General features: G+C 46.3%; 2 protein-coding genes, 2 long non-coding RNA genes and 1 pseudogene across 8 annotated transcripts; 2 read left to right on the top strand and 3 right to left on the bottom strand.

The window, feature by feature from the left end:
* Window positions 1-48,133: 48,133 nt before the first annotated feature.
* Window positions 48,134-51,969, bottom strand: Gm38759. Its single transcript, XR_880125.2, has 3 exons — window positions 51,909-51,969; window positions 49,189-49,308; window positions 48,134-48,981 (listed from the first exon to the last, which is right to left on the bottom strand). It is a non-coding gene; the product is annotated as a predicted gene, 38759 (long non-coding RNA).
* Window positions 51,970-80,294: 28,325 nt separating this feature from the next.
* Window positions 80,295-99,518, bottom strand: Gm525 (predicted gene 525). Its single transcript, NM_001033266.2, has 4 exons — window positions 99,354-99,518; window positions 98,270-98,370; window positions 84,668-84,803; window positions 80,295-80,473 (listed from the first exon to the last, which is right to left on the bottom strand). Exons 1-3 carry the CDS (start codon window positions 99,406-99,408, stop codon window positions 84,687-84,689), a joined length of 273 nt encoding a protein of 90 aa, NP_001028438.1. The 5' UTR covers window positions 99,409-99,518; the 3' UTR covers window positions 80,295-80,473; window positions 84,668-84,686.
* Window positions 86,208-86,311, top strand: Gm22534 (annotated as a pseudogene).
* Window positions 99,519-105,474: 5,956 nt separating the features above from the next.
* Dgkeos (diacylglycerol kinase, epsilon, opposite strand) lies at window positions 105,475-112,608 on the bottom strand. Its single transcript, NR_110336.1, has 4 exons — window positions 112,536-112,608; window positions 107,140-107,239; window positions 106,862-106,913; window positions 105,475-106,019 (listed from the first exon to the last, which is right to left on the bottom strand). It is a non-coding gene; the product is annotated as a diacylglycerol kinase, epsilon, opposite strand (long non-coding RNA).
* On the top strand, window positions 112,564-138,180 carry Dgke (diacylglycerol kinase, epsilon). Of its 5 annotated transcripts, none has more exons than XR_001780032.2 (11): window positions 112,564-113,428; window positions 117,842-118,001; window positions 120,813-120,932; window positions 122,547-122,690; window positions 122,883-123,040; window positions 123,459-123,510; window positions 124,357-124,470; window positions 129,048-129,119; window positions 131,074-131,197; window positions 131,800-131,911; window positions 132,448-138,174. XR_001780032.2 is itself a non-coding variant. In XM_011249151.3 (11 exons), the coding sequence occupies exons 1-11, from the start codon at window positions 112,974-112,976 to the stop codon at window positions 132,344-132,346; spliced, it is 1,521 nt and encodes a 506-aa protein (XP_011247453.1). In that variant the 5' UTR covers window positions 112,564-112,973; the 3' UTR covers window positions 132,347-138,174. The 5 variants fall into 5 exon arrangements, 3 of the variants coding, with proteins under 3 accessions (XP_011247453.1, NP_001349774.1, NP_062378.1); XM_011249151.3 differs by having other exon boundaries at window positions 131,070-131,197; window positions 132,341-138,174; NR_156181.1 differs by having other exon boundaries at window positions 112,611-113,428; window positions 124,357-124,510; window positions 131,800-131,863; window positions 132,448-138,180.
* The last annotated feature ends 5,999 nt before the right edge of the window (window positions 138,181-144,179 follow it).

The following is a 144,179-nucleotide window of genomic DNA, read 5'->3' as shown; positions in this document are numbered from 1 at the left end:
TGAGAAAAATGCCTCCATAAGATAGAGCCCTAGGAAAGACTGAGGGGCATCTTATTAATTAGTGATTAACAAGGGAGGGCCCAACCCCTGGTGGGTGGTGCCATCCCTGGACTGGTATCCCCGATTTCTATAAGAAGTCAGGCTGAGCAAGCCAGTAAGGCACACCCCTCTGCAGCCTCTGTTACCATGCACAAAAATCAATTCCAAGTCGGTCAAAGGCATTAGTGTAAGACTTAAAACTCTGGAAGTGCTAGAGGAAAATGCTTCAAGACATAGACATAGGCAAGAACCTTCTCCGTGGGACTATACTTGCTTATGAAATATGGCCGGCAACTGGCAAAAGGGATTCATGAGATTTATTACAAGGCTTCTGTATGTCGAAGGAAAGAGATAATCAGGTGAAGAGAGAGTCTTCAGGGTGGGAGATACTCTTTGCAAGCTATGTATCTGACAGAGGGTTCATAGCTAGAATATACAAAGAGCACAAAACCTTAAACAACAAGAAATCAATCCAATCAATAAGTAGGCTAATAAAATGTGGGGGGGGGGGAATTCTGTAGGTGGGGTGTGGCAGTGCACACCTTCAATCCAGCACTTGGAGGCAGAGGCAGGAGGATCTCTGTGAGTTCGAGACCAGCCTGGTCTACAGAGGAAGTTCCAGGACAGCCAGGGATGCACAGAGAAACCCTGTCTCAAACAAACAAAGTCCTCTAGTGATGAGGACAAATCTCTAATAAGCCCCAGCTATGAGAATATGCAAATCAAAATTACATTTAGATTCCATCTCATTGGAGTCAGAAAGACAATTTTCAAGAAAACAAAACACAACAAATGCTAAAGACAAAAATTCTCCTCTCTCTAGTGGGATTATAGACAGTCGCCACTGTGCCTGGCCGTTTACATGGCTGCTGGGATCCAGCAGAGGTCCTCATGCGTGCTCAGCAAGCACTTTGCCTACTGAGGCATCTAAGGAGCTGGACAAAAAGGAGCCGTTGGGCACTGCTAGCAGGATTGTAAACTGGTTTAGCCATTATGGAAGTCGGTACGGAAGGTTCTCAAAAAGCTAACAGTAGGTAGATCTTCTCTGTGACCTGACTACCCAACTCCTGGCCATTTACCCAAGGCCTCTGAGCCAATGTAGCTGAAAGATATTTGCACATAAGTGTTTACTGAAGCCATCACTGCTCACAGCAGCCAAGTCTGGGAGCTAACCTAGGTGTCCTACCACAATGGGATTTTTCAGCCATCAAAACAAAGTTATGTCATTTATAGGAGAATGGATGCAACTGGAAGTAACTGTCAGTCTCAGAAAAACAAATGTCATGTTCTCTCGTTTGTGGTTCCTAGATTTATATATCTATACATGGAAGCCATTTATATAAGAGACATGAAGGTTGGCATTACACTGCCTAGGGGACAAAGGAAACCATTGGAAGTGGGAGGAGGAAGTAAGGAGAGAAGGAAGGTATGATAAAAAGAGCCCAACACTCAATATGTACACACATGAAGATCAAGTAAAAGAACATGTTTTTACAAACCGGGGGTGGGGAGATGCCTTAAGTAGGTAAAGTGCTCACTTTACCCACACATTCACACACACACACACACACACACACACACACACACCATGCACATATACCACTCACATAGATTGGTGGTGGTGGTGGTGGTGGTGGTGGTGGTGGTGGTGGTGGTGGTGGTGGTGGTGGTGGTGGTTCGTTGGTTGGTTGGTTGGTTGGTTGGTTGGTTGGTTGGTTTCTTTTTAAGCACAATGGCTTTTGTCTGTAAACCCAGAACTTTGGAGGTTGAGGCAGGAGAGTGCCATGATTTGGAGGCCAATGTGAGCTACATGGAAGTTTCCAGTACAGATGGGGCTACAGAACCATGTCTTAAAAATAAATAGATGAATGGATAGATAGATAGATAGATAGATAGATAGATAGATAGATAGATAGATAGATAGATAGATAGATATCCTACATCTTCCAAAAGCATGTAATTTCCAGATGGTAGAGATTTTGCCTGTGACTTTTTTTTCCCCATTTCTAATAGCCAAAACGGGACCTCCCAGTTGATAGCCAGGCAATTGACATTTGTCACAAGAATAGACGAATGAAAGAGCGCATCACTTCAAGACTTAGGTTTGCTTAGGAACGGAATGACATCATGTAATGTAAGTGAACCTGTAAGAATCTGCTTAGTGACTAGTCACCCAAGTGACACCAGGGAGACACAGATCGTGAACACATATGGAAATACCAAATCATGACAAGTGACACTGAGAAACACTAAGTATGGGGATGTGAAATAAAAGAGGTCCTCCGGCCCCTGAGCCAGATGGAGAGTCTAGCTGCAGAAGGGACGTGGCCCAGATGAATCCTGTCCTGGACTGTCACGACCATAACCGCCTCTTCTCATTTGACCAGAGAAGACAGACAGCACAGGTTACAGAAGTGACTCCACCCGGAGCAGACAGCCATGGACAGCTAGAAGCTCCCTGAGCTAAGGCCTCTCTTCCTGCAGCCTCAGCATTGTCTGGGCACACTCAGAGCTCAGGAGGATTAGCCCAACAACTCCTGAACCCCAGAGTCCAAACAAAACAACAGCCCAGGACAGAATGGGTCATTCAGATCTAGCCAAACACTACCGCACATGCGAATGCTTTTCCCCTCTAATGTTCTTCTCTCCTCTGTGACATTTTCTCCAGGAACTTAGGGGCACAGCCCTGGGGCCTGGGGAGATGACTGGAGCAGTAATATGCTTGCCTCAAAAGCATGAAGACCTGAGTTCAAATCCCAGCACTCAGATAACAAGCTGGTCTCGGTTGCAGGTGCTTGCAATCCTCACACTGGAGAGGGGGGAATTGGCAGATCCTAGAGCTCCAGGTCCCACTAGGTGACGTTGTCTCAGTAAATTCCATGGGACAGGTTAGACAGCCCAACAGGTAAAGGTAGTAAGGCCTTCCACCAAGACTGAGGCTTGGAGTTCAATCCCTGAGATCCACATGGCTGAAGAAGAGAACCGTCTCCCTCAAGCTGTCCTCTGACCTCTGCACATATGTACGCACATGTGTGCAAGAGCACATGTGCACACATACACGCAATAAATATAACATCTTAATTTTTAAGTAAATAAATACAAGGTGGAAGGCTCCTGAGGAACAACGCCAGGGGTTGAAGTCTGGATGCTGCATTACTCAGGAACACGTATGCATGTGCACTCTCATACACACTAATGTACGCACTCTACACACATATACCTTGTACACATCCTCCCTCTCTTTCTCACACAATTCACACTCACATTCCCATTCCCATACATACACCCACACACAAACCACGGATCCTTTATTATCCCTAAGCTGCGCATAGTGGTACATACCAATTATCTTAGCTCTTAGGAAGCTGAGGCTGGAGGATCACTAATTTGAGGACAGCCTGGCCTCAACTTTGAATCAGACATTTATGGCTCCCAACAGACCTGTTTCTATTGCCTTTTAGTCCAGAAATATGAAACACTGTCTTAGCCTCACTAAACCTCTCCTTCATCATCTTTAAAATGGGCTTCTGAGCTAGAAGCGGAGCTCAATGATAGAGTGTGCATTAGGCCCTGGAATTAATCCCCAAAACTGCAAGATAAATAATAGGAACAATAGCCGTGGAATAAAAAGAACAGACCTTGCATCAGTTATGTCTCTTGTCACTGTGACAAAAAAAAAATCCTGACAATGGGGCTAGAGAGACGGCTCAGCAGTGAAGAACACTGGCTGTTCTTCCAGGAGTTTTAGATTAGGTTCCCAGCACCCACATGAAAGCTCACAGGCGTCTGTAACTCCAGTTTCAAGGGATCCACCCCCTCTCTGACCTCCTCAGACTCTGCATGCAAATGGTGCACATACATACATATCTGCAGGCAAAACATCCATACATATAAAAATTAAAAGTTAAAAATTCCTTTCAGAAGACTTGCTATTAATCATGCAATGGAAGTCAGGCACAGAAGCTGGCCTTCAGGCACCATTATCACCATAGAATTTCTCAGTCTTTGTGTAATTTTTAAAAAAATAAATCCTAAAGAGTTCTGTATTTAAGTCTCTTTATTACGTAAAAAAGTGACAAGTTGGTGATTTAAAAAAAAAAATCTGAACACCAAAACTTTTAAAGGTTGCGGGGGGGGGGGGGTTGGTTTCACTCATAGTTTATCCATAGTTTATGGGTTCATCATAGTGGGAAAGGCGTGGCCGCCCGAGGCAGCAGAAGTATGAAGCACACACGAGGTCACATGCATTCCTGCTGGGGAAACTCGGAGAGCCACGACAAGACCTGGAGCTCAGTTCAGAGAAGTAGGTGACTAGGATGGGTCTTTGAAAGTTAGAGCCTATTAAAAACATGAATTTATGAAATTCTTGGGCAAATGGATGTATCTGGAGGATATCATCCTGAGTGAGGTAACCCAATCACAAAAGAAGTCACTTGATATGCACTCACTGATAAGTGGATATTAGCCCAGAAACTTAGAATGCCCAAGATACAATTTGCAAAACACAAGAAAATCAAGAAGAAGGAAGACCAACGTGTGGATAGTTCATTTCTCCTTAGAATAGGGAACCCATGGAAGGAATACAAAAGAGACAAAGTTTGAAGCTAAGACGAAAGGGTAAACAATCCAGAGACTACCCCACCCAGGGATCCATTCCATAATTAGCCACCAAATGCAGACACTATTGCACATGCCAGCGAGATTTTGCTGAAAGGACCCTGATATAGCTGTCTCGTGTGAGGCTATGCCAGTGCCTGGCAAATACAGAAGTGGATGCTCACAGTCATCTATTGGATGGAACACGGGGCCCCTAATGGAGGAGCTAGAGAAAGTATCTAAGGAGCTGAAGGGGTGGAACAACAATATGAACTAACCAGTACCCCCAGAGCTTGTGTCTCTAGCTGCATATGTAGCAGAAGATGGCCTAGTCAGCCATCATTGGGAAGAGAGGCCCCTTGGTCTTGCAAACTTTATATGCCCCAATACAGGGGAACACCAGGGCCAAGAAGTGGGAGTGGGTGGGTAGAGGAGCAGGGGGCGAAGGGTATAGGGGACTTTCGGGATAGCATTTGAAATGTAAATGAAGAAAATATCTAATAAAAATTGAAAAAAAAAAAAGAAAAGAAAAAAGAAAGTTAGATCCTACTTCCTGCCTCTGCCTCCTGGCCTACCGCCACATGACCAATCCTGGCCACCAACTCCCTCCCGCTGCGGTAACCAAGGTTCTCGACCATGCCACCCCTGCTGCGATAGACTGAACCCCTGCACCAAAATAACTCATTCCCTCTTTAAATTATTTCTGCCAAGTGTTTTGGCTACAGAGACACAGAAGTAACCAACACACGTGCCCTTGGCACCATGACTAGAGTGCCCAAAGCACATCACTCTTCCCAGGGGTACAGCCCACCTGTGTGCTAGGTCTTACTGGCTAGAACAGCTCCACAACGGGTACTAATTATGTCCCTGAGCTTCCATTATAGGAATGGAAGGCCCCACAGAATAGGGCCATATCCTGAAACTTCTGCATTTTAGCACATTTAGGGAATGGAGCCTTGGGAATAGTGAGAGTTCTTCACTAGAGACCATGAAATTCTATGCATAGGTCCTAGATCTGGTGCCAAGTGTCAGAGAGACACAGAAGGAAGACAAGACTTTGTGCAGATGGAAGCCAAGAGATGCGACCTGATACTAGAGGACACCTGAGCTGCCAGAAGAGAGGGGTGGGGGCGCACGGGAGGAAGAATTCTTCTCTGGAGCCATCAAAGGGAGGCAGCCCTGTTGGCACCTTGGTTTTGGTCACATGGCCTCCTGAGCTAGAGAAAACACACCTCGTGTCTGTAAGACAATCAGTCTATAAACATTCGTCATCTCAGCCCTAGGAAGCAACACACTATGGTACTTCCATGTTCCAACCCTGTATCCCCAGCACTGTCTCCAACGATGGAGGAACCTTAAGATCTAGGCTCTGACTTCAGTTACGATAGTTTTTAAGTAAGCTGGGAAAGTTCTTCTATCTCTCTACTCATATCTCACTCTAAAGCAGGCTTGCTGAGAGGCTCAGAAGCAATAATTGGGACACACCTAGTGTGAGTCTATTACATGGGGGGAAAATGTCAGCTCTTCACTCAGCTTCCCAAAAGCCTTATCCTCAAGCCAGAGGAGGCCACAGAAGGCCTGGCATTTTGAACATAAGAGCCCAGACCTATACTTAACAGGGGATGAATCCCAGGAATGCCCCAACTAGGAGTTGGTGCTTGTTTTTGTCTAAAGGCCTAGAGAACCCAACCATCCACTTGACAGAGACTTGGGGTCTGCCGCTGGACTCCATGGAGATGCTTTCTGTCTGATCACTGGTTGTTGAGGGAGAGTATTTTCATGATGGTTCTAGCAAGAGCATCAGACCTGTAAGGAGTCCCCAGATGGCAGCCCAATGATCTGAACTGAGATATCAGGGCCGAGCATAAAGGGCAAGGGCCATGGGGCAGAAACGAATTCGGCCTTATCAGTTTGGATCAAGCCTCATGGGAAGGTAAGAAGTGAGGAGCCCCCAGAGGTGGGAAGTGTGCAGGATGCTGAGCAAGCAGACACATCCCAGAAGCCTAAGGTCTCTTCAAGGAAGACCCTAGGGAATGCTCAAAGCCATTTGGCTCAAGTATGACTTTTATCAAGCTTTCTCCACTTGGGGCTCCTGTGGGCTCCAGGCAGGCACCCTCAGTGGGCACAGCAGAACGGGATGTCTTGAGCCAATGTACCAATGTGCCAATGTGCCAGTGTTCTAATGTACCAATGTGCCAGGCCTACTCCAGAGGCTACACACTGAACCATGCTGCCCTGTGTCACCTCCTTGCCTACAAAATCAACTACTCCTTCCACCCTGGCTTTTGGAGGATCCAAGACAGCTTGTTCACTATTGCTTGCTCATCTTGTAATAGCCAGTGGGACTTCTCAGGACCACTATCCTGATCTCCCAAGAGATCCGCTGAACAGCCACTTTGATAGTGAGTAATCAGTTCATACTCTGGTATCTACAGGCTATCGAGAGGTCGCAACAAGTACGGGTGCTTGCAGCCAAGACTGATGACCGAATGGACCCTCAGAAATCATGTGTGAGAGAACCGGCTCCCTCTGGCCTCCACATACTGTAAGGCAGCACATAAATTTCTACATGTATGTGCACATACATACCCAGAAACACAGGTTAAAAAGGGCGAGATAACTACCTCTCTCCTGTGTGCCCCTTTGCCCCTAGACAGCCTTCAGCTGATTTTCACTGTCAGAATTACCACTGCCGCCATAGGCCAGCATGTGTCATCATGAAGAGACTGAGGAAATCAAAAGGGAAATGAAAGGCTGGAGATTCATCTCAGTTGGCAGAGGGCTTTCGGGGAAAGGCATAAAGCCCTGGGTTTGGTTCCCAGCACCACGTGAGTTGGGGGTGGTGGCGGCAGAATGGGATGTAGTCTGAGCAGCTGGGAGGTAGGAGCTGGGGGATTAGGAGATCAAGGTCATCCTTGGCTACATAGCAACTTTAGGGCTAGCCCGGGATACATCAGAATGTGAAGGAAAGAAAGGACAAAAGGGAGGCTTACAGATCGGGCCTTGCTCCCTTTGAGTGCCAAGCCATTCTGAGAACTTAGTTCCAGTTACTTAAACTCCTGGCCTCTGTGGAATAGAGATGACAGCTTCTTTGGGAGGTTCAGGACTCAAATGGGGGTGAGTTACAGGACACACAGTTTAAGCAGACGACAACTGTCAGGCGCTGGTAAATTGCAAACCGCAGTAAGGTTTTGCATGAGCCATCCCAAAGCTACCCTTTAAAACAGCCAAGCTTTGGCAAGACTAAATGTCGGGCCAACAGCGCCACCTGGTGGTCAGCATGAGCTCTGGCATATTTCGCTCAAGACCACACTTTTCTCAGCCTGGACATAATGCTCATGTCACAAGAAGACTGTTTCCCCAGAGTCAGTTAAAAGATGCTCCAAAGCTAAGCAGGGAACATTAGCTGACCTATGTATTCATCTCTGAAGAAATAACAGCTGGTATTGTCTCGGAAGATGGAGAGTAGTTCCATCTATCTTAGAAAAGACAATACTCTTCCCCTAGCTTGCTTTTTAATCTGTATAACAAAAATGATACTTTATTTGTAGATATAAAGAATAAGAAAAATATAGGCCCGATGAAAGACATTTGGTAGATGCTCAAGACCATTTTTTAAAATTATATTTGATCCCAACAGGCACCTGGTCTCAATACACCTGAAGCACGCCCCATGTGCCCTGGGAAGACATCCAATCACCCATCCTGTGAACCACATGATATTCCTGCTTCTCACCTTCAGGAGACATGATTCCAAAGCCAGTTCAGTCTAGAAAGTACCTATCAGAGCTACGGTTCCTTAAGAACGGCAAAGGAGAGAGATCATTCACCCTTGCACACAGTCTACAGCGACACTCAGTATTTGAGATACAAAGATTTAATGTGGTCCCCAGCGCCAAGGAGGTTTCGTCTCAACCAGAGAATGATAAAAATAAATACATACTTCATGGATCAAGTGTCCTGTTGAGTTTAATACTCTTTAGGACAGTAACACAGAGGGGGACATAGACAATGAGATCTGGGGGAGTTGGAATGATTTGACCATTTCAATAAGTGTGTGAAACCCTACTGCATCCCAGGCACAGCACAAGGACCTGCAAAACCAAGAATGAAGGGTTCTCACTCTCAACTGGCCTCAGAGAGGCTGTGGTCAGCCTGGGCAAAGAATAGTACGGAAGGGGCACAGCCTGTGCTCAGGACTGCAGAAGACATTAGGGACAGACTGAACGGAAAGAGGCTGAGAAGAAACAAGGCAGGGTTCATCCAAGTTCCTCCACACCGGCCCATGGCCTCTTCTAAACTGCCTCCCTGGCTTGCAGATTCCAGACATGCACTTCCTTTCATTCAACGCCATATTGGAAACTTGCTTGTCCTCCTCTGCCCCCTTCCCCCAAGGGTCCCAGAGATAAAGCTCTCCTATAGAGTCTACTACAGAACCTGTAGGTCTCGACCCCTTTGGGGGTCTGATATCAGATATCCTGCTTATCAGATCTTTACATTACAATTCATCACAGTAGCAAAACGATAGTGGTGCAGTAGCAATGAAATAATGTTGTTTGGGGTAGGGTGGGGGTCACCACACTAAAGGGTTGCAGCATTAGGAAGGTTGTGAGCCACTGGTCTGCAGCCCTTCACTCAGAACGTGCCCAGCAAGCCCCTCCCCCATTCACTCACTACAGCCCTGATGACACCCTCTGCTCCAGCCCTCTAGGTAGGGACTCTTCCCTCCCTCCACAGAGCCTTCTCATTGACGGCCTCTATCTTAAGCTCTTGCCTCGCCACCCCCCCACCCCCACCCCGCCACGTGGAGGAGCTCAGGAAGAGGGGAGCAAGCCAGAGACTCCCCGGATCTCCTCTCATACACTTCAAGAAATGAGAGAGGCAACTACCTGTGCCTCCACCCCCATCCCCGGAAGCTCCATTTCCTGCACACCTACTGTGCACATCCACTCCAGCAGAACAAGGCAATAAAAAAAATAAATTAATTTTTAAAACTTGGGACTGGAATTCATATCCAAGTTTACAACTTCCTAGTCGGATGTGTTTGTACCGCTTACTTAAAACACTTAGGTCCTCTTCCTCATAGATGGGGACTATAGTAAGGATTAAAGAAAATGTGATAGCACAGTCAAAGACTTGGCACACTGCCAGGCACACATGAGAACTCGTTAACCGTTGATATCATGCAACAAGCACTGTTTCTTAAGCATCTACTAGGTGCCGAGTCTGGAACTACAACTGTGAGCTCCCAAAGTCTTGATCCTTGTCTTACAGGGCTTACAGCCAGCAGAGGAAGGGTCACGTAGTCCCTGATGGTGAGCAGTTTGGGGGAGATATGGGTAGTGTTAATAGGGAGCCTAGAATGGCTAAGAGGAAGCAATGGAATTAGATTGGAGTAATGACATTTAAGCTGAGACCAAAAGGATGTGCAGGATGGAGGTGATGATCTGTGGGGACAAAGCCAAAGCCTGCAGGTGGCCAAGAACACTGAGCCACCAGGAACTGGGAGGAGAGAGTCCGGGGTAGCGCCAAGTGGCCAGCAAAAAAGAAAGGACCTGAGCTAAGGTTGGAAAAGCAGGCAGGAGACAGCTCCCATGGGGCCATAGGAGAGATCAAATATTTAACTCTACATCAGTAGGAGGCTAGGGGGACAGGGAATGCAGACACGACTGAGTTTGTGTTTTCTAAAAAATTAAAATTAAAAAAAAAAAAACACCCCATGCTGATAACCATCGGTGACTAACATAGAACACCATAAAAGAAGTGGTTGGAATTAGGGAGGCAGCTGGGATGGCAGAGATTGACCTACAAATATAAGCAACCAACTTGATCATGGGCTGGATGTGGGAGGTGAAGGAGAGGGAGGGTGGGGAACACCTTTAACTGGAGCGAATGAAAACTCAGGAAGGGCCAGATGAACAGGAAGACCAATAGTCGGCTGTGGCAATGCCAGACACACAGTTCCATGAGAGAATCTGGTATATCAAAGAAATAAGTACCCGGGGATATGCATTGGCAGTAAGAACATATAGACATATTTATCAGTAATGTGGAGGAATAGATGCACACTGTCCCTTTGGCGTGTCATCCTGGAAGTTCACAGAACAGAGCACAAAATACAGGAGTGTGTCGTAGGCTTTAGCTGAATGAAATAAAGTTCGTTGGCAACCAGTGGCCATCGATCCAGACTTGGTACCAATTTGGCCCCAGCAGCAGCAGAGCATGGAGCACTGGGAAGTAAGAGAGAGAGTAAAGCCAGCCATGTTGCTTAATGAGGAGGAAAAAGAGCTGAGACTGGAGACTGGACTGGTGGGTTACAGGGACAAAGACTGGCACCAATCCACCAGGAAGTAGATTCCTGCTAAAGGCTTCTAGAAGTTCCCAGGTCTCCGAGCTCACCCATTTCATCCCTACTTCCTCCTGAAGCATATCCAAACAACACCCATCAGACTGCAGATGAGTTCCAGTTCTCCTGGATTCTTGGCTCGAGAAAAGAACTAAGACCTCTTTTATTACGCGGCCCTGGGTTCTAGACCAGGCCCTGGCTCCATTATGTAGTGGCTATGCAGGTGTCAGTATGGGACAGGGAAAGAGTCACTAGTTTGTTTCCTTGCAATACTGTCTGTTTATTGGGCTCCTTATTCGTTAGGTAACCGGACTTTGTAGAAGCCTCTTGAGAAAAAGAAATCTATTACAAAACCAGAGAGAAAGAAGGTCTCAGGTCGTTCCAACTGCATGATGAGTCAGTTTGCTTGTTGCATCCACGATTAGGATTCTCCATTACAAAGAAGCAACGATGTGGGCAAAGGCAGATAGGTCAGCTGGTAAAGTCCTCGCCGTTCATGAATGAGGACCAGAGTTAGATCCTCAGCACCCAGCCTGTGTGGCCAATGGGCAAGCTCCAGGTTCAGTGAGAGATGATGCCTCAAAAAAAAAAAAAAAACCGAAGGTGGAGAAGGATGAAGGAGGATACCCCAAAATTAACTTCTGACATGCACAGACACACACACACACCTGAAGCAACAGTGTGGTATAGACAGCCTAGCTGTTTACTTGGTTCTGGGCATATGGGTAGACCACATTCCCCTTAATGCTCCTGCAGGTGAACACGAATGCATGACCCAATTCTAACAAAACCCTCAAGAGAAGGTACCATGGGCAGCTCAGGGCCCATGGGGAAGAGAACTGGCCAATGGTCAAACTTCATTCCCACAACAGAACAGAAGCCAGAAGTCCAGTTCAGGCTGCTTGCACATCTGAGTTCATGGGCCAAGGTGTAGCTTCCCCCACGAGGAGTCTGAAAAGATCCTTCTGCTTCTCTGTAGATGCTGTGAGAAGCAAAATTGAAACAAGTGCTTCGAGGAAACAGCCAGTGACTATGGACTCTCCTTGTTTATTGTTGTTGTTGTTTCATGTGCATTAGTATTTTACCTGCATGTATGTCTGTGTGATGGTGTCAGATCTTCCCCTGGAACTGGAGTTATAGACAGTTGTGAACTTCCATTCAGGTGCTGGGAATTGAACCCGGGTCCTTCAGAAGAGCTCTGAAAGTGCTCCCAACCACTGAGCCATCTCTCCAGACCCTAAACTCTGCCTTATTATTGTCAGAAGCAACAAAGGTGGCTTCCGAAAGAAGAGATGGAGAAGGAACTTCAGGTGGACAGCTGAAAAGCATTTAAAGGACTCAGAAGAGAGCGCTCACTTAGTAAGAGCTTGCCCAGCACGCATAAGAATCTGAGTGTGATCACCAAAACTCAGTGGAAGAGAGCCAGACATGGCGGCAGGCACTTGTCATCTCAGTCCTGGGAAAGTCCAGACAGACAGACAGGTCCCTGAGTTCACTGACCAACCAGCCTAACCTACTTGGCAAGACGAGGTAGGTAGACAGCATGGAACAACACCCAAGTGGTTCCCTAGCCTACACACGCGTATGTGTCCACACACACATACACACACCCCTCACACATGAACACATACATGAAGACAAATATTCAGATCACAGATGCCATGTCCGTCTGCCAGCACAAAGAAAATTTGAAGCATGCGCTCCAGGGCCAAAGCCTGCAAATCCCAGCTCACAGATCCCAGTCCTAAACCAAATGCTCGCCTCCACTCCATGTACCACATTCTCTTCCTCAAGCTGGAACAGCCATGCTGCCTGGAGGGCCACAGCTGCCTATGGAGACAGAGAAGACAAAGGCCTCATGATGGAGAAGAAGGTGTGAGGATATCTGGGGTATCATCAATTGGACCTCCTACCTGGAGGTCCTCGCCTAGGCGAACGATGGCTCTCCCCTGGGAGAAGGTAAACAGAACCAATATGTCCCTGAGGTCACAGCTTTCACTAGGTTTGACCCTAAGTGATGACATTGCTTAACTGGAATTAGCATGACTCCACATCAAGAGTAATAGCTTAGGGGGGGCTGGAAAGATGGCTTAGCAGTTAAGAACAATGAACGCTCCAGAACATCAGGGTTCAAGTCCCAGCATCTACAAGGTGTCTCACAACCATCTGTAACTCCCCTTCTAGGGGATCCACTGCCTTCATCTGGCCTCCAAAGCCTGCGGGCATGTTGGTGATGCACAGATGTCCATGCAGACAAACACTCAAACGCCTAGAAGTACTTTTTAAACTGGGGGAGGGAAGAAGAATCTTAGCTAAAAATTAACTGGTTTTTATTAAGTACATACCAGGTGGAAGGTGTGATATCAGAAATGTCCACACCACATTTCCTCACAAAAATAGTCACAGTTCTCATTTCAAAGATGAAGCACCTCTGGGCAGGGCACGCCTTTTTTTTTTTTTTTTTTTTTTTTTTGGGTTTTCGAGACAGGGTTTCTCTGTATAGCCCTGGCTGTCCTAGAACTCACTTTGTAGACCAGGCTGGCCTTGAACTCAGAAATCCGCCTACCTCTGCCTCCCGAGTGCTGGGATTAAAGGCGTGCACCACCACAGCCGGCAGAGCACGCCTTTAATCCCAGCACTTGGGAGGCAAAGGCAGGCAGATCTCTGAGTTGAAGGCCAGCCTGGTCTACAGAGTGAGTTCCAGGATTCATAAAGCCAGGATTCAGCCAAGTCAGAATTCAAGCTAGAGATAACCTGACATCAGAGAAACTAAGTTCTTCTACTCATGGAACTTGACAGTGTCTGACACACACTCTTCTCCATACCCAGGAGACACGATGTTTTCTATAGGGGCAGCTTCTAATTAGCACAGGCCTCTTCACTTTTCCCAGTACCACATTAATGGAAACATATGCAAGTCAAAGCCACATCTTCATTTGCACGTCTCAGTTGCCATGGAACCACACACGGGCTAGCCTCGTGGCTGTTATCAGAGTATCCAACTGCAGGGCCGCACATCAGGGCCCTTCTCAGGGCTCGGTGACCTACCGTAACAAACACTCATTTGTGTCACTCTCAGATGAGTTGGCTGTGGGTCAGCCAGCTTGGCTCTGAGCTTTGGGTTGGGTTCAGACCTAGCCATGGCTCCACACATTCTTCTTGGACCAGCAGTGACCAGGCAAATGTTCTTCTTACAGCAGATCTCAGGAGCGGCAGAGGCCACGTTGCACAAGAGTATTTTAGGCATCTGAACATGCCTCTAGCATCTCACTGGGGCAAACAAATCAGGTAGCCAAGCCGACGTGGATGGGATGGGAAGGTGCCATCTACTCACGGTGCAAGGGTACCGTAAAGTCACATGGGAATGTGGAACTACACGACCTTACTGCCCAGGAGGTAGAGAATGAAGACTCCCAGACAGACAGACACAGATTCAAACTTGGCTACCAGAATAGGCTTACAGAACAATGACGGTATCCTCCTGGCACCTCTTAGCTCCAGTGGCTCTGGCACCCTCCTCTCAGCTTCTTCTGATTCCCTAGTCCTGACTATTGCAGAGAGAGAGAGGTGTATTCTCATCCAAACCCAACTAATCCAAGATGAAACTTTAGCAAAGTCGGAACGAAACTCATGATAGCAAAGACAACCCCAGAACCTCCCAGCTCCCTCCCAGGCTGAGCTGTGTGAAGTACGCGGGAGCTGGAATCGCTTTTTCCCCATCCTCTCTGTGTGGATCTCTCCGGGACCTGAGGCTCCAAGAAATGAGATGAGTTGTGGAAGCCTTACAGTAAGTGATGTCACAGTGGCCCAGCCAGACTTGAGTGTATGTCCCCTGTCTCTAGGCCATGGTTACAGCAGGAAGGAAAGGTCATCAAACCGAGATCCTGAAAACAGCTCGGGGTTTGGGCAAGTCAGACTTGGTTGGGAAAAATGTCTGGGGAAAAGGCGTGACCCAGGAAGATGCCCTGCAAATACTTCCCTCCGGAAACTCGGGCTGCTCAACCATAGGCCATCCAGCTTTCCACGGCCGCAGGAATTCGGTGTCCTTCTGAGTGTCTACAAAAGAGCAGGTCTCATCTTTAATTCTAGGAATGATGAATTCACTCAGATTCATCCTAGGACAGAGAACGACATTATCTCCCTCTCTCTAGCCATCCTTCCCTCCCATTTTCTCCAATGGCTCCAACTTAGTTCTCACTTTCTCTGTGCACACACGCCATCTTCCCAGCTGATTTGGTTTGAAATGGGGTAAAAAAAAAAAATTTTTTTTTAAGTAAAATCCATCTTTAGCTACCAAGTGGCCTTGCTATGTTTGGGGGATGATACTAAAATAAGTACCTTTTTTTTTTTTAATTTAATGAATTGGCTGACATTATGATGTCAGAAGGACTGGAGCCAAAGGTGTTTTGCTAAAGGGAGTCTCCCCACAGCCCCCCTCCAGACGACAGGGCACCCCTGGAGCCCATAGTACTTGCCACTGTTTATACGCCCAGCTCCCCTGACTGCCTCTTTGTGGGAAGTTGTTTACATGAATTTATTTTGGGAAAATTCCATTAGACAGGACCAGGATTTCTTCACAAATCATTGCCTCTCACTTGTGTCTTGATCAGATCTGGGCGGGCGACTCTCTTCGGTGCGCTCTGTCCCTTCAGGTTTCTCTCAAGGGGTGAGGGGAAGGAAGGGGTGGGGGTGGGGAAGGTGAGATGGAGATGGTGTGGCCAGGGAAGGGTTGGAAGGAAGAGGCTTCTGGAGGGATGAGAAGCTAGTTTAGGGAGAACAAGGACGTCCCCACAGGCATGGGGTGGCAGATCCCTGCATGTTTTCCAGGCCACAGCTATGCATGGACTAGCCCATCTTGTCCCTAGCTTTGTGCTAAGACACTAGGACACAGAAACAAACAGATAGACTTTCTTAACTCAAAAAGCTCAAGAATTTAAAAAAAGAAAAAAAAAATGATAGTAACAAGCAGTCCCAATCCGTCTTGCAGTCCTGGTTGGGTCTCCACACCCTTGGGCCACCCACCCACTCCTGAAGCAGCTACATCCTTCTTTGTCAACTCTGCACTGAAGGAAGATCCCAAACACTGAGTGGATTCAACTAGTTACCTCTGGTGGCATCACGTGCACACAGGCCACACAGTTGTTATTTCAAAGCCAGAGCAGGTCCCTCTTATTCCTGAAGATAGTCTTACTGGATACCTGGTGGGGACCAGCTTCAGGGCTTCAGAGATGCTGAGACATCGTCACCTTTGCTTTGCAGGAGAGTTCTTGGGCCCAGCAGAGGAAGAGAAAGGATAGGGACCACAAATAAGCATAGAGTGAATACTTACTCCTAGGTGGGGGGTGTTGGCTGTGGTTGCAGGTAAGAGTTGGTGGGAGGGTACAGAATAGGACCACATCAACCCTGCATCAGCTATGCCTCAAGGCCCCTGTGCTCAGCAAGCCTGGCTTCTCTGTTTCTCCCATCATTGCAGTGCATGGTAGCATCCTTGAATGACCCTAGCAAGGTCAAGCTCTGTGTGTGTATATTCTCTTGTCTGATAAGGGAAATAGCACCTTGGGTAAGGAAATGGCCCCACATTTGCTAAACACTCACTACACACCACGCATGGGTCCAAGTGTTTACGGCAGACAATTCTCAACCATCATCACAACAACTTCATAACTTAGAAACTCAGTAGAATTACACAAACTTACAAAGTAAATGCTGGTGTGCTCAAAGCCCCACAAGTGAACCAGACAAATGCACAGGTCCGTTTGCAAATGAAAGGATAATTTGATTCTCTCTATGGGTCTAACTAGAGTCTCTCAGTGGGAATTTTTTCCAAAGACTTATTTACGGTGTGCACAGTGTTCTGCCTGCATGTACACCTACACACCAAAAGAGGGAGTCAGATCTCATAGATAGTTCTGAGCCACCATGTGGTTGCTGGGAATTGAACTCAGGACCTCTGCAAGAGCAGTCAGTGCTCTCAATCTCTGAGCCATCTCTCCGGCCTCTTGAATTTTTTTCAAAAAAATGTTTGCTCATTATTTTCTCTGTGTGTGTATGGGGACCTTATGACATGCTAAGCAAGCATTCTACCACTGATCTGCTGCTCCAGACCTAGATAACCCCACTGTGAAGACACCACTGCAGGTCTGCGGGAGCTTAAAAGCCATCTTCAGGGATCTCCGGGGTCCCAGGAGGACAGGAGCATCCATTTCAGATTTGGATACCACCGTTGTCTTTCTACCTCTCACTAGGCACATCGACAAAACCCGTACATGTTCTAGATCTTGGTTCTCTTGTCGTGTTACCATGAACCGGAAATGAGATTATGTATGCACAACACCTACTTGGTATATCTATTTGAAAACACAGAGGACTGGAGAGATGACTCAGCAGTTAAGGACATACGATACTCCTCCACAAGACCTGAATTTGATTTTTTTTTTTACACCTACATCAGGTGGTTCACAGCCACCTAGAACTGCACCTCCAGGTGATCCAGCCCCTGTGGGCCCCCTTAAGCAGCTGCCCTGACACGCATATACCCACACACAGAAGCACAGAAACACTTGAAAAATAATAAAAAATAATAAAATCTAAATCAAAGATTTTTTTAATACAGTGACTGAGGCTGCTATTTGGACAGGGGCAGGAGATCACATATTGAAAGACATCATTAATATAAAATGTCATTGGTTCCAGCTGTGGACGTTCCTTCAGCCTCCCCGTGATTATAGTTGGAACATGGAGACCATCAGAGACTGGCCCTGCTTTAAGTTGCCTCGATGCTCAAATTCATCTCTACATGCTCTGTAAGTGCTACTGAGTTTTAAACAACGTATTGGGTAGAAGGATGAGTTAAAGGATTAACAGATGAGCGGATGGACAGATGGATAAATCCAAATTAGCCTCCACCATGTCTTTGCTAGTATGCTTTCTAATGCAACAACAAAATATTGGAGATAAGCAACTTAAAAGGAAGAAAGCTTTATTTTGATGCATGGAACATGCATGGTTGTCAGCCCGTAGCCACTTAGCCCTATTCCCTTTGGCAGCCTAACGAGACAGAACATCAGGGCAGGGAGCATGTAGCGTGTTCCACTTTAGGAGGCAGGGAGTAAAGGGGAGAAAGGAAAGAGGGAGAGGTCCCTATATCCCCTACAAGGGCATGACCCAGTGACCTAACTTCCACCAACTAGGCCTCACCTCCAACTTGCCACCCACTCCCAACAATGCCACAAGCTTGGGAATGAGTCTTTTAGCACAGGAGCCTCAGGGAGACATCCCAAAATCAAAGCCATGACATTCCACCATGACTCCCAACGCAAAAGTGCCTTCTGTCTACATAAGATGCATTTTATAAACCCACTATGAGTTTCTTTCCACGTGAAGGATCATTCTTATCCTACGCATCTAACCAAGGGGGGGGGGGGGGGGGCGGGGTCCCTGAAAGTTTGACTCCATGCTTAACAGCAAACTTTACCTCACGCTTAAACAATAACAAAGAATACATTGACTCCATCTCCTCCAGAGATGGGTTTTCTTTTCATCCTTACTCCAAAGAACAGGATTAGGAAACTGCTAGGAGGTACTGGACCAGAGCAAGTCTGAAACCCATGAGGGCCAATATGCCGTCCTATAGCTCCAAGTCTGGCATACACAATCCCAGAGCACTTAGTGGCAAGATGATAGAAACCCGTTCAAGAGGTTAGAAATGTCCTGCTTTTACGAACTTGTCAAGTTCGGTCCACATAGCTAATTGAGGGGAATGGGAGAGGAAGCTATTTCTGCCTATGGCCTTCAGCAGATATTCCGTGTTCCTGGCATGTCTTACTATCTGGAACCTCCTCTTTGTCTCCACTGTCACCTTTCCATGAGCCTCTCAGAGGCTGTCTGCCTGTGTGGATTCGAACCCTGCCACACAATGCCTGGTTTCCCAAACTTCCTTTGGAAATCTTGACGGAAGCCTCCATGACCCCATAACACGTCCCTTCCGTATGGACGCAAACCCATCATCCTGTGGCTGTCACAAAAAGGTCTCCTTCCACCAGCAGGCTCAGCAGCTGAGTCTTGTTGAGTGGTGGCTATGTGGCCTTGGAGTCCCTAGGCAGCTGAACACAAGAATCCTGAAGAAACAATTGGCTAGGTGGAGCCCCAGGGCTCGCCTCTTCAAACAAAGGCTTTACAAATGGTTCACACTTTTACACTGATGGCTTTGGACATTGCCTTGGTCCCATCTTTCCTTTGGGGATAGGAATGTTTACGCTGGGTTATTGTGTCTCAGAAGTATGTGACTCTTTTTATTTTTACAGGAATCCCAGCTGTGGGCTGGCCTTGAGCCTCAGAAGACACTTTGGACTTAAACTTCTGAGCAGTACTTTGAGCTGTTGACTTTGGGGACTTGGAGATGGACCACACCCCTTCCCGGCTCTCTGGTCACTTTCTGGCCTCTAGAAGTTGAGCAGCCTCCTCCACCACCCATTCCCACCCCCACTGCCCTGCCTCACCAAAGGCAACAGGAGCCAGGTGACCCTAAACTGGAACCTCTGACCCCATGAGCTTAAACAAGTCCTCCTCCTTTTACCTTGTTTATTTTAAATATTGTGTTTCAATGAAGGAAAACTAATACCTGATTCCGGAGCACGTTTGTTTTAGCACCCCAGAGGTTCATCCCAGTCTTTGTCTGTCCTTCACACTCTGAAACTTGTGGCTCATCTCACAGCATACCTCATTGTGGCCTCGGTGCTGAGCCCCTCCACAATGGTGCATTGTTCCACTATCTGATAGCTGCTGACTCCGGGCAGTGTCCTCACAAGTAAGACTCCATAGGCCACGGACCAGCTCCATCCCAATTCCCAATTCCACCTTCCGTAACCCCAGCCTGTGCACAGTGCTTTCGGCTTGTTGGGGAGGAGGTAGTGTCCAGGTACTTGTTCCCTGGGGCCCCAGTCTCTAGAGACCTATGCTAGAACAGTGGGTTCTGTGTGCCTTGGCATTCCATGGCCAGACTCCAGCCATGCTCTGAGGTTGTTTCAGACACAGCTCTAAATGCCCTGGGCCCTGCCTCCCCAAAAGCCAGGAGCAAGTCCAGCCTGAGGCTCTATCGCCCTCATTTGGTAGTGGCTAGATGTGAAAAGAGAAACTGGCCACCAGCAGAAGCTGGAGTTAAGGCAGGTTATAATTTCCTGGGGGGGGGGGGGGAGCAGGGCATAGCAGCCATCCAGCTAAACGAGTCTGGATGCAGCTGGCCTTGTGATGTCATGGTTACCAGCCTGGACCACACACACAGCCTCAATGCCCCTTCATAGCTCTTCTCTCATCACTGCCAATCCCAGAAGACTATCCAACAACTTGGAGAATCAACCTTCTCCTTACTGGGTCAATAGTATCAAAAAAACCTACAGGCTCAGGCTAGCTCCCGTCTCCTTCTTGGTGTTTCACCTGATAGGAGCCGTGCTGGGGCCAGTCTGATTTCTTCTTGAGGCCGGGAGAAGTGTGAGGTTTTATGTTTAAACCATGGGGCATCAACTTGTTTCACACGCCAGGCCTAAATTTCAGGAAAGAAATGACCCCTGATTCATCAAAGTCCTGGGTGAAAGGTGCTGATTAGTAAATTCAGATTCAGAGAGAAGATACCAGCTCCCATACACCTGAAGGTCAAGGTCACAGACAAAGACATTCATGGTAGGAACTCCTAGCTTGGGGGAAGGGCAGCTGGGACCCATGAGTTTTCCCCCACAGAGCTTGTGAGGTGTATACACAGTGGTCTGTGTTATCTGTCACTACTGCTCATTTAGCTTAGCAATTGTGACCCAAATGTCTACCTCAGTGTTGTCATCTCCTAGATACCATTTCTGAGCTATTAGATGGAAGGAAGGGAGGGAGGAAGGGAGGAAGGGAGGGAGGGAGGGAGGGAGGGAGGAAGGAAGGAAGGAAGGAAGGAAGGAAGGAAGGAAGGAAGGAAGGAAGGAAGGAAGGAAGGAAAAACTGTGCTGTACTGAGCAGAATTAGAGATAGAACATTGCTCCAAAATTACAGCAAATGCATACTGAAACCCATGACTTTGAGAGGCACAGCCATTCCCTCACAAGGGCACAAACACCAAGTGGTGCTGAGATTCACTGGGCTGCCACCATCACTGCATGGTCTTCACCTGTCACCATCTTAGAAAAGAGTGAAAAATGGGGAGCACCCAACAAGACAGAGCAGAGACCTCAATCATTCAAGTTCAAATTACTTCCCAAAGATACTGCTCTCCACTGGCTCAGGCTATGGCTGCCAGGATTAATTAGAACTAAGGGGTTTGTTTTCCTCCTTCGCCCCTAACTCTTTGGAGAGGAGTGGGCTCAGAAAAGGAAAATAAAATCCATTCTAAAGAATTGTCTTTGGGGCCTGTGACATAGGTCAGCAGGTACAAGTGCTTGGTACCCAAAATTGATGACTTCAGTTCCATCCCTGGATTCCAAAACCTGTCCTCTGACCTACACATACACACACACACACACACACACACACACACACACACACACACACACACCATAACATACATGTGCCCACACACATATACATACACTAATAATGATTTATAAATAAGATTTAATTTAAAAATAAGAATTGAGGCTAAAGAGAGGCCTCTGGGGTTTAGAGCACTTGTTGCTCTTACAGAGGACCCAAGTTTCAATTCCCAGCACCTACATGGTGACCCATAACCATGAATAACTCAAGTTCCAGGAAATCTGACGGCCTCTTCTGGCCTCTGCAGACACTAAACACACATACAGTGCAAATCCACACATGCAGATAAAACACCTATATGTATAAAATAAAATAAGTCTAAAAGATATTGAAAGCAATAATTATCTTTGGATTATACTTTCACTGAAAGCATGATTATCTAAAGAATAAACTGATCGGAGCTGGAGAGATGGCTCTGCAGTTAAGAGCACTGACTGTTCTTCCAAAGGTCTTGAGTCCAATTCCCAGCAACCACATGGTGGCTCACAACCATCTGTAATGGGATCTGATGCCCTCTTCTGGTGTGTCTGAAGACAGCTACAGTGTACTCCGAAAGAAAGAAAGAAAGAAAGAAAGAAAGAAAGAAAGAAAGAAAGAAAGAAAGAAAGAAAGAAAGAGAGAGAGAGGGGGGGAGGGAGGGAGGGAGGGAGGGAGGGAGGGAGGGAGATAGGAGAAGGGGAAGGGGAAGGGGAAGGGGAAGGGGAAGGGGAAGGGGAAGGGGAAGGGGAAGGGGAAGGGAAAGGGAAAGGGAAAGGGAAAGGGAAAGGGAAAGGGAAAGGGAAAGGGAAAGGGAAAGGGAAAGGGAAAGGGAAAGGGAAAGGGAAAGGGAAAGGGAAAGGAAAGATAAAATGATCCCTGTGAAAACACCCAGGCAGCAACTCAGATGAGCTAAGAAGATAGAAGAGAACAAATGGTATCTATGCTGACTCCTGACTTGGCGCAAAGGCTTAAGAGGGAACTACAACATCTGTAGTCTCCATCAGAGCAGACCGTATCATGAGTGACTCAGCTTCAAAGAGCATAGAGATTAAAAACTTTGCCTGACTCCACTCAGCACAGGCTGTGGTTGTGTGAAGACCTGGCTTGCCATCCACAGCCGGTCAGTTCTGTGAGTAGGGTCTGAGTGCCTCACCACTGGGCAGAGAAGAGGACTCATTGGTGGGCTGCAGGTCTAGCTCTGGGGAGTTGTAAGAAAAGATGGAAAGAGAGAGGCATGGACCTGGTCTAAGGAAAGCTCCCTGTTCCATTTATGACTTCAAACCATGCCTAGATACCTAGGGCAGCAGAGTGGAGCTTAGCCTCAGTCCTGCCTTGTCAAGGGCAGGCCATTAGCAGAGAACCTGGCCACCCGTTCCCAAAGAGTGACTATGTATGCCAAAGAGCCAGGTGCCGGGGTGCTGGTGAGGTCCTGTTCTTGCTCTTGGACTGGCTACAGAAGTGTGACTTTTGTGAACAGTCCCCAGGCTGAACTCTGAGACTGATGCTGTTTTTCACACTTGTTATAATCCAGGTGAAGTTCCATTTAGGATGCCAGATGCCCACCTCCACAGCCTCTGGTTCTTCATAGCACCTGCACTGCCAGGCACAGGAACATCCCTGCAGCTGCTGTTTTAAACTGTCTGGTTTCGTCTGAGTTATTGCTAGTCTGGGGCAGGCCAGGAAGAGTCTTCAAAAGATACTTTCCCCTTCTTCCACAGCACTCCCAGCATGGCTTTGGCCTGATCTTTCCTTCCTTTAACCCATTTCAATGGACAAGCTCCATCAGGGCCTAGCTGAACCAACCCTCACCCTGATATCTATCTGGCCTCCGTTTCACAGAGGAGGAATCCAGAAATAGGAATGTTACCTCCAAAGCCCCCTTGTCCCTCCTTCAGAGCAGCCAGCCCTTTACATTGCAGAGTCTGCTTTGGGGATTTTCTGTCTCCTGGTCTCGTTACCCACTCACACAGCCAGGTCCTAGAATAGATCTCCTGACATCTGGACCACTCTGGATGCTTACCTTGCATTTGCCTGGAGTCTGCATGCTGTTAACAGCAAGTCCCCCTGCTGTCATCAGGCAGAGTGTCACTAATTGATTCTACAGCTCCCTACCACCTGAGACAACTGTGGTCTAACCTCCTCTACTTGGTGAATGAGTCTACTCACCTCCACTGACTGCCGTGGACACTTTCCTGTTGCCCACACACACCTCGTTCATCCTGGCTTCCACACCTCAATGCACATCACTCTCTCCATTTCAAACGCTCTTCCTCTTTTTATCTTTCAACATTTACTCAACTTTTGTGTTAAGTTTAATTGCCCCTTCACTGGTATCTACCATATGCCGCCATGCCTGTCAGCTCTGCACATCCAAGGATTCACTATCCACAGATTCAACCATGCACACAACAGTTGAGGCGAAACACATTTATGTTGAAGGGATATAGACCTTTTATTTCTTGTCATTATTCCTCAAGCAGCAGTATAGAACAATAATTTACATAGCACTTGTGTTATGCTGAGTAGTATAATATTAATTATATGGATGTTATAATATGTACTTCTATGTTTTAGAGAGAGAGAAAGAATTTGCAAATACTTGATCTTATACAAATGAATTGTTCCCAGGCATGTTGTAACAGTGGAAGCCTTTCTGCTGAGACCTACAAGTAAAACAGGTAACCACAGAAGCACCTTGTAGACCGAGAAGTTGGGAATAAGGAAAGAGGCAGCCGTCCACCCTGTTAATCGCTCCTGACTTCCCCACTTACCATCCTCCAGAGAGACTTCAGACTCTACATAGAATGCGTAGCCAAGGTTTGAAACCCACTGTCTTGGACCCTGAGCTCCATAAGAGCATACTCATAACTTTTACAGTCTTCTGTCTCCCAGACCCTGCCTAATACTGGTTCTTTTATTCGTGAAAGAAGGTGGGGGTGGGGTGATCCGAGTTATAGCTATTTGGCACAAAGAAAACAGTCAAAACTCGGTGGGGATGGGGATGGCAAGATGGCTCAGTGGGTAAGAGCACTGACTGCTCTTCCATAGGCCCTGAGTTCAAATCCCAGCAACCACATGGTAGCTCGCAACCATCTGTAATGAGATCTAATACCTTCTTCTAGGGTGTCTGAAGACAGCTACAGTGTACCTAGATATAATAAATAAATCTTTAAAAAAAAAAAAACCTCAAGCCGGGCATGGTGGCACACTCCTTTAATCCCAGCACTCGGGAGGCAGAGGCAGGCAGATTTCTGAGTTCAAGGCCAGCTTGGTCTACAAAGTGAGTTCCAGGACAGCCAGGGCTACACAGAGAAACCCTGTCTCAAAAAAAAAAAAACAAAAAAAACAAAAAAAAAACAAAAAAACAAAAAAAAAAAACCTCGGTTGGAAAAAGCAGAAAGACTCCTCTGTGGGAAGTAGCAGTTTTGGACATGGTTTTGAAGAGAATGGGATAACAGAGGTAAAACAGAGGAGAATTCAGTGAGAACAGCCAACAGGAATGAAGACAGGGAGTCAGGATGGAGCTTTCTTTGTCTGTGTAGGGCAAACCCAGGACTCAAATAGACGGATCACAAAAAGTAATAGTAGGCTCAGTGGATGGAGGAACTTGCCACCAAACCTGATGACCTGAGTTCAGTCCTGAAACCCATGTGCTAGGAGGAAAGAATCACTCCCACAAGTTACCCTCTGACCTCTCCATGCATGCCACGGCATGCCTATGGTCCTGCGCATGCCCGCGTGCAGAGTAGCATGAGCATCACACTTGGATGCTTTTTTTTTCTTCTACATTTCGCAGGCAGACAGGGATTACCAAAGAATGCCAAAGCGAGCACCCCATGCTGCCCAATACCAAAAATATTGTAGAGAAGAATACAAAAGGAAGTATTTCATCCTCTCATCGGGGAATGGGTTGGGGTTGAGAAAAAACACTATTCACTCTTTGCATTTGTTCCATCAGTCAACCAACCAGTGATGTGAGATGCAAGATCTAAGAGGGCAGGAGACATTGAGTTAGCTAGCCCTCCTCAACCACGCCTTGGGAGGCTTGGGCTAGTAAAAGCCCAGCCAATACTTACTGCTGTCAATCCTATCATGGAGGGAAACGGCAAGGTGTGGAGCAGGACATAGGTAACTCTGCCAGAGAGCTCAGAGAAGCCTCAGGTACCAGCGGCCTAAAGGACTTTTCTATAAAGGACCTGATGGTGTCGTCTGAAGATTTGCAAGCTATCCAGTCTCTTTGGCAAGTCCTCAGCCCTGCCACTGAAGCCAAGTCAGTCACAGACGTCAGACAAACAGACATGGCTGTGCTCCCATGTAACGATATAAACTTGACATGTCACAAAAATACAACGGTTCTTCCAGCACTGTCAACGTTTAAATTGTTCTAGGGAGACAGACCAGGGGATGAAGACCCTTGCTATAAAAAGCAAGAACATAAGAGTTCAAACCCTCAGCAGCTACATAAAAGCCAGAGGTGTAGCAGCCCCACGTGGAAGCCCAAGGATGAGGAAGCAGAAACGAGGTAACTCTGGGACAGAATGGCTAGCTAGACGAGCCCAATTAGAAAGGTCTGTGCTCAACAAGGTGCCGTGCCTCCAGCAATAAAACAGAGCGTGATGAAGCATGTCAACCTCCAACCTCTATCATATGTACATGTGTACATAGGCACATATATATGTACATGTGTGCATAACAAATACGCATATATGCTCATATGTGTATGTGTGTGCACATGTGCATGTAAAAATTAAAGCCATATGTGGCGATACACGCCTGAAATCCCAACACTTGGAAGACAGAAGCAGTGAGATCACAAGATCAAGTTTAACCTGGGCTACATAATGAGATTATACATATATATCATTTTAATTATTTTATTAATTTAATAATTTAAATTTTATTATATTAAATGTTAACTATATCTATTTTATATTATATAATCATATGAAATATTATCTTGAATACATTAAGTAAAATATTAAAATAATATTAAATTTTATATTGTATTTTAATAATATTAATTTTAGTTAATATAAATATAATATTTTTTAATGTTTTAGGCCCAGGCATGGTAGTACCCCTCTGCAATTCTGGCACTCAAGAACCTGAGACAGGAGAATCTTACATTTAGGCCAACCTGTGCTACATGAAAAGACCCTATTTCAAAAAATAAGCGGGGCCTTCAAGGTGGCTCAGTAAGGAAACACACTTGCTGCTAAGGGCTGAAGACCTGAGTTCAAATCCCAGAATCCATGGAAAGGTAGAAGGAGGGAACTGACTCTACAAAACTGTCCTCTTACTCCACGTATGTGCCACACAGCACACACATGCATGAACACGCACACCCATCAAACACACATACACACACATCATTCATCATCATCATCAAATAAATAAATAAATGTTTATTTTTAAAGCAGTAATGGCTTGTGGACGAAAGCATATTGGGTAGAGGGCCAGATGAGACCTATGGGCAGTTTTCAGATCCCTGGATTAAAGGATGAACAACACAGGCAGGTGAAGTTGGAGGACTAAGCGAAGGATGGAAGTCTCAGCAAAGATCCTCAGCAGAGTCTAAGAAGCAGAGAGAAGGTCGGGGTATTTGGGAAATAGAGAGTATAGAGAGTGTGGGGGTCAGGAGGAGTAGAACCAGATCCAAGCAGGAGGGGGATGAAGTGGAGGGAGATGAAGCAGTTTATAAAGAAGCACTCCTGGGCTAGGAAAACAACTCAGGCAGCCAAGAGTTTGTGTCACAAACGTGAGGATCTGAGTCCTTCCTAGAGCTCATGTCTTTTGGGTTGGGGGGGGGGGGCTAAAAAAGAAGGGAGGAAAAAAAAGACTAGGCATGGTGACATAGCTTGGACTTCCAGTGCTGGGGAGGTGGAAGCAGACAGATCACTGACCCACTGACCCTACCAGATTAATTTAGTTGGTGAGTTCCAGCCCGAGGAAGACCCTCTCCCACCCCTCAATACGTGCGTGCATGTTCGAAACCTGGGATCAGCTGGGCTAGCTCGGCTTGACTCTTCTCTCAAAAACCTTCTCACTGACTTCCAGATTTAATAGGCTCTAGGACTTGAGCCCCAGCCCCTGGCTACCCTGTGTAGCAAGCGTTTGCCTAAAAGTGTGGAAAGAGATGCTGGTGAGGTCCAGCCAAGCCTGCCACTGACTCTGTCAGTGTGTGTTTACATCATATACAGCTGCCCGCAAAGCTATTTGGGCACCCACCGTGCTCCACGAGCAGGCCGTGTGTATTTATAACCGCACCGCCATGTGTGGACAGCCCCACACATAGATCTCACCTCCGTCACTTCACACATCCCCAAGGTGCCCTGGGCCTGCTTCCTGACCTCACGTCAGGAGCTCTGTGCCCTGTAATTGACTCTGATGGGAACCGTGCTCTGCCAGCCAAAGGCATGCCGCCCACCACCTCCCACAGCCCACGGCTGCTGCCCTCCCACAGATTCAGGGGCTGAGCCTTCCTGGTAAAGCTATGCCTGCCCAGAGACTGGGCTATAAACATGCCACAGGCTGACCTGCATATGGAAATGAGGCTCGCGGTTGGGACTGGAGCCCAGCCACAAGCCTGTGGCCTGGCTGCCGCCAAGTATCTTTAGCATGAACTAGGTTCCCATCCGTCCTTTCTCTGCCCCGCCCCCCCCCCCCCCCCCCCCCGTCTCCCGGGTCTCCTGCCTTGTCTTCCACTCAGAGTTTGCGTCTGAGATCTTAACCTCAAGCCTGCACAAAGGATTCCGTTCCAGCCTTCCTGTCTGATAATGATAACAACAGAATCATAACGTGGTATTTCTGTATCCAGTATCTCATCGGAGGCTTGAGTCTCCCACGTAGACCTGAGGCTAGAAGAAAGTCAGTGGTTCAAGGATAAAGAGAACAAGGCTAGCACCACTGGTGGAAGCTCCCTACAACTGGCATGGTGGCACATGCCTTTAGCCCTAGCACCTTAGAGGCAGAGACACTAGGATCTCTGTAAGTCCAAGGCTTGTCTGGTCTACGTGGTGAGTTCCTAAATGAGGACAGCTGGCAGAGGCAGCTCAGGACATCACCCAGGTTGGCAGTGGAGAGGGCAACAGAGAAGAAATCACAAATGTCTCCAAGCCTGCATAAGAGCTCTTTACAAAGGTCTTTTCCAAGAGAGTAGGATAAAGGCCATCTAGGAGACCTGATTAGAAGACACACCTGGGGCATACTCAGACACCTTGAGATGGAGCCAGGCTCAGTGCCCTAAGGGGTCTGATCCAGAAGTTCTTTCTTAAACACAACCCAAGCCTTCCTCCTGAGTGAGACCCTTCAAGATGTCAGCCCAGCCTTTCCTCACCAACATTGCCCAGCCAGTCCTGGAGTAGGATGCCCCAAGCACCTTGGGAAGAGAAGACGGAGAAACACTTTCAACTGCTTCTCTTATGATTGGACTGTGGTCCCCGGGCTCAGCTCCCACGGGGGTTAGCCCAATGCCTGTCTCCAGTTTAGCTGTGAGTGTGTGTGTGTGTGTGTGTGTGTGTGTGTGTGTGTGTGTGTGTGTCCCTTTCCCTCCCTTCCCTAAGTACCCTTTCTTCTCTCTATCCCTTCTTCCCATGCCCTGCTTTCTACTATTCTAAAGGATTCTTTCATGAGTTGACCTTGGCCTCCTTATGATTTCTGGTCCTTTGTTCTGCTTCTGACCGAACCAAATATCTGCCAGCTTCATCAATGAGGAGGAGGATAGTGAGTGTGGGGTTTCATTGGTACTAAATGCCTCTTGTGCAGTATGTTATTTATCCTTCTTGCAAACCACCACCCCCAGGAGAATCACAACCTTGGGGGTGATGCAGTCACCACCCCATCTTTTGAAGCCAACAGGTGGCAGAACAAAAGTCTCTGATGCCGACTATCTAAGGCAAGAGCTAGTTCCTAGAACCGCTGAGAAGAGTCAATTCCCCTCTTCCTTCCATTTGTAAATCTGTAAATACTAAAGCCAGAGCCCACAAGATGCTTCAACAGGTAAAGGTACCTGCCTCTGAGCCTTGAGGACATGAGTTGGATTCCTAGGACTCACATGGTAGGGAGAGAGAACCGGCTTCCACAAGTTATCTGCAGATCTCCATGGCACATGTGCACCCAAACACAAACACACACAGATAGTTAGATAGATAGATAGATAGATAGATAGATAGATAGATAGATAGATAGATAGATAGATAGATGATACACACATAGATACATGCATAGATACAAAGACATATAGATGATAGGTAGATGATAGATACATAGATGATAGATAGATTATAGATACATTGATAAATGATAGATAAATGGTGAATAGACAGATAGATTAATAGCTATCATTTAATACTTTAGTTACTGATGCTCTCTCTCCATCTAAATGGGCCAAAATACGTTGGCGTCCTAATCATGTGCCTGACACATCACTGGTCACCCCACCAAGCTCCCCAGAGTACCTTCAAACCACATCTCCCCCTGTCTTATCCCCCTGACAGGACTTTGCAAAGCTAAGTACAAACCTTTCCCCCACTTCCGATCTACCAATCTTCACAAAAATGTCATTCCATCCAACCCACAGCCTGTATGAGCAGTCAGACACAAGAGCCCCTTGAAGATCCACTTTGACTCTTTAGTCACAAGACGATGGAATCCACTGCACAGAGCGTGCCCCGCCCCTCTGCCTAGTCCCGTCAACTAGGAAGGTCAATCTTTTGGAGATCTCCTCAAAATCAACTTCCAAGCCTCTTACTGCTTCCCATTCCCTGCCTGTGGGTCCTCACTGAGTCCTGGTGTCTGTGACTTCCATGCCTCCGGCCATCATAAACCCTGCTGAAACGTAAATCCATTGTCATCCCAGTAAACAGCCTGGACCCGAAGACTGTCTCCCTCCCTCCCTCCCTCCCCAGCAGATTAATAAATCAGTCGCAGACGCCCATTGTTCTGGACACAGTCAGAGTCAATTGCAGGATTTTAAATCTCTCAGCACAGAGCAGCTGGCTGGCTATGAACGGCCCCGCTCTGTCTCTGGGAAAGCCAGCTAGGGTTGGAAATCAGAAAGGGAAAAAAGGGGGAAGATCAAATAACCAATAGTCACCCCGAGCTCTGGGTGGTATCCCCTAGATCCCACAGGAAGCAGATTGTAACTCCATTAGGGAAGGGATGGAAAGTCAGGCCAGGAGGAAGAAGGTGTGGTAGGCCTGGGGTTGACCCTCAGGTGGGTGGGGCCCCTCCACACCTTATCCTCTCACCTCACCAAGGGCTAATTTCATCTGCAAATGTTTGACTGGTTCCTAGGAGAGCCTTCACTGTCCCGAGCCACTAGGTGAATTCCTACTTGTTATCCCAGAATTCCCAAGAAGAATTCATCGAAATCCCTGGACCTTAGACTAATTATCACTCTCTGGACACCCCCACCCCCATCCCTTGGGCTTCAGTTTTGCCCTGTTGTTTTGCTGTTTTAATCCCCCCCCCCCCCCGCGCGCGCTCTCTTGGGAGACGTGGTGTGTCTACCACTGCCGCCTGAGTGGCTGCTCAAGTTTTTTGGGTTTTTTTTTTCCCTCCCTGTATATGTGGAAAATCATAAAAATATTTGGTGACCAAAAAAAGAATGAGGAAATGCTTTGGTGGTCTGACGCAATAGAAATGCTTTTATGGAGGGGTGGGGAAGAAAAAATGGATGTCTTATTCTAATCCCCAAACATGCACAAACATGGTGTCGACTAGAAATCACTAGGTGGAGGGCATTCCCTCCACACACACACACACACACACACACACACACACCCTGAGACCTGGCCTGCCCCACCACCCCCCCTCCAAGCAGACAAAAGCACTGTTGACATCTGGCAGAGGGTAACTCACTTAGAACCAGACCACAGAGTTTGGGAAGAGCTGAAAGTTGAAATTTTTGTGGGCTATGTTTGAGGCCCCTGCCCTGGTGGCCTAATTCCCTTGACTGAAAGAGAAGGCAGGGATGTTGCTGTGGGTACTTGTGATGGCGGAGGAAGCCGCTGAAGGTGCTAATAGATTGAGGGCAAGGCTAGGGATGAAGAGAGGAGGAAGTCAGAAATGTCCCCCTTAGGCGCATGTATTTGAATACGCGGTCCCCAGTTGGTGGCGCTGTTTGGGGAGGATATGGAACTTCAAGAAGCCAAGCCTTGCTGGGAGAAGTTCACCACTCAGGGTGGGGCTTTGAGAGTTTATAGCCTCATCCCTTCCAGCTTGCTCTCTGCTTCTTGTGTGATCTGTCTACTTCCTGTTCTCCGCATGCCCTAACCTTGCATCCTGGGCATCAAGCCCTTCTGAACTGGAAACTAAAATGAACTTCCATCCTTCAGCTGTTTCTGGTCATGGGATTGTATCACAGAGACAAAGTAACTAACACAGAAGGGGAGGCGAAGAAAGAAGGGAAAAGAAAGCGTGCTGCTTAGATTTATGTCACCTGGACACAACTAGAGCTGTTTTGAAAGAGATCTCGGTTGAGAAAATGCCCGCACAAGGCCTGTGGGAAAACCTGTGGTACATTTTCTCAGTTGATGATTGATGAGAAAAAGCCCAGCTAGCTCACTGTGGGTAGTGCCAGTCCTGGGCTGGTGGTCTTGGGGGCTATAAGAAAGCAAGCTGAGCAAGGCAGAAGGAGCAAGCCAGGAAGCTGTGTTCCTCCACCGTCTCCCCTCTCCCCTCTCCCCATCACCTCCAGCCACAGGGTTCCTGCCCTGTTTGAGTTCTGCCATGACTTCCCTTGGCAATGGAGTTTGACCTGAGAATCGTAAGATAAAATAAACTCTTTGTTCTTCAAGTTGTCTATCATCATGATGTTTTATCTCAGCGACAGGAACCCAAAGACCTGAGGGAAAGGGAAAGAAGAGATGAGGAGAGGGGATGGAAAGAGAGGGAGAGTAATGGAGGGGAGGGGAGAGGAGGGGAGAAGGAGGGTTTCTGTGGTGTTTTGGAGCTGAGGAGCCTGTCTCCATGATTGTCTCCTTTGATGACCCTGATGACTCCCAGGGGCAGGGCAGACGCCTGGATCACATCACACCCATCGCACAAAATCAGAAAAATCAACCCAGAGACCAAAGGCACACTGCTCATCAGGGACAAAACTGCCATCAGCTTCGTACCATGTGCCCTGAACACTTTCCGACAGGAAGATACTGTGAGTCCCTGGCATCCTTTAAATTATTCTAGTAACCACGTACATTTTTACATTGAGAAAATTTTTTTCCAGACATAATATTTTTATTAAAGTTAAAATTTGGAAATTAAATTTAATACTATAAGACATGGTGCAAAATATCCAGACTCTTACTTCTATTGTATTGAGTTTGGAGATGCAGCGCGGTATCAGATGCATGATGGGGAGGGGCCATTTCGCAAGACTAATGACATACAGAAGGTTAGCGTTGTCAGCTTGGAAGGACTAGGAATCACCCAGGAGACAAGGCTCTAGGTATACCTGTGAGGGATGCTTTAATGTGTTTTGACCTGTGTGGGCTTGTTTATTGTGTTAGCTGAGGTTGGAATGGAACCATAAACTGGGCGGCACCATTCACTAGGCTGGGATCCTGAGCTACATAAAAAAGAGAAAATTCCTCACTCTCTGCTTCTTGACTGTGGCACAACTGACCAGCTGCTTCAAACTCCTGACACTTTGACTTCTAGCCATGATGACTCTGAACCCTCCAACTCTGAACCCCAAAAAGCCCCTTTCCCTTAAAAATTAAAAGTTGCTTTTAATTTTTTCTTTACTTATTTTATGTATATGGGTATTTTGACTGCATGTATATCTGTGTACACATGAATGCTGTGCCCTTAGAGGCCAGAAGAAGCTGTCAGATCCCCCTGAAACTGCATTCATGCACCAAACTATGGTTGGTACGAATTGAACCCTGGTCTCCTGGAAGAGCAGCACTGCTCTTAACTGCTGAGCCATCTCTCCAGCCCCTAAGTTGCTTTGGTTGTGGCATTTTATCACAGCAACAGGAGAGTAAACTGGGATGCCATCATAATGAAGCAAAGGACCATCAGCGGTCATCTCAGCCAGCCAGGTCAGTCCTGGAAACTTCTAGGTGGCCTTGCTCGAGTCCATAAGCTCTGAGCTCTGTGACTGCATCAGCTTCTAGCCACCACGTTGCTTGACTCGCTTTCCTGTGCCTGTCTAGTCTACTTCAATGTCAACATGTAATTGATTAATGCAAAAGTTACTAACAAAATATTTTGCATTGTTTTCACACTAACTTGAGACTTGATGTGTCTGTGTGTGTGTGTGTGTGTGTGTGTGTGTGTGTATGTGTGTGTGTGTGTCTGTGTGTGTGTGTGTGTGTGTATGTGTGTGTGTGTGTGTCTGTGTGTGTGTGTGTGTATGTGTGTGTGTCTGTCTGTGTGTGTGTATGTGTGTGTGTGTATGTGTGTGTGTCTGTGTGTGTGTGTATGTGTGTGTGTGTGTCTGTGTGTGTGTCTGTGTGTCTGTGTGTGTGTGTGTGTGTGTGTGTGTAGCTAGTCTCTACACTACTGGTCAGCACCTGTCTACCAGAACATAACAGCTTTCGTGGTGAGGATGGGGCTGAGAGAAACTCAGATAGGAGGAGCAAGATCCCTGCTTGATGTAAAAGAAAATCAACTCAGCTCCCTAAAGCCATGCATGCGGTCCGTGCACAAACATCGTCTCCATTCCCAAACTGCATCCCCGCTCCTCCTCTTCCTGTCTTCACCTCTGCTCTCTTCTCCTTCTTAAGATGATGGGACATCTCATCTGGGTGTTAGTACTGAGGCACCTGCAGATCTACAGGAAGCAACTTGCTCCTACCTGCTGGGGATTCTCAAACGTGTTCTTACATGGTGTTCTGTCAGGCACAGTGCAAAAACTATGATCCCTCCAGTAACCGTGACCTTGGAAAGAAGGGAGATTTAAAAAACATAAAGACCAGGAGCTGGAGAGATGACTCTGTGGTTAAGAGCATTGCCTGTTCTTCCAAAGGACTGGGGTTCATTTCCCAGCACCTACATGGTAACTCACAACAGTCTGTAACTCTAGTTCCAAGGGATCGGACACCCTTCCACCAATGAACATAAAGTAAAGTTAAATAAGTTGTTTAAAAAATTCAAATTAGAACTAAAGACCAGCAGAACAGAAGTGAGGAGTGAGGAAGAGAAGGAGGGAAAGATAACAAAGAGGAATGTGCTGGTTTGCAGAGCACCCCTCCCCCAAGACTAGTTCTCCCAGAACATCTGAATGTGACATTAGTTAGAAGTAGAGTTTTGAACATCTGAGGCATTAATACAAGATCACACTGGGGTTCAGATAAGCCTTGAGTCAATGACTGGTGTTCTTAGAAGACAAAGATTGAAACACAGACCCAGAGACACAGGAGTCATAGATAAGAGTACCTTGTGAAGCTGGAGGCAGAGCTGGACATTTGGCTCAACTGGTAGAGTGTTTGCCTACCATACATGAAGTCCCAGGTTCAGGCCCCAGTGACCCATATACTTGGCATGGTGGCTCATGCCTGTAATTCTAGCACTTTGAAGGGGAATGCAGAAAAATCAGAAGTTCAACATCAACCTCAGCTGCATACAGAGTTTGAGAGCAGTATGGACTACCTAAGACCCTGTGTCAAAAAGGTAGAAGGGTGGTGGTGCTGGAGAGATGATTCAGTAGTTCAGGGCATGTACTACTCTTATAGAGGATGCAAGTTTGGTTCCTAGCATACCATATTGGGGGGCAGAGGGTGGGGGGCTCATCATTACCTGCAGCTCTAAATTCAGGGGATCTGTCTCCCTCTTCTGGCCTCCGAGGGCAACTACACTCATGTGCACATGCTCTGCCCAACCACCATACACACCTAATTAAAAAGATGGAGGCAGATAGTGAGTTGTGAATCTACAAGCCAGAGAATGTCAGTACTGCCTGGTAACCTCCAGAAGTAAAGAACGAGGCTGTTGTGGCCATTTTTCAGGTTCATTTATTTATTACTGTATGTATAATGGGTGTGTGGCCTACCTGTGTATAGGGTATACCATGTACATGCTTGGTGCCCGTGGAGACCAGAAGAGGGTGTCAAATCCCTGGAATTGGAGTTACAGATGATTGTGAGCCACCATGTGAGTACTAAGTCAGTCCTCTTAACTGCTGGGCCATCTCCCCAGCTCCAGTGATTAATCTCGATTGTACTAAGAGATGCACAGGAGATTAGTAAAAATGTACTTCTGGATGTGATCTGAGGGCTTCTCCAGAGACAATGAACTAAGTGGGGAAAGGCCAGCCTTAAAGGGGACAGCACTATCCCAGAGCCTGGAACCATGGCAGAATCGAAGGGGAAGAAGGAGAAAGCCCACCAGCATAAGCATGCTTTGTGTTTCCTGGCCACTGTGATGCAAATTGCTTGCTCTAACAGTGGTTCTCAACCTGTGGGTTGTGATCTCTTTGGGGATTGGAAGGGTGGTCACATATAAGATATTATGTTATAATTCATAACACTAGCAAAAATTACAGTTATGACATTGCAACAAAATAATTTTATGGTTGTGGGTCACCACAACATGAGCTACTATAATAAAGAGTCACAGCATTAGGAAAGTTGAGAAGCACTGCTCTAACACATGCTCCACACTCCGTGATGCTCTCCCTTGCCTCAGGACCACAGTGCAGCAAGCTGACCCCAGGTACCAGCTGCCAAATGAAATCTCTCCTCCTTGGAGCTGCTTTTCTCCCAGCATGTTGTCAAAGCACTGTGAAGTACTGACTCACAGAGGCACGGAACACAGGCTAGAGCAGAGCTTCAGGAAGTCACAGCACCTAGACTTTGGACCTCTGTTTCTGCAAGGATCTTAACACATAACCCCCTACTCCATCGGTTTCTTAGATCAGCCCCCAAGAAACGACTAGACAAGGGAGGGCAGCAAATCACCCTCTCCCATGAAAACCGGACAGATGACTCATCAGACAGAGCTTGCAGCTGAGAAGGTGAGGACCTTGGTGCTGGTTTTGCTGGCTGCAGTCCCCACCCCCAAGTACTTGTGAACTCGGACCCACATCCTTCACCTGCCCCTAATTTGGTAATAACCTGTGAGCCTTGTGAAAAGCTAAGCCTTGGAGTGAAGGGTTGAACATTTCAAACAGTGCCCTATGGACATGAGGTCAATCTGGCTGCAACCTCCGTTCCCTCATTCGTCACCAGGATTGATTCTGTCCCCTTCCTCCCTCACAGCTCCATGTGCATCCATCCCAAAAGTCAGAAAGGACAACCTTCCCCCAAAGAGAGGAGAATTAACAGAATTAACATTCAGTCAAGGTATAGAGTAGCTGTACTTCCTTCTAAAAACCCCAAAGAAGCCCTTCGGGTTGCAATGCGTGTCCTACAGGGGAGAAAAGTACTTAGTCTGAGAAGAGCCTGTGAGGGCAAGATGAAGACCAGAATCAAAGGGGGAGGAGTAAACTTCAGTTCAACAAGTCATTTGTTTGTTTGTTTGTTTGTTTGTTTGTTGAGACCGATCTTGTTGTATAACCCAAGCTAGCCTCAAACCATTGTTTCTTCTACCTCAGCTTCTCTAGTGATGAGACTGCAGGTGTGTGCCACCGTGCCCTGCTCTATGAATAGAATTTGTTTTATTTTTAAGAGATCTGTAGTAGCCCAGACTGGCCTTGAACTTGCTATGTTGACCGAGCTATGTTGACCGACTTTGAACTTCTGATACTCCTGCCTCTGCCTCTCAAGGGCGGGGATTGCAATCATATGCTACCCTATCTGGCTTTGATGGAAGTTTTGAAGAAATAGGTGGCAGATGAGTTCCCTCATAGGCTAGTCGCCATGGAAACCGGAGAGAAGATGCAATGGAGGAAGACACTGGCCTTGCAAGCCCGGCGATCTGAGTTTGATCCGCAGAACCCACTTACAGCTGTCAAGAGAGAACGGACTTCACAAAGTTGGTCCCTGACCTCCACACTCACAATCGAACAAAAACCCCACAAACACACATTATGCATGCACTCACACACAATAATAAGTATTTAAGCTAGAGAGGGGGTTTTATGTTGGGGGTGGGGTACAGTTCACGGGGAGCCTTGATAGAACAGGCTGGAGGCCTGAGCAAGAAGAATGTTTTTCCTCTGGGCAGAAGCAGTACAGCTAGGAAGGGGTTATTACATGAGGTAGGGACTTCCCTGTGAGATGGCTTAACACAGACTCTGACAACGCAGATACAGGTCTATGAGCTGCTGGGCTCACGTCCTCAGGGTGGCCCATGCCACACACTATGTCACCCTCCCTGCCCTGGCCCTGGATGCTCCGCTTCTCACCCATTTCCAGTAGTGTGGACAGTAATCAGAGAGCCAGGGAGGGGCTGGGAGCAGAGAAGGCCATGTGTGTTACATTTATGAGAAAGCAGGAAATACGAGGAGACGGGAAAGCCAAATGGGCAGTGCGGGGTCAGAGCAAAGCCGAAAGTGGTGTGCGTCCTGTGCTCCAGTTACATCTGCATCCCAAACTCATTTAAAGGTTAGTGGCTGAGAACAGCCACTAATTCATCACATGGCATATGTTTGCGAGTTAGGAATATGCCAGGGCCCAGCTGACTAGTCCCTCTGTTCAGTGTGGCGCTTACAGAAGTTGCCCCACGATAGTCTGCTGGCGGACTGGCTGGTACAGGATCCAGAATGGCTTCCCTTACCACTGGCACCTGCACAGTGGCAACTGTGGCTTAGCTGGACAGTAACCATAATCTGCCTGGAGTCTATCCCTCATGCCCTCTTGGGGAAGCTAGACTCTGTACTATAGTGAGTCGAATCTCTGAAAACTGAGTGCTTCAGTAATCAAGGCAAAAGTTACATGGCCTTTGATGACCTAGTCTGGAAGTGACACAGCACTTTTCTGCCATATTGTATGTATTGCTCAACACACTCATGAGCCAACTCAGATTCAAGGGGCAGGGATATAGACCTCACGTCTCCATGAGAAGAGGGCTGGTCAATCTATGACCATAGTTTAAAATGACCACTCCACAGATGCATGAGAGAGGGGAAGAATCACTCTCTAGTCCATGATTCTCATAAAATAAACGCCAGGACTGGGGAGGTAACCCAGTGATATATATTTGACATTTAGCTTCCCAAAATAAAGGAAGAGAAACACTTTCTTTTTTAATATTTTTAAGTCGTGTGTGTATACGTGTGTGTTTGTTCGTCTGTGAGTATGAACTTATGAGTCCGAGTACAGCGAGAGACGGAAGGGGTCATCTCATCCTGCCATTCAGACTTTGCTTTCCCTGGCCTGCAATATCACCATCAGATGCTGGGAGGGGAAGCTAGGAGGGATTGCTGGGAGCAAAAGGGACCTCAGGTGGTAGTGAGCACAGAACAGAACAGACTCTCCCTCCGGAGGCAGCTTGTGGTGGGGGGAGGGTGGTAGAAACAATGGCTATTTAAACCTTTGAGGCATTGGTAAGGATTTTCAGGGTGAATGTACATCATTGGCTGGTTCCAGAGCACTGGGGCTGCCTCATTTGCATAAGGAGGAATTCCAGGTGCTGTAGGACATGACCTTATAAGGGAAGAGGACGTTTAGCCTGGCTATCAGGCTATATGACTACTGGGGGTGGCAAAGATACAGGGGCAGAGTCTACATGTGCCAGGAAGCACAGGCTCCACTCTTGCTCTGGGCCTGCCCCAACCCCACATCCCACAGTTCCCTGACTCCACAAGATCCCCTGGAGCTAAAGTTACAGGTAGTTGTGAGCTACCAATGTGGGTGGTAGGAACCAACCTTGGTTATACAAGAGCAGTACACACTCTTAACCACAGAGCCTTCTCTCCAGGCCCCCAAAGCACTTTCTTTTGAAAATGTGATGTTTGTGGGTGTTTTGTCTGCATGTGTGTCTGCGCATCATGTGCGTGACTGGGACCCATGGAAACCAAGAGCGGCACTGGATCCCCAGAAACTGGAGGTACAGACAGCTGTGAGCAGCTGTGTGGGTGCTGGGAATAAAACCTGGGTCCTCTAAGAGAGCAGCCAGTGCTCTTAACCACTGAGCCATCTCACCAGCCCAATTTTTTAAACTAGATCCTATATATGGGTTTCTGCTCCTTGTTGTGAGCTGAATTGTATCTGGCAATATATATATATATTGGGTTAAAGTTCTAATCCTTATGCATTTTAAAACGTGACTATGTTTGGAGACAGAGTGCTTAAAGGGATAATTAAGCAAAAATGATGTCATTAGGTTGGGCCCTAATCCAATACGAACGGTGTTCTTACATGAGGTAGAAATCAGGACACAGGCACAGAAGGGAAAGCACATGAAGACACAGAGAGGACAAGGAGACGAGCCTCAGGTGAAGCCAGCCAGGTTTGGGCTTCAGGCTCCAAAACTGTGTGTGAGAGAGAGAAAAAATCAGTTGTTTAAATCTCCCAGTCTGAGGTAATTTGTTATGACAACCCTAAAAATTTACTGCAAGTCCTAGCTAAGCCTCTGTGGCCAGCAAAGGAGTCCTGGTGTTAATATAAGCCATGGGCAGTCTGGACCTACAACATTACTGGTCAGAGCAGGTATAGAGTCCCAGTAATTCCAGTGTGCTGCAAACTATTTGGACATCCTTGGCCCAGGTCAGCTGCCTGCCTTGTGTACTAAAAGCAGAAGATGGGAAGTGGGTGGCTCATTGTTCCCGTCTCCACCTCTGGCAATGGGAAGCACTTACCTTCACCTTCTGCAAAGGCAACCACTGAACTGGAAACTTAAGGGTTCTTTGGGAAGTCAGCTGTGTTGGAAGGTGTTTTGCTTGGGCAAACATGTGAAGGAGTGTTTTCCTGAAATGGACACAGGTGAGAGGCTAAGGCAGACTCGTGAAGGAATGTCTAACCTTCCTACAAGAAGCAGCTACAAGAGAAAGGATGTCCTGCTAAAGCAAGCACATGAAAGGACACATGATGAGGGGTTCTTCAATGACATGTATATGTTGGTCTACTTTACATCTTGTAGTTGAACTACTTTGGTCAAGACTCCATAGAGAGAAATGCACCAAAAAAACTTCTGGTGGTGTGCTGTAGTTTCTTGCTGCTACCACAGATTCCAGCTGATTGGTAGAGTGATGTCAACCGAAAAAGATGAACATGCTGAGGCCAGGCCCAGTGAGGACACGTGATGTTTGGAGAGAGTATAAATCAGACTCTATGGGCAGTGGTGATGGGAGCTAGGCTTGCTTATACAGCTAGCTGTGCAACCCTTGTGGGTCTCCCATCTTCACTGATCTTCGCTTCCCTGAGAGAGACACAGCCAAGGACTCCTGGCATCCCTCCAGGTCCCTCCTGGTGACTTGAGCTGAGGCCTGGCTGTCTCTGCTAGGTCGTGCCACTGCTACTGACTCCTGTTTGCTATCCAGACTCTACCGAACTGGACTGCTGACATATCCGTGAGGTGTCTGCGAGTGGCCTGAGCTGCCGCTGCCTGCTAATCTGTGACTGAACTGCTGATTTCCAGACAACACAGATGGGTGTTGCTCCAAAGAACCATTTCTAAACAGGTCCACTTTACTCGTATCCTTTCTTTCCCACTTTGTTCCGGTGGGTGGTGGGCTACAAGGGAAGTTAAAGCGTTTAAGAACCATCATTTAAAAGAGACATTTGAAAAAAATTAGTTATAAACCATACTTTTTTTCTTTGCAAAGATAAATACTGGTCCAGTCCAAGTTTCTTATAAACATAGCCCATAAGTGCAAATAAATGTGTATATACACATACGCATACTTGCATATAAATATGATGGCATAAATGTCTGTACATGCACACATGTGCACACATTATTTCTAGATCCCTCCCCAACATACTCTCTTCCTTATTCCATCACCAATATCCACAGCACACCAGGAGTCAGGAAACCTGGACTTGGTCGCAGTTCTACCGCCTCTCACTCTTCCTAGCTTTCTGTTCGTTTAGTTTAAAGCCAAAGGGCTATCCTGGAGATGAGTTCCAATGGGACTCCTTAGCCCCAGCCCCATGAAGATGCCGCAGGCTGGCGGCAAGAGGGTGGCATAGCGGTCTGCTGATCATCAGCCACGAGCAGCTAGCTGGTCTCTCCTGGCCTCCATTTCCTCTCCACTGTGCCATGTACTTTAACAATTTCCAGGCTTCCTCTCACAGTCTAAATTCAAGAACTGCTCTTCATCCTGGCAAACCCCCAGCCCAACCTTCCTTGATTTTGCCTCCTCCCACCCCACACTCCCACCCCCACCCCCACCCCCGTCATAAAAAAAAATGTCTCCTCCTTGCCCTCCTGGGTCTTCCCTATGTCTTCTCAATGCTTTGCTCTCTCTATTCCCAGCCTCCCTGGCATGGCTTCCCTGAATCCCCGTTTACACTTTTCCTACTCTGTTCCAGATTATCTGCTATTCTGGCCTCAGCCAATGACCTTGACTCGCCTGTATTTCCATTCCTTCTACCATGATCCTAATGGAACCCTGGGCCCTCCCCACCAGCATCTCCTCTCTCCTCTCTAGCCAGAGCAATGTTCTCACATTGCTGACCCTTGCCATCCCCACCCCTCACTCCCACAAGACCTCTCTTCTCTGCTTGCTGACTTCCCATCTCTCCTGATGTCCCTGCAAACCCTTTGTCTCCCAGTCCTTATTTTCACTTAACCTTTCCAACCTTAGGGTCTTGCAATCAACCCAACAAAGTATCTTATCTCCTGGCAGCTCTGGACCCCAGAATTAAACAGAGAGAAGTCCTCCAGCTACACAGACAGGTTGCCAAGCCCCATGAAAGAAAGCTGACTCTGGACAGAGGTCACCTATCTGTAACAGTGTGTAACAGTGTAACAGCCATTCTATCCCCCAGGGTCCTTCCCAAGCCAGCCCAGCCCCTTAGATCCCCCAGCCTGGGAAGCTGCCCATTCCACCCTCACAGGATGGCCTCGCCTCCTCCTTCACAGAGAAAATAGAGGCGATCAGGAAAGGACGCCCTCACCTTCCTGCCTCCCCACCTACAACTCTATACACGTGCACCATCCTTCCTGCCTTCCTCCTGCCCCAGGGAAAGGTGCTCCTCTCCTCAGCCTGCTAGAGCCAACCCCACCTCCTGCGCCCGATTCCTCCCCACCCCCATCTTCCTAAATCCTTGGCTACTGGAAGTGACAACACCCTCTGCCTTTGTCCTTTACCCTAGGGATGGGTACCTTTCTCTTGGCACATGTATATTGGAAAAAGAGGCCAAGACTTTCAGCCCCTGCACTTTGAAGCAATTTATACCACATGTCCTTCCTGGCTTAGACATCTGAAGTCCGGCACTGGTCAGTGACTTCCTTCTCATCCCTCATGTGTAGATTTTAAAAGTGAAAATCTTTTAGCATTTCTGTTTGTTTGTTTGTTTGTTTGTTTAGTGTATGCATATATTAGTGTGGGGGTATAGGGGTGTGAGGATGTGTGTGGGTGTGAGTGGGTGTGTATCTATACACCCACTCACACAAGCATAAGCGCATGTACAGCTTTGGGGGGATTGGCCCTTACCTTCCACCTTGCTGAGTCTTCAACTCTCATCGATGTTCCTGTGCCAAGAACCCCAGGCTAGCTGTGTCCCCCGAGCTTCCGAACAATCCTCCTGCCTCGACTTCCCATAGAATAATAGGATTACAAGGTGCTTAAACCAGGATCCAGCTTAAGGTGGGTTCCAGGATCAAATTCAGACTGTTGAGACCTGTATGGCCAAAGCCTTTTCCCATAAGTTGTGTCCTTGACCCTAAAGTTTCTTTCTTACTGCGAATAAAAGGGCATGTGCTCCTTGTCAATTCACAATAGGCAAACACTGCAAGAACATTTGGGGAAAACAAAACAAACAAACAAATTTAGCCAGCAGAATGAGTCTGTGGGAAAAGCCACCAGCACAAGCCTGACAACTTGAGTTTGACCCAGAGAACCAACTCCAGAAACTTGTCCTCTGACCTCCACATGCATGTTGTAGCATACACATAAATCAATTAAGTATATGCAAGGAAAATGTAAAGGCACATGGTGAGGTGGTGCATGCCTTTAATCCCAGCACTCGGGGGGCGGGGGAGGGGGGGGCAGAGGTAGGTGTATCGCTGTGAGTTCAAGGCCAGCTTTGTCTTCAAAGTGAGTTCCAGGACAGCTGGGGCTGTTACACAGATAAATACTGGAGGGAGGGAGGGAGGGAGGGAGGGAGGGAGGGAGGGAGGGAGGGAGGGAGGGAGGGGGTTTGGTATGCTGCCTTGCAGAGACTCACATACTCAGATCCTGCTCTGCACAGATAGGCTTACATAGTTGATGAAAGGCCTGGAACCTGCTTTTCTCAGCACGCACTGGGTGTGGGTGTCTTTTCATGGCAGCCAGTGTGGATAGGCATCATCAGAGGTGGCTCCCACAGATTAGCGTGTGGTCTCCAGAGCAGGGATGTTTGGCCCCGCTCCCATCTTGCCCAGCTGTTAAGTGAGAGGGCTTGGAACTGAGGTATAGAAAGAGCAATCAAGTCCAAGAGACCAGGACCTGTGAGAGGCGTCCCTTGCCCTCGTGGTCTCTTTCCATGTGAATGGCTCCCTGTCTCTGCTTTTTCCTGAATTACCACTTCACTCTTCCTTCTCATGGAATGAGCCTCCCCGTCCCTCATCAACACATTCAAGTCCACCAGGCCTTCCATCTTTGCTCCCCGAAAGAACAAGGTATTCATCTGAGACAGGCTGGCCTCCTGTGCAAAGGAGTTAAATCGTGTTCTCATGGCTTCCCCTGGTACCCATAAGGACACTGTCTAATGCTCTCCCCCAATCCTCTTTCCATCTGCTTCCAGGCCACAGACTCCTACAGACCCTCAAACCAGCTTTCCTGTACCTGAAAGTATCCCCGCCACCACCCAGCCTGCCCCACCCACAATCCTTCCCAGCATTCCTCTGCCCACCTCAGGGACTGCTGTTCTCCTGATAAAAGATTCTAAGTAAAATCCAGCATTACCTTTATTGTAGGGGGGGTGTGTCATAGTCACCTTCAGCTCCTGCTCGACCTAGGGGAAGAAGACATAAATACAAAACACACACACACACACACACACACACACACAGCCACCAGTTGCACAGCATTCTGAGAAAACCCTGACACAGTGTCTATGCTGATCTATGGAGAATGTAACAGCCACTGTGGCCAACAACCATATGCAGCTGTGCTGAAGACATCAACCTTGGCATCTTATCAATTATAGGGACTTCCTTGCTCCAAACCTCTGTTCTCTCATCTGGAAAATGGGTATAAAGATACAAAGTCTGTAGAGAAGTGGTGGCCTAGAAGTAGATAAAATGGGGTTGCAGGGAGAAGGTTGGCAGTGTCTATGGGTATCAGTGAAAAAGGAAACCATGGAAACAGGGTCTAACAATGGGGACTGAGAGATGGTGCTTATTAATACATAAATATGCATATTACATATACATACACATATGTATATGTATACTGAGAATTCTACTCTTTCTTCTGTCTTACCTTTCACCCCTGCCAAAGCTAACCAGGGTCAAGGCTCCTTTCTAACACAGTCTTTAGAATGGGTGAGACCAGTGCCTACTGCAGCAGTACCCCAGCTGAGTCACCTGCTGTATTCCAAGCCAGCTCCACATTTGTCAAAGTTTCAGTGACACATCTGCATAGTGGATTGAGGGAACTGTGCCCAATTGTCCCCAAACTGGCTAAAAGCAAGAGGAAGAAACTGAGAGGGGGCATGCAAGGAGCAAGAGGGAAACTGTAAGTGGGAGACTACTTAGATACCTTCAATAGTATAAGCCGTGCACTGGTCTGTCCCCCCTCCCTACCCCCAGAAATTCTAGAGCTCTACTGGGGAAGCCAGCCGATGCTGTGCCCATCCATGCCCAAGTCAGATAGAGTGACATTGTTATGTTTGAATGTAAAGTGTCACCCCAAATTCTGCTGCAGTTTTTAGGGTCAGAATCCAGGCCCAGGCAGCCTTAACAAGCTGCACTCAGCCACGCATCCTCAATAGATCAATTAAACAAACAACTTCAACAAGGAGGTCTGTTCACTGTGGTCACACTAGGAAGAGGAACAAAGAGTCCCAACGATGCTTCTATCATAGCAAGTTCATCTACAGGGCCCGACATGACGTTGAGGTTTAAATAGGAGCCAGAGGTATGTATAAGTAAGCAGTCCTGGTCTAAGGTGTGGTCCTGCCAATCACTGACACATTGCTGTCCTGGCTCCAGTCCCTTCTACCAAGTGATCTCACAAGTTGTCAGAACTGTGTGAAATCTCTTTCAGGGACCTGATTTCCCCTCCAGCTAGGACCAGATTTCATTGAGTCATCCTTCTCCCAGCCTAAGATCCCTGGAGAAACCCCAATCTCCTAGAATCCATTGTCTCAGTCTGATAGGGAAGGATACTATCTGTGTATTTAGATTTTTAGAATGAAGATATTAAGAATATCTTCATTCCTATCAAGATCATTACACAAAGGCTTGTATAGAGCAGACTAGGTCCCCAGGTAGATCCAATCATTGAGAGGTGACTGGATAATGAGGCCTTGACCTCATCAATTGATGACTCCACCAATGAATGTACCATGTGATGATGTCACAGTGACGGGCAATGTGGGAGGTGGGACCCAGCTGGAGGAAGTAGGTCACTGAGGGCTTGGGAGCTGTATCTTCTCCCAGGACCCTTGACTTCCTGGCCATCATGAAGTGAACATCCCTGCTGTACCACATACTCACCACCATGATGAGTCTGCCACTCCTGGACCTAAAGCAATGATGGTCTGAAACTGTGAGCCAAAATCAGTCTTCCCCTTTGAGCATGCTCCTCTCAAGTATTTGTGAGAGTGATGGAACAGATAAAATAGACACACTCTGCTCCTAACACAGGTCACATGAGAGAGATAATCAATAATCTAAATGCTCCTCAATATCCCGTGCACCCTGAATCTCATTCCCAGATATCCTTTACCTGCAGCCCTAAAGCCAAGCACACAGGAGTTTGCGTGGGAAGCAGAAGGCAGGTTCACCCTTGCAGGTCCAGGTGAAGTCTGTGCCCCTTACCAACTTCTGTGGGTAGTGGCAGAGAAAGTGCTCTCTGCCCTCCATGAGTCTGACAGCCCTGCACAGATCTGTTGCTCTGAACTGAGCCTCCTCCTTTGTGACAAAAAAAGAAGAAGAAAAAAAAATACCTTGACAAGACCCACCCTGGTGTGAAGAAAACACCAAACACAAACAAGCTGAAGGTAGATAAATTTCACAAGAACTCAATGAAGAAGTTTCTCCAAGTAGGGGTAGAGTGAGGCTCTCAGCGATTAGCAGGCAGTGTCCTGACCAGACCTGAGGGGCTGGATAAGAGCCAGAGGTTGAAAGAAAGCCCTAATACTAGGAGCAGATCGGGCACAGTTGGAGCAAGAAGGAGTGCTCCCCACCCAAGCCAAGCATGGTAGCACATACCTGTAGTCATAGAACTTAGAAGATAGACACAAGAAGATACAGAATTTGAGGTCTTCATGAACTACCTAGTAAGTTCTAGACTAGTCTGGCCAAAAAAAGTGTCCCAGCCTCTCAACTTGCCCTGTGATGCCCTGACACTGTCTCCACTTGGACAAACTCAACATGAAGGCAAGGGTATGTATTCCACAGGGACCAGCATCCACATGGAGAACAGGGTCAAGCATGGCCCTGGAGCATCATGCTCTCCCAGGTCACTCTAGCATCACAGTGCAAAGAAGCAATCGCCTGCCGTGGTGAGCACTCATCCTTGGCATTACCCAGCCTCTGCTCTGCTCTTTAGGACCTAGTCTCCCCTTCCATGAGGTGAACGTCGTTCTTTTATCTTCTTAGGGAGGAGACCACTGAGGAAGACAACAGGATTCAGCCTCAGTCTAGTGGCCACATTTTACCTTGGATCTCACATTCCAGTATGTCAGAGTGCTAGAGGGACCTGAAGCAACCACACTTCTCTTATCAACTTTTTCCTGCCTACCAAAAGTGGCCCATGAAGCTTCCACTATTAGCCCCTTGGAATCAGGACATTGAATGAATTGATATTGGTTGAGCACCTATGATACCCAGTACCAATCTACAGCACACCCAATGTAGCTTGACAGTTAAATACACCTGCTTGGAGATTAAAAGTGAGGCTCAATGGTAGATCACTTGCATGGCAGGTACAAAGCCCGGACTCCATCCTAAACCTAGAAAATGAAAAAAAATTTTTTTTCAACTCAGTTTGGAAGCAGGCCAATGGGGAGGGCTCAGCACAGGACATTTCCATCATCTCCCAGGGAAGGTGTGGCAGATGGAAAAAAGGGATCACCAGAGGTTAAGGGGTTTCCCAGGGACTCTCCTAGTGATGACTTTTGAACCCAACCTAAAGTCAGTAACAGCCCACTGCACACCGTAGGGCACCTTTCCCATCAGAAGCCGCCATTGTTTTGAAGAGGCATAGACAAACGCATCCTATAGTCTTATATTTCTGGTGATTATTGCTTCTTTTTTTTTTAAAGATTTTATTATATGTAGCTGTCTTCAGACACACCAGAAGAGGGCGTCAGATCTCGTTACAGATGGTTGTGAGCCAACATGTGGTTGCTGGGATTTGAACTCCAGACCTTTGGAAGAACAGTCGGGTGCTCTTACCCACTGAGCCATCTCACCAGCCCTGATTATTGCTTCTTTATTGTGGACAGATGTGCCTGGGTATAGGCCTGGTGGCCTCCTTGGCTGGCAGTTACAGGAATCATCCAGAGAGAAGGAAGATGACAGAAACCGGAAGTGCAATATCGACACAAGAGGACCAGGCTGAATTCATCTTGTCCTTTTATTGAAACTAACAGTGGCAGGGACTTGAGTGGTGGCCTCAGGAACCCCAACACTTTCCATAAGATAGTTACCCCTCATATCCTGGCCTCCAGAGCTGAAAGATGACCCTGTCTCACCTACAAGACCTTGGGACACTGTCTCTGCGCTCAGAAATCTGGGCTCTGGGAAGTCAATGCTGAGGTGTTAGAAATGAGCTTTGATGCAAACTAGACTGGTCTTTGATTCCTGAAGAGAACCTTTTCTATGTGACAGTGAGAGCTCAATCTTCCAGGTCTCAGTTTCCACATCTGTGAACTCCTGACATCGGGTGCACCGAGGTCATGTGTTTGAGCGGGGAAGGGAAGGGAACACAGCACCGAGGGATCCAAAGCTGTGGTCTCCTGCCAGCCTGGGCGAGGGATAGCTGAGCACACCGAGTTCTTTAGACAGACTCAAGGCTGGCTCCTGTCTGTGGCCTCGCAGCTCCCCGGCGCCCTCTGGCCAGGGTTTCCTGTCGTCCTCCTTTCCTCCTTTCAGAAGAGGAAGCGGCTTCCTCTGGAGACCTTTGTCCTGAGCCCAGCCCTGGAATGCTGAAGGCCATTCACTTCGTGCTGAGTGTGTTGAACCACTTTCTGGGTTTAAGAAAATATATTATTGTTTACCTAACAGTTCATCGGTGAGAAATGGGTGTCTGTTCCTTTAAACAGAGACAGGGTGTGCAGACAGAAAGGCTCCGGACTTGTTTGCAGCTGGGAAGAGGGAGAAAGAGGGCATCCTGTTGTTAACCAAGGAGAGACAGACAGACAGACAGACAGACGGACAGACGGACAGGGAAAATGTCAACAGAGACCTGAACAGAGAAACTTAACTCATTTTCCTTCTCCACAGAGAATTATCTTTTTCCAAAAGTAACTTTTTTTCATGCGTTCTTCCAGTCTCACCTCAAATACTATTACCTTGCTTAAGAAAAAACGTGCTTTCTCCACTTAGGCTCTGCAGGACTAGCATTTCCACCTCACCGTGTCAATCCTGGAAATCCGGGTAGTAGTTGTTATGAGCTGCTCCTGAGCGCAGAACTTGAGAACAGATGTGAAACAAGCATCTAATTATCTGAATGACCTAAGGGTCATTTCCCACAGTGTCTGCAGACACCTGCCTGATTCACTGGTACAAAAGCAGAAATGGAGGCTTAGGAGAGCTAAGGGTGGGGCAGACAGGCACAAACTGACTAGCAGTGGGCTGAGGCTTCACCGTGAATCTTTAGGTCCCTCCTCCCAGCATCCCACCCTCGAAGACCCAGCAGCAACAGTGAGGCAGGTGGCAAGGAGGGAACGGGGAGCAATTGGACGGGCTTCTGGCTTTTTGGCTTGCCAACTTCTGAGTGCCTCTGGTTGTCTTTGGCATCCCTTTTGATTCTTTAAGGTACTTCAGCATCAAGACACATCCAGAATTGTAATATCCCAAGGGTGCATCTACTTCAACAACTGCCATTCTCAGTGATGTTTCTTAGCGTTGAAGAAGCATCCATCAATTGCCCATTCAATTCGGCTCTTCCAGACCTCCCTGCATGAGCTAGTCTCTACATACTCCTCCCATCCACCCTTCCATCCATCCATCCATCTCCTTACCTTAATTCTAGCAAGGCATGCTTCCCCATGCTTTCAGGAGTCTCTCCACTCCTCTAACTCATCACTAACCCATGTGTAAATCTGAGACTCCCAACAGCTCATCAGCATCACCAGGAAGCTGATGGACCAACTCCAGACTTTTGCCCCACTCCAGAAGTGCTAAGAAAGAATAGTGACTTTTAATGAGGTCTGTGGGTGAGCCAGGGAGTGGTGGCACAAGCCTTTAATCCCAGTACTTGGGACACAGAGGCAGGTGGAGCTCTGTGAGCCTGAGGCCAGCCTGGTGGTCTACAGAGCTCGTTCCAGGATAGCCAGGGCTACAAACAAAAACCATGTCTGGTGGTGGGGGTAAGTGCGAGAAGCATCCTGACTACACATTCCCTCAGGACATGTGTTTGGGTAGCATCCTCTATCTAGAATACGCCTTTCATGTGAATCAGGCTCAGCTCATCCTTAATTTATATGTCATTTACACTGAAAGGGGTCACTTGATCCTCTGACAGAAACATCCAGTTGCTTTCTTTTATAATATAAGTTGCAGTATGTAATTACATACCAGCTCACATCTGTCTCCATGAAAACTCCGGGCCATGTTTTACTAGCTAACTCATAACACAGTAGGAGCTTCAGAAAATCATGTTGACTAAATAAACATATTGGCACCTGGAGAGAGAAGTACACAGACAGACTACACGGGACACTGAGTCTCTCTGGACATCATCTCGCTGTCTAAAAATATTTACTGAGTATTCCTATACGTCCCAAGCTGGGGTTCTATGTCTAAAAAGGATTGCTTGTTACAAAGTGGAGTTCAAAACTTGAAAGAGTAAGTCTACTGTCTTGTTCAATGGACATGGTCAGGGGCTGAATTGAAACTAGCCAAGTTACTCCTAGTGGCAACAGCAATAAACCCTCAGAAGTAGGAAAAGGAAATTAATATGTCCAGCTCCCACTTCTGGACTGGATGCCTACATAGTCAGCAAGTGTCAAGGGGGACATGAGAGCACGTGAGAGTAACGTCTGGATTCTTTCTCTAAAATTCATGACTTCTGCCTTGTTTTGAAGTAAAAGCAGCAATGCACACAATTTGGGGCTGGAGAGATGGCTCAGCCAACTGTTAAGAGCCTGCCACTGCTCTGCAGAGAATCTGAATTCAGTTCTCAGCACCCACATCAAGCAGTTCACAGTCAGCTATCGCTCCAGGCCTCCATGAGCACTGCATGTGCATGCCCATGCCCATGCAAAGACACGTATGCACACACACACACAACTAAAAATAAACCTTAGTGCAAGGCAAGGTGGCTCATGCCTTTAGTCCCAGCACTTGGAATGCAGAGAGATCTCCCAGTTCAAGGCCAGCCTGGTCTAGAGAGTGAGTTCAGTTCCAGGACAGCCAGGGTTACAAAGAAAAAAACCTTGTCATGAAAAGCTAAAAGTACACAAATAAAAATTTAAAAATAAGCCTTAAAACGATGTACGGTTTAAAAATAAAATGGCACAGAGGTCGCTCATCCCTCCCTCTCCGTCCTTAATTCTATTCTTCAAAATTAACTATGCTTCTGCTCATACCCATATTTTTTTTTCTAGAAAACTATTTCAGATCTCTAAAACCCTTTTCTACATTTTCTTTTGACTTATCTGCATTATATATATATATTGCTTATTTAATTATTTTCAAAATGTTTATTACATTTACTTGTGTGCTTGTGTGCGAACACATGTGTGAACATGTGTGACGTGACCTTGTGTGTAGAGGTCAGAGGGCAACTACTTTTTTTTTTCTCTTTAGTGGAGGAGGGACACATTACACAAATATCCATATGGCGGTCAGAAGACTTTATGGAGTCCTTTCTCTTCTTCCACTTTGACGTGGGTTCCAGGAATCCAACACAGCTCATCAAGCTTACATTATGGCAGCAAGCTCCTTCACCCACTGAGCCACCTTGCCAACACTAATTCTTTGTTATGACATGAAGAAGCAAATTTACCCAGACTTCCCCCATCCTCCTCCAAGGTCTAGCCTGATAAGTGTACTCTTCACCCCTTACCACGGAAATTCCTCTTTGCAACGGATGGAGACCACCACAGAAAACCCCAGCCAGTTGATATGAAGAGTTGTAGAAGCCAGTCCAAATGAAGACATCTGCAAAACCCTTCCACACCTAAGGTTCAGGAACGTTAAGGAAGGGAGGAAGAAAAGCTTGTAAGAGCCAGAGGCGCAGGGTCTTTGCTGTGAGACCATGTCTTCCTAATAATGCCAGAAACTATATCCATAAAGGCTCACCAACTGCTGAAACGTGAGCTGGACAAGGCTGGCAAACCACACCAGACCACACTGGGAAAAGCCCTGGAGGTCTCAACCCTAAAGGTAATGGTGTAAAGCCGAGAGTAAAAGCATCAGCCTTTCCCAGAAAGAAACACACCAACTGGCTGTCCAGTGCCAAACGGTCAGCCCTGAAACCACAGCCACAGTAACGTTATATGGACTCAGCAGGTTAGGTCTGGGTGTATACATGTATATACAAATACAAATGCGTGTAATAAGAACTGATGAAAAAAGATGTAGCCGGGTGTGGTGGCACACGCCTTTAATCCCAGCACTCGGAAGGCAGAGGCAGGCAGATTTCTGAGTTTGAGGCCAGCCTGGTCTACAAAGTGAGTGCCAGGACAGCCAGGGCTATACAGAGAAACCCTGTCTCAAAAAACAAACAAACAAAAAAAGATGTCCTGTCCTGGGTTTGAAGGGGAACAGGGAGGGGGACATATGAGCAGTTTGGATTTTGTGAGGAGAAAGAAGAAATATTATAATTAATGAACAACCTCAGAGCCGGGTGTGGTGGCACATGCCTTTAATCCTAGCACTTGGGAGGCAGAGGCAGGCGGATTTCTGAGTTCAAGGCCAGCCTGGTCTACAGAGTGAGTTCCAGGACAGCCAGGGCTATACAGAGAAACCCTGTCTCGAAAAACCAAATAAACAAACAAACAAACAAACAAAGAACAACCTCAGAATTAGACAACAAGAAAGAGAAGTGAATTGAGCTGTTCTGGATCGTCCCTAGCTCCTGTAATCTACGTGATCTAAATAATGATGTTAATTATCGTTACAAATTCAAGCAATGCAGTAAAAATGCATTACTGGCCCTTCTTAAATTCCTACCTTATAAAAGTTTTGGGTCTCTATTTTTTTTTTCTAAACTCACCTCCCCACACCCACCTAGCAGTTTCAGACATCTCTTTATTTACACTGCCAAGGGTAAAGATGTTCACATTCTGTCATTTAACCAATATAATCGTCTTCAATTCCTTACGTATCTAAAATCTGAAAACACATAGCATTTATAGGATTGGACTAATAGAATTTGTAAATAATGTTTACCTCCTTTGTCATAAGCTGTATTATTTTCTTTGAGTTTCCAATTAGTTATGTTTTCCTTGTAACATGTACCTCTGCTGTAACTTCTGTCTCCACTGTAGTCTTTCCATCACACAGGGTGTTCTACTGAAACTTGGGTTTCCCTGGGAGGCATCTTATCACACTGCCCTGCCTCTCACTGTAGTTCCACAGCATCTTTCACCACGGTGACTTTCTAGTCACCTCCCAAAATTCAACTAATGTGTCCTCTTTGGTTAGATCATAGTATTTTAAAGCTGTGTCTTAGTTAGGGTTTCTATTGCTGTAATAAATATCATACCCAAAAACAACTTGGGAAGCAGAGAGGTGTTGGTTTTGGTTTGGTTTATTTTTTATTGTTTGTTTGTTTGTTTGTTTGTTATTTTTACTTCATCTTACAGCTTAGAGTCCAGCGTTCAGTGAAATCAGGGAAGGAACTCAAGGCAGGAACCATAAGCAGGAGCTGGAAGCAGGAAGCCATGGAGGAGTACTGCTTCCTGGCTTACTTGCTAATGATTCGCAAGGCTGGGGTCACCTGCCCAGGGGTGACACTACCCACAGTGAACTGGGCTCTCTCACGTCAATTTTCAGTTAAGAAAGTACACCACAGGTCTGCCAACAGGCCAGTCTGTTGGGGGTGCCTTCTCAATTGAGGTGCTCCCAAAATGGCTCTAGCTTTTGTCAAGTGACTTAAAGCTGGCCAGTACAGGCTGTTACTCTACCTTTCTTTGTGTGTCTGTGTACAGGGATACAGGTGTGGTGGGTTCATATGTCTGCACATGTGTGTGGAGGCCAGAAGTGACCCTTGGACATCAGTTCTTAAAAGCCATCCACCTTGTTCTTTGTTTTGGGGAATTACCGGTTTGAGACAAGGTTTCTCACTGGGACCTGGAGCTTGCTGATAAGGACACACTGGCTGGTCAGTGAGCCCCAGGGATCTGTCTCCGCTTGCCAGTGCTGATATTACAAACACAGACCACCACACTCAGTTCTTCCTATGGCCCCAGGGATGGAACTCAGGTCCGTATGTTTGCATGGCAAGCACGTTAAGGACTCCACTCTCTACCCAGTTCTTTCTCCAGATTTTTTTTACTGGAACATATTCTTACCTTCCTAATAAATAGGTAAAAAGTTTGTGGCGTGCACCTTCTGTAGATCCATCTCTCAGTTATAGCTGGTCATTTTTCTAAATGGGGAAAAGCCAACTAAGAATCATTTTTTTTCTCAGAAACTCTGAAGTCACACACTCTGAGTCCTATTTTAGCATCCGATGCTGCTCACGGGGAATACGGCTACTGTTCCCTCATAGGTGGTGTCCCCTTGCTTTCTCTTCCTTTCCTCTTCATCCTTTCATCCTAGGCTTCTTTGCTTTGGGATCTTTTCATTCAGAAAATGCCCACAGCGACTCATCGTTCAGTCTACAAGCTCCCAAACTCTCTAAACATTACTATGTTTATGCATCCTCGCCTCCCGTGTGCTTGATTGCCTTTCCGAAGCCCTGCCTCCTGGATGACCCCTTTCTGTCTCTTGTCTCTTCTTTTTTTTTTTTTTTTTTTTCAGAGCTGAGGACCGAACCCACGGCCTTGCGCTTGCTAGGCAAATGCTGTACCACTGAGCTAAATCCCCAACCCGCTGTCTCTTGTCTCATTTCTCATCTCTTCTATCTCTTTGCCTAGGATCATGAATACTTCATTGTCTTTATTGTCCAGATAGACATTTTTTTTTGGTATTACTTTTTTTTATCATTTCTTTTTTAAAGAAAAAAATGTCTCATTTCCTGTGTATAAATGTTTGCAGAGTAAGTTCAAGGCCAGCCTGGGCAACTTAGTGAGATCTTGTCTCAAAGTGTAAGAAGGCTGGGAATTTAGTTTAGGTGGCAGAACACTTGCTTAACGTGCAAAAAAAAAAAATCTTATGTTTAATCCCCAGAGTCACAGAAAAGAATGAATGAATGAATGAATGAATGAATGAGAAAGAACAAGAGTGGTTCACTATAACCGATCTCTATAACAGTATCTGTATGCAGTCTCTATAACAGGAGATGGGATCCCCCTGAGTCTGCACTGTATGATCTTGATCTACACCGAGGCAAACTGGAGATGAGCAGAGGCTGAAATCAGCCCCCTCTACCTTCCTGTGCACATGTCCTGGCCTGGCCAGGGGGTTTATTAAGACCCACTTGGGCTATGTTTCAGCCTCTCATTGCCCTCTGCCTGAGCTCTCATGCGGTGTACAACTTGTTCACACATCCACAGCAACCTTGTGTCTCTGGAATAGGCTTAGCCACACTAGACCCCATTGTCATCCGGCAAGATGCGAAGGAAACCAGGTCCTACGTCCTCCTTCATCTCAGCACATACTCAACACCACGCTCTCCACTCGGCCTGATTTCTTTATTAACAGTACCCATGTGACCCCAAAGGAATTTGAGCTTATGACCGTTATCTTAAACAATATTTTTTATGCTGGCTTATCCCAGCAATTAGCTTCATGGTCTATTTCTGAATGGCATTTTTCTCTCCCACCCAACCCCCCCTTCCTGAGCAATCTTGGTTAATCTATTTGTGTTCACTCGACCCTCCTCTAAAAATACTTACAATGTAACAACAACAAAAAAAATTTTTAAGGTAATCTCTGGAATTCACGAAAAGCATTCTGACCACAAAGTTATATTAAGATGTTTAATTATCAGAAAATTGCTGTATAATAAACCTATCAAACAGTAAGTGTGTACCCTGCATATATGCACTGGGAATTCCTGAGCAACCTCAGTCTGTAAACGTATTCACCTCACCCAGGCTCTCAACCGACTCTTTATGCCTTTGCTTTAACCAGCCTGGGAGACTTGAAGGTTCCCTTGCTTCTGCTTAGCGTCAGCATCCACCAGTTCCCGGGAGTTCTCCAAGCAGTTAGAACTTCCCCTAGCTCACCCAGAGACTTATGTCCATTCTCTCCTCCTATTGCTGCCAGCAGCCTACTCTTAAGGAATTTATGTGTCCACTTTCTATGTTTTAGGATGTCACTGGGACTCCAGATCACTATTACAGGTCGTCTTAGCTAATGCTGTATAACACGCAAACACAAACATCACAGTAGCCTGTCACAATAATCATTCCTGAAGGTCTCATGGGTGGCTTGACTTCGGGATACAGGTCTCTGGGCCACCTGGAGCGGCTTAGCTCCACACAGCTCTCATTGCACTGAGCCTAGGCTCCAGTTTTCCCATAGCAATGGCACAAGCCATTTCCACTTCTGTTCATGACATTGTATCCATAAGCATCAGTTAAAATAAAGAAGCCTGGAGTCAGAGGCAGGGACATGTGCTTGTCTCCAGAGATGGGTGAGAAGAGAGGGGAGGAGTATTTACAGACCTTCCTCACTTGACTAACCTTTTGTCACAAATATCTGATTCTCTCCTGCGTGTAAAAGGCGCCCAGCACATCCCTGAGACATACCAAATGTCTAATCCAAACCCAGCCTGGATCTGCAGTTCCAGAGTCTCGTCATCTACAAACACCAGAGCTGGCTGGGCTCTTCTTCATTTGATAAGGCCCTAAGAACCAATATGTTGTGGTTTGCCTTCATATCCCTAACATACAATGTAGCATCGTGTACTGAGCCATTGCAGAAGCGCTCCCATTCAGGGTGGGGAAGAAGGGGAGGATTGCAGCCCTCATACATCCCCACATTTCGACACCAAGCTGGGAATATTCTCAGAGTCAGCCTAAAATAGATTAGAGAATGTTCTTTGAACTGGTCCCTGCTCTTCGGTCTCAGTCTCCCCTGGTCCTTTCTTTGGAGCTCTTGGCTCTTCCTTCTGGGGTATCTCCCCTGCCTATCCGGCTCTGTCATTTGGGAACTGCTCCTCTGAGGATAAGCAGATTACAGCCCGACTGTCTGCTTCAAGCCAGACATGAGTTTACATCTCCGACTGCCTCATTTTCCTTTTGAACCATCTGGTGGAAGAGTTCTTTCTGATACTTTGTTAACATTCTGTGGGGTTCATTCCAGTTGACTCCAGGTACCAAAGCCACAGCCACGATTCTTTTGACAACAAGCCGCTTTCTTTCCCTGAAAAAGCATATCCTTCGTTTTGTCTGGGAGGCTTTGTGTCTGTCTGAAAGGGTACACCAGAGTCTAGTTGGCCACCGGGAGCAGACACTTAGTGAAAATCTCAGCCAAAAGACTTCAGCTAAGGAAAATCAGTACAACTGAGCCAAAAAGTTGCTTGAGTTTCCTGGTGGCCAGTGCAGCAAGCAATGAACATATTCCTGCTAATTTGTCAGACAAAATATTTTCTTCTTTCTAGAGATCATCAAATAACAGTAAGCAGGGGAAAATTCAGATGGGGGGGGGGGGCTTCTTGTAGCAAAAACAACTTCTCACAAGCCAGAGGACTACATAATGAATGACCTGGGGGGTTGTGGGGGAAGGCATGTCAGCTCATGTGAGCCAGGATGATTGGCTATCCTAAAGGCAGCTTCCTGTCACCTGGGAGAGAGGGGAAATCAGAGTGAAGAAAAAGAAAAGATGTTTAAAGCCACATCCGAGCATAAGAAACTCAAGATTTAGCCAGCTGTATTTTATTTTTCAAGTTGCAAAAAAAGCTGAAGAAAGCACAAACCAGTGAGCTCACTTCAGAGGCCAGGAAGGAGGATGTGTGCTGCCCAGCTGGCCGCTTCCTGGATTTGCTTTCAGAGCTCTGGGGACTCTGGGCTGGCATCTGGTATGACCACTGAGGGATAGTGCGGCCCCTCTTGTCTAAATGTGTTGGGGAGCTCCCACAGAGGCTATGGGAAAGTGGTTCACTTCACCCCCTGGGCTGGCTGAGCGAGAAGCTGACTTGCTTCCATTCTTGGGAAGAGGTACCCAGGTACCCAAGATATGTGAGGTCAATAAAAGACGGTGGGGGCCACTGGGAGGTAAAGGCACTGCTGCCAAGCCTGCTGACCTGAGTTTGCTTCCCAGAACCTACACAGTGAAAAGAGAAAACTGATTCTTGTATGATAGCCTCTGGCATCCACACACAACACACAATCAATAAGTAAAAGACAGTGTTTGTGAGTGTGTGTGTTTCAACTCTTCAGGAATTATGAGAAAGTGGGTTGTCCTCTCCAGTCAGAGCTAATTGACCACAGCCCTACCAACTTCTGTCCACCTCCACCAGGTTGACATGGAAGTGGGGGCTCAGAGGAAGGAAGATGGGGAGACTGGAGTTGCAAAAGCACTTTAGGGCTGGTGTCACCAATACAAGAGGCACTTGTGTCTGCTCCCAAATGTCCTGTCTGGTTCATGGCTGTAGCCCAGAGCTGAAGCCAAAATTCAACCAAACTCTTTCCGGATTCCCAGCTGGGTTCTCTCTGTCCCACGTGACGCTCCTCACTTACTAAAAGTGTGTTGTGATCTCAGTTAATGGGAGACAGAAAACCCACTGCTAAACCCAAAACGCCGGCATGTCTGGGCCCATCCTGGGTAATACTCCACTCTCCAGTCCATCTTCCCATCCACAATGCTCTTACCTGACTTCTGCAGCAAGAGGGCTCTCAGGAAGCAGTGATTCATTCATAGTGGTGGACACAGAGATCAGAATAAATAAAAAAAATTGTCTGCTGTCTGTCGTAACACCATTCCACAGACGGAATCTGGCTCTCTAATTTGAGCCTCCTCCTGGCAGAGGCATGCAGAAGGGTGGCGTGAAGAATGGACACAGCCATCTCATCAGTAAAGCAATTATAGAACAAATTCAGCTCGATGCTCAGCACTGCCTCAAGGAGGGATAACGGGTTAGGATACAGTACAAGGCTCCCCTCAAACCTGCCCTAACCTAAGGGCCCATCCCTAGTTCTCTGTGGCCCCTTGGGCAGCCTCCCTGCTGGGGATGGAACATCCTTGGCAAGCAAGAAAATCATCAAAGGCTCAGCAGCAGGGAGGCTCAGCCATTAGACAGGGAAGACAAATTCCCTCTAAAACCAGCCTTTAAAGGCAGCTCATTTACCTTCAAGGGCCCCCGGGAAAGCCCCCAGATAGGTGCCATCCAGGAAACAGGACTACTTTGAGATCAGCAGGGTATAATGCAGCATGAGAGAGGCAGGTCAGACCTAGAAACGACTTCCTGACTCTGAGGGCTTATTGGACCATGAAAGAGGACTCCTAGTGAGACTGCGAAATCGCCATCTCTCTGGGCCTTTAGATGCCTGTTTATATGAGGTAGTGGCTTCCCAGCCGCCCAGAGGTAAGCTGGGGGACAAGAGGACTTCTCAAACCTCCCCCGACCCTTGTCACTCTAGGAATCTATTTTAGCCTAAGAGCCCAAGGTTCCCCTTTCTGAGTGGAAAATCAAGTCCAGAAAATGGCATATTATCTTAGTGCTTTAAAAGAGCACAAAACTATCCACTTATCCTTTCTTTCTTTCTTTCTTTCTTTCTTTCTTTCTTTCTTTCTTTCCTTCCTTCCTTCCTTCCTTCCTTCCTTCACTCTTTCTCTCTTTCTTTCTTTCAACATATACAGTAAACACTCACTGAGTGAATTATTTAGATCTGCCTACCTGAGAATAATGGGAACACTTTGATGTTTTTGTAATTTTATTTTATTATCTAGAGAGGTACAGTGTAAGTAGAAGGTGGCAGATCTGCATCAGAAATAGTCTCAGCCTGGAAGCCATTTCGGTGTCTTAACTCTGCGGGGCTTCTCCAACTTTGAAACAGCTGAGGGATATAAAATCAAATGGATACTTCTAAAGTATCAAGTGGTGACATGGGTGGGGGAGGCAGGAGCTGGGAGCAGGGGAGGGGACCAGGCAAAGGTGGAGTGAATAGTGGTTTTCTTTTGTTGTTGTTTTGTTTTGTTTGTTTTTTGTTTTTTGGTTTTTGTTTTTGTTTTTGTTTTTTCGAGACAGGGTTTCTCTGTGTAGCTCTGGCTATCCTGGAACTCACTCTGTAGACCAGGCTGGCCTCGAACTCAGAAATTCGCCTGTCTCTGCCTCCCAAGTGCTGGGATAAAAGGCGTGTGCCACCACCGCCTGGCTAATAGTGGTTTTCTTTATGTTGTCTCACACACTATACACACACACACATGCTCTCCCACGCACTGGAACATGGCAGTATCAACAGGATCTGACCCAGTACCTGCACACCATGGAAGGATCCTCCAGACAAAGGCCTGGCAAGTGCCAAGACTGTGGGACAGGACGCATTTTGGTATAATGGAAGGTACACAGGAAGACAGATCTGAAAAGGGCCATGTAGAGGAAGCTGTGATTTAACCCAGCATCAGTACAGGTGGAATGTCCAGGTCTTGGAATTCAATCCCCAGCTTGATAGCTGGAGAATCAGAGACCAGCGAAGACTGCCTAGCTTGTTCAGGGTGACCAGCAACGGAAACAGTAAACAGAACAGGTCCCTGAGCCCGCTGAGCATCTTGTCCAGTATTTGAGCCACCACATCACAGCCCCATGGCAGGTGCTTGCACCCTGGAGACTCCAGAGGCCAGTGTGGTTTGGAGATGAGGGATCCAGGTTGAAAGTAGGAGCAATAGAAAGTGAGGAAAGAGCATCGTGAGAAGCCCAGAACTGCTGACCAGAACTGACCTCAAGGTCACATGACCCGTTCTCGGATCACCTTGGGGAGGTGCGTGTAATCTCTCTGAGCTTTGCTCTTGCTGTGTGTGGTACCAGACAGCATAGACACACTGCAGAGATGTCCTATAGGTATATTCACAGGGCTTAGCGTAGGTCTGGAATGCGTGAAGAGCCCTTGGAATAAGTTTACTGTTACAGAATTATTGACTAGTCCTGAGACTAGAAAGGCTTTTCTCCATCATGATGGAAAGAATGTACTGGCCACACATGAACACCCCCAACACGTTATGCTTGGTCATACAGTCAACAAATATTTATCAGGCACCTGTCCTGTGACAAGTTCCCTTCTGGTCCACAAGGAATGCCATGTGGAGTAGACACAAATGTGATCATGCTAGCACAGGAGGAAGGCAATAAGCAGTCACATGAAGACTGGCAAAGATACAACTTCAAGAAGTGCTAGGCCAGGACTCCCAAAGTGGTAGCGCATGGCTTTAATCCCAGCTCTTGGGAGGCAGAAGCAGGCAGATCTCTGTGAGTTCAAGGCTGCCTTGATCTGCATAATAAGTTCCAGACAACCAAAGATTAAAAAAAAAAAAGATCAAAAGAAGAAGAAGAAGAGGAGGAGAAGGAGGCTAGGCCAAGGATGAGGACCAGCCAGTAACTGTTGGGGCTCCCTACCACATGTGAGACAGCTCTATAGACTACACACACACACACACACACACACACACACACACATTTCTTTTGGTTCTGTTTCTCTAGAGAAACCTACCTGGTACAACAGAGCTGTGTGGAAAATAACCAAACTTTGGCTCCTGCAAACAGTTGAACAGCAGGACCTATTGGCAACAGTTCATTGTAGAAGTAACACCCAGTATAGGCGCTGAAGGCCTAAGTTCAAGTTCTAGTTCTGCCTACTATTGAACAACCCAGAGTTCCTCAGGATTGAAACTGAGTTCAACCATCCCTAGGTCCCAGCACCTAACATCCAAGAAGGTTGACACAGTTAACGTGACCATGGAACCATGTTTAATACCAATAAAATCACTGCTGTCCAGTGCTTTGTTGTTTTAAAGCCCTTTCATTTGTCTTTTTACCGCACGTTGTTCTGACCCCCATGATGTCTTTGTGATGTGAATTTGGGACAGGCTACATGATTCATGAAAAGAAATGTAGATGCCCATTCCAGTGTTTATACTGTAGAGCATTAAATAAAATCTGAGTAACTGAACATGAGGACCTGTGCGAGCATACAAGTTGCCCAGATGTGGACCTGTGCGAGCATACAAGTTGCCCAGATGTGGACCTGTGCGAGCATACAAGTTGCCCAGATGAGGACCTGTGCGAGCATACAAGTTGCCCAGATGTGGACCTGTGCGAGCATACAAGTTGCCCAGATGAGGACCTGTGCGAGCATACAAGTTGCCCAGATGTGGACCTGTGCGAGCATACAAGTTGCCCAGATGTGGACCTGTGCGAGCATACAAGTTGCCCAGATGTGGACCTGTGCGAGCATACAAGTTGCCCAGATGTGGACCTGTGCGAGCATACAAGTTGCCCAGATGAGGACCTGTGCGAGCATACAAGTTGCCCAGATGTGGACCTGTGTGAGCATACAAGTTGCCCAGATGTGAGCCAGCCCTGAGTAAGTCGACTGTGCAAATGAGAAGTTGAGGCACAAAATAAATGACTCTGCAGCTGTCACCCAGTCAGGAGCTGGGACAGTGACACCCCACAGTAAACCCTACCAGCTGCAAAGCTTCCCACTGACATCAGGATGGCAGCCTTCTGCTCTGGGGGACTGCCCCTCCCAGGGACATTTCAACAGCCACGTGGAAAGAGACAAGGTAAACAAATATCCTGGGACCTTGCTCTCTGTGGAATTTTTATCAGTTCTCATTGCCCTCCGGACAAAATGCAAAGCCTCAGAAGAACACGCAGAGTCCTTTGGTGTCTGAGCCCTTATTAAAATTCCATAGCTGCACCGCCTGCGTCTGCCCCTCACTCAAAGTGCTTCCCAAGACCACATGTTTGCTTATTTCCTCCCAACTAGACCTTGATCCTTCTGGCTTCCAGACCTTTGCTTCTTCTAGTCACTCTGTTTCTGTTGCTGTGCATTAAAGGGTGACTAAAGCTAACTGGTCAAGGGGGAGAATGGAAGGAAGAAAGACACCTGAGGCAGAGGGACATCATGACCCATCTGTCTGCATCCTTGGTGTACCTCTCTACTCTGCCATTCATTCTGCCTTCTGACCACCAACCACTCACCCTAGATTCATCTATCTATCCTTCCATCCAAGTACCTGTTCATCTACGCATCCACCTACTTGCTAATCTATCTAATATATATATATAATCTATCCTTCCATCTGTGTGCCTATTTATCCACCCACCCACCCATTCATTCTACCAAACTCTATGCTTCCATTTATCCTTCAATCCATGCACCCACTCAGCTCTTCACTGATCTGGCTATCCTTCCATTCATCCACCTATCTGTCTATCTGCCTTAGGGTTTTCCTGCTGTGAACAAACGCCATGACCAAGGCAACTCTTATAAGGACAACATTTAATTGGGGCTGGCTTGCAGGTTCAGAGGTTCAATCCATTATCATCACTGTGGGATCAGGGCAGCATCCAGGCAGGCATGATACAGGAGGAGCTAAGAGTTTAATACCTTGTTCCAAAGGTAAACAGGAAAAGACTGACTCCTCAAGAAGCTAGCAGGAGGGTCTCAAAGCCCACCCCAACAATGACACACTTCCTCCAACAAGGCCACACCTCCTAATAGTGCTACTCCCTGGGCCAACCATATTCGAACCACCACACCCCCATCTTATTTTATCCATCAATCAATCTATCCTTCAATCTACCCATTCATTCACCTACTTACTTATCCATCTATCTTCATTTACATCCATCTTACCCACCTCTCCTAGAAGCTAACAGCCTAATGGAAAGGCATCAAGTGTCACCCATTGCTTAACCAGTGGTGTTCATAGCTTGTATGACCCAAGACCTTGTCCTTGCAATTGGTAACAATTCTCAATTTTCTCCTCCTGACTCTGTCTCTATCCGTGTTTTCATAAATGACATCCCACAATGAGTAATAGGGACATAACTCTGGGATTCTTTACTAACTTTCTATAAGAAACACAAATCCAAGAGGCTCACTGTAAAGCTGGGGACCTCACTAGAGAGCTGGAACATTGGGGTGAAGGTGGTATCCCACACCCCACAACTTTCCATTGTTTTGCTGGCTTTCCTCCAATTACCCACCTCTTCCCAATGTCCAGGTTACTACTACTAATAATAATAATGGGACCCTGTCTATGGCACAGCCCTCTGGGGGTATAATCTCATCCTCACTCCCTGCTGTGGCATGTCCCCAGGATCCGGTGGGTATAATGTCCTGCCACAGGTCCTCTTGGCTATTTGCCAGACTGAAAGCCAAGCCCTCAAAAAATCACAAACACAGGCACCTGGTAGGATTCCATTTAATCTCCCAGTGTCTTCAGGTCAGCAGAAGCTCAGATGCGACTTTCCGGAGCATTCTTTGCTCCTCAGGTACCACCTAATTACCGATGCATCATCTAAAAGCACCACAGGTTTCAGAAGGAAACCTGGTCCTGGCTCCTACCCCTTGAACCCTCAAGCAGACTGCCTTGTAAGCAGCCATGGGCTTCTAAGACACTCTCTCGGGCTCTCTTAGACAACATCTCGTTTTGAATCAGGGAAAGTGTATTTTTGCCAGCACTTTGTCTTCAGATACAATATTGATGTCGGAAGCCACGGAATGCGAGTGGTTTCTAAAGTGAGGAAAGGGAGGCATGTTCTCCGACCTCCCACCTAAAGCATTCCTTCAGCAAGTGGCTTTGGAAGCCAACTGCTCTCTATCATGTGACTCTCCTTCATTAGCTGGGAGTGACACGCTGAGCCACAGGAACACCAGGGGACGCTTCCTCAGCAAATCGGTACTCTGGTCCCTAGACCTTGGCTTCAGGGACGCACAGCTGAGGGAACCCAGGAGACAGGCTGTTCCTTTCTTGAGAAAGCTGGAGACAGAGTCTTGTTTCCATGCAACACATCTGCCCCGACTTAAACTTTGACTCGATACCAGTATCCTTTCTGAGCTATTTGCACTGTGAACATAGCACCTAAAAAGATTTATTTAAAAAAAAAATTAAAAAGAGGTGACTGTCATTTTTAGAAAGGCGAGACACCCAACACATCCTACTCTGAGTAGATTTCTTTGACCGAGTGGGATGCTGCCTGGATGGTAAATATACCCTCAGACTGTAAGTAAACAATCCACGGCATGGAGCTGGGGTATAAAAGAGGACATTTTACACAACGTGGCCACACACACCTTGTTATTTCCCAGAAATTAGAGGGTCTCCCAGTGACCCCGTAAATTCATCACCCAAGTATTATTCCAGGCTTCAACAGCAGACACATTCTGATAGACTTTACCAGTCCTCATTGATAAGACCCTAGAAGCTGGGGGTGGAAGAAGGGGCCATTCTGTGCACCTAAAAACAGAAACCAAATTCTAGGCCTCAGGGCTTCTGAAGGAAACTTTGTTAGCAATAAGTATCTTGTTTGCTGAAGGGGATTAGGAAGAAGACCGGAAAAAGGTGAATTTCACTATGGGGTGGCCTTTTGACTAAAGTGATAAGAGTTTATAGGGTTGGCCGAAAGAGAGGCTCATGCATACTGTGAGGACTGAATCAGGCAGGTTACAAGGGTTCCTGAATGCCATCTTTCTGCCTACAGAAAGGATCAGAGAGGTTTTGAAACTAAAGGAAGATTTCTCAGCCACACTTAGCAACTCCCCACCCCCCTTTACAGCCCAAGATTAAAGCCAAGCGCCAAGGAAGTGCTCTCCCACTGAGCTCAAGACACTCCCCGCTCCTTTACCAGCCTTTCACTCCTCAGCAGGGGTGGGGAACTACAAATCACCATCTTCTAAGTAGTTGCACTCAATTCCCCTTCAACCAGGACCTTCCACCATTGACGGTGAGTGAGAGCTTTCCAGCCAAGAGCCCACGTGATGCAATGGGGGGGGGGGATACATCGCATAATCTTTACCACGCCAAAGGTGGGAAATGGGGCTCTGCGTAAAGTCCAAAGTCCGCTGCTGGGAAGGACTGAGTGGGGAGCTGCAGCAAGCGTGGGCTGGTGTGAGTCACTTGGACTCTCATCTGTAAACGGCAGCCTTGCTCGGGTTTGTTTGGGAGTTGTTTTGTTGTGTTTTGGCCCAGCATTTCCACCTCCCCTCTTTTTTTTTTTTAACCCGTCCAACAAACATAAACTGAGCCTTTACCATTTATATCACAGCTGTATATGTCTGATATAAAACAGACTCTCGTGTAGCCCAAGATAGCCTTGAACTTCTGACCTTCTGTAGAGGCATGATCCACTATCAGGGTTTTATGCCATGCTAGAGATTGAACCCAGGGCTTCAAAGATGTGAGGCAGGCACTATATCAACTGGGCTACTTCCCAACCCCTGTCTAGACATTTTCTATAATGTATTTTATTTTGTTTGACTTCATTTTGTGTATATGGGTGGTGTGGATGTGTGGGTGTGTATGCGCCTGTGCCACAGAGACCAAAAGAACACCAGATCTTCTGGAAGAGCAGCCAGTACTCTTGAACCACTGAACCATCTCTCCATCACCCCTCCCCCTCTAAACTTCTAATTAAGATCTTTTCAATGGTCAGCTGCTGTCTTTACATGGTGGGCTTCCCACTTCCTTTTTAATCCTTGAGCCAGCTTCTCCTCCCACCCTGTCTGCTTACAGAAACTAATATTTGTTTTGAAGTTGGTGGTCTACATAGTTCTTTGATAGAGACTTGGGTGTGGTCGTTATGACAACCCAGCAGGGTATTCATTGTGACAGGTGTTGACAGTGTTCTGGGCCTGTGCATTCTGAACGGATGCTGGAGCTGGAATTCAACCCCAGATCCTGAGATGTTTCTCTCGAACCCTTCCCACTGTATTTATTATATGAGGCCAGGCAGGCAGCAGGCTCCGGAAAAGATGCTTCATAAGGTAGCGTGGCTAGATGCAATCAGCAGAGAGACAGAAGGTCCCACACGCTCCTGAGCCAGACAGCCTGGGTTACAAGTCTCACCTCTGACAGACTAGATGGATGGCCTTGGGCAAGTGGCTTAACTCCTGCATCTCTCGGTTCTCGGAGGATCAAAATCAAATAACGGTAGTGCCCACCATTGTAAAGTTTGGTGATTAAGACACACAAAGCTCATCCAATTGTCAATCGCTCTAGCATCATTACAGTTACCCAGAAAGCAACAAAAGCGTCAAAAGGAACGGGAGGTGTATAAAGACCCCTAGCTAGAAGTCCAGGGGCGGGGAGAGGAACTGAAACTAAACAGAAACAGAGTGGGCTCCTGTTAAGGTTTTGTCTTTTGCTGTTTCTCGGAATGCCAAGTTCTAGCCCCACCTAGTGGCTGGGAGCCTGCCCCTAGTTAATTCTGATTGGTAAATAAAGATGCCAGCAGCCAATGGCTAGGGAGAAGAGAGATAGGCGGGGTTTAAGTCCCCCGCCCCGCCCCCCAAACCTTGAGGAAGAGGAGACAAAGAGCTGCCACGGAAGAAGAAGACCGTGCAGGAGGGAGGAGAGACGACATGTAAAAGGGTCAAGAGAACATGGCCAGAACATGGCCAGAACATGGCCGAGAGGGGGCTGCTCAATTGGGTCAAGAGCAGCCAAGATGGAACATAGAAATTAGTAAGAAGTAACTCGAAGTTATCGTTAGGAAAGTGGATTCTAACAGCATGGAGGTTAGGCAGTTGCCCAGCTATTGTGCTGCTTACGGCATATTAAAATATAAGGCTGTATGTGTGTTTCATTCGGGAACATGATGGTCAAAGGCAGGGAGGAACCCGGCGCCGGTATTTATTAATTATTTAACTACAGACGCCCACTCCACCACACTCTGCACACCCTTGAAAGGGTCCACTGCTTTCCCACTCCTTGGCTTCCTCATCACCGGGTAAAAGAGTTCAGCCATATTAGTCACGGCCGCTTGAAGAGACCACTGACTCCCTCCTATGTCCCAATGTCCCCTGGAGACTCCGAAGCATAACCAGCTGTACTGCTTGGACTTAGGACAGCTGGTGACGATGACTGGTCAGTTTCACTGAGTTCCAAGACTGACCAATTCATCCCAGATGGCTGGGGCTTTCCCAGTTCTCACGGGAAGTTCTATACTCCAGGAATACAAATGGAGGCAAACCAAGATGGCAGACCACCCAGGGGTGGTCAATTCCTTTTTAAAATTCTATAATCATCTGTCCGGGCTTTGCCATTCATTACCACCTTGGCAGATTTGCCGTCGTTGGTGTGGAACTTCTTACTCAAATACATCTACTTCCAAAGTCTTTTCACAGCATCATGTCAGTGGCCAGTATAAGCCAGGTCAGCTGAGAAGATAAATACCTCCCATAAAACAAAGCTAGAGGGTTGGGGAGATGACTCAGTCAAGTGCTTACTGTACAAGCATAGAGGCCTGAGTTCAGTCCCCCAGAGACTGCGTTGAGAGGCTGGGCACAGAGGGGTTTGTCTGTAATCCCAGCTTCAGGGAAGTGGAAAGAGGAGGAACCAGCAACTCCCAGGGGCCTATCTAATCAAAACTGATCACTCCCAATTCAGTTGGAGGCCCTGTCTCAAAATTATAACGCGGGACTGGAGAGATGGCTCACCTCATCGGTTAAGAGCACCGATGGCTCTTCCAGGGGTTCTGCGTTCAATTTCCAGCAACCACATGATGTCTCACAACCATCTGTAATGGTATCTGATGCCCTCTTCGGGTGTGTCAGAAGACAGCTACAGTGTACTCATATACACAAAATAAATAAATCTTAATAAATAAATCAATAAATAAGGTAGAGGGGAAAGTGAAGCCACCCACCGATTTGAAGCTAGGCCCACCCATGAGGCTTCTGGGAGCAAGGCCCACCTTCCCTGCTGAAGAAATCTATGAGCAAGAAGTTAGCAATGTAGTAAAATGGAGGCTAAAGAATCTAAGGAGTGGTGTTAGACTTTGATCCCTTGGCGAATCTTGTGATTGATGAAGGTATGAGCGTGGCAACTGGTGGACAGTCCAGTTAACACTGGAATGGCAGTCAAACAAGGAGACAGTGGGTCACGTTTAGAAGCCTCAACACAAGCTTAAATGAGGACTGATCGGCAGAGAAACCCATATTCCTCCCCGAAGGGCTTGTTTTACTAATGGCATCAAATGGGGTCATATACACTTTATATGAAACTTTTTTTGCTAAATAAACCTTTATAATACTCAAAAAATGAGAGCTGTGGTGGCTTTGTGTTTAATCCCAGCACTTGAGAAGCCTGTACAGGCCCTCTGTGAGTTAAAGGCCAGTCTGGTCTGTGTGCAGAATTCCAGGAACTCTAGGGCTACATAAGATGCTGACTCAAAAAAGAAGGTAGAGAACAGTTAAGATACCTGATGCTGGCCTCTGGCCTCTGTACACATGTGTATGCATACACTCCCACACATGTGTTTACATACATATGTAGAAAAGGGGGATGGGCTGGACTAAGTATCACAAGCCTAGAGCGAACTGCTTCCTCTACACAGCCTGGCTAGCTCCTGATCATTCTTCGCTATTCAGCTTAGCACTCCTCTGGGATACTAAGATAGAGGCCTTCACACACACACACACACACACACACACACACACACACACACCTGTAAACCCCATTGCATCCCGAGCCCCCTGTTCTTTCCGTTTCAACATTCGGTACAACAAGGCCTCACTTCATCAGGCAGGCTCAAGCAGGCTACAGCTTCCCTGGAGACAAACAGTCACGAGTGTCCACACAGCTCCTGCACTACCCAAGGGTCTAGCTAGCAGTGCCACGTGAATATTATTGGGAGACCAAGCAATAACCATGAGAGCTACTCCCAAGCAGTCACCAACCCCAAGACCAGGGTCACACGCCCAACCCCAAGTGATCCATTTTCATTCGCTCCAAGATCAAGGCCTCCTCCCTGTCCGCCTTCTCCAGGAAGGCAATAGCGTGCCTTCTGGCCACAGGGAGAACGTGGTATCTGGTGACACTACTGGGAACACTGACAAAAATGTGGCCGTAGTGGGCTTCCCGGGCTCTCAGGAAGGACTCCGTATCAGTCACACTGCCTCACACACAGGAAGAACATGAGCTGGTGCCGGCGGAGCAGGACGACCCGAGCCTTTGGTCTTGGCTTTCCCCTCCTGAAGTATTTTTATCCATCCGGAGAGGCCTGCTGGCCTTGTCACCCGTGAGTGTGTGTCTACCCAAAGTAGCTATGCCCTGAATATGTTCAGTACCGAGCCTTAGATGGGCATTCTCTGCCATTTCAAAAAGACACATGACGTCAAAGACTCAGGTGAGAACATTCAATACTGTCTGTCTCCTCAGAGGGGTGAGAGCCTGGTTTTGTGTATTGTTTGAGTTTGGGTTTGGTTAGCAGCCCCGAGAATTGAACATAGAGCCTCTTACACCCTAAGGGTGCACTGTGCCAGTGAACTCATACACACACACACACACACACACACACACACACACACACACACACCTTTTGGGTTTTCAAAGGATTTTCCTGGCTTTCCTAGAACTCATTATACAGACCAGGCTGGCCTCAAACTCAAGAGATCTACCTGCCTCTGCCTCCCAAGAGCTGGGGATTAAAGGCACACACCACCACAGCCTGGCTCCCAGTCCTTTTCTTTCTTAATTTTTAAATCAAGGTCTTGCGAAGTTGCTCACTGCTAGCTAGCCTTGAACGTGGGATCCTCCTGCCTCAGCTTCTTGAGTAGCTAGAATTACAGACCCTCACCAACAGGCCTGGTTTGCATTGTTGGGTTTTTATGGAAACATCTACTTTGCAAATGAAAAAAGAGGAAGGTGTAAGACTCTCAATAAATGTAAAGGGACAAGCCATTCAGAAATGGCAGCAAAGACTGCAGATTCTATGTCCAGTGTCTCTGAAGACCCAGCCCCTGTGGCCATCTTTTCAGGTCAGGCCTGAATCCCAGCTCTGACTCATCCTTTCTCTCCAGAGAGCTGCAGCCATCACCCTAGCCTTAGAAGCTTAGTCTTGGTAGGGAGAGCACGGAAAGGTTCATAGGATTTCCAGCCACACACGTGAGCATGTGTTCCATGCAGTGTATAGAATGCAGGTGCAGCAGAGCTGTCCCAGAAGGGAGAGACCTGCCACATGATGAGAGGCCAGGTCTGCAGCCCTGCCTGGTGCTTGCCAGATTCTAGAACTGGAGGTCTACTAGTTACCCCAACACACACCCAGGCTCCACCCGCCAGTCTATAAAGTGATCATGATGGGAAGATGGAATCCTTGGCCGGATCTCCTGGTATCCGTGTGAAATAAGAGAAAGCAGAGAGAGTCCAGTTGATGTGGAATTCACTCGGTATGCATTGGCCAATAGTTGCAGTAGAGGAATTAAGGCTATTGTTCTTTAATCTTTTCATCTATATTTCTATTATCATTATTGTTGTGGTTGTTGTTATTCCCTACTGCCGATGAAAATGTATCAGGCATCGTACCTGAGATACAAAGAAGAATGTGGCAGGGCTGGAGAGATGGCTCAGTGGTTAAAGGGCACTGACTGCTCTTCCAGAGGTCCTGAGTTCAATTCCCAAGCAACCACATGGTGGCTCACAGCCATTTGTAATGGGGCCCAATGCATTCTTCTGGTGTGTGTCTGAAGACAGCTACAGTGTAGTCATATAAATAAAAATAAGTAAATCTTTAAAAAAAAGAGAATGGGGCAGCCTAGCCAGTCTTCGGGTGCTCACTGTATGTGATTCAAGTTCAGAGAAAGTTCATCATTAACCCAATGGCAGGCAGGTGGAATTCTTAAAGAACTAGAAAAGATGTGATGGAGGATGACAAAGAAGCCGAGGCAAGGAGACGGCTTATCCCTGTCCCACCTGGCCAGCCAGCGGTTGGACTCGAGGATAAAAATCAACACAGCCCAGATTCTGCGTATGTTCCAAGCTCCGGCCCTGAAGTCTTATTTCCAGAGGCCATTCTTGACAAAGGGATAACTAATTGCCAAAACGAAACCAGATCAAAGTGGATAGTTTTCTTTTTATGCCCAGTGATTTGTCTAGTTAGCCAGACTGGGGATAAAACCGAATGTGTCACTGTACGGAGATACCAGAAAGTGAAAGGCGAGGGAAGCTCGCTCGAGGCAGGACTTCTTATCCGCCCCGCCGCCCCTTCCAAGAGTCTCCTCGGGTGGAATCCTGTAGTCTGTCTCCTGGGAGCGGTTCGCTCTCCAGAAAATATGACACTATTTCCTGCCCTTGTTTGTTAACACACCCCGTCACCATCCGCCTCGGTTTCATGTAACTGCCAAGCGGTATTAACACCCTCCTCCTCGCTGAGGCAGAAAATAGAAAAGGAAGAATTCAACAGACACCCCCTTCCCCCGTGTCATCCTCAGAGGCACCAAGATAACCAGGCCAGAAACCACAATTGGAGCTATGCTCCCTCCGCCCAGGCACGCTAAAGACAGCCAGTTTAACCACCTTCTGCATTTTCCTTCAAAGAGAAAGTGTGTTATTTAGGCTATTTAGACTCTCTTCCTTGCAACAGAGAAATTTTTTCTGTTGTTGTTGTTGTTGCTGCTGCTGCTGCTGCTGCTGCTGCAGTGGTGGTGATTTTTTGTTTTGTTTGTTTGTTTTGTTTTGTCCAAATACAAAGCAAGAGGGGGAACTGTCAGCAGGAGTCTGCAACAATCAGGTGAGCCGCCCGCTGGCGCCTGCAGCGGAGACACACTGACCCCTAGTGGCCAGCCGAGCCCTTACAGTCCTGGGCCCACCCTTGCTCAGTAAACTAGCCCTTGTCACAGGCAATCCCCGAGTGCGCCTTGAGTGGGTGTGGCCCGTGCTGTGTCTCCACCACCTGACCCAGCATACTTATGCACACGTGCACTCACACACTCCTTTTCCCTTTTTCCTTCTGAACAATAGAAGCAATTTTCCCTCCTTTAGACCATTCCAGAGAACAATTTCCTAGGTACCTTAGGAGTGGCTCCTAGGCTCAGCAGGTTTCTAAATTCTGGGGGAGTTCATAAGAAAGGTAAGTGTGAGTCGGGCGTGGTGGCGCATGCCTTTAATCCCAGCACTTGGGAGGCAGAGGCAGGTGGATTTCTGAGTTCGAGGCCAGCCTGGTCTACAAAGTGAGTGCCAGGACAGCCAGGGCTATACAGAGCAACCCTGTCTCAAAAAGACCAAGAAAAGAAAAGAAAAGAAAAGAAAAGAAAAGAAAAGAAAAGAAAAGAAAAGAAAAGAAAAGAAAAGAAAAGAAAAGAAAAGAAAAGAAAAGAAAAGAAAAGAAAAGAAAAGAAAAGAAAAGAAAAGAAAAGAAAAGAAAAGAAAAGAAAAGATAAATGTGTGTCGTCCCCCCCCACCCTCACCCCACCCCACCCCCATATAACCCGGGGCTGGGGAGATGGTTCAGTGAATAAGAGCACTTCCTGCTCAGGTATGAGGATCTGAGTTCCAATCTCTTAGCACCCATGTGAAAACCAGAAAGAGTGCTGAAGTGATTAAAGCACTGGCCGTCCAAACATTGAGTTTTGATAAGGTAGAACCCACGGAAACGCCAGGTGGGTACCCCACCCCACCCCCTGTTACCGGTGACCTCCAGAGGGAGCTGGCTAGCCTGTGGGTGAGCTCTGAGTTCAAGTGAGAAATCCTGCCTCCATTAATATAGTGGAGAGTCTCTAAGGACGTTTCTCAGGCTTCCACACATGCAAACACCCATGTACACACACATGTATACATGAAAAAGATAATTTAAAAAAAAAAAGGATCCAGGTGCGCCTGTAAACCCAGCATTAGTGGGAGGGTGGTGGGGAACCACAGGTATACATACACACACATATACACACACTTTTTAAATTATCCATGTGCCATCTATACGGAGTTAGAACTATACCACCATTTCACAGATGAGCAAACTGAGACCTAGAAAGGCTTAATAATTAAGGGAGGATGTGTCCAGCAGTAAACCCAGGTAGCCTATCTCTCAGCCACTGCACTTGCCTCTATGGTTTGTGGGTAGATACCAACAAAGAAGAGATCGTGGCAGGGTGTGGCAGGGCTCTAGATTCCCAAGCTCTTCTCCGTGTGTCCCCTTTAAGCCCAAGGAGTAAGGACCAGAACAATGCAGGATGAAGCCATAGAAAGAAGTGATGTGCAGTAGGCAGCATAGTGGGTCCTTGGCTTCACAGAACATCACTCATTTTCAGAGCCTCAGGCCTGGCAATGCAGGGCGTTCAATCAAACCTGAGCTAGACAAAGTTTGAAGAGAAGGTTCTAGCAAAATGGAGGAGCAAGGGGGGCGGCTCAGAGCTCCGGGAACCATAATGCTGAGGGGGAAACAGACCTCATACTCTGGGGAGTTGCGGGGGGGGGGGGAGGGTCGAGCACACCCTCACTCTCTTTCATCTTGGAGCTAGTACGAAGGAGGTGAGGGAAACCTCAGCTCAGCCCACACACTGCCCTGAGGCACATCTGAAACCAGGATCCATTCTCCTTCATTTTTCATTTCATAGAAGTCTTACTACACAGAAGTAAATAGAACCACTCGGGTTTTTTTTTTTTTTTTTAATGTTTTCACCATGTACTGTATGTCTCTGTGGAGTAGGGGAAGGTATACGTGTGCTGTAACCCACATCTGGAGGTCAAAAGACAACTTGCAGGTGTCTGTCCTTTCCTTCCACCATGTGGGTGCCAGGGATTGAACTCGGGCCGTAAGCCTTGCCGCAAAGCCCCTCGGCCCACTGAGACAACTCAGAATCCCACCAGCCTTGGGTTTTTTTTTTTTCCTTGAAAAAAATGCAAGTCTCTAACAAATGGCCTCAGTCAGTGCCTCAAGGTTCCTGGGTAATGAGCAGAGAGCCTGCACACCCTGAGCCAAGCAAGCTGTCTACCCTTTCTGTGACTGTCAGTCAGGCCCCTCACAGGGTGGGAACGCAGCTACCTGCTCCCCCACACACACACACCCTCTAGCTGTTCTGTAAGGCCTGTTCCTGTCTGCAGACCTTTACCCGAGCCGTTCCCTCAGCCGAGAGTGCCCTTCCTGTACATGGATCTTCACGAGGTTGGCTCCTTCCTGTCATTCCGGTGTCAGCTCAAGTGTCACCTCCTCCGAAAAGCCTTCCCTGTGCAGCCAACCTAAAATAGCCTTCCAGTTACCCACGGTTGCATCACGGCAGTATCGCTTCCCAGCAGTTATTAATCTTGGTAGTGCCCAGTCATCCTTGGTCGCTTCAGCTCGTGTGTAATAAGGGTGTCTGTTACACAGCAAAAGCCTGCCATGGGCCATGGGGGGGGGGTCCTAAAGCTTCACCCACTGGAACCCATGCCAGTAGGTTCTACCATTATCCCTACTGGATAGAAGAGGAAACCAAGACAGAGAACATTCTACAACTTATCCAAAATTCTGCCCTTAGTAAGCCTTGTTCTCCCCCCCCCCTTTTTTTTAGATTTATTTATTTATTTTATGTGTATAAGTACTATCTTCAGACACACCAGAAGAGGGCGTCAGATCCCATTACAGATGGTTGTGAGCCACCATGTGATTGCTGGGAATTGAACTCAGGACCTCTGGAAGAGCAATCAGTGCTCTTAACCGCTGAGCCATCTCAAGTAAGCTGAGCTAGCCCCAAATAAGCTTGCTCTCAGCATGACAGAAACATTAGCCCATCAACAGCAAAAAAAAAAAATTGAAATTTTTAACAAGCACAATGCTTGGAGATTCCTCCCCCCCAAAAGATACAGAATTGGCCAATAAACAAATGGAAAGGTGCTCAGAATTATTATTAGTCATTAGAGAAATGGAGATCAAAATCCCAACAAACTCCCTTTCACGACCACGGAGAGTGCTTAATTATTTTAAGCGGAAAATAGTAAGTTATTGGCAAGGTCGTGGGGGAAGTCCCCGTGTTCATGTGTTGCTGTTGGGAGGGAGAAATGAGGCAGCTGCCCTACAGAAGAGTGCTTCAAAAAAGTTCAATATACTGCCAGGTGGTGGTGGCGCATGCCTTTAATCCCAGCACTCGGGAGGCAGAAGCAGGCGGATTTCTGAGTTCGAGGCCAACCTGGTCTACAGAGTGAGTTCCAGGACAGCCAGGGCTACACAGAGAAACCGAAACCCTGTCTCAAAAAAAAAAAAAAAAAAAAAAAAAAAAAAAGGTTCAATATAGGGCTGAGGAGAGGGCCCAGTCAGAAAGGTGTTTGGTTTGCCTTGCAAGTCTGAGGACCTGAGTCCAATCCCTAAAACCCACTAAGAAAGGTTTTGGGTTGTTATTTTCAAAGCTGACTGCAGGGCAGTGGCACACTCACTTGTAATCACAGGTAGACAGGTAGAAACAGGTGGATCCATGGACCTCACTGGCCAGCCGCTCTGGCCTAATAGGAGAGACCCTGACTCAAAGCCAGGTGAGTGGAGTTCCTAAGGAATCACACACCAAAGGTGGTCCTGTGGTGGCAATCCATTGAGCACACACAGGTGTGTGGCTGCGCGTGCTTGTGCACACACATACTCGCACACACACAATTTGCACACATAGAATATCAACAAAGCTCAATAGAAATCACATATGACCCAGCAATGCCCACACTGGGTAAAGACCCAAAGAAAGTGAAAACAGTTAATCCAAACAAACACATGTACCTGACTGTTTATACCACTGAGGAGAGCTAAGAAGTGGGAGGAACCCAAATGCCTGTCAATTAATGAACGTGGAATGGGATATACAGCCATGCAGTGGAATATTAGTTGGCCCCAAAACGGAATAGTGATACATGCTACAGCAATAATATCCTTGAAATCATGCTATGTGTAAGAAGTCAGTCAAAAATGATTATAGGAGTCAATGGATATGAAATATCCAGAATAGACCCAATCCATACCTAACAACCAGCTAGGTGTTGCTGAGTACTGTAAAGAAAGGAAAATAGAGAGTGATCACTTAAGGGACATAGGGTCTCCTCAGGGTGTCGGAATGGTGGGAATGAGACATTGGTGCTAGTAGGAAACACCACTGAGTTCTGTTGGTTTCAAGAGGGCTACGTAGAGGTCTCAGCAGAGAAAAGCCCTTGACAACCTGTGTTCAGTACATGGAGGCCATGTGGTGGAAGAAGAGAACCGACTCAGGCAAGCTGTCCTCTGACTTCCAGGTTCACAGCATGACATATATGCAAGACAGACAGACAGACAGGTGGGTGGATATGGATGCATGGATAGATAGATAGATAGACAGACAGACAAACCACCCTTCAGATGCAGGAAAGACACCTTGAACAGTCAATCCCTTGCTGCAAAGGCATGAGAACTTGAGTTCAGATCCCCAGCAGCCATATAAAAAAAAGGCAGATAAGGCAGTGTGCACCTGTAATCCCAGCTCTGGAAGGTGGAGACTTGGAGGCGTGATAGCCAGCCAGACCAGTCCATCAGTGAGATGGAGGCTCAGCAAAAGATGCTTCCTCAAAAAAGACAATGGCAAACTACTAAAGAGGTTGACTTCTGGGGGGGGGGGTGTATACACGCACACACACACACACACACACACACACAATCTGCTTTGTGTATTTTGTTCATCACATCCCTGGACCTAGAGCAGTGCCAAGTATATAATATAGAAACCATTTCCTAGGATGTGAATGGTAGAATGAGCATCCACATCCCCCAACACACTCAGTCCCTTTCATGAAGTTCCAGGAAGCTCTGGGTCTGTGGTTCCCAAACTCCAAATGCTCCTGGAAAACCCCACTGATTCAGATGACTGGTGTGGCTTGGGAGTTTGCATGTGTGACTCAACATCTGTCCTTCCCCAGGGCCGTGCCTGAAGAACATGGCTGCATGCATTACATCCAGCCACAAAAGAAGAGTCTCAGAGAAAAGAGACATCTGGAGGAAGAGCACGGCCTGGGGGGAGGGGGGTTCAGTTTCATACTGAGAGATCTCAAGCAGGGTCTTAAATTCTGTATGTTACAGAGGGAAGTTACAGGCTCAGGAAGGGGCAAGACATCCAGATGCAGACTCCAAGGGCCTGCCCACAGTGACCCACTTCCTTCAGGTAGGCACTGACTTCTAAAGTTGTGCCACTAGCTGTCAATCAAGCCTTTCATTCCACGCTGGTGGTTTTATCAAGGGGTCTCGTGCAACTTAAGCTGAGCTTCAAACTCACTGTGCAGCTGAGGATGACCTCGAACTTCAGGTCCCCCCCACCTCTAGCTCCTGTGGGAGCTACAGGCATGAGCCACCACACCCAGTTTTATGGAGGGCTAGTGGCCATACCCAGGACTTTCTGCATGCTATCTGGTCAACTCTACTAGTCACCTCTGAGTCACCTCTCCAACCCAGTACAGAAGTCTTCTGGGAACATCTCACATCCAACAATACCATGCTTCTGTGTTACCAGCGTAAAGGTTTGCAATTCAAGGCTGAGCTGGGGTGGGACAGGACAGGGAGAGGATTCACAATTGAGCAGATATTTACTGTGTGCCTCCTCCCACTGAGACAGGGTGTTGGAGCCCTTCCCAGAAATGTCTGCCAACTCCTGACCTATAGTACAGCTCTCTGAATGCATATATGTCTCTCCCAGTGTGTAGTAAGATCATTTGAACGGGGACCATATTTATCTCTAAGCATCTAAAAGAACAAACTCACTTCCCGGCTAGAGGCTGTGCTGGCTAAATGAAAAATGAAATATGAAAGGCAATTTCTCACTGGGCGTGGTGGCGCCCGCCTTTGATCCCAGCACTTGGGAGGCAGAGGCAGGTGGATTTCTGAGTTTGAGGCCAGCCTGGTCTACAGAGTGAGTTCCAGGACAGCCAGGGCTACACAGAGAAACCCTGTCTCGAAAAACCAAAAAGAAAAAAAGAAAAGAAAAAAAGAAAGGCAATTAGAAGTCCTAATGTCCATCCACTTTTACTTTTTTTCTTACATCTTTGTGTGTGTGTGTGTCTGTGTGTGTGTGTGTGTGTGTGTCTGTGTGCGCACGCACGCTCGTGATTTCTCCTGGATTGAATTGTCTTGCTGATTCATGTGTGGTGTCTGCCGAGTAGACTGAACTACAGCTGCCGGTTCATGTTTGGTGTTTGCTACTGGACTGGACTAACAAAGATTGGAATCGCCCCAAGAACTATCTCTAAACAGGTCTGCTTCCCCTGTATCCTAATAACCTTTTTTTTCCACTACCTCTGGTGGGTGGTGGCTAGAGAGGAGGTTGAACTCTTATTAAAGTAGGTTGTGAAAAATATAAGCCTACAACACCCACTCCAACAAGGCCACACCTCCTAATAATGCCACTCCATATGGCCAAGCATTCAAACACATGAGTCTATAGGGGCCAGGCCTATTCAAACCACCACAAGAACTTCCTGTGTACGGTTTCAGTGGCCTTTGTCTGAGGTCTACTAGATTTCTTCATGACAGTTACTATCAGGCGATCATGTGGGAAAACCCTGCCGCACAAGCTACCAGTTTTATTTACTGTTTTGTCTTTGTAGGGCTGACACAGGGGACTCCATTTTTGTCCTGCCGGCTTTCTTTCACATTGATATGCCGAGATCCAGTAACTCTCTTCCTAAACAGGCCCACCCCTGACACCACTCAGGGCAACTCCCCTGCCCTGCTTCAGCTTTCACTATTTAGTCTCTAATTCTGGGACCGAGGTACAGCTGAGGGCTGTGGGGCACAGAGAAGCACCCAGCTTTCCACAGGAAACGTCTCCTCTGCAGGAGGACTAGGTTTGCATTTAGTTGTCTGATGGTTCTTTTTGGGATGACCTTGGGCAAATATTTTCTTTGAGTTCATGTTCCCCTTCATTTTCCACCTTCACTACATGTTCATTTATTCCATGTGCATGCCTATCCTATCTGTGCACATGAGTGGGAGTGTGCATGCCTCAGCATGCTTGTGCAAAATGAGGGATGATCTACAGGTGTCAATTCTTTTGCCCCATGTAGGTCCTGGGGATCAGACTCAGGTCATCAGGCTGAGCAGCAGGCACACTTACCCACCACCTCACCATTCATAGACTGAAGAAGAGTATAGGGGCTGGAGAGATGGCTCAATAATTAGGAGCACCTCCAGCTCTTGCAGAGGACCCAGGTTCAGTTCTCAATGTACACACACACACACACACACACACACACACACACAAACACACACACACACACACACACACTGAGGCTCATAACCATCTATTACCCCCGTTCTTGGGGGTTAACATCCTCTTTCTGGTCTCCCCAGTACATGGTGTACATACAGTCAAACACTCGTATACATAAACTAAAGATAAATTAGTCTTAAAAAATAAAGATTAGTATGCTTCCTGGACCTTGGTTTACAAAGATGAGCAAGGGAATTCACTCTCCAGTACTCTCCTCATAGGAAAGAGATGCACAGAAAGACTAAGCACTGGCCTTTATTAGTTCAGCAAAGAAAGGAAAACGCAGATGACCCGAAACTCAGCAGCCCCACGTGATGCACTTCCCTCTTCTAAGGCAGGTCTGGCGTTCTGCCTACACTTGCGAACTGGCAGGAAGGCCGTCAGGAGCTTCAAGCTGTTAGTTTTCAAAATGTAGACGGGTTAGTAAAATGGAGCAGAATACATGTTCATTATTTCCCCCCAAGGCAACTTCCGGCCTGCTCACTAAGAGCCACGTGTTCTTGAGGTCAGAAGGCATTGTTTCTAAGGCTTCAGATTAAATAGAAGGTAAGCTTCTCTCTGCCCCAGCAGTCTCTGGATCACTGCCTGTCAGCCTGCTTGCTGGAAAAGAAAGGAATGAGAAAATAATGTTAGAATAATGGTGGTGGTGATGGTGGTGATGGTGGTGATGGGGGGGTTGGTGATGGTGGTGGTGATGGTGATGGTGGAGGTGGTGGTGGTGATAGTGGTGGTGGTGATGTCGGTGGTGGTGGTGATGGTGATGGTGGGGGGGGTGATGGTGGTGGTAATGGTGGAGGTGGTGGTGATGGTGGTGATGGTGGTGGTTGTGATGGTGGTGGTGTTGATAGTGGTGGTGATGGTGGTAGTGATGGTGGTGGTGGTGATAGTGATGATGATGGTTGTAGTGATGGTGGTGGTGATGGTGGTTGTAGTGGAAGTAATGGTAGTGGTGGTGGAAGAAAGAGGAGAAGAAGCCGCCAGCTGTTATCTCCTAAAAAAAAAAAAAAAAAACAAACCCTGTGTGTGGACCAATTTTAAAAGATTTGTTTTATTTATTTATGTATTTGTGTATCTGTATGTGTACACATGTGTATAGATCAGGTGTGCCAGGAGTCCAGAAGAGGGCATCAGATTTTCCTGGAGCTAGAGTTACATAGGAGATTGTGAGCCTCCTGACATGGGTGCTGGGAACTGAACCCAAGCGCTCTGGGAGAGCAGCAAGCCCTCTGGACCACTGAGCCATCTCCAACTTCTTGGATCCTTGGGACAACAAAAGGAGAGGCTGCCACTCTCCCCATCTCACAGGAGGAACAACGAGCAGTCAGGCTGGCTTTTCACTACTGTTGGGAGCCGCCCTCACATTTGCCATTATAAGATGGCGCTGACAGCTGTGTTCTAAGTGGTAAACATAATCTGCACACGTGCAGGGGCAGTTTTCCCGCCATGTGTTCTGCCTTTCTCGTGATGACAACTGGGCCGATGGGCTGCAGCCAATCAGGGAGTAATACGTCCTAGGCGGAGAATAATTCTCCTTAAAAGGGGACGGGGTTTCGCCATTCTCCCTTTTGCTCTCTTGCTCTGGCTCTTGCTTCTTGCTCCTAAAGATGTAAGCAATAAAGCTTTGCCGAAGAAGAAAAAAAAAAAAAAAAAAAAAGTAAGAGTTGGGAGTAATACGTCCTAGGCGGAGGATAATTCTCCTTAAAAGGGACGGGGTTTTGCCATTCTTTCTCTTGCTTTCTTGTTCTTGTTCTTTTTCTCTCTCTTGCTTTCTTGTTCTTGTTCTTGTTCTTTTTCTCTCTCTGGCTCTCTGGCTCCTGAAGATGTAAGCAATAAAGCTTTTGCCGCAGAAGATTCCGGTTTGTTGTGTCTTTCCTGGCCGGTAGCGAACGCGTGTAAGACACTACTACACTCAGGATCCACAAGCTGTTGATTCCAAATTCCAGACTGAGCTACCTGTGTCCCTACTGCTTCCCAGTCTCCATGTATGTGGGAGCTGTCTGAAATGACACCTTTATGGAATCCCATGATTTCCTTTAAGAAGTCAGTCATTGCCAGGTAGTGGTGGTAATCCCAGCTCTTGGAAGGCAGAGACAGGCAGATCTCTCTGAGTTCTAGGCCAGCCTGGTCTACAGAGTAAGTTCCAGGATAGCCAGAACTACACAGAGAAACCCTGTCTCAAAACAACAAGAAGAGGAAGAGGAGGGGGAGGGGAGGAGGAGGAAAAAAAGAAGGAGGAGGAAGTAGAGGAGGAGGAGGGGGAGGAGTCATTCACTGAGGACCAGGTCCAAAGACAACATCATCCCAATGTGTAGATGCAGAAACAAGAGCTGGAGAGACGGCTCAGCGGTTAAGGGCACTGGTTGCTCTTCCAGAGGTCCTGAGTTCAATTCCCAGCAACTGCATGGTGACTCACAACCATCTGGAATGGGAATCTGAAGCCACCTTCTGGTGTGTCTGAAGACAGTAACAGTATATCCACATACATGAAATAAGTAAATATAACTCTTTTAAAAAATAGCCGGGCATGGTGGCACACGCCTTTAATCCCAGCACTTGGGAGGCAGAGGCAGGCGGATTTCTGAGTTCGAGGACAGCCTGGTCTACAAAGTAAGTTCCAGGACAGCCAGGGCTATACAGAGAAACCCTGTCTCGAAAAACCAAAAAAAAAAAAAAAAAAAAAAAAAAATAGATGCAGAAACAGAAACTGAAAGAGAAGTAGCTTGCTACAAAGTTAAGATGCAGAATGGTCAGCCCACTCTAGCCAGAGTCTAAGCCCCTAAGCACCCCACAATTCTGATTCCTTTTTGGAATTTGTGTGTGTGCTCGTGCGCATGAGTGTATGCGTGGTGTGTGTGTGTGTGTGTGTGTGTGTGTGTGTGTGTGTGTGTGTGTGTGTGTGTTTGTGCATGCATGTCACAGTATAGATGTAGATATCAAAGCACAAGAGTACATTGTGTGGGAATCCTCTCCTACCCTGAGAGTCCCAGGGTTCAAACTCAAATCATCAAACTTAATGGCAAGTGTCTTAGTGGTAAGTGTCTTTGCCAGCTGCCAGCTGCCTCCACAGTTCTGTTTTCTAGAAGAAACCAAGAGTTTTCTGTGATGGAAAGCAAAGCCCTTGATCTAGGAGGAAATGGCAGCCTGGAAGTCAGGGGCATAGTCATATGCAACCATCCTGGCAGAAATAAACATTCCCCGGAGACACTTGTGGAGCTGAAGACGAAGCTCAGTGGTTAGAGCCCTGCCCAGGATGCATGAAGCCCTGTATTTGGTCCCCAGAACTGCATAAAACTAACTGTGGTGAAACAGTCCTATAATCACAGTACTTGGGAGCACTGGGAAGATGGATCAGGAGTTCAAGGTCATCCTAGTCTACATACAAGTTCTTCGAGGCTGGGGAGGGCTGTCCCTCCTTTGGCTATCAACCCGCTAGAAATTGAAATGTCTCTAGGATACCATGCTGGGAGACGGAAGGACTGAAGCCCAGTGCCTGCGAGAGGAGGAACTGTCTGCTAGGAAGAGATGTCACAAGATTTTGTCCCCTTGTCACCTTGTGGCAGAGACTGGAGCTTAGACATGGATGATTGACAGACCACACTTTGACCAAGACCCCTTAGCAAAGCATCCCTCTACTTAAACTAGACCTCAAGTCAGGACCCTAAAAGTGAACATAGGAGTCACCACTGTTCCCCTCCCCAGTGTGCTCCCATGGTAGAAGTCTCCTTTTTCTGCCTTTCTCCATTGTGTCTTTGATTGGTCTATTGAAAACAAGCAGGTTGTGGAAGCTGCCAAGGCCCGAACTCTGACAGAACAACTCTAGTTAACCCCAGGCACATCAGAGGAAGCTGACTCGGAACAGGGCTCTGGTGCCAGAAAGAATGGAAGAGGGGAGTTAGCCCAACCCTTGATCCTCCAGAGTAGAACTTTGCTCTCTTCCACATCCTCTCGCCCTCTGCAAGGCTGCCTCCCAGGAGCATCTTGGACAGGACCAAGCAACAGTCTGCATTCATTCCATACCAGCCCTTTCAGTGCCTGGGTGCTCCATAATACCCAGTCAGCTCCTCCATAAAATGGGGTCAAAGTTCACGCCATCAATGACACCAGAGTAATAAGGTGGTAGGTGTCAGAGCGTATGGGAGAGGGCTCTACAAACTACCGGGTGATATTCTGAAGGGAGCAGAGCTGTACCATTACAGTAGAGAAGGGGCTGGGAGAGGGAAAGAGATGGTTCAACTGTTAAGAGCACTGGCTGATAACTCAGTTTCAATTCCCAGCACCCACATGGTGGCCCACAACTGCTGTAACTCCAGTCCTAGGGGGATCTGATGCCCTCTTGTGGCCTCTATATGAATTGCAAGCATTGTGGTGCACAGACAGATCTTACCTAGCTGGTAAATAGGGTATCATCCCCTCCCCATCTGAGATCTCTTGGTAACCAGTAAGTTCCCTGATTTCCTCCTTGCCTGGCTCCCTTGACCCTCCCTTAACAACGAGCAACCGACACACTGACCTCTGAGCACACTGCCCCCGAAGGAACCTCCCTACCATGAACATACTTCCAATAGTCACCCTCTCCAACAGGACATACCGAGCTGGCCCCAGGTCCTTCACACAGGATGGACAATGTTCCTGTCACAGTGCGGCTTGCAGTGAGGATTCAGCCAGTGCTCCAGAAACTGCTCCTCAGCACGGTGCTCCAGGGCCAGGAGATGATGCATATACTCCTGAAGAGACAAACACACAGCATTGAGAGGCTCCTGGAACTCACTACATAGACCAGGCTTGCCTCAAGCTCAAGAGATCTGTCTGCTTCTGCCCCCGAATGCTGGAATCAAAAGTTGTGTGGCACACACCCAGCTGGCCCCCTTCTTACCTCAGGCTTTCACACAGTCCAATGAGAAGCCAGCCAGCAAGGGAACCAAAGGAGGGCAGTCTGCAGGGGTCAACCCCACTCAGAAAGGACCCTGGATGCTATAACCATGAGGTGTGACTCACTCCAAAGGGTGTGTGAAACAGAACCACAAAAATATTTTTAAGTAACGCTAAAAAAAAAAAAAAAAGTGGCTGTTAACCAAAAAAGTGGTATTTCACCATGGGAGAGAGTGAACATATTTAGTAATATAGTATTTGTGATGAGATTAAATGCTTTTGATACGTGCCTATATCAAAAATATCTTAAGCCTTCCTACAGCACTGAAAAGCCTTTAACAGAGGGCCCAGTTTGAAGTTTTGATGTTTTGAAAATGTCCTCTAGGAACTCTACAGCCAGCACTAAACAATTCTTCAAAAAGAAGAAAGGTGTGCTGGCTGTGGTGGCGCATGCCTTTAATCCCTGCACTCAGGAGGCAAAGGCAGGTGGGTCTCTGTGAGTTCAAGGTCAGCCTGGTCTACAAAGAGGTTCTAGGATAGCCAGAACTGTTACACAGAGAAACCCTGTTTCAGAGAAACAGAGAGGGGGGGGGGGGAGAGGAGAGAGAAGAGGGGAGGGGAGGGGAGGGGAGAGGAGATGAGATGTCCTGAATTCAAATCCCAGCAACCACATGGTGGCTCACAACCACCAGTAATGAGATCAGATGCCCTCCTCTGGTGTGTCTGAAGATAGCTACAGTGTGCTTACATATATAAAATAAATAAATAAATCTTTTTAAAAAAAGAAAAAAGAAAAGAAAAAAGGGGATGAAGCTAGAAAATAGGACCCGAGTTCAGTTCCCAGCCCCTGCACTAAACAAAAACAGGCATGATAGTGCATGCCCATAATTCCAGCACTGATGGGTCAAGGACAGAAGGATCCTGAGGCTTGCTGAACTCTGGCTTCAGTGAGAGCCCCTATCTCAAAAGCACAGGTGGAGAGCAGCTGAGGACCTCTGGCTTACTTGTGCACACAGCTGTCCAGGCATCGCTGCATAGGAAAACATTCACGCACGTACATCATATAAGTGAACACACACTCATAGAAAAGCCAGACGTGATGGCTGTGTGCTGTATGTAAACCCAGCATACTGCAAGCCGAGACAGGAGAATCACCATACATTCAAGGCCAGCCAAGCAACAATAGATTCCAGGCCAGCCTAGGCTTAATGTGAGGTCCCACCTCAAAGAAAAAGAAAAGGAAAAGAAAAAGAAATGAAGTATTCTGTGGAACGAGATGCTTAACATTCCTCTTGACAGGGGCCTAAGGCACACACACACAGATAAACCATTCCCACCCACTTTGTAGCATCTACTGCTTTTTCAGAACCGGAAAAACTTATACTGAGTGAGGTTACAACCCAGGCTCAGAAAGACAAACAGCTCGTGTTCTCTTTCATATGCAGATTAGATCTATGTTTTGACCTCTAGGAACACCTCGCACACATGGTGCACATACATACATACATACATACATACATACATACATACATACATACATGCAAGCAAAACACCTCTACACATAAAATAAAAAGAAGTCCATAAAGTAATTTTTAAGTAGGGAGAGGGCTACAGAGAGAACCAGGGTCTCAAAAACAAACAAATCCCAGGCTCCGAGGATTCTCTACCTTGGTCTTCTGAAGAGCTAGGACTATGGCACATGCTACCCAGCCCAGGGTAGGTTTTATTTGTACGTTTGTTTTTTTAGGACAACAGCCACGGTACACCAAGTGTGTGGTTTAGCGCCTGGTACACAGTAGGGCCTCAGTACCGCTCGCTGAAGAGATATATAAATGAATACATGAAGAGGTTGCTTTCTGTCTCACTGATGCCTCCTTGGAGGGTCCCTCGCTGTCTGTGTCGATTGTCTTTGCTATAATAGCCAAATCTACATAAAAGCAAAAGTCAGTGTCTGTCTCACAGCAGCTGAAGTCATCACTGAAGAAAAGCCACCAAAATAGACACACACTGAGAACAAGAAAGAAGCCAGCACCGGTTTCCATGACACTTCAGTATTTATTTTAAATGTTGGGGAAATGAATCTGCCACAAAGGCCTGAAAGCAGTCATTAGTCAAAGATGAAAAGCCCAACTACAAATCAGCTAAAAACCACAAATTCAACAATTGCATTGGCCGAGTCAGAAATGACCCAGTACTAATGACCCTCTCAAATGTTCCTGGACTAAGAAAGGAGAGGGAGATGGAAAACAGGTTTTCATTTCTTTAGATTCCCTTCTCCAGGGAGGGAAGAAATTAAACAAAAACAAAAACTCATATTTGTGTTCCATGTCAAATGCTCATTGTAATGATTTAAAGTGAATCTTTTCCCAGTAATTGGAATGGAAACTACACTTAGACCCTCCCTGGAGTGGCATGATAATGAAATGAGATGCCCAGCAGAGCCTGACCTGACCCAAGAATGACATAGCAAACAGCCTATCAAGGCGTGAACTCTTTCCAAGATGTCTCCATCCTTTCCTATGACATTTGGGCAGGATTACAGGTCCATTGACATTCGGGAGAATTTATTTTGCTCATTAGTCAAAGGTAATCACGCAGACTGGAGGATGGCTCAGAAGTTAACTGTCCTGGATTCCCCCGAAGGCTCCGCGTCCCAGGAAAGCCAGTATGCGCTGACATCTCAGCTATTCTGAACCATCTTTGAGATCATGGGAACAAGGGGAGTGGAGTTCCTGGGACAGTCGTCATGGTGCTAAACATGAAAGCATATTTACAAAGGCCACTTACCATAAAGCCAGTGTGATTTATCTGCACCCAGTAAGAGCACACCTGAAAGGAAGACAAGCCAAAGACATCCCAGCTTCCCAGGAAGGCAAATCCCCAGGGCACAGGAGCACTTATAAACAGAGATGATCACAAAGGACATTGCAGAAGCCTGAATGTCATCCTTCTTAAAGAATTTGCCTGGTTCTGCCTGGCAATGGGCAAACAAATTCTTCCCTAAGACTTGGAAAGATGAGAGGATCTTAATGAGTTTAATTGAGGCAACTGAAGAGATTTCCTTGAGATACACTCAAGAAAAAATTCTATCCTGCTGAGTACACACACCCCCACCCAACCTCGCCACACCGGTCATTGGCTTGGTTCTGGAGGCTCTGAAGTGAAACAAACTGTCCATCTCCTAAAGCGATTTAGAACAATCTAATAAGGCAATCAATGTCAAAATTGAGGGCTGGAGTGGCTCAGTGATTAAGAACACATAGTGTCCCTGCAAAAGACCCAAGTTCAGTTCCCGGAACTCAGATATATACACATGTATACACATACACACACATGCATACATACCCACACACAGACAAGCACACAAAGGCATAATTAAAAAATTTTTTAAATAATCTTTTTAAATAAACAAAAATTTAAGTATTAAATATAAAGATCACCAAAGCACTAGCTTCAATACTCAGCGAGATGACAGGGTTGACAGTTAACCCATTATCTCTCTGAGCCTTTTTCTAGAAATCCGCTTTCACACGGATATGTTTAGTGACATGTACAGCATTGTTTTGTACATGAGTAAGACAGTCTCTCCATCCACAGGAGATATCTTCTAGCGCCCCCTAGTGGATGTCTGAAAACGCAACTGGTGTTGAATTTCCACAGACCGTATTTTTTCCTATTCGCAAAGGCCTATAATGAAGTTTAATTTACAAACTGGACCAAGCAAGAAGTCAATGACAATACTTAATTATAAAATAGAATAACTCAAATGTTATGCTACAGAGCTGGAGAGGTAACTCTTGTCAGCAAAGCCCTTACCTCCACTCAGGGAAGGGCCTGCCTCAGGAGAGGCTGGGTGGGTCTGGGTCTGTCTATGGAGAAAGTTACTGAACTTATCCATAATAATAAAATAGAAAGCTGGCAGATCAGAGAGTTCCATTGGTAAAGTCCCTGCCTCGAGAGCATGAGATCCTAAGCTCGCTCCCCAGAAGCCACATTTAAAACCCCAGGCATCATGGTGTATACTTTTACTCCCAGTGCTGGAGACACTAAGTCAGGCAGACCTCTGGGCTCACTGGCCAGCCTGTCTAACCTACTTGGGGAACTCCAGGCCTACAAGAGACCCTATCTCAAAATGCAAGGCAGACAGCTCCTGAAAAAATGATACTCAAGGTTGACCCTGGCCTACACACACACACAAGAATACACGAAAAAGCACAAATGTACACACACACAAAAATAAAACAATACACTATAATAAAAGCTTTGTAAATGTAGTCTGTCACACACATGCGTGCATGCACACGTACAGACACACAGACACGCGCACACGCACACACACACACACACACACACACACACACCCTCAGCTCTCAACATAGCTTATTGGGTTGTGCTTTCCCTTCTTATTATGAGAACACGAAATGGTGTAATGCCTGTGGGGTGGAGAGACACCATGACCAAGGTAACTCTTATGAAAGAAAGCATTTAACTGAAGCTTGCTTACAGTTAATCTATGATAACCATGGTGGGAAAGAGACAGGCACAGCCATGGAGCAGTAGCTGAGAGCTTTACATCCTGATCTCTAGGTATCAGTCAGAGATAGACAGAGGGTGGGGGAGGGGGAGGGGGAGGGAGAGTCTTGGCCTGGTGAGTGAGCAGAGGTCCTCAGTTCAATTCCCAGCAACCACATGATGGCTCACAACCATCTATACAGCTACAGTATACTCCTATACATAAAATAAATAAATAAATCTTTAAATAAATAAATTGCTACTTTACCACAGTCCATTACAGCAGCCAGGCAGTGGTGGCGCACGCCTTTAATCCCAGAACTCGGGAGGCAGAGGCAGGCAGATTTCTGAGTTCGAGGCCAGCCTGGTCTACAGAGTGAGTTCCAGGACAGCCAGGGCTACACAGAGAAACCCTGTCTGGAAAAACCAAAAAAAAAAAAAAAGAGTAGAGGGAAGTGGGCTACCAAGATGCATCACATCAGAGGGGAAAGGTGCTTGCTATACAAGTTTGGTGACCAGTGTCCAATCTTTGGAACCCACAGAAAGGTGGAAGAGGAGAACCAACTCCACAAACTCTGACCACCAGATAAGCACCGTAGTTCACCCACAGCACTCATCATGCACAAGCACAAAAATAATAAATAAGTTTTAAAGGAGTATAAGATGCTGGGCATGCTGGCTGGTTTTGTGTGTCAACTTGACACACAGAGAAAGGAACCTCCCTTGATCCAACTGTAAGGCATTTTCTCAATTAGTGACCAGGGTGGGAGGGTCCATTGTGGGTGGGGCCATCCCTAGGCTGACGGTCCTGGGTTCACTAAGAAGGCAAGCTGAGCAAGCCAGAGGAAGCAATCTAGTAAGCAGCACCCCTCCATGGCCTCTGCATCAGCTCCTGCCTCCAGGTTTCTGCCCTGTGTGAGTTCCTTTGGTGATGAACAGCAATGTGGAAGTGTAAGCTAAATATACCCTTTTCCTCCCCGACTTGCTTCTTGGTCATGATGTTTTGTGCAGCAATAAAAACCCTGACTAAGCCACTGAGCACGGTGACGCACATCTTTAATCCTAGCACTCAGAAGGCAGAAGAAGGTGTATTTCTGGGTTTGAAATCAGTCTGACCTACTTAGCAAGTTCAAGCCAGCCAGAGCTACATAGTGAGACCCTGTCAGAGAGAGAGAGAAAGAGAGAAAGAGAGAGAGAGAGAGAGAGAGAGAGAGAGAGAGAGAGAGAGAGAGAGAGAGAGAGAGAGATCTTATACACACTGAGGGCAGACCTTGTTACAATTTGGCAGTACCTAGTATAATGGAAAGCATATGAAACTCTGAGAATTTTCTTTTTTTTTTTTCCACTGAACCTGAAAAACACACAAGTGTATGATGAGTTTTATTTCATTGCCGTATGTGTATGGTTATTTGCCTGCATGTATGTCCATGCCCCATGTGCATGCCTGGTGCCCTCAGAGGCCAGAAGACAGCACGGCAATGAATCCCCTAAGATTGGAGTTACAGACTGCAGACAAGTGCTCTTAACCTCTGAGCCATTTCCCCAGCCCCATGTGTGGAGAGTTTTATCACATAGGGTTAATACCTAAAATGCACATTGTTCAGAAAAAGAGCAAGTACGTTGTAATACGACTCTAAGGCACATCACTTAATATTTAACGAGCTGGAATACATTGTGTTGAATGGAATTGTGTTATTCTGTACCACACTGCAGAAAAAGCCTAAGCACGACCTAGTTACCACCCCTGCAAGCAGGTGAGCTGGCCAAGGAGGGTCCTTCGCTTGACATGGTGGAGGCACAGCACAGCACAGCCCAGCACAGCCCAGCCCAGCACAGCACAGCCCAGCCCAGCACAGCACAGCACAGCACAGCACAGCACAGCACAGACAGCACAGCACAGCACAGCACAGCACAGCACAGCACAGCACAGCACAGACAGCACAGCACAGCACAGCACAGCACAGCACAGCACAGCACAGCACAGGACAGCACAGCACAGCACAGCACAGCACAGACAGCACAGCACAGCACAGCACAGCACAGACAGCACAGCACAGCACAGCACAGGACAGCACAGCACAGCACAGCACAGCACAGCACAGCACAGCACAGGACAGCACAGCACAGCACAGCACAGCACAGCACAGCACAGCACAGCACAGACAGCACAGCACAGCACAGCACAGCACAGCACAGCACAGCACAGCACAGCACGGCTGGAGCAGAGTCAGGACAATAATGATGAGGGATCAACAGGCCTCTGTGCTTATAGATCCTCAGGAAACCAAAGGCTGGAACGAGAGGACTCAGTGGGGAGGCAGGAATGTCATCCACAGGGCTACTGCTTGTCCTACTCATAGCTGTCACGAGGACATTGGAGGATGAGGAGCCGGGCTCCAGAATTGGGGGTGGTGCCACGCACCCCAATGTGGAAGGCTAGAGCAGTAGCCATTGTGAGTAAAAAATCAGAACTTCCTTTTGGAGCCGTGACATCAGAGATGCCTATTAGATATTCAAGCACAGTTAGGGAAGTTGGATGAAACCAGTCCAGAGCTCCTGAGAGAGGTCAGGCGGCAGGCAGAAGCCTGCTGCCATGTCTTTGGTAAAGAGGTAAGAGTCAAGCCACAGGACTGGAGAACCGGGAAGGCAGAGCCCGGGATACTCTGGCATTAAGCAGCATAATGCTAAGAATCTGGCAGAGGGAACCCAGCTGCAGAGCCATGAAACAGAAGGAGAAATGGGGGGCAGAGGGGGTGGGAAGTTTTTGGTATGGAGGTCCTAAGAGACTTAGCAACCAGAGCGCCAGAGCCAGAGAAGCCAGGTGTGCTGGGAAAGAAAAGAAAAAGCCAACAGGGCTATAACCCCTCTCCTGCGGGGCAGAAGTCATTCCGTGTTGGTTCCTCTCACATCATTATGATCTCAGTACCTAGGAATGATATGGGTTGGACAGACAGTCCAACGGTTAAGAACACTTACCACTCTCCCAGAGGACCAGAGTTCAGTTCCCGGTGCCCATGATGGGTAGCTCTCAACCACCTCTTACTGCATCTCCAGGGGAATCTCTTACCCCTGACTTTTTTGGGGCACCTGCATCCACATGCACATAACCCCACACAGGTACAGGCAAATATGAACAACTGAAAATATAGATAAAATCTTTTTTAAAAGAAGATTTAGGGGACTGGAGAGATGGCTCAGTGATTAAGAGCACTGACTGCTCTTCCAGAGGTCCTGAGTTCAGTTCCCAGAAACAACATGGTGGCTCACAGCCACTTGTAATAAGATCCAATGCCCTCTTCTGGTGTGTCTGAAGACAGCTACCATGTATTTAGATATAATAATAAATAAATCTTTAGGCTGGAGCAAGCAGGGCTGACTGGAGCAAGTGGGGCCGACATGAGCAAGCAGGGCTGACTGACTGGAGCAAGCAGGGCTAACTGGAGCAAGCAGGGCTGACTGGAGCAAGAGGGGCCGACATGAGCAAGCAGAGGTTCTGAATTCCCAGAAACCACACGGTGGCTCAAAACCATCAGTACAGCTACAGTGTACTTATATACATAAAATAAATAAATAGATCTTTAAAAGACCTATGGAAGATTTATTTTGGCCCACAGTTTTAGAATTTATTTAGTCCCTCTAGGTGGGGAAGACATCACCGGTATCAGGTCAAGGCAACAGAGTGTGTGAGTTCCTGTCATGAGGAACCGAGGAACAGATAAAGCAAGGCAGGAACCAGGGGCCAGGTCTAACTTTCAGAGGTATACCCCTTTTGTTTTGGGGGTGTTTGCTTTGTTTTTCTTCCACCACCAGCCAGGTCTCGGTGCCAGCTGAGGAACAAATATTCAAAACATGATCCTGTGGGGACATTTCGGCTTCAAACTGCTTTTCTGTTCTGCTCTCTCTTCCCGTAGCCCCGTCTTCATGCCTGCTCTCTCTTCCCATAGCCCTGTCTTCATGCCTGCTCTCTCTTCCCATAGCCCCGTCTTCATGCCTGCTCTCTCTTCCCGTAGCACCATCTTCTTGCTATTGTCTACAAACAGGGTTGGGTTATGGGGTTGGTCTAGTAAGCTCCATGAGGCTCCATTAGGCCCCCAAGTCCTCTGACACAGTAGAGTCACCGTGACAACTCAGTCAAATCTACCTAAATGAACTGCCAGCCCTCGGGGAGCTCCCACCCCATGTTCATGAAGTCCAGACCCTACTCTCCCAAATCTCCAAAAATCTGGAGGCGAGTTAATGATAAACAACCGTCACAGCCAGTCACGGCCTGCTGCTCTACGACAGCAGCTTCTAGATTCTAGGGGTGACTTTCCTCTCTTGGCAGCCACGATCACCCCCACTGTGTATCACCTGCCAGTATCAGTTCCTTCCAGAAACCCGCTAACACTGATGGCTTCTTGTGGTTGGGGATTGCGGAGGAAACAGCACGCTGCGAAACTAGCTTCAAACCCAAGGCCAAGTGTATTCAGACCCGGGTGTCAGCTGTTTCCTAGACTAGGGACCATCCACCTGCCCCTCTCTCTGGCCTCTCTCTCTATCTTCCCCACACAGTGGTCCTTATCCACTTGCATCCTGGCTGCCTCCATACATTTAAAGTCTCCCACCTCACCCAGGGCCTTCTCTCTCCCTCTTAATATCTGTTCCTTTTCCCTCCAGGCCCCCAACTTCCTCCATTAAGGGTCCTGTTCCCCCTGCTTCCCCCAGGCAGACGCTAGCCTGAGCATCACTAGCGCGTGGTCAGGGGCAGGAAACACACAGGAACTGCTTCAAACAGTCAAGGCCACGGTGTGCATGGGTAATTTGAACCTGTGTCCAATAAGCCTGTGACTCTGCACACGCCAGCCTGTTCAGTGTTGAAGCCAAGGGTCACAATGGCAAACACCGCACCTAGCCCTTCATGAGGAGAGACTGCAAATCTCCACAAGTGTTTTTATTTTGAATCAACACACATCCCTAAAGCGCCACCCATTATCTTCTTCCATGGCTTCTCTGTTCTCTGAACCAGTTTTCTTCTAGCCAGTCACTTAGCAAGAAACAACATAAGACGACCCATAGGACAACCCCACTAGTCAATGTTTCAGCTACATAAGTTGACAGTAAGCACACGGGTCTCCAGGCTTAGTTTCCAGGGGCACATGCCCCCCCCCCACCAAAGCTGTCAACTGTACTCATTTGCCCAAGTCCACTAAGTCCATGACAAGGAGATGTAATATATGTCCTACAATGTCCCTGGCTATTTCCCACGTACAGCATCTGAAGGCCAGCATCTAAGAAGCTCTGTATTCTGAATCTCTGATTCACTGACCTAATCATTATCAGAACCCTGCTCGAAACCCCTGGATGGTTCCACCGTGTGTGCAACACCAAACCCCAACCATGTTGCAATGATGTCCCAGGGACACTCAACCTGACCCTGAGAGAGCCTTCTGTGGGCATCATTCCAAGTAGCCCAAGGGGCTCCAGTCAAGGCCCAAAGAGAAACATGGAGAAAGAATAACAGATAGTCTGACACATGTATTCTGCAAAAGCCTTTTTCAGAACACATAGGTGTAAGCCAGACATGGTGGCACAGGTCTTTAATCCCAGAACTCAGGAAACAGGGTCAGGTGGATCTCTGTGAGTTCAAGGTCAGCCTGATCTACAGAGTGAGTTCCAGGATAGCCAAGGCTATGTTGAGAAACCCTGTCTCAAAAAAAAAAAAAAAAAAACACAAGAGAGAAAGAGAGAAAGGGAACATCGGAGAAAGGGGACATCGGAAGGAAGCCATGACTCTCAGGAGCCAAGGGCCCATGGATGATGTCCACCCACTGTGCAGCTCTAACCACCAGCCCCTGACCCTGCCTGGTCCTGGGACCTCACTGACATTCCCATGGCACGCTGACAAACACAGGGCCACTATGCTTTGCTCTGAAATCCAGTGTGTATGTTCTCAGGGGTTGAGGCAGGCCATGGCCCCAAGCCAGGAAGAGGCACAGTGTCAGCAAAGGAGTGTGTGTACTCAGAAGCTTCTAAGAGGCAAGAGGACCACACAATGCAGAGTGCAGGGCCAAGGGCCGCACCGTTACAGGAGACAGGAAACTGAGCTTCAACGGTCCAAACACCTGCACATAGGCCTACGGAGAGCCCTCAGGAAGGGCCACGGCTGTTTCCCCACAGAGTTCAAGATGAGCCAGGTGCAGGTGCTGTCAGAGAAAACCTCAGAGATCGGGATGTTAGCTTACGGGTAGAATGCTTGCTTTACACATTCAAGGCCCTCCATTTGATCCCCAGTGCAGGAATGACAGCTGCGGGTAATGGTGTATAGTAATGTAAGGAAACTTCCCCCATACACATTTAGAGAATCAAGAGATTCAAGCTATGTGCAGGGCTCAGCAGGTAAAAGTGCTTGCTGCCAAGCCTGATAACCTGAGTTCAGGACTGAGCCATACATGATAGAAGGAGAGACCCAGCTCCAACAAGTGGCCCTCTGCCTCCATGTGCACACGCGCATCACTAAATAAGTAAATATAAAACAAACGAAGAATGAGAGAAGAAGCAAAGTGAACAGAAAGATTCAAATCTAGTTCGACCTACGTCAAAAGCATTTACCGTCTTTTTTTTTTGTTGTTGTTGTTTTTCTTTCAATGCTGGCCAGCAAATCTAGGACCTTGGTTCCAGACAAGCATTCTACCACTGAGATACATTTCCAGCCCAGTAAAAGTCTTTGGGGGGCAGTGGGGAGGCTGGAGAGATGGCTTAGTGGTTAAGAGCACTGACTGCTCTTCCAGAGGACCTAGGTTCAATTCCTGGCAACCACATGGTGGCTCACAACCATCTGTAATGGGATTTGATGCTCTCTTCTGGTGTGTCTGAAGACAGTGACAGTGTACTCATATACATACAATAAACAAATCTTTTAAAAATTATATAGAGAAAAAGTCTTTTAAATATCAAATTATGCACATGGAGTCTGCATTGAGAGAAGGTAAACGTGGTTCCAGGTCCCTGGGAGCCTCAACAGAAGAATCAGGGGCCCAACAAAGAAACCAACCTGAACCACAGAGATACAGCCAGACAATCATGTCCAGACTCCCCGAGCTTGCTGGTGCCTTGTGATCAACTTTCACCTGCATGACGCAGAAATACCATAAATATCCAAAGTGCTTCCGGCCATCCACAGCAGGAACCAAGATAGGTCCCAAAACAGAGACTGGACCAGCCTGCCGAGGTCTCACATCCTGTACTAAACACCCAAAGTGAAAGCAGGAAAGAGGGCTGTGTAATTTCTTTCCTTTTTGTTGTGATAAAATATACAACTTGAGGGAGATTTATTTTCCTTCACTGTTTGTTGGTACATGGTGGAGGGGGGCAGGGCAGAGGGACTCTGAGACTACTGGTCATATTGCTGCCACCACCAGGAAGTAAAAAGAAATGACCCAGCCCAGCTGATACATCTCCACACAATTCCTGTACCTAAGGGGCCGGGGACCATTACAGAAGAGGAACCAGAGAGACTGTAAGAGCCAGAGGAACTGAGAGTTTGCTGTGAAACTGTGTGTCCTAGCAACTCCAGAAAGCTTGCATCCGTGAAATCTGGTCAACATGGCCTTCCAAACAAAACTTGAACAAGGAAGACACCGACGGACATGCTAACGTGGAAGAAGAACTCGGGAGACTTCAACCCTAGACAAAGAACTGTAGGCATCCGGGGAATTCTGAGAGGGGGAGACACGGTCTTCTCCAGGGACAAGCCCTCCCTAACAGGTTTATCTAATACCAAGTTGTTAGCCCTGAGATTACATAGATACGACTGAGCAAGTTGTATTTCTGTATTTATGTGTGTGTGTGTGTGTGTGTGTGTGTGTGTGTGTGTGTGTGTGTGTGTGAACAATTAAAGAAAAGTAGAGCATGGTAGCCCATGCATTTAACCCCACTTTAGCAGGTAGATCTCTGTGAGTTTGAGGCCAGCCTGATCTACAAAATGAGTTCCAGGGCTGTTATACATAGCACAGGCTGAAACCCTGTATTGGGGAGGAGGGAGAAAGAAAGAAAAGGAGGCCATGAAGTTGAGAGAGAGAAAGGGGGAGGTATGCGAGAGGGGAATAACGCAATTACATTATAATTTCAAAAAAAATTAAAAATATATACGATTAAAAAATAAATAAAAGCTGACGCCCGGATTAGATTACTTTCTGTTTTTCTTAATGGCTGTCTAGAACCAGTCCATTCAATGGTGCTGCTTACATTTAGAATGTGCCTTTCCCCACCTCAGTTAGCTGAGTCTTAAAACTCTCACAGACAAACCCAGAGGCTTGTCTTGAAGGTGATTCTAGATCCTCTTAAGTGGACAATATTAACTATCACAGATGCCCTGGGTTCAAAAAGATGATTTGAGAAAACAGCATAACCCTGCAAGGGCAGAGCTGAGGACAAAATCTGTAACCAGGGGCAGCTGCTATGAAGATTCTGCCCAGGGAGGCCATCGCTGGCTGGGGATGCTAGTCTAGTTGGCCTGGGGTCCAAGAGGCAGGCAGTGGGTTGGCATCGGCCAAAGAGAGCAAACAGCTCCTGAACAAGCAGATCGGAGGAGGGAGATGCAGGGCAGCCCACTCAGGACGCTAGGACACACGCTCCACATCCCTGTGGATCCTGCTATTTCTGTGTTAAGTAGGTGGTTAAAGCCAGCATCTCCAGGAGTGGAGATCACACGTCTTACTCCTGCGTCTGTAACAGAACGGTCCATCTCACAGCCTACCCTGCGACCAGCCCCGAATGAATGCCCATTTAGAAGATAACGAGCTCTATAAAATTGCCCGGGCCAGGCGCTCACCCGCATGGGCTCGTCCGGGAATCCAGGTTTGTTGGGCCTGTCCTGTCGCCTGGACCTCAGGAGCTGTTTTGCCTGCTTTTCTGTCAGAATCGGGGAGGCATCTGGAAAAAGCAGGAAAAGCATTTGAGAGATTCCACACTCCACCTTAGTATTCCCAAGAGGATTTGCAAGTCTAATCTCCTTTAAAATACAAAAAGAAGTCTGTCCCAAAGGATGTGGCATTTCTGAGGACTCAGAAATTTTACATTGTTTCTATTCTAGTTAACTCAGAGCAAAAACTCGGGGTTTAGATCTACCGCACTCCCTGCAATAGCCCATTTATTTGAAGTGGACATTTATGTAACATGCGGCTTGATTTTTCTTTGTTTTGTTTTGTTGTGCTGCTTGCTTGCTTGCTTGCTTGCTTGCTAGCTAGCTTGCTTGCTTCTGTGTGTTTTGAGACAAGGTTTTGCGGCTGGCCAGGTTTGAACTCCATGTCTAGCTGGGAGGAACTTGACCTTCGGATCCTTCTGAATACTACAATAAATTACAGTTGTTTACCACCATGCCAGTTAATGTCATCCTGAGACTAAGCTCAGGGCTTCTTCGCAGATGCTGGGCAAGGACTCTGCCAACTGAGCTACACCCCCAGCCCTGAATATGGTTTTAATATATATATATATATACATATATATACATATATATATTTATTTATTTCCTGTTCTATTGTCTGTGGCAGTAAGAATGCGTTAAACCTGGTCTTCACACATCGCACTGAGAAGGTATGGTCACAAAATTATTAATGAGGAGAGGGTAATCACATGCAAATATTAAAAGATATTAGCACAATAAGAGAATATAAAACTTCTGTGATCCCATACGAACTTTAGAAGAAGACGCAATTGAAAGCTTGTCAGCCTCTTTTAAAATAGTTCTCAAACACTTTTTAAGACTTTTCAATTAAGGGAATTTACCTCCCTTTAACAAATAATAATTCTACAAGCTTGCTCTTACAAAAAGAGAGCGCAGAAAAATGTCAATATACACTATATATCATTATGTCAGTGTAAAAATAGGTCGGACCCTTGGGGAGAGGAGAACCTACCTGAGGAGAAAGCCAGCAGGGCGAGAGCAAAGACCAAGACAAACAGCTTCTCCATGATGCCAGGCTCCTCTCAGCTGACTGCGCTCTCCAGACCCGTCCTACCTACTTAAAAGCGGGGGCCTGTCAGATCCAATGCTGTGTAGACTTCCGCTAACACAGTCTGCCTTGTGAGGCTAAGCACATCTGACTCTGAATTTGCAATAATAACTGCTAAAATATTTCCCTCCGAATTCCTGCGAATTTTCATCCTGAGACAGGAAATGTGACCTCCTGAGTGCGGCTTGGAGAGCATTCATTTCGTGTAAACAGGTCTACCTAGTGCATTCTGTAATTGTTTCTGAAATGGGTGTTTTGTTTTGTTTCACTGAGATAGCATCCATCTCTCTTTTGACATTTAATTATTTTATGTGTATGGGTGTGTGTGTGTATGTGGGCACTTACATGCCTCCATGGAAGGACATAAGTCAGGGGCCAGTTTGTGGGCGTCAGTCCTCTCCCTCCACTGTGTAGGTCTTGGAGATTGAACTCAGGTTGTCCGGCTTGGCAGCAAGCACCTTTGCTCACTAAGCCATCTCACCAGCCCTAATTGTCTCTTCTATTTGCATATTTTATGACATTTTCCCAAAAATCCATCCATCTAAGTTCACACACACACACACACACACACACACACACACACACCACACACTGATATTCAGACGTAGGTAAGGAACCAAGCAAGGAGCAAGATGAAGGGAATAAAAAGATTTTTCCACTTGACTTTGGAGCCAAAGAGACCAACCATCAAATCCTGACTTAACTTCTCTCTCTCTCTCTCTCTCTCTCTCTCTCTCTCTCTCTCTCTCTCTCTCTCTCTCTCTTTCTTTCTTGGAAAAGAAGCCAACAAAACCCATGCCCTCATAGGGTATGATGAAACATTGGTGAGAAGTCATGAGCTTCACACCATAGGTGTGACCACTCACTATTAGCCATCTCTTCCTTAAAAGTAAGGGAATTAAGATCCAGAGATGATAAAATCTAGTCCAGGTTCATAGGTAAGTATCGAGGGAGAATCTAAATCTGTCTTCACACCTAACGCTGCGTGTTCTCATGATGATGCTGTAGGTTAGATGCCAACTGCTCATAAAGGCCCATGTGTCAAAGGCGTAGACCCCAATAGGCCAGTACTGGGGGAGGGGACAACCTTTAAAATGTGGAACCTAGCCCAGATATAGTGGTGCATGACTTTAATCTCAGAACCCGAAAGGAAGAGGCAGGCGGATCTCTATGAGCTTGAGGCCAGCTGTTAAACATCATGAGTTTTAGAACAGCCGAGGCTTTTGGTGGGGAGGACCTGGGACCTGGCTCTACTCCTCTTTCTCTTTTGCACCTGGATCATGACAAGATCTGTTCCATTCTGTGCTCCTGCCATGATATGCTGACTCACCACCCACGTGTCCAATCCAAAGAGGGACAATCAGTCACATGCTAGAACCCCCTACACTGTGAGACCAAAGGAACCTTTCCTCAGGGCCAGAGCAGTGTCTCAGCAGTCATGAGCACCCACTGCTCTGGGGGAGTACCCAGATTCTGGTGTTCCTCAGTTCCTGGTACCCACATTCATAACTCCAGTTCCAGGGGATCCAATGCCCTCTCCTGACCTTCCCAGGCACCAAGCACACCCATGAACACATTTAGGCAAAACACTCATATATAAAACAAAATAAACATTAAAAAAAAAATTTTAAGGGAAAGAAACCATGAACTGAAAAGAGACCAAATCAGGCAGATACACAAGAAGGCTTGAGGGGGTCAGGGGAGGGGAAATTATGTAATTACATTATAATCTCAAAAAAATTAATTTTGGGGGGGGGGTGGTTTCGAGACAGGGTTTCTCTGTATAGCCCTGGTTATCCTGGAACTCACTTTGTAGACCAGGCTGGCCTCGAACTTAGAAATCTGCCTGTCTCTGCCTCCCAAGTGCTGGGATTAAAGGCGTGCACCACCACACCCGGCTAATAATTTTTTTAAAGCAACCTTTTGTCTTTATAAATTGATCATCTCAGGTACTGGGTCACAAAGACATAAACTTGACTAACACAACCATAACACACTTCTTCCTTCACAGGGCCTCAGGAACTATCAGTCAGACCATAAGCAGCTTTAATTAGACTCAAGGTTATCGTCATAAAGATCAGAAAGCCTGCTGGGTGCGGAGGCATACTGCAGGGACCCAGCTCCTTCCAGGGAGAAGCAGGAGGATGGGGGAAGCTCAAGATCCTCTCCACCACGTAGTGAGTTCAGTGCAGACCTGACTCTTGTGACTCTGTGTCAGCCAAAAAAAGAGGCTCCAACTTGGTACCGTGGTTCTCTGAAAGTCATCAATAAACATCATATGAAGAAATCATCAAATACATAACAAATAAAGGCTGGAGGGGACGTGCCATTTCTTTGTATAATGCTCTCCATTCAGAATAATGGCTGCTGTCCTGTGGTCACTTTGCCAGCTCCAAAGAAAACAGAACCTGAGCCGCAGTTGTCGGAGGCCAGGCTGATGCCTGGTAACTGATATTAAATTGACATATCCCCAAAAAGAAAAGACAGAAGAAAAAATAAACAGAGGTTTTAGACTGAACTATCCTGTCACTGGTTTAGTATACAAAGACTCACCCTTTCTCCCTCCCTCTGTCCCTCTCTCTGGGTCTCACTGTCCTACCTGAAACTCACTCTGTAGACCTGTAGACCAGGCAGGCCTTGAACTCACACAGATCTGCCTGCCTCTGCCTCTGAAGTCCTGGGATTAAAGGCGTGCGCCACCACTGCCCAGCTTTGATTTGTTTCATTTTGTTGGTAAAATGGATACTAAGCCTGACAACCTAAATTCAGTCCCCAGGACCTACAGAGTGAACCAGCCTGAACCAGCCCTGACCTCCCCACAAGTGCCAAGGCACTCTTGTGCCATATGCATTTGTATCTACAAAAACACACAAGTAAATAAATAAATAAATAAATAAATGTAATAAAGTATTTAGGTATCTTGTCTTCTATCCACATACCTATTTTTTTTTATTTCTTTCGTTCTTTGTGGTTGGATAGAACACTGTTGTTTTGTGCTATCAAATAAACTTCTTCCATCCATTAGAGAAAAAAAAATCTATACTTAGCTAGAAATTGCTAAAAATGTTCAGTATGCACTCACTCTGAAAGCACCTCTCTAATCTAGTAACTTCTTTTTTTTTTTTTGTTTTTTTGTTTTTTTTGTTTTTTTGAGACAGGGTTTCTCTGTATAGCCCTGGCTGTCCTGGAACTCACTTTGTAGACCAGGCTGGCCTCAAACTCAGAGATCCACCTGCCTCTGCCTCCCGAGTGCTGGGATTAAAGGCGTGTGCCACCATGCCTGGCTCAGAAACTTCTGTCCTATAAAAAATAGGTGGCTGGCTAGTGATGGGGTACACTTTTGATCCCAGCGCTCAGAGGCAGAGGCAGGTGGATCTCAGATCTCTGAGTTCGAAGCCAGCCTGGTCTACAGAGTGAGTTCCAGGACAGTCAGTGCTACACAGAGAAACCCTGTCTTGAAAAACCAAAACCCAAACAAACAAACAAAGTCACAATGTGAACCAGCCACAGATATAGCACAGAGCCGTAATTAATCCTCCGACTCAGCAGCCTAGGTGAGGAGAATTATGATTCTCCAAGTGGATGCATAGCAAGACCCTGACTCAGTTACAAGAGAAAGAAACTTTTTCACCCAGCCTCTGTCCCAGGTCCCCAGCAGTCCCCAGCATCCTGCTGCCCAGGTCAAACTATCCTCCATCAAATAGAAGCTCACCCAGGTAACAGGGCACACAGCTTTGAAAGGCAAAGGCAGGTGGATCTCTGTGAATTCAAGGCCAACCTGGTCTACATAATGAGACTGTGTCTAAACATTTTTTTTAATTGAAAAAATAGAAATTCTACTACCTTCCCTACAGACTCAAGACAAAATCAGGGTCTTTAACTTGCGCTGCATGACCCTGGGCTATATGCATATATTTTTTGCAACCCCACTCCCACCACCCCTCCAACCCTTTCCAGTCACGAAGTATTCATAAAATATATTCATATTCACTTCATGTTGAAGGCCCCCCAGTGACTACCACGTTTCTGCCTCAGGACCTTGGCATGTGCTCTTTTCCTGACCACCTCCTCATCTTTCATGCGTTAATAATTTGAAATTTCTCCCATTTGGGTAACTCTGCTCCTCGTAGCCTTCTCAGTAAAATTCTCCCGCCTCCTACACCCACTTCTGCCCCACAGTTTATCAATAAGTTTACTTGTTTGCTTTTTAAAGACTGTCTCCTCCACTGGTGGGCTGTAAGCTCTAAATTAGTGGGTATTTTCTAGTGGACTGGAAAAGTGAGAGCCAGAGCCTCGATCACACCCTGAGATGCTCTGGTGGAAAGGACCCGGTAAGTGTAGAGCTAGGAGAACTGAAGCTAGGTGAGCTATTTCAGTTTCGCCTCTCAGAAGAGGATGCAATTCCAAATATGGCCGCAAGATGGCAGGATAGAGAACAAGACCCCACAACTAAAACAAGAGGGAAAAAGAAGCGAGGACACAAAACTTTCTGTTCTTGATGTAGCTAGGCTCCCAGGAAATCATTGGTCACAGGAAGAGGTGACACTCCAGTGCCCAGGACTATTTCTCTACTATTTAATCAATGTACTACTCGAGGTCATTTTATTGATTTTTTTTTCAGTACTAGGTCTCAAACCCAAGGCCTTGAGCATAGTAGAAAAGTTCTCTACCACTGAGCCCCACCTCGGACCCTTACTTGAAGGTCTTCAACAGATGCTAAGAGCTAGAACAACTCAATTACCCATTTTACAACGTCTAAGGACATAGGAGAGTGCCATCCAGGCTTGGAACAAAGAAAGAAAAAAATTTTTCATTAATTAGTTTATTTAGGTGGAGAGTCGGGTAGATGTCAGGAGATGACTTTGGGGAATCAGTTCTTTCCTTCCACTATGTGGGTCTTGGGGACCAAACTCAAGTGGTTAGGCATCGTCATCGTGGCAAGCATCTTTATCAGCTGAGACACTTTACTGACCCCAAAGCGGAGAGCTTTGCACGTCCAGTAAAAACACTGCGCTTGCCAACATTTCGGTGTCCAATCCAAGTGGAGGGGACTCTGGCAGCTGTCCTTGGTGTCTCGCAGCGTGACGCATGCTTGTGTTCAAACCGAGTCTACAGTGACGGGGGACCTGAGCAGCTCACGGAAGCTCAGCCAGAAAGGCCTCGAGTTTATTACACATTTGATCCTGAGTCGGTGCTTTCAGAAACTTTTTACTGTCACCAAATATTCCACAGCCTGATATTCAGATGGGAATCACAGCACCCACTTAAAGGAGCTAAGGGATGGACCAGGTCTCTTTGGGCAATGTCTCTTTGAACAATGGGACCACCGCCGATATGACACAAATGAGGTATGCAATATGTTTGTGAAGCTATTCATTCAAGGAGATCTACCTGGGTCAGCCAACCCTCCCCCAACCCACCGAGCCAGGCAGTATATTAACACTATTAATAGACCCTTGGCAGAATGGCATCCAAAAGCAAATGAAAGCATTGGGGTAGGCAGGGTGGTCTAATGGCTGCAACTGTGGCTTTTGGAATCATCTCCAAACCCAGGTTTAGCTAGGTGTGGCGTCCGCCTGTAATCCCAGCAATTAGGAAAGAGGCAGAGAGTCCCAAACTTCAGGCCAGCTACACGTGGTGTGACCTTGTCTCACACACACACACACACACTCACACACACACACACACACCACAGGAGGAGAGGGTTGTAAATGGTTGCTCTTATTCTTCCTCTTTCTCTGTATGAAGCCACTCTTTCTTGCTTTGCATACAAATGCATACATTCTCAGACACGGGACAGAAGGAGAAAGTCGCACACCCAGTCAGGAGTAGCAGGGAATGCTATTCGAGGAATCCTAGCACTTGGGAGGAGGGGACAGGAAGGTCAAGGTCATCCTTGGCTACTTAGGAAGTTCAAAGCCATCGTGGAGAACTTGAGATCCGGTCTTTAAAAACAGAAAGGGGGAAAAATGAGCCTGTGAAAGGTTTCTGAGGACCAAAGATGCGGAGGTTAGTCACGCATATCAGGATACAGAACAGTATACGCTGTTTATTAGAAGAAACTGTGGCCCCTTTTTAACTCGAGATCACTTGCCACACTTACATCCACCTCAGGTTCCCTTTCCTTTGCCCAAGCACACCCAGGTTCCCTTCCTGTTTGGAACTGGAAAACAATGGTGTGGTGTTTTGGCCTTGGACAGAGGCCTTCCGGCCTCCTGAGTGCTTCCACAAATGGCCTCTAATTTCTCCTCTGGGTCCAGATGTTGGCCTCACTTTGTGTCTGCCCAGCAGGTGAAGACAGCCAAGGTCAGCAATGGTTCTGATGGCCAGAGCCAGCCTGCTATCCAAGCTAAACAGGAAGGAGCGGCATGTGGGCAGAGGGGCAGGGATGTAGGATGCAGACGGATGTTCAAAGGAAAGTGCACGGCCTGGAACTGGGGGACACAGCATTCATTCTGGGAGAAACACCGAGGTAGACATAGTTCTTCTGGTGGTATCTCTCGAGAAGTCAGGCTGACAAAACTTCTGAGACCAGGGGCCCCCAACAGTGCTTCCTCAGCATCTGACAAGCTATGATGGAGAAGACAGAAAAAGAAAAGAGATGTAGATGTGGTGTGACCTGGTCTCCAAAACACACACACACACACACATACCCAAGAAAGAAAGAGCCAGGGGGAAGTGGTGCATGCCTTTAATCCCAGAAGAGGGGGGCAAATCTCTGACTCTGAGGCCAGCCTGGTTTATAGAGTGAGTTCCAGGACAGCCTGAGAAACCCAAGTCTGGAAAGAAAGAAAGAAAGAAAGAAAGAAAGAAAGAAAGAAAGAAAGAAAGAAAGAAAGAAAGAAAGAAAGAAAGAAAGAAAGAAAGAAAGAAAGAGGGAGGGAGGGAAAAAGAAAGAAAGAAAGGAGAAAAGAAAGGGAGAGGAGGGAGAAGAAAGGAAAGAAAATTCTAGACATTAAACCAGAGGGCTAGTGAAAGAGCTTAGTAGGTAAGAGCTTTGAACTTGATTTTAATCTCCATATCTATCTTGAAAGAGGAGAGCTAAATCCTGAAACATCTCCCCTGACCTTCAGGTAATCACTTTGGCTTGTGGGCACATGGGAGCGCAAACATACATACATACACACACACACATACATACATACACACACATATGCACACATACACGCACATATATACATATACACACACACATGCTCACAGATATGCACACACACACAAATTAAAAGATTTTTTTAACACAAGAGCAGACATCGAAAACTTAATAAAAAGGATTTAAGAGAAAAACTGAAGAAATCTTTTTAAAATAAGGCAGGAATGGCAGGGAGGCTTAAGAAAACAAGAAAAATATGTTTAAAAGAGAGGTATCTACCCACACGAAAAGTTGCACTCGGATGCTCACTCATCCTTACCACAGCCTGGCGGCCTTCAAGACGTCCTCCCAGAGGCAGGTGGGCAAATGATCTGGAAGAAAGACAAAACGGAACAAAGAGGGAAAAGAAAATGTTAACAGTAAGTAAAGAAAGCCAGGTATAGTCAGAGTGCCTCCTATACCTGCTACCACAATGCATCTGGACACCCAGAGCTGTGGGGGCCCCTGCCCTCACCCCACTACCGGAGCCACATGAACATACTCAGTACCCCACAGCATCCTCCCTCTGAGAACATATTTTTGTCAGACTATACCTACCTGGAAATTTCCACCACGATGACCTATCTTCCCTCACCAGGTCTTCCCTTGACTTCCCAGGCTGGAATCTTCTCTAGGAAGCTGAGTCCATGCTCCGACCCTGAGAAACTCAGCTTAAATCCCCCAGGACTCAGCTTAAATCCCCCAGGAGTCTTCACAGAGGAGGGCTTTATGGCAACTCCTGGGTAGGCTAAGTTGGGGCTTGTTTTACAGTTTTTCAAAATGAAACTATATTGTTTAGAGATATTGGGCGGAGGCGGGGGGGTCAAACCAAAGAAGAGCAAAAGAAATGAAGACCCCAGGACAGGTGTTTCCTATGACAGGGACAGAGGGGACAATGCACACAGAACTGCTGCTCCTGTACATTACGCCCATCTGGGTAGTAGCTTCACTCGTGTCTGTTCTATGACTTTTCAAGCTGTATGTCTGGTGTGTGTGTGTGTGTGTGTGTGTGTGTGTGTGTGTGTATACATAGAATCATATGTGTAGAAGCCAAAAGTTAACCTTCGGTGTTTGTTCCCCAGGCTCTGTCCACCTTTTTTTGTGAGACAGCCAACTAGGCAATGAGCCCTAAGAATTCTCCCTAGCACTGGGATTACAAGCACAACCCACAACACTCAGCTTTTATTAACCTTAGTCATTATTTTATTTTATGTGTATGGGTATGTCTGTACACCATGTGCATGCAGTACCCTAAGAGGCCAAAAGAGGGCACCAGATTCCTCTGGGACTGGAGTTATAGCTGCTTGTGAGTTGCCATGTGGGTACAGGGAATTGAACCCTGGTCCTCTGGAAGAGCAATGACTTCTGTCCAGGCCCAATGCACTCAGCTTTATATATGGGTTCTAGGGATCAAAGACAGGTCCTCGTTTTTGGACAGTAGGCACCGTACAGGTGAGCTGCCGCCCCAGCCCCCTGCAGCATGTAGTTTTAAATTCTGATATATGAAATATTTAGGAAATTAAACAAGTTATTTTTTACAAGTTATTTTTTTTGAATAGATAAATGAAAGAATGACCTGGATGGAGATCTTGTAGGGAAGGGAGATGCCTATCTCTGCCATAATCTGGTTAAGGGGACCTGGGCAGGAACTAGGCAACCCAAAGTTTTAGATGATATTACAGATAGCCTTCAAACAGAAAAAAGAAAAGAAAATATCACCAGGTGGCTGTGGCACACACCTTTAATCCCAATACTAGGGAGGCAGAAGCAGGTGGATCTTTGAGTTCAAGGCTAGCCTGGTCTACATCTTGAGTTCCAGGACAGTTAGAGACAGAGAAATCCTGTCTGGAAAAACAAAACCAAACAAAGGTTAGCTAGGTTAAGACCATCATAGCTTTGGTATAAGACAATCTCAGGGTCAAAGCCCCTATTCAGTTGACTGGGACTGTGTAATAACAACAAAAATTCCTTCACACATAAAATGAGGATGACGAGCCAGGTTGTGGTGGTACACACCTTTAATCTGAGCACTTGGGAAGCAGAGGTAAATTGACCTCTGTGTGTGAGGTTAACCTGGTCTACAAAGCAAGTTCCAGAACAGCCAGGGTTGTTTACACAGAGAAATCCTGTCTCGAAAAACCAAAAAGAAAACAAAAAACAAACAAAACGACAAAAATAACAACTAATAATGATGATGATGATAGGGCGATGACTGCGAAGTGTCTAGACAGCAGTCAACACAGTTGGTTATGGTGATAAGTAAGGACTAGGGTGTGGCTCAGTGGCATGTCTCAGTGGAAGTACATAGACTTAGCACACAGGAGACTCTGGATTCAGTCTCAAAGGAACAAAGTAAAATTGCTTTGAGGTGGGAGTTTCTGTGAAACGTTTCCTGTTTGGGCATAATTATCACATAACATTAACTTATCAGAGACTACTTTCGTTTGTTTAAGCCAGGTTCAAATTGGCCTTGATATCACTAGGAAGCCGAGGCTGGCCTCAAACTTGAAGTAATCCTCCTGCTTCAGCCTCCCTGGTGAGGAAACAGGTGTGCACCACCACACTCGGAATATTATTCTTTAAAGCTTTTTTCTGTAAGCATTAATCTTTTCACCGCCTTTACATGCATGTGAGAATCTAAAGAAAGCATGTGGGACAGGGGGATGTCTGTAATAGCACATACTTTTTGTGACAATTTGGGGATTTTGGGTTCTTTTTTTAAAAACGTAGAAATATTATAAGGAGGTGTTTTTGTTTTAATTCCAGGTGTGGAGATATGGGCTGCTTCGGACTGTCTGCAGCAGCCGACTATGATTTGCCTCGTGCTCTAGCAGAGGCATGGTTTTCCCAGCTGCAGGGAGTTTCTGCATGTGTGTGATGTTTGGAATTCTGAGAACTTTTCAGAGAGTATGCTGTTAAGGCCTGGGTAACTGCTGTCTGTCTAGTTAGCCATTTTGTGCTGTTATTATTGTTACAAGGAAACTTTCTCGTGTGTTGTTACTACTGTTGCTAGGAAACTTTCTCACGCCTGGGTTGATTGCATATTCTGCTACGTTCTGTGCTTTGGTGTTCTTGGAAATCAATCATAATAGAGGTCCGTTAAAAACTACTTTCTATAGTTAGCCACAATATGCTTGGACCCAAACCAACCACCCAGCAGCACTTCCTGCACCTGTGTAGGAGAGTTTTTTTGTTTTTGTTTTGTTGGTTGGTTGGTTGGTTGGGTTTTTTGTTTGTTTGTTTTTGTTTTGTTTTGTTTTGTTTTGTTGGTTTTTCGAGACAGGGTTTCTCTGTGTAGCCCTGGCTGTCCTGGTACTCGATCTGTAGACCAGGCTGGCCTCGAACTCAGAAATCTGCCTGCCTCTGCCTCCCAAGTGCTGGGATTAAAGGCGTGCGCCACCACTGCCTGGCTATGTATGAGCTTTCATGGTTTCTGCCTTTGTAAGCTGCTCCAGGAATGGACCCCAACATAAGAGAGTCCTGCACCAATATAAGAAGCTGTTTGGAATAAGCTTTCCATTTTGAGTAGGGGGTTAAGTAAAGTTTTGTGTTCCCAAGACCTCCCTGGGAATTGACATCCTACTTGGCAGAGTCATGTATGTGGTAACTAATATTCTGGTTAGCAAGTTTAAGACATGGATGTTAAGCAAGACAAGTCTCCACTACCATATTTGAATATCCCAACCCATAGGCACAGGATAAGTGCTCCACAGATACGCGTACCTGAGGAAATCCTATCCATAGGTCCTGATTGGTGAAGCCATTTAGCACAGATGTTTGTGGACTTCAGGCTTAAAGGCTCTGCAGAATCCTGGCTTAGCGTAGCAGTCAGCTCCTGCGTCTGTCTGCTCTGCAGCCCTGATCAATCAGTCCTGAGGCAAACGCTCAATAAGCCATCCCTGTCTGACTGAGATCCGTGTTTTTGTGGTTTGTGGGGTGACTCCTGGACCCCAACATATATCAATGCTAGTGCCCCCTAGGTGGGTCTGGGTGCTTGCTGGTCATTTAGGGAAGCTGTCTCAAAGGGAAAATAACCTCAGGTCTCCTCCTTGAGAAAAAGGGGACCAGAGCCTGCATTTTACAGAATTATAGAATCCTATCATAGAATTGTAGAACAAATTATAGAAACTCGTTCATGACCTAGATAGACTGAAGCTGACCTGTATGCCCAAAGTAATTTTTTTTAAGATTTATTTATTATTATATGTAAGTACACTGTAGCTGTCTTCAGATGCACCAGAAGAGGGCATCAGATCTCATTATGGGTGGTTGTGAACCACCATGTGGTTGCTGGGACTTGAACTCAGGACCTTCAGAAGAGCAGTCGGTGCTCTTAACCACTGAGCCATCTCTCAAGCCCCCAAAGTAATTTTTTAAATTATATTTACTTATTTATTTATGTGTGTGTGGGGGGGGGGTGCTCACATGCCACAGAGAGTGTTTGGGTCCCAAGAATCAAAGTGAGGCTTTCAGGCTTAGCAGCAGGTATCTACTGAACCATCTCTCTGGCCCATGAATGGCCAAAGTAAAACAAAGTGATCTTTGTGTATTTAAGGTACTTAAATACAAAGTGTATTTAAGGATAAGTTCCTGTTTGTCTTGCGTTTGTTTGACCCATCTGCACGGATGTGTTTGATCACATGTGGACCGGAAGTAAATCAGGTGAACTCTTATCCCTGGGGTTGTTTTGGTTCGGGTTTTTGTTGTTGTTGTTGTTTGGTTGGGTTTTTTTTGTTTGTTTGTTTTTGTTTTTGTTTTTCAAGACAGGGTTTCTCTGAACAGCCCTGGCTGTCCTGGAACTCACTTTGTAGACCAGGCTGGTCTCGAACTCAGAAATCTGCCTGCCTCTGCCTCTCGAGTGCTGGGATTAAAGGCGTGCGCCACCACTGCCCGGCTTGTTTGGTTGGTTTTGCATTGTTTTGTTTGTTTTGTTTGTCTTATTGTGTATCCCTAGTTGACCAAGAACTCGTGATAATCCCTCAGTAGAGAATAAGACCACTACCACAATTTAAAACCAAATTTAATGTAAGCTTTAATTAAATACTGGCCAAGGTGATGGACTCTCTGGCCAAGTTCATCTCGGGGTTCCCAGAGAATGGCCTCAAGTCGTGCTTTGCACGGGCTTAAAAAGGCAAAACCCACAATTCACTGCATTTCCCGTCTGGTTCAACTGGGGGCAAGCGTAAATCTTGATGTATTTCCTGCCTACATGTGACCCTGATTTACTTCCGGTCCACATGTAATCAAACACATCCGTGCAGATGGGTCAAACAAACACAAGACAAACAGGAACTTATCCTTAAATACAAACAGAACTCTTAACCTGTATGCTTTATTTTTCCTGTTTTGGTCCTCACACTATGTAGATCAGGCTGGCCCTGAACTCACAGAGGTCCATCCACATGTGGGCCACATGTCCAGTTATTTTATTATTTTATTATATTTATATAATACACTGGTAACTTTTGGCAGTCTTTGACTTGTGTTCTGAATGAACATAACACCTTCAAAAGAGCCAGTTTTCTCCATCCAGGATTCCCCGATATCCATAATCATGCCAATTCCACCTTCACCGTTGAAGAAGGGGATCAGGCTAAAGGTCAAATACTGTTAAGTCACTTATGGTAGAACTTCCTTTGGTTCTGAACTTTTGATAGTCAACCATGTACTTACTCCGCCCCTGATTTCCCTAAACCATGCCTCATTCCACACCATCTTATCCGTTCCTCTGCTCATCCTTTCCTAGATGGTCCAGACCCTTGAAGTCTTTCAACTTTCCAAGCCACCTCTTAGCCTCCGCCACGCCCTCATACCTGACCCCCTCCCACCCAAGGGGAGCGCCGCCGCGAGCCCCGCCCTACACCTGGTCCCGCCTACAAATTTTATCAGCGCAGACTCCGCCTTCCTCTAGCTCCGCCCACCATCGGAAAGCACCGCCATTGGCTTTGTCCTACCTGGCCCCGCCCAAGTTGTGGGCGCGTCAGGCCCCTCCCAGCCCTCGCCGAGCTGCCGGCCGGCGTGCGGACTGCGCAGGTGCGCTTCTCAAGCGCGGCCTCCTCATCCCACGCAGATCTCGCGGCCTGAGGGTGGGACGGCGGCCGGAGGCTTGGCTGTAGGTGGTACCGGCGACCGCGAGAGCGAACTGGGGGGTTGGGGGGGGGGTCTCCGGAGACCTCGCGAGAGAGGCACGGGCGAGGCTCAGCGCGACAGCCGTTGTGAACGCAGTGGCCGCGAGCCAAGCCTGTACTGCACGGAGCCCGCGGGTGCGACCTGCGCCTTTCCCGGGGCCGAGGCCACGCGCAGCCTCGGGACGAGCCGCAACCCCACGCAGTGAATCCGAAGGCAAGCCTTCTGGACCCGGCGCTCCATAGGCCACGCCTGGGCCTGAGAAGATGGAGGGGGACCAGCGGTCCGGCCCACCCGCCCAGAGCCTGCTCCCTGATGGCCACTTGGTCCTATGGACGCTGTGCTCCGTGCTGTTGCCGGTGTTCATCACTTTATGGTGTAGCCTGCAGCGGTCGCGCCGGCAGCTGCACCGCAGGGATATCTTCCGCAAGAGCAAGCATTGCTGGCGTGACACCGACCTGTTCAGCCACCCCACCTACTGCTGCGTGTGCGCGCAGCACATCCTGCAAGGAGCCTTCTGCGACTGCTGTGGGCTCCGCGTGGACGAGGGCTGCCTCAAGAAGGTCGACAAGCGCTTCCCGTGCAAGGAGATCATGCTCAAGAACGACAAGGCCGCAGATGCCATGCCCCACCACTGGATCCGCGGCAACGTGCCCCTGTGCTCTTACTGTGTATTCTGCAGGCAGCAGTGTGGCAGCCAGCCTAAACTGTGCGATTACAGGTATGGCTTTTATGGGAGGCAGGATTGTAAACAGTGGGTGGTGAGACCTAAATTCATCTCAGCAAATGGCCCAAACTATTCACGGCATCCCTGGCGTTTGAAGCAAGTCTCATGTAGATGTTGGTTGGTGTTTTTGTTTGTTTTTATTTTTGTTTTTACCCTTTGTGAGACAGTCTCTCCCCTGTGGCCCGGGCTAGCCTCAAACTCACTAAGGATAGCAGATGACCTTGAACTTTTAATGCTTCGCCTCCCCGTGCTGAAAATACAGGTTTGCATCACCTGAACCAGTTCATGAGGTGCTGGGTATCCAACCCAAAAGCCTTAAGCATGTTATTCAAGCTCTCTAACAACTGAATTCCACCACCAACACCACCCCTAAATTCCCACCCCTGCCAAGGCTCTTAATTTTCATCAAAGGCCTGTTTAAGTGCTGCCTGGCTCGTGGCTACTCTGTAGCATCCCACTTTACATAAGGAAGAATGAAGGGTACACAAAGAACCTTATGCCAGTCACAAAACCAATTTGTTCTTGATTTGGAACTATGAAAACAAGGGTCAACCCAAAGCAGGGCTTTAAATTTCTGTAGCTATTGTAGCGATTGGTGTCATAGTCAAGTGTTTGACACACAAGACGGGAAAGGAGATTTACGTTTTCCACTCATTTATTTATGGGGTGTGGGGGTGCAAAGTGAGCTCCCTTCGAGTTCTGTGGCTCCTAACTCATCAGGCTGTTGGGCTCTCTCCCCAGTCTTGAAAGGACATTTCTGTTGTCAGATCTTTCAGGACTAAGTGTCAGATGAGTCACCTGAGCTAACCTGACTGCTTTCCTGGCTTCAGCATGCACACTGAACAAGGAATCTTGCGCGGTGAAATGCTGTGTGGAACAGGCTTCCTATTGGAAGGGATTGTAGGTATTGGAAGCTGGTGGACAGCAGAGCTGCCCTGCAGATTATCTCCTCCTCACTGGTTCCACACTTGAGAAAGCTGAAGATAAAGTGGGGCTGGTTCCCCAAGACTTCCAACACCCAGCCTTGTCAGAGCCTTGTCTGGTCTTCACTGCCCAACAGGCTTTATTTTGGACAAATAGAAACTCCCACACACGCTTTCAAGTTAATAGCTCTGAAGCTACTGTGAGTGCTTTCGCGTTGCATGTGTGTGTTGGTGTTGGTATCTGTACACAAGTGCAGATACCCACAGCGGCCACAAGGAGGTATCGGCCTCCCCTGGAGCTGATGTTGTAAGCCTTCCCAGCGTGGGTGCTGGGGATCAAAGGGCCCTGTGTGAGAGCAGTTGCACACATTTATAACCGTTGAGCCATCTCTCCTTTCTGTCCTCTTTAAAAAGTCGTGTTATGAACTTACTATCTCTGCTGGGACACATTGAGAGCATTGTTAATGATGATGCCAGAAGATAAGCTAAAATCAAAGTCATCACAGTCAGGCAAAGACATGTGGTCACGCTATTTCTGAACCTGACTTTTTTTTTAAGGTTTATTATTATTATTTTACCTGTATGCTTGTGGGTCTTTTACCTGCAAGTTTATCTGCATTGCATGTATGCTTAGTACACATGGAGGCCAAAAGAAAGCATCTGTTGCCCTGGAACTGGGGTTACAGAGGGATGTGAGCTGCCATGCAGGTGCCAGGAGTCAAGCCTAGGCTCTCTACAGGAGAGCATCCAGTGCCCTTAATCACAGAGTCATCCCTCTAACCTTAAAAAATGCCTAGATATTGGGAGGCAGAGGCAGGCGGATTTCTGAGTTCGAGGCCAGCCTGGTCTACAGAGTGACTTCCAGGACAGCCAGGGCTACACAGAGAAACCCTGTCTCGAAAAACCAAAAAAACAAACAAACAAAAAACTTAGTAAAGAAATTCATGAATATATTCTAGTTTTTAGAAACTTAACTGACACCCAAAAATAACAGGGTTAGAAGTTCAGGCCTTCCCAGCCTTAGTCTTGTCTTCCCAGAGGAAATTATTATGAAATACTTGAGTGGATATTTTTGCAGATTATGTTCAGTAATAATATACTATTTTTAGGTTGCAATTCTCTTTTATAAGGCCACCACCATGGGTAGCCCTATCAGGAGGTTTTGAGAGGTTCTTCAGGGCATTAGAGTTGTTTTATATGCACTGGTGTTCTGCCTGCATTCATAATTATATACCCCATTCATGTTTGGTATCCCCAGGTCCCTAACTAGAGTTCTAGCTGCTTATGAGCCACGGTGTGGTTGCTGGGAGTCTAACCCAGTGCTCTGCAAGAGTAATAAATGCTTTTAACTGCAGAGCCATCTCCCCAGCCCATGCCCTTGCTTTTTCAACACTATAGGTTTTTGTTTGCTTGTTTTTTGGGTTTTGTTTTTATTTTGTTTTGTTCCAAGAACAGCATTTTCTGAATAGAAAACTATGTGGCTCTCCTCAATTTATCCCTTACTGCTTATCTCCCTGTGACAACAATTTACATGCCAAATCACATTAGCAGTGCAGGCGTGACACCAAGGAGGTAAGTAGATCAGAGTCACCTAGTCTTTTACGCAGCTTAAAAATCGGTGGTGAAGCCGGGCAGTGGTGGAGCACGCCTTTAATCCCAGCACTTGGGAGGCAGAGGCAGGCGGATTTCTGAGTTAGAGGCCAGCCTGGTCTACAGAGTGAGTTCCAGGAGAGCCAAGATCTACACAGAGAAACCCTCTCTCTAAAAAAAAAACAAAAAGGGGCTGGTGAGATGGCTCAGTGGGTAAGAGCACCCGACTGCTCTTCCGAAGGTCAGGAGTTCAAATCCCAGCAACCACATGGTGGCTCACAACCATCCGTATCAAGATCTGACTCCCTCTTCAGGAGTGTCTGAGGACAGCTACAGTGTACTTACAATAAAAAAAAAAAATCGGTGGTGACGGTGGTGAGAGGGGCTAGAGAGGTGGCTCAGTGATTATCAGCACTGACTGCACTTCAAAGGACCTGGGTTCAATTCCCAGCACCTATATGGCAGCTCCCAACTGTACCTCCAGGAGCTGACACCCTCACACAGACATACATGCAGGCCAAACACCAATGCACATAATAAATAAAATAAGGGTGAGATTTGGCCCTTTTCCCCACAAATAAATGTGGTGTATGGGGAACATAAAGAGAATACACTAGTTAGAGTTAGCTGAGCTACAGTCGTATATATGCAGGTAATCAGTAGAACAGTAGAATAGCAGGGACAAGTCCTGGGTTGCATCCCTAGCACTGGGGGGAAAAATGGACCCGAGCCCAGTGTGGTACCACTTGCCTATCATTGTAGTTCTCTGGAACCTGAGGCACTGGGACTTCAAAGCCAAAGAGACAAAAAGCAGAATCTTATCTCAAAAACAATAATCTATACAGTGATTGCAATAAAATAGTAATTAGCTGTAGGCCACCAGTAGGTGAACTAGTTACATCAACTGTGCAACCATCTGTTACAGTTTCTGAAACTAAAGGCCAGTATTTATAAAGGTCATGAGCAAGCCCTGTTATAATTGTCTCTAACACATTGTTCAGGCGTCTATTTTTAGTCATCAGTAGAACTCCTGTGTAAACAGCAGTAAGTACTTGACAAATCTCAACGTTCGGAAGGAAAAACCACCTTTAAAATAGAAGACCCGAGTTAACATCCCCTCCTTTTTAAACTAGTTAGTTCCGTCCTTCTCAGGTGGCCTGTTTTTGCTAGTCAGATGTGTCTTATCTGAGTGGATTAAATAGTTTAGCAGATTAATAATAGAAAGCCTGAGTCTTGCCAGCACTAATCCCTGCCTGCTGTTGGCACCCAGGACAGAGTGAGTCTGGATGCACGCGCCCTCTCTTTGTTTTAGACCCAGACATTGAACTATTTATCAGCTCCTAAAAGAAGTGGGATGTGTGGGGGCTGGAGAGATGGCTCAGCGGTTAAGAGCACCGGCTGCTCTTCCGAAGAACCTAGCACCCACATGGCAGCTCACCACGGTCTTGTCGCTCCAGGAGTTCTGACACCATCACACAGACACACGTGCATCAGTGCCATAAAGTAAAAATAAATAGTTTAAAATAAAAAAAGAAATGGGCTGCTTGCTTTCTTTGTATGTAAAAGTTGAAAAGCTTGCAGACCAGGCCTGCGGAACTACAGATATCATAAGCAGGCTGCAGCTAACGCACTCATTTCTAATGGACAGCTGCTGTTCTAGGTTGACCTTTTTAGGAAGGTTGTACCTACAGGTGTTACCACATTACAAATTTGCCCTAAGAAGTTACTTACTCATTTAAAAATCATGATAAGATGTAGTATGTTTTTGTAGAAATTTTTTGATTACATCTATTTGTGTGTGGATGGATACACTGTTTATAGCTTTTGACAGAATGTGGTTTGTAGCTTGGGACACTGGTTTGACAGGAGTTGGCAGCATTTCTTCCTTCCTCAGGTGCATTTGGTGCCAGAAGACAGTCCACGACGAGTGCATGCGAGGCAGCTTAAGGAGCGAAAAGTGTGACTTTGGAGAATTCAGAAACCTCATCATCCCGCCAAGCTACTTAACTTCTATTAACCAGATGCGTAAAGACAAAAACACAAATTATGAAGGGGTAATTCATTTTATTTTTTATAAACTTTTTCATTTAAAGTTGACATATAAGATAGTTAATTCTGTGTATTTGAGAAAAATTGGGAATTAAGTAACTAAGAGGTTACGAGAGATAAAATGTTGTTATGGTAAATCATAAAACCTTACCCAAGGTCCAGCATGATGGCAAACATCTTTAACAGCACCACTTAGGAGGTAAAGGCAACAGGACCAGAAGTTTAAGGCCAGCTTAGTCTGTATTGCAAATTCTGGAATGCTTAGCCAAATCTGGTTTCAAAAACTAAGAGCCAGAGGCTAGAGAGGTGGCTCAGCAGTTACGAGCACTGACTGCGCTTCCAGAAGATCAGGATTTGATTTCCAGCTCCAGTACAGAGGGATCCAGTGCACCTTCCGGCCTGTGGGCCTTGCTTTGTATAGTGCACAGGCATAAATGCAGCCAGACGCCCATCCATGCATAAAATAGTAAAAGAGCCTTATGTCACGGTACTCGAAGCAGAGGCAGGAGACAGGCAGAGTTCTGTGAGGCCCTGCCTCAGAGAACCAAGCAAAAAACTAGGAATCTTAAACAACTAAATCTTGCAAGCTGATGTATCCTCAGATACATCCAGAAAAGGAAAACGAAGAGATAAGAGAAAATAAAGTCCAGTTTGTCGGTGGCTAAAAGCATGAGCTGTATTAGCTGGGGACAGACTCACAAGTGGAAAGGTAGAGCATCCCTAATCCAACATTTTAGGAGCCATCAAGACACCACAAGTAGAAAATCCTCCTAAAACCAGGCGTGGTGGCGCACACCTTTAATCCCAGCACTTGGGAGGCAGAGGCAGGCGGATTTCTGAGTTCGAGGCCAGCCTGGTCTACAGAGTGAGTTCCAGGACAGCCAGGGCTACACAGAGAAACCCTGCCTCAAAAAGAAAGAAAAGAAAAGAAAATCCTTGTAATTTCAGGACAGGTCATGGTTAAAATGTCGGAGCACTAAAAGATGTCCTTAAATTGTCTGTGTGCTATGTTTGAAGGTTCATGCATAGTTAATATAAATCAACTTCATATTAAAATTGGATCTGATTTCCACCTGATTATGTGTGTGCAAACACTCCAAACTAAGAGACACTTCTGGCCAGGCATGGTGGTGCACGTCTTTAATCCCAGCATTCAGGAGGCAGAGGCCAAGTGGATCACTCATTTTGGGGCCAGTCTGGTTTATAGAGTACAGATTTCAGGGTATCCAGGGCTACACAGAAATTTTGTCAGGGTAAGGGGAAACGACATGGGATGACAAGAGGACACATGGGGACAGACACGACGGCATGACCTACCACGTGTGGCTAACCTGCTGGCAACAGTCCTGTAGAGGGGAAGACATGGTATCTGTTTATAGATCACTGGTGAGTCTGCAGGCTCTGATGGACAGCTACAAAGTCAGGATCACACATTGTCTCTGATTACAATCTACAGGACACCAAACAAAACCAAAATTAGTAACTCTGGGGGCACAGTGCTTTTACAAGATGGACAGGAAATGGGAGGGAAGACCCCAAGTGAGGAATACACGTGTATGAAATATATCATTGTGTGGTGAATTTTGTGATGACTTTGATGATTTTAGAAGTCAATGAAAATTATTAATCCCATTTTCTAGTTGTTTTTATACTAATTTGATTTAGCAGTAGAGTGGACTGCTTTATTAATGCGCTCCTTTAAATTTTTTATTTATTTCGTGTTTATACCTAAGTATTGGAAGTCATTTAGGACATGCTTGGATATTCATATTTAAAAGGACTTTTAGCTGTCTTCTAACATGGTCTTGTGAGCCACCTGAAGTGGGTTCTGGGAACCACACTCAAATCCTCTGCAGGAGCCCCATGAAAATACTGTTTTGATAAAGGGAGCCGGGCAGTGGTGGCGCACGCCTTTAATCCCAGCACTCGGGAGGCAGAGGCAGGCGGATTTCTGAGTTCAAGGCCAGCCTGGTCTACAGAGTGAGTTCCAGGACAGCCAGGGCTACACAGAGAGACCCTGTCTCAAAACAACAACAAAAAAAGTTAATTAGATTTGATTTTTTTTTCCCTTGGTTTTTCGAGACAGGGTTTCTCTCTGTATATCCCTGGCTGTCCTGGAATTCACTCTGTAGACCAAGCTGGCCTCAGACTCAGAAATCCACCTGCTTTTGCCTTCCAAGTGCTGGGATTAAAGGCATGTGCCACCACTGCCCAGCTAAATTTGATTTCTTAAAATGGATGATGTGGAATGATTACTGTGGAGATGGGAAGTGGCTCAGTCAGTATGGACTTGCCATGCGCACATAAGGGGCTCTGTCCTCAGCATCTCTGCAGAAGGCTGAGCCTGGTAACATCTATTAGTGACTCTGACCTGGGAAGACAGAGTTTCTGGGGCTTGGTGGCCGACCAGCCAAATATAGCTGACAAGTCCTGCCTGACCCGTGGGGAGACCATGTCTCAAGAAAGAAGTTAGCCTCTCTGCTGAAACACTTTTTTATCCCAGCACTTGGGAGGCAGGGGAAGTTTATCTCTGAATTCCAGGCCAACCAAGACAGTATGGCGAGACTTTGTCTCAAAAAGGGTGCGGGGGGCTGAGGGAGAAGTTGTCTAACATCCACATAGAGGTGTATATACATAAGAAGTCTACATTGAGTGGAAGGCCAAGCTGGACGGTCCTCTGCTGTTCCAGGGCTTTTTCGTGTTGATAGTACTGCATAGTTCTTAGTTCAGCAAATGGCAGCACCTCTGTTACTAAGGGAAGTTTTATGCTTGCCATCTCTCACTCTAACCGCATTTTGTTCTTGTTCATTTTTTAGCTTGCTTCTAAGTTTGGAAAGCAATGGACCCCATTAATAATCCTAGCCAACTCTCGTAGTGGAACTAACATGGGAGAAGGTCTGTTGGGAGAGTTTAAGATCCTGTTAAATCCAGTCCAGGTAACTAAAGAGAAAAAAGTCTCCTTATTTTATTTTTATTTTCCCTGAAATGCAACAGTTATTGATGCCTCGAATCACTACTCAGTCATAGGAAAGAATAATAATTATAAAAGACTCGTGCCCTTCAAGTAGAAAGTAAAACAAAAATGATATCACCTGGCAATCCTGTTTCAAGGGAAATGAAGCCTTCTGTCCCACAGACTTGGGAGAAATGTTCAGTGGCAGCATTATCCATAATTGCCAAACAGTAGACTGGGCCGACTGTCCATTGGCCGCTGAGTGGATAAACAGACTGTATATTCATAAACTGGAATACTTTTCAGTGAATGAAAGAAACAAACTATATGATAGTGAGTGAATTTTAAAAAGACACTGCTAAACCATTCCAGTCTGAAGGGGTCATACTGTATAGTTGCATTCATGTAACCTATCCAGGAAAGGCACAGCAGCAGAGTCAGGAAGTGTAGACTCGTGATCGCCGAGGCCAGGAAGTGGGAAGTGACTGGGACGCTGTGGCATCTTACTTTTAAAAAAATGTTATAAACTGAATTATGATAGTAGTTGCACAAACTAAAACCATCTACTTGTTCATTTTCAGAGATAAATTTTTTTGAAAAGTAGATTATACCTTGATTTTTACAATGGGGGACGTATGCTATAAAATTAACTGTATCCAAGTGTAATGTACACTGCTATAATCCCAGTACACAAGAGACAGAGATGGGTGGATCGCTGAATTCAAGGTCAGACTGGATGACACAGTAAGACCCTCTCTTAAAAACAGTCCACTTTGTAGTTATCTGAAACTTAATTGCTGTTTTTTTCTTCCAGTTTATGCTTTTTACATCTTCAGTTTAGAGCAATAACCAGCAATAACCATTAATAAATAAATTTAGTAATTTCTAACATGTAAGACCCCAGATTCAGTCCATAGCATCAAAGAGGATAACTGCCGCTAACAGTAAGATGCACAAATTTGTGTTGCCTCAGCATTTTCTGCCATTGCAGTATATCCTCATAATTTCAAACCTGATGACTAGTAACTTGACAGCTATATGGTCATTTATCAAGTTTCCTACCATTGGAAATTAAAATTGTCCCTCCACTTGGATTACTATAAACTATACCACAGAAGCCACCTATACAGAAGCCATTAGTCTCTAAGTATTTTCCGTGTCAGTAAATATTTATAGATAATCAGAGTCCTTACATATTAGGTCATTGTGTATTTGTCAGAATGATTTTTTAGAAATTTGCACTAGTGTGTTGTTTTGCTTTTAAGGCATAAAGAATGGAACACTAGCTAAAGGTGAGCTTAGCCCTCTATAGTGTGGTGTGAATGGAAAGGAGTCAGACAGTGTCATAGACTTGGTTTGAATTGTAGCTCAGCATCTGCAGATTCACCAGCAACTGACTAAACCTCTTGGGCCTCAGTGTCCTAGTCACTGGAATGAGGCTGGTTCCTCCTTTGTAGGTCAGTGGACAGGGTGAGCCGCAGTGAACAGGAGGTGTGGCCCTGTCTCTGAGAACTGCAAAAGGGAAATAGGTAACAGCCTGTAAGGTGAAAGACGATATTGGGTAAAACTAATTTTTTTCTTGTCCTCTGGTTTTTAGGTGTTTGATGTAACTAAAACTCCCCCGATCAAAGCTCTGCAGCTGTGCACTCTTCTTCCTTATTACTCAGTTCGAGTCCTTGTTTGTGGAGGGGACGGGACTGTGGGCTGGGTCCTCGATGCCATTGATGAAATGAAGATTAAGGTATCAGTCTTTGAGAACTACTGTCAGGGTGGCTGATGACGCGGCTCGGGTAGGGTGCTGACGCTGATTAAGTAGTTAGCACACTTACAGTTGTATTTGTGTCTTTGTTACATTAGTCCTTACATCTTACAGTTACTATTATATACTAGTAATCTAAAGAGCAAAGTCTGCAGCGTGTCTTTTATATTCTAGGGACAAGAAAAATACATTCCAGAGGTTGCGGTCTTACCTCTGGGAACAGGTAATGATCTGTCCAATACCCTGGGTTGGGGTACAGGCTATGCTGGAGAAATTCCGGTTGCACAGGTCTTAAGAAATGTAATGGAAGCAGATGGAATCAAACTAGACAGGTAAGCTACATTGTGCTAGCAAGTCTGTTATTTGAGCTTGGGGTTATTATTTTTATAAATGAAGATTTGTATAGCTATAAAATGTAATGAAGTTGGCCAGCTGTGGTGACTTGCACTTGTAATCCCAGCACTTGGGACATTGAGACAGGAGAGAATTGCCATGAACCTGAGGCCAACCTAGGCCATAGCATTAAGACACTGTCTCAAAAACCAAAAACAAGTTAAATGTAATTTAAATAAAAAATATGTTTGCTGTACTAATTTATGCCAAAATTTGTGCACTTGCTTAGTGTGAATATGTTCTCAAATACTTTATAATAGATAGCACTTATTAAAATAGAAATTTTCATGTCCGGCTACTAGAATATAGGTTTTTTTGGTAAAAAATACTTTTTTTTTTTTAACTTGTGTTTTTTAGATGGAAAGTTCAGGTAACAAATAAAGGATACTACAATTTAAGAAAACCCAAGGTACGTATTTAGTGCTTCGGCTGTGAGCTGTTCACAGAATGTCTGTGGATAGGATGGAGAGGTCTGGTCTAAAGGGGGCTGGGTACAGAGCAGAGTGCCAGAGTACCTGCCTTACTCACCAAGCTCTATGACTTCCGGTTCAGTTTTTCCCCATTGGCTTGTATTTTGGGAGGTACTAGGCAGAATTGAGAGTACAAACTAAGGGAATAAAAGGTTAAGACCCGCAGAGTCTGAAAGTTGCAAAGAAGGTACAGAGCACGTAGCACCATGAGAACACAGGAGCACAGGGCACGTAGCACCATGAGAACACAGGAGCACAGGGCATGTAGTACCATGAGAACACAGGAACACAGAGCACATAGTACCATGAGAACACAGGAGCACAGGGCACGTAGTACCATGAGAACACAGGAGCACAGGGCACGTAGTACCATGAGAACACAGGAGCACAGGGCACGTAGCACCATGAGAACACAGGAGCACAGGGCACGTAGTACCATGAGAACACAGGAGCACAGAGCACGTAGTACCATGAGAACACAGGAGCACAGAGCATGTAGTACCATGAGAACACAGGAGCACAGGGCACGTAGTACCATGAGAACACAGGAGCAAAAGGCCTGCAGACAAAACTCAGAGCCGTTCCAGAGGAAAGTTCTGAGGTGTGCTGTGCCGAGCAGAAACAATGGGAGTCCTGTCCGTGGCTCTTAGCCCACAGTTTCACCAGGCAGTGTATATAGTCTACGAACAGTAAATAGTAAATAGTGCATTTTCTAGAAGAGTGCAGACTAAAGTTGACCTTGCACAGCACAGCTGGTAGAGTCGTTGTCGGTTCTTCTCTCCCAGGAGTTCACAATGAACAACTACTTCTCTGTTGGACCTGATGCCCTCATGGCTCTCAATTTTCACGCTCATCGTGAGAAGGCACCATCTCTGTTTTCCAGCCGAATCCTTAACAAGGTGTGTTGGATAAAATAACATTCCCTGCTTATCAGCGAAGGTACAGTAAAAATCAACAGTTCAATTATATTTAGCACTCTTAGATTCAGATCACACTGGCTTACAGAAACAGTTATATGCTCTGTTTTGTATAGGATTTCAAGTTAAAATCCATAAATATATTTTGTTAACTGTAACAAGAGTTTTAAAATTAAACGTTGGGATATAGTACTTATATGGAAGTTAATTGGAATATTTTGAAGTTTATCTTAAATAACTGAAAGAAATGCTAGGGAAAATAAATTTTTGGTTATGTCACTAATAGAGAAAATATAATCTGTTGATTTAGAAAGCCCCATAAGGCAGATAGTTACCAGTGGCACTTAACAGAAGTCATTTTCCCAGTTCCTAGCATAGCTGCTTCCTTATGTAGAAGGATTGTTTGGTTTTGTTTGGTTTGTTGCTATTTATTTTGGTTTTGTGTTTTTTTTTTTTTTTTTTTTTTTTGGAGACAAGATCTCTCTGGGTAGCCCTGAAACTTGCTATATAGAATAAGCTCATTTTGAACTTGCAGGGATCTACCTGCCTCTGCTGAGATTAAAGGTGTGCTCCACCATGCTTGGCTCTGTTTAGGAATTTTTTATTATTATTATCTTGGCTGTGAAAAATAAATAGAAATTAGTTGTATCCCTATTTCTGTTTTACAAATAGTTGGCATTTCATACTAGGTTGCAGAGGGTAGAGGCTGTCTTTGTGACCTTCGCAGACAGCAGAGTGATTAGCTCTGGGGAGCAAGAAGGTAATTCTGCTCGACAGGACTCAGTAGCCAGTGGTGGTTCAAACTTCAGGAGTCTAACCCCAAGTAGATTACATTAGGCATATTTAAGCACAGCACAATTTGGTGAAATCTACTCTGGTGATAATTAACTCAATCCTACATGCACAACAAAGTACATATGTGTCTCCTTGAGGAACAAAGTAAATACAGATCAGCTGTAACTTTAGAAACGTTTTCTCTAGTCCATAAAGATAGGTTCCATAGGTGGACTGAGGGAAAGGAGCTTACAGTGAGGATCTAGTGCCAGGAAACATTTGCACACAGAGTGCAGAGGTCACCATACTAGAAAGCTCCAGCCTTTTGGACAGAGAACAGGTTTTGCATCCTTTCCTTGAAGGAACAATCCCATGTGCACGTCTGTGCCCACGACAGCTTCTCTCTTGTGTTGTAATAGAGACCAAGGTTGAATGCAACTTGCATGGCTAGTCTAGCTATTGTGGGCAGACATAGCAAGATTGTAAGAATAGCTCGCAGAGTACCAAGGAAAGGGAAAAGCCATCCTAACCATGACAGCTAGTTAAAGATCACTTGAGAGATTTAGTTTGTCTCTTCATGCAAATCATCTATTCAACCATTGATAAAGTACATTGATTGAGAGAAATCCGACACATTAAAGCAACACCTGCCAAGAAATTATTGGCAAGGTTATGCTTGAGCAACAAATCATCTACAGTAGCTCTGTTTTGTAAGCTGTGGCTCTCAGCTTGCTCGTGTCTTTGTTCCTGCTAATGTTTTTACTGTTGTATTAGTCGTTTTACTCATCAATCATACACACCATTTTTGAGATCCTTTTTTTTCCAGTAATTAGTACTGGGACTAGTAATTTAAAAAGCCATTGTAGCAGCAGTCATTACAGGATCCAATAGATGCAAAGAACCATCACAATGTTCAGGGACACAAACCACTAGTATTTAAAAATAATATCACTAAGATAGCATGGACTGGAGAGATGGCTCCGCGGTATGGGCACTGGCTGCTCTTGCAGAAGACCAGGGTTTGATTGCCAGCACCCACACGATGGCCTACATCCCTTTAAACTCCAGTTTCAGGGAGTCAGGTGCCCTCTTTAATTTCTACAGTTACTGAGCATACATGTGGTGCATAGACATACATTCAGGTAAAACACCCATACACATAAAATAAAAACAAATCTTTTTTAAAATAATGTTACTAAGACAATAAAGATTGCTATTTGTATAGTTAGCAACTTTAGTTCTCCTATTTTTTCTATATGCAAAAGTGTTTATACAGTGTTTGCTAGATTTATATGATTTTTTTTTCCTTAAAAACTCTGGAGTAGTAGGAAAAGGTAGAATTTTCTTACGCCAACATAGTCTTATAAAATGTAAATCAGAGCCGGTGGTGCCGCATGCCTTTAATCCCAGCACTTGGGAGTCAGAGGCAGGCGGATTTCTGAGTTCTAGGCCAGCCTGGTCTACAGAGTGAGTTCCAGGACAGCTAAGGCTACACAGAGAAACCCTGTCTCGAAAAAACCAAAAAAAAAAAAAAAAAAAAAAAAAAATGTAAATCTCAGCCATATCCCACACTCCCTCTGAAAGACTAGTTAAACCACAAAATAATGGGGCTTGTTGTTACCTACTAAAGAGAAGGATGATTCTATAATTCTAGCAAAATAGAAGGCCTGAGGAAGGAAATCAAGGCCAGTCTAGACTGCATAGAAAGACCCTGTCAAAGGAAAAAGAGAGGGTTCAGAAATGTTGCTCAATTGGTAGAGTTCATGTATAGTATGCATGTAGCCCTGTGCCAAGGACCTGCCTCAGCTTGGTGAGGGGTTCTGGGGAAATGAAGCTGCAAAAAGAACAACTCAAAGCTCAGCTTTCAAGACCAGAGTCCAGTCTTTTATTTACATATCAATCAAGTCATTTATTCCAGGTCCCAATTTGACTGTCCTACAAACATTCCTTGACCCCAGCTCCTTATTAGAGCAAGCAAATTTGGGGGGGAGGGGTGTTCGAGACAGGGTTTCTCTGTGTAGCCCTGACTGTCCTGGAACTCGCTTTGTAAACCAAAAATCCGCCTCTGCCTCCCTTCCTGAGTGCTGGGATCAAAGGCGTGTGCCACCATGCCTAGCTCCTTCTTTTTGTTTTGTTTTTTGTTTCTGTTTTTGACATTTTTTTTAAAGATTTATTTATTATTATATGTAAGTACACTGTAGCTGTCTTCAGACACACCAGAAGAGGGAGTCAGATCTTGTTACGGATGGTTGTGAGCTACCATGTGGTTGGTGGGATTTGAACTCTGGACCTTCGGAAGAGCAGTCGGGTGCTCTTACCTACTGAGCCATCTCACCAGCCCATTTGACATTTTTTTTTAACATTACAAATGAATTCAGAGATCTGCCTTTGTAAGTAAGCATAGACAGTGGGGGCTGGAGAGATGGCTCAGTGCTTAAGAGCACCAACTGCTCTTCTGAAGGTCCTGAGTTCAAATCCCAGCAACCACATGGTGGCTCACAACCATCTGTAACAATATCTGATGGCCTCTTCTGGAGTGTCTGAAGACAGCTACAGTGTATGCATGTAATAAATAAATCTTTAAAAAAAAAAAAAAAAAAAAAAAGCAACTCACACCTTTAATCCCAGCACCCAGGAGGCAGAGGCAGGTGGATTTCTGAGTTCGAGACCAGCCTGGTCTACAAAGTGAGGTCCAGGACTGCCAGGGCTACACAGAGAAACCCTGTCTCAAAAGGACCAAAAAAAAAAAAAAAAAGCATAGGCAGTAATGGGTGGGGTCCCATCCTGAGATTACCATTCCCATCCTGCCTAGGTCTGAACTAGCTCTGTCCCAGGCTGACCTTGAACTCAGGAGTCTTTTACCTTTGTATCTTTCTGGCAAAGGTTCATGAAGCCCCTCGTATAATTCATATTGTGTCCTTATAGTTTGTACAGTTGAGAAATTACATATATTTTTGAACTCATGTTTTCAGAGTTCTTTCCCACAGCCTTAAGGGCTGTCCTGAAGGTCACAGTGTTTATCATTTTTGCTAAAGACATAGACACACCCTCGCCTCCCAGACTTGTGCTGTATCTCATTATCATAGAGTCATTAACCTTGTTAGAGAATACATTCCTGATAGCCTTGGCAGGGAGAATATTCCCCAAAGGAGAAACGCGAAGTAAAATAAATATTTTTTATACAAACAAGCCTCATGCCCAGCTACTGTCAACACTTTGAAGACCTCCACCCCACTGGCTGTGTCCGGGGGCAGGAACCATGTCAGGCCATCCCTTCCATGACCATGCAGGACTTGGCGCCCTGGACTTAATCCCAGCACCCCTTAAAACCAGGTGTGGTGACAGCCAAGCAACTGTAATCTCAGTACCCAAGAGGTAGAGGCAGGAGGATTAGGAGTTCAGACTAAGTATCAAATTCTAGGCCAGATGGGGCTGCATGAGCCCCATCTCCAAAGAGAGAGAGAGAGGGAAGGCTCACATTTCACGGGTTACCTAGAATTCTTCAACTGCAGTCACCAGATAAAATGAAATGCCGAATAAGTGTTACAGGATGTGAAACTGGGTTGCGTACCAGAGGCATCCCTGATCGGTGCCTTAGTGCCCAGGCCACATTGAAGCAACAGCTTGTGACAGAGCAGGCTTTGCTGTTGTGCTTTCTTGATGATTTGATGTCATAGTCGCTTCTTAGTGCTTTAAGGTCAAATTTACAGTGTCTTCTTGATGTTTTGATGCCATATTTTCAATGTCTTATTAATGTTTTAATAGCTTTTGTCCATTTTTCACAGGCTGTTTATTTATTCTATGGAACTAAAGATTGTTTAGTGCAAGAATGTAAAGATTTGAATAAAAAAATTGAGGTAAGCTACTAATGTCTTGATATCTAAAGGTTTAGGTATTTTCTGGATTCTGAAGTTCTTTAACAAATGTCAAATTTTCTGCAAACATACTTTGTTCGTGGATGTGGAGTGTTTTTATGCCAGGCACTTGGCTACAGTATTCTTTGTTTTTGTTTTATATGTATGAGTGTTTGGCCTGTATATACAGTGTTGGTAAATGCACCAGCTTTGTCCCTGGTGCCCTGGGTGGCACCACATCCCCTAGAGCTACAGTTCAGGTCAGTTGTAAGCTGCCATGTGGGTGGGTACCTGGGAACTGAACTGGACCCTCTGTAGGAGTAGCAGGTGTTCTTCACCACTGAGCCATGTGTGCACCCTCTACTTACCTAGGTTTTTTATGTTCATCATTCCTCTACATTGTCACTACAACCCTCTCTGTCAAGCGTTACTGTATGCCCAGAGACAGTAAGACTATTTGAAATTAAGTAATTTTTCCAAGTCACATGGTTCATAGCCACACGAACTAGTAGTCATAACTTAAGCCCAGATTTGTCTTAGAAGCTGTTTAGCCGGCTGATAACAAATTAATTAACTCATCTGAATGCTCAGGGAAATGTGACAGATTAATTCGTGTTTTGTATGATACCTCTTATGTACTAAAGCAAATAAGAGTGTATGAGCAGTAAGGATAGGACATTGTTGTGTGTTGCTACAGAACCCACACATCATACATAGCAGTCTTGTATATTTTACTTGCTTCTAGATAGAGTCTGTAAAGGTTAATAACAACAAAATATTAGAGGAGCCCAAAAGCATTGACAAATAGGAAGGGGAAAATGAGAGCCGGCTTGGCAAAAGTGGAGAGCATGAGCACGTAGCGAGGAGCCCTAGCAGGGAAAAAACTGAAGGGTCTCTAGGGAAGGCTTACTGAGCGGTGCTGGGGAGCTTCAACGCAGAACATGGCTTGCTGGGAGGAAGAGGGCAAGAGCCAAGGCCAAAGGCATCCAGACAGAGGCCAGGCCATGGCATTATGCCAGCCTGTTTAGAACTTGAATTCTGCCCCTGTGCCAGGGTAATAAGCCAGTGAAGGCTTGTAATAAGGGAGTGCTGTGTTGCTTTGTGCCCATTAATGTGCTAGGGTGTTTGAGAGAATGAGGCTGGAGTGCATAGCCGGTTAGAAACGTGTACAGGGGAAATATAGGAGGTTCTGCCACAAAATACTGCCAGAAATGTAAGACACAGACAGTGTCGTGTGGTTTCCTACTGACTCCATTGTAGGGAATACAGCATAGATAATGCAGGTTCCTGGTCTGGGAATGTGAGGCACCAGGCTGCTCTCCAAGGATGGGAGGTGGGAGCAGGTTGCAAAGAAGGTTTTTCTGAGCATCTTATTTTCTTATGTGTATGGGGGTGGGGGTTGCACACACGTGCAGGTGCCTAAGAAACTAGTTCCAGGAAATCTGGTGCCATCTTCTGGCCTCCCTGGACAGCAGGCATATAGATGGTGTATAGACATAAGCAGGAAGTCACACTACACATAAACTATTTTAAATATGTAAATAAAAAAGGGCAAGGTGATGGCGATTGAAAAAAAAAAAGGAAGATGTTGATACATTGATTAAAAACTGTTCCTGTTGGCTGAGGGAACAGGTCAGTTGGTGAAGAGCTTATAGTACAAGTGAGGACCTTAGTCCAGTCCCCAGAAACCAAGTTTAAAAGTAGTAAGAGCCAGGCAGTGACACTCAAAACCAAGACAGACAGAGTGAATCGACCTCTACACATACCAGGATAAGCCAGTTAATTTTGTGTGAAGACAAAGAAAGGCCAGGTTGCCTTGAGTAAGGTAGGAAGTTGTCTTCCCCTCAGGCATCTCTCACGTCTCTGAGCATGCTTATTAAAGTTTCAATTCCCAGGAGGCAGCTGTGGAGACAGGGTGCCCTGTAGTAACTAACTACTTATATTTCTTTAAAGCTAGAACTGGATGGTGAGCGAGTTGAGCTGCCTAACTTGGAGGGCATAATTGTTCTGAACATTGGATACTGGGGCGGTGGCTGCAGACTGTGGGAAGGAATGGGAGATGAGACTTACCCTCTAGCCAGGTATGTACAGATGCAATGGAGCTGGCTCGTTGGGGCGGGTGGTTTGAAACAAGGTCTGTAAATCAGGGTAATCTTGAACTCAGTGCTCCTGCTTCGGCCTCCCTAGAGCTAGATTATAGTTAGTACCACAGCTGACTGCAGTATATGCAGTTGTCACTTTGTTTAAAGTGCTCTGGGTTTGTGTTGTGTTGTTTTGCTGTTTTCAAGACAGGGTGGTTCTGTGTAGCTCTGGTATACTGGAACACAGAGCCTCCGCCTCCCAAATGTTGGAATTACAGGTGCATAGCACTACACCCAGCCTTCTGCCCTTTTTTTTATGGTGTGGCAGCTTTGTTGTTTTGTTGTTGTTTGAACTCTCATGTTTCCCTCAGATTTTCATTGCTGTGTATGTTAATAATATGATAGTGGATGGTTGTTGACACCAATGCCTTTAATCCAAGAGAGAGAGAAAGAGAGAGAGAGAGAGAGAGAGAGAGAGAGAGAGGGAGAGGGAGAGAGAGAGATTGAGAGAGATTGATGGCCCATCTGTATTAAAAGTGTTTTCTATGGGTAATTGGACTTTACTGCATTCTGTAACCCACATTTTCTTATTCTCCTGTCAGACACGATGATGGCTTACTGGAAATCGTTGGCGTCTATGGGTCTTTCCACTGTGCTCAAATCCAGGTGAAACTGGCAAATCCTTTTCGAATAGGACAAGCGCACACAGTGCGGGTAGGTGACAGTGGTTGGTATGCAGAAGACAGCATGCATGGCTCACTTTCCCAAACTTGATAGCTTGTAGCAGGGGCTCGCAGGAAGTTGGCCAGCTAGCGAAATAAAATGCCCACTGGGAAGGAATCCCTAGACAGTCTATTAAAAAGCTATCTTCAGATTAACTCTGTTAATATCAAAGGTTCAGGAACACCTGCCTGTCGTTTCTAGAAGGGACACTTTTTTTTTTTTTTTTTTTTTTTGGTTTTTCGAGACAGGGTTTCTCTGTATAGCCCTGGCTGTCCTGGAACTCACTTTGTAGACCAGGCTGGCCTTGAACTCAGAAATCCACCTGCCTCTGCCTCCCGAGTGCTGGGATTAAAGGCATGTGCCACCACGCCCGGCTAAATATTTTGGGGTTTTTTTTTTTCTTTTTTTCTTTTTCTCCAGAGCTGAGGACCAAATCCAGGGCCTTGCCCTTGCTAGGCAATCGCTCTACCACTGAGCTAAATTCCCAACCCCGAAGGGACACTTTTCTAATTGTTTCCTGATTTCAGCTGACTTTGAAGTGCTCCATGATGCCGATGCAGGTGGATGGGGAGCCGTGGGCCCAAGGCCCCTGTACTGTCACCATAACGCACAAGACACACGCACTGATGCTGTACTTCTCTGGAGAGCAGTCAGATGACGACATCTCAAGCCCTTCGGATCATGAGGACGTAAAGGAAGCCGAGTAAGATGAGATGAAGCAGCACCTGTGACATGTCATCCACAGGGTGCACGGTTGGCACCGCAGCCGCCATTTCACTCCTAGTATTGTGTGTGTGAGCCACCTAACCAGCGTTTCCACAGCTAGACTTCAGTGTCACAGACACAGGCTTTTCTGTCAGCCACACGCTCTGATCATTTGTCACTAATTGGAAAAAAAAGGTCCACAAAGACAGAAGACTCCTCCTGGCTGGATACTTTATGGCTGGCCTCGCGCTGCGTTATGCACTGCCCTGGTGGACAATATGTGGATGGAAAGATCCTTCCCTTCGCTCTGGATACGGTGACAGCACATTAAATGTTGAACATTGGCTTGCTTTTTGAACTGCCGTGGTTAACCCGGGCTTCCTCCTGCAGTGTGTTTCGTAAGATGTTCCACACCGAAAACCAGACGGACCCTACATTCTGATTTTTAGGAGCGCCTGAGGAGAAAAGTTGAAAGAAAGATGGCACTTAGCATTTTCACAGTAGTATTTCCTGTCATGCTTCCAGGTGTGTCGAGACCATGTAGAACTGAAGTGCAAAGACTTTTTGTTTGTTTGTTTGTTTGGGCAGTACTAGGGATTGAACCTTGGTCCTCTGAAAGTGTAGGTGAATGCTCTGTCATTGAACTACACTCCAGCACTAGTATGTGTGCACATGTATATATGTACACACGACTAGATAGGTAAATAGGTCTAAAGGAAGGTTTAAAAAACTTTGGGTTGGAAGCTGTACAGTTCTCCAGCTTCTCTTTAGACTAAAAGATATTGTTGACTGGAAAAAATACATAAGGGACGCCTCCAAGTCAGATTAGTTACTCAGACAAACTCCAGGCTGACTGCCTTCAGGTCACTGCAGGACTGCTGAAGCGCTACCCCCGGAGAGGGAAGCTCTGCTAAGATGTTTATATCATATTTATTTCAAAGTGAGAAAGAGATATATTTTTAACTTATTGTTCACCTTGTGGCATGATGCTCCTGTTTAGCTTTTACACTGTATTGTACAGCTTTATTTAGTAAAGTGGTCACAAAAATCTGCTGGTCACAGTCACATAGAACTCTCTCTCTTGGTTACCATGGCATATGTACTCACCTGTGCTCAGTCTGCAGACCTCAAAAGGGAGGGCACATGATGAAGAACTTGGGGTGGCAAGGTGTCCCTCCACCTGTCCGTTACTACTTATTGAAGGCAGGTCCATGGCTGCCCATTAGAGGGCGCTCTTCTGCTGTCTGTGGCCTGCCTCTGCAGTTAGCCGCACCAGTGGGCATCTAACTTGGTGTGTTTCTGACAATGACATGTTTCCACTTTGTGGTCTTGTGTGAATTAGTTTCTGAAAGACTAGACTCTATTCCCAAAACCACCATTTATCTCCCTTTTAATAGTTTATTATGAATCTACAGTCAGTGAATTGCCATAAACTTCAATTTTAGTCACCTCAGGCCTAGACCATGTTTTTGAAAGGACAACTTAGTAAATAAAATATTAGCGAGTACATTATCTAAAGTAATTTTACTCTGCTTCATTAACCTCTTCCACCGGTTCCTGGGTGATGCCAGATTCTACCACTGAAAGGTGAAGGCGTTCCACCGGTTTGTAACTGCCTTCACACTGGGTAGCTGCAGCTGAGGTTTGCGATAGCTGGGAAGGTTTGCAGCTTTTTCCTTGTGGGTGATCCTATTTGGAGTGTAGTGAAATTCATCCTTAGATTCATGGTCTGAGGCATACTGTTAGATTTACTGTAGATGCAGTTTATGTACCTGTAATTCATAATGCTCTATTTGTGGTAAAACAACTGATTAGTTCTGGGCTATCAGTCAAAATAGAGTAGCCACTGAGGTATTCCAGGTAGAGCGGACTTGGTGTCCCCTCACCATGACACGCCATGGTCTCTCTGATGCCTTACTCACATTCCATTATGTAACTTCTCACACTCTGAGTCACTAGTTACCCGGCATTCCAGATAAATGAATAGGCACGTGCCTTGTTTGAATACAATTTGTAGTGCTTGGTGTTTGCAAGTTATATATTAGATGGTGAACTTATTACCAGGCCTCTATACTTCACAAAATGATTCACTATGAGATCCCTCCGTTCCATTTAAAGTTGTCTCCATAGCAACACCACTTACACATTCTCAGGAAAAACTATGAGCCATCTCTTTATCTGTTTCCACATCGCTCATATTTTCTGCTCTAATACATTCCTCATGAACTTACTGGCATAAACTCCGAATAGATCCTTAGGCAGACAGTTTTCAGTGCTTTATAGAGTCGGAGGCATTTCTGTCTCAGCATAGACGTCATCCAGTAGTAAGGTAACTGAAGTTAAATGTTTTAGACTCTGCAACTTAGCTGTGAGCCTGTGATGTAGCTGATATTTATAACAATTTTATACAGTGGAAACTATTTATTTTATTTTTTTAGAGTATGGAAATCTGTGGCAATTGCCTTTTGAGTATTTGTGTGCCTGGTTGTGACGTAGGCTGACTCAGAGAAGTTCTTCTTGTGCTGTGTAAATTTAGTACTTCTTCCAGCATGTCAGAAAGTAACTTTTATCTGTAACATAAAGTAAAATATTTCTACTGTACACTGTGGGATTTTTATTTGCACTAGCTAGAAAACTTGAAAGGTTATGTTAATTTGCACATTAATGTGGACCTGAATACATAATCTGACCAGAAAGGTCAGTAGAATAGGTGATAATGTCAAAATAAAGATATTAAAGCAAAAAGCCAGCACTTTATATTCAGAAATGAGGTGGGAGTGTTAATTTGGTTTCTGTGACTTTTTTTTTAAACTTCTGATGGTTTAGGACAGGATATTAAGTAGATTATTTTTTAAGATTTATTTATTTGCCGGGCATGGTGGCGCAAGCCTTTAATCCCAGCACTTGGGAGGCAGAGGCAGGCGGATTTCTGAGTTCGAGGTCACCCTGGTCTACAGAGTGAGTTCCAGGACAGCCAGGGCTACACAGAGAAACCCTGTCTCGAAGAAAAAAAAAAAAAGATATATTTATTTTATGTGTATGAGTGCTCTATGGACACCTGTAGGACAGAAGAAGGTATTGGATCCCATTACAGATGGTTGTAAGCCACCATGGGGTTGCTGGGAATTGAACTCAGGACCTCTAGAAGAACAGTCAGTGCTTTTTTTTTTTTTTTTAAAGATTTATTTATTTTATGTATATGAGTACACTGTAGTTGTCTTCAGACACACCAGACAAGAGCGTCAGATCCCGTTGCGGATGGCTGTGAGCCACCATGTGGTTGCTGGGTTTTGAACTCAGGACCTTCGGAAGAGCAGTCAGTGCTCTTAACCACTGAGCAATCTCTTCAGCCCCCTAAGTATATTTTATTTATAATTATTTTTTTAAGTCTAGAAATTTTAGAGGAGAAATAGTTCTGTTACTTCATGCCAGTCCTCATGAAGTCACACGCTCAGCGTCTGCACGGACACCTGCTTTGGCTCACCTCTACAAAGCATGTCCTGGGTTTCAGACCATCCCTGCAGCTCAGGTATTCTCTGAGAGCCAGGAGGGCCACGAGTGTGGTTGAGGGGTGAATTCCTACTCAATTTTGGATCAAGTTGGCTGTGTGTGCTATTATAATCCCCACACCTAGAGGCTGAGCTCAAGGGCAGCCTGGCTATATATGAGGACCTTATCTCAACAATTGCTTACGTTCTAACCCAATTGATGACCTAGCATTTAGAAATTGATAGTTCCTGGAGTGACCTAATCTTTACATTAGTTCCTAAAGGGATAGTCTTTAGACGGCTTCGTGGAATCCCGGAGGACAGGGAGTAGAGCTGGTGGAGCAGAAACGAGCCTTCCACCTCTGTCAGTCACTGTGGCATATTAGACTGTACTGAACTTAACACTGCACTGAGCTACTGAGTTGTGTATAACACCCGTAGGTAAAGTATTTCCACTATTTAAAAAAATGACCCTCAGTGGGGCATGGTAGCAATGTCTGTAATCTCTCTCAGAGAGAGGCAGGAAGCTCTCTGAGTTTAAGGCTGGCCAGACAAGGCTACTTAAACCCTGTCTCAAACAGGGCTTTTATGTGTATGGCTGTTTTGTCTGCACGTGTCTTCACTATGATGGTGTGAGTACTGGGAGCTGAACTCTGGGACCTCTGGAAGAACAGCCAGTGCTCTTCACCACTGAGCCATCTCTCCAGCCCTGAGATTGTAGTTTTGTAAAAGGGATTTGGAAAAGTTCTATCATTGATCACTTTATCACATGGTTGATTTTCTAATGATTGGGCTTTGTTTGGTTAGTTGGTTTGGTTTGGTTTCTTGAAACAGGGTTTCTCTGTGTAGCCCCAGGCTGTCCTAGAATTCACTTTGTAGACCAGGCTGGCCTCGAACACAGAAATCCACCTGCCTCTGCCTCCCAAGTGCTGGGATTAAAGGCGTGCGCCACCACCGCCCGGCCTAATGATTGTTTTTAATGCATTCAAAACCTCATGTTTTTCTGAAAAATACTTTTTCGGGGATCTTAGTTGCCACTTGGAATACACTTCCTTGGCTGTCTCGAAGCTTTCAATGGGAGGTTTGTTGCATAGTAAAATACCAAACTTAGCCTCTATTCCTCATGTTGTGATTGTAGTGTGGAAATTGTTTGTGTATTCAGTTACTTTATATAAATACACCTAAGTGTTTACTCTGGTGCCCCTGGCTGTGTAATGAGTATGAGGCTTCCTGGTCTCAAAGGGTATATCCTATGGTTCTTGAGAGTATATTAAAGAGTCAAGTTTTAATGCAGACACTGGCAAGGCTTAACCCTCTAGAATGGCTATAGAATATCCAGAAAGTGTGTAAGCATTATGCTGGCAATAGGCCAAAAAACATTTCCTCAGTCTCTATAAGGATAACCTAGGCTACTCACTAAAGGAGCCAGTACAGAATACACTGGACAGGAAGGGAACGCTGACCTCTTTGGTGAAGACATAGGATGTTGAAACAGAGAGTTGGGAAATTAGATTGTTTCCTAGTTCTTTCTGACACCATCGAAGGATGATAGCATCCTGATTGGATAGGCAGATTTGACAGGCAAAGAAAAAGGCAGGGTTAGAAAGGGCAGGGCATGATGCTCTTAGGTGGTGATCGCCTCCTACACCCTTTGTAATTGCTGGGTTCAGGACTCACTCAGCTAGTAATCCTTACAACTTGATCCTCCTGCATGACCCCTGTGGATAGGAGGGCCCTCTGCTCTGTGATTCTGCTCTGTGCAAGTTTAGAGCAGCCTATCTGGGTCCTCAGTTCTCTCACAAGAGAACCTCTGCTCTTACCTCTTAGCCCTCAGCACTGAAGACACTCGGCGACCCCCACTGGAGCAGCCGCCCGGCTCTTGCACATTTACCCCTCTCTGATCACAGTAATAACATCTCCCACTGTTAATTATTCTATGTTAATTGCATTATTGAGTTGGGTCTGCATCCTGTGACCAGTGCCTACAAACAGAAATGTAAATGAGAGCATTTGAAATGTTGAAGATATGTTTGCTTGTTTTGAAATAAAATGTAAAATATAGCACTTAAAAAGTATGGTTGTTTGACAGACAACAATCACATAAAAGCAGCCACGAGCTCCACCGATGGTCAGTGGTCTTCGGCTGGGCAAACATAATTTGGAGCAAATTCTAAGTCAGGTATTTTTGGGGGTGAGAAGAAAAACAGAAAAATTATAGTGCCTCCAAGTGTGGGGGTCACACACTTTGTGCTCTGATAGAGATTAGCCTCCATAGATTCTTATAATACTTGGTCCCAATTGGTGGAACTTGAACTTCAGGAAGAATTAGGTGTGTTCTTGGAGGAGGTATGTCACAGGAGGGGCCTTTGAGCCATATAAATTGTGTGTGTGTGTGTTCTATATATGTGAGTACACTGTAGCTATCTTCAGATATACCAGAAGAGGGCATCAGATCCCCTTACAGATGGTTGTGAGCCACCATGTGGTTGCTGGAACTTGAACTCAGGACCTCTGGAAGAGCAGTCACTGCTCTAAACTGCTGAGCCAAGCCTCCCTGCACCTCCAGTGTGCTCTCTGTCTCCTGTTTAGGGTTTGAGATGTGAGCTCTCTGCTGTTCCTGCTACAATGCCTTTGCCCCTCTTGTATTAGAACTGTAATTAAGCTGGTCAGTGGAGGTGCACGCCTTGACTCCCAGCCCTTGGGAGGCACAGATCTCTGAGATTGTGAGCCTAGTTCCAGGAGCAACAGCCACAGCTGCACAGAGAAACCCTGTCTCAAAAATCCAAAACGAAAACCAACCATTGTGATTGGCACTGAGGAGATGGCTCATCAGTTAAGAGCATTTGCTCTCAACCATGAGAATCTGAATTTAGATCCTGGCACCCACATAACAGGCTGGTGTGGTCTCTCAAATTCCTGTAACCCCAGCATTCAGGAGATGGAGACAGAAGGACACTGGTACTTGCTGATGGCCAACCTAGGAAAAACAAAACCTGGCCCACACATGGTGGCAAACACCTTTAATCTCAACACTTAGGGAGCAGAGACAGCCTAATAATAACTAATAACTCTGATTTCAAGGCCAACCTGGTCTGCATAATGAGTTCCAGACCAGTCAGGGCTACAAAGTAAGAACCTGCCTCAAAAACAAAACAAAACCCCACCCGTTGAAACCAGGTAACAGAGGTACTATGTGAACTGGAGCCTAAAGTCATAGCATATGTCCCAGGTAAGTGGTAAAGTAGCATCCATCCAACACCTGTCATTTATAGAGCAATTTCAATCAAATATTCTATTTGTTCCTTTCAAAAAATTCAATCGAATCAGCAGGACAGATACCATTTCTGATACCCAAGTCATGACATTCATTCAGAAAGGTAACAACATGTTGGAAGTCCTGACTCCGTTTTACATCTGCTTAGACACTTGTTAGTCCTCTACCCGCCCTACTCCCCAACAGCCAGAACTGCCTTGGCAACACCCTGTTCTACTACCCTGACCATGGTCCATCTGGATGTATTAACCAAAATAAGTAATAATTATGCAAACAAAACATAAGCTTAAATAACTAGGAAAAGCATAAATCAAAATTAATTGTCGTGTTGTATCTGAAATGCTTAGGTTCTGTCGATACAAATGTTGCAAGGCTACTGGACCTCATCTAAGATCGATGTAATTGTGGATTTTTGCTTTTAAAACAACACCAAGAGCCTCTGAAGCATTGGCTCACTCTCAGTTGCAAGTCAAAACATTAAAGGATTTGTAATCTTAAGATTATTGGCCTAGCCAGCCAGGCGGTGGTGGCGCACTCCTTTAATCCCAGCACTTGGGAGGCAGAGGCAGGCAGATTTCTGAGTTTGAGGCCAGCCTGGTCTACAAAGTGAGTTCCAGGACAGCCAGGGCTCTACAGAGAAACTTGTCTTGAAAACAAAACAAAAAGCTTATTGGCCTAATCGGTGTGGTGGTCTGCATCTTTCTCATGTGGATTTATTTCAATGCCGCTGTTGCATGGAATGAGGATGCTAATCTTTGGATTCTGAAGTTGGGCCTCCCTCCCCACCAACTAAGTTGCACCACCATCTTCTAGTAGGTGAGGGGTTTCTAGCCTCCATTGGGTCACAGGCAGACTTCCTTATGCGGTTGGCTATTGTTAACATTGAGGGTTTCATCCTGTTGCTGTGACCAAAAGCAAGAAGAGGGTTAGTTTCCGCTTACAGGATGGAATTCATTTGTGGAATTCAGGGTAAAAACTTAGGCTAGGTTAGAGGTAGGCCTGCTTGCTATTCCACAAAGCATTACCTCCACTCAAGGAACCCACTTCCCAGGCAAACATACAGCAGAGATGGAAGGGGGTTCTTGCTAGCTTGCTCACAGACCAGCTTAGACTCAGATAGCTTTCTTAGGCAGCTCTGGGGGTGATATTGCTGGACCCTCTTGCATCCATTAACAAGATAATCCTCCCACTTTGTACCCAAGATGTGCTCACAGACCAATTCTATAGACAATCGTCCCTCGAAGAGTGTGCCCCCCTTGGGCCTCCACATTGTCAAACTGAATGTTGAAACAAATTAAGGCAGGGAGGGCTAGAGAGATGGTTTGGCCTTTAGGAGCAGGAAATTGCAGAGGACCAGAGTCTGGTTCCCAGCACTGGGATTGGGTAGCACAACATTGCCTGTAACTCCAGCTCCAGGGGATCTAATGCCTCTTGGAGCCTTCCAAACACGTTGCATGCTTCTGTACACACCCATGCGCACACATACATGTTTTGTCCCCACCCCCCACCCCCACCCCACCCCCGGAGCTGAGGACCGAACCCAGGGCTTTGTGCTTGCAAGGCAAGTGCTCCACCACTGAGCTAAATCCCCAACCCCTCACATACATGTCTTTTAAGTTAACAAAAACGGTAAGGGACTCCTTTTCCCTCTCTCCACTGTCTCACAGCTATGCCACAAACCAGATATTTGTGTTCATATGTATGTGTGCATGTTCATGTGTGTGCAGGTGCAACCTGTATATAGGCACGTGTGTGTAGAGGCCAAAGAGTAAATTCAGGCTCAGGTATCATTCCTCAGGAAGTGAGACAGGGTCCCTCGTCTACCTGGGAACTCACCATACCGATTAGGGGGGCTAGCCAGCAAGCCTGGGGGATCTGTTGCCTCCACTCCCCCACTGCTGGGTTTATGACTGTAGCCTCATGCAGCCACACTAACTGGGTTCCTGAGTGGGAGGCCGCATCATCAATTGCTATCACAATTGACTTTTTTACATGATTTTTGGAAATAGAATGCAACTCACATCTTCAGGTTCACATAGCAAGCACATTACTAACTAAGATATCACCTCAGATCAAAAAGAATTTTATAAGGACTTCATCAGAACTGGCCTGGCAAGATGGCTCAGCAGGTAGAAGACACTTGCTGCCAAGCTGGATGATCTAAATTTGATCCCCAGGACCCACAAGGTGGAAGAAGAGTATAGCCTCCATAAGTCCATAAGTTGTTCTCTGATCTCCATATATGTGCTGTGGCTTGTGTACACACACACACAAACTACATACACACACACACACACATACCTGCATGCATATTCTTATAGCCTGGCACGATAGTACAATGGTACATACTTTTTAATTCCACCTCATCCTGAGGCAGGTGAAGTTCTATGAATTTGAGGTCAGCCTAGTATATATATCAAATTCCAGGCCAGGCAGCAGGGCTACATAGAGAAACCCTGTCTCAAATAACAAAAACAACAAAACCCAGCAGTTCTAGCTCTGGGTGCCACACAGGGTCAATATACACTGGCAGTATAGATGAACTTGTTCTGACTGGTCAGCTGCTGCCTCCAGGCGATTTCAGCTCTGACTCATCTACAGGCCCACAGAGAGACAGCTTGTGAGCCTACAAGTTCAGAAGAGTTAGCAGGAAAAGGAAAGTGATACTAAGCCTGTGCCTAGAGAGTTGACAACCTAACAAATTCAAATCCAAAGATGTTGTTATGCTGGACAAGATGGCAGGAAGAGCAGGGCTGGAGGATGGGGTGGCATCACAGGATCAGTGGGAGATGAGTCTAAAAAAGCAGCAAATAACTGCAGAAAAGAAGGTTTTAACACTCATTCATTCATTCATTCATTCACTCACTCACTCATTGGGGAGGACGTGTGCTTTTAACACCTGTAGCCTCATGCAGCCACACTAACTGGGTTCCTGAGTGGGAGGCCGCAGCTGTATGGGAGAGAAATAACGGAGGCCAAGACACGTTTCTGTTCAAGGCCCCCAAGTTTACTAAGAGTCTGTGCTTATAAAGGGGGAGGCCCATCTCCCGCCAATCCATTCTTGGTGCCTGTCGCCAGCCTATAGGTGATCTGTTGGATGCTGTCTCCAGAATATCTCAAGGGCCTCTGAGCAGGTTAGTAGTGTCTTGGAGAAGAGCAGCAGCAGGTGACAGAACAATAGAGCCATCGAAGTCTCAGAAGGCTCCACCCCAGGTGGTCTCATACTCAGTGGCAGCAAGGTCAAAGCCAGCGAACTCAAGGCTGGGGGAGGCTACAATGTGCCACAGTGCTTGTAATCTCTGCACAGGGAGGTAGAGGCAAGAGTTCCACTGCATCCTCGCCGTACAGCCCTTTGAGGGTAGCTTTGGCTACTTTGACTGCTTGTCTCCAAGAGGGAGTAGGTGGGGCTTGAGCTTTGGAAGACCGAATCTATTCAATAACTGTGGTGCACATTCTTATGTGGATGTCAGAAAGAGAAGCACAGAGAGGCCAGCTCACACAAACAGAGCCAAGGGCAGGTCCTGGCTGATTGAATCCGTATGCTTACAAGGAGCCACTTATGGGCTGGTGACATAGCTCAGCACGTCAAGGTGCTTGCCATCGAGCCTAAGGACCTGATGTGAGCCCAAAGATCCGTACAAAGTAACAGACTAAAAGATTCCATTACCAAGGCAAGAGCCAAGCCAGGTTGTCGGGTGATGGTGGGAGCCTTTGAGCCCACCACTCAGGAGGCAGAGTCAGGCAGATCTGAGTTCAAGGCCAGCCTGGTCTATAGATTGAGCTCCAGGATAGCCAGAGGCAAACAGAGAAACCCCCATCTCAAAAAACCAAAACCAAACAACAAACAAAGGTGAGAAACAGCTCCCAGATGTCGTTCTCTGACTACTACAGGACTGCACAGGCCCAAGTATACACGGTAAGTAAAGCAGTGCAATAAAAAGAAATGTACTGCTGGGCGTGGTAGCACACACCTTTAATCCCAGCACTTGGGAGGCAGAGGCAGGTGGATTTCTGAGTTCGAGGCCAGCCTGGTCTACAGAGTGAGTTCCAGGACAGCCAGGGCTACACAGAGAAACCCTGTCTCAAAAAACAAAACAAAACAAAACAAAAATATATATATATGTGTGTGTGTTGTATATGTATATATGTATATGTGTGTGTGTATATATATGTGTGTATATATATATATACACACACACACACATATGCACACACATATATATACTATTACTTATATAGACAGCGAAAAGAATAATCGCAGGCTGGGGGTGTAGTCGAGTGGGTGAGTAGACCAGATGTGGTAGCACATACCTATTATCCAGCAGTGAAAGCTGGAGGCAGGAGAATCAGAAGTTCAAGGTCACCCTCAGCTACTTACAGTGTTTGAGGCCAGATTGGGCTTCTCGAGAGACCCTGCCTAAACAAAAGGAATAAGCCAAAAAAGTTCAGGTCCCCTTGATTTTTGTCACATTCACCAGAAAGTGCCGCACTGAAATTCAGGAGGCCAGAAGATCTCAGTGACTATGGTTGAGCAGGGGACTAAGAAGCTGCCTCTAGGCTTCTGGTATTCTAAAGCTCTGCTGTGAGGGGGGTGGGCAGGAAGCTCCCCCTCTTCTTCCCACCTCCCTCCCCCCAAGCCCTGACAAAGGAGAAACTGTCTGATCGCTTTTCTACACGGATAGGATATCTATCAGGACTCCTGGCAATTCCGTGAAGTTCTCCCACATCCAGGAAACATCACAGGATGTTTTGCCAAAGACACAGATAAGCTGCTTTTCAAGTGCACCTCAGT

Source organism: Mus musculus, chromosome 11 (genome assembly GCF_000001635.26).
Source record: "Mus musculus strain C57BL/6J chromosome 11, GRCm38.p6 C57BL/6J".
Classification (NCBI taxonomy): Eukaryota; Metazoa; Chordata; class Mammalia; order Rodentia; family Muridae; genus Mus; species Mus musculus.
The sequence above is the reverse complement of the archived record's forward strand: the minus strand, read 5'-3'. Positions and strand labels throughout refer to the sequence as shown.

Bases quoted from the DNA above. Each gene is read 5' to 3' on its own strand.
- Gm525 (NM_001033266.2), bottom strand. From the start codon at position 99,408: ATGGAGAAGCTGTTTGTCTTGGTCTTTGCTCTCGCCCTGCTGGCTTTC. The intron at 98,371-99,353 runs GTAGGTTCTCCT...TGCTTTTTCCAG, and splicing joins CCTGCTGGCTTTCTCCTCAG to ATGCCTCCCCGATTCTGACA. The intron at 84,804-98,269 runs GTGAGCGCCTGG...TTGTCTCTTCAG, and splicing joins TCCCGGACGAGCCCATGCGG to GAGTATATGCATCATCTCCT.
- Dgke (NM_019505.4), top strand. From the start codon at position 112,974: ATGGAGGGGGACCAGCGGTCCGGCCCACCCGCCCAGAGCCTGCTCCCT. The intron at 123,511-124,356 runs GTACGTATTTAG...CTTCTCTCCCAG, and splicing joins ACAATTTAAGAAAACCCAAG to GAGTTCACAATGAACAACTA. The intron at 131,912-132,447 runs GTAGGTGACAGT...TCCTGATTTCAG, and splicing joins GACAAGCGCACACAGTGCGG to CTGACTTTGAAGTGCTCCAT.